The sequence below is a fragment of the Mustela lutreola genome, chromosome 8, assembly GCF_030435805.1.
Source record: "Mustela lutreola isolate mMusLut2 chromosome 8, mMusLut2.pri, whole genome shotgun sequence".
Taxonomy (NCBI): domain Eukaryota; kingdom Metazoa; phylum Chordata; class Mammalia; order Carnivora; family Mustelidae; genus Mustela; species Mustela lutreola.
The window spans coordinates 6245254-6386800 of NC_081297.1; the positions used below are offsets into that span (position 1 = coordinate 6245254).

The 141547-nt window shown below is 50.5% G+C and overlaps 1 protein-coding gene and 2 long non-coding RNA genes across 12 annotated transcripts in view; all 3 read left to right on the plus strand.

Moving 5' to 3' along the window:
* Positions 1-9169: 9169 nt before the first annotated feature.
* PFKFB3 (6-phosphofructo-2-kinase/fructose-2,6-biphosphatase 3) lies at positions 9170-82788 on the plus strand. 10 transcript variants are annotated; one of them, XM_059183752.1, is made up of 17 exons: positions 9170-9319; positions 64465-64590; positions 65491-65587; positions 65930-65996; positions 66224-66298; positions 66643-66699; positions 68795-68919; positions 69585-69792; positions 70078-70224; positions 70423-70527; positions 71802-71931; positions 72598-72660; positions 72793-72857; positions 74607-74780; positions 76167-76189; positions 78583-78635; positions 80078-82788. In XM_059183752.1, the coding sequence occupies exons 1-16, from the start codon at positions 9181-9183 to the stop codon at positions 78623-78625; spliced, it is 1644 nt and encodes a 547-aa protein (XP_059039735.1). In that variant the 5' UTR covers positions 9170-9180; the 3' UTR covers positions 78626-78635; positions 80078-82788. The 10 variants fall into 10 exon arrangements, with proteins under 10 accessions (XP_059039735.1, XP_059039738.1, XP_059039734.1 ...); XM_059183756.1 differs by lacking the exon at positions 9170-9319 and adding an exon at positions 57624-58077; XM_059183755.1 differs by lacking the exon at positions 78583-78635.
* A 3123-nt stretch (positions 82789-85911) lies between these two features.
* The window catches only part of LOC131838075 (uncharacterized), a 68702-nt gene continuing 13066 nt past the window's right edge, over positions 85912-141547 (plus strand). The window contains exons 1-3 of the long non-coding RNA XR_009356460.1: positions 85912-86150; positions 97201-97326; positions 97614-97713. This is a non-coding gene — a long non-coding RNA (uncharacterized LOC131838075). The remainder of the gene's footprint in view (positions 86151-97200; positions 97327-97613; positions 97714-141547) is intronic.
* Positions 108011-141547, plus strand: part of LOC131838077 (uncharacterized) — a 36029-nt gene continuing 2492 nt past the window's right edge. The window contains exon 1 of the long non-coding RNA XR_009356462.1: positions 108011-108351. This is a non-coding gene — a long non-coding RNA (uncharacterized LOC131838077). The remainder of the gene's footprint in view (positions 108352-141547) is intronic.

Consider the following 141547-nt stretch of genomic DNA (forward strand, 5'->3'; position numbering starts at 1 on the left):
TTAAACTGTCCTTCCGTCTGCACGGCGGCCGGGTGAGGCCCCGGACACAACCACAGATGCCCCCGGAACATGGCACCATCTAGAAATTCATTCCCGGGCTAATTCTTAAAGCCATCTTAGAGCAGCAAGGGCCTTGTAAGAGCTTAAAAGCTCTTCTCAGATCCCATCTAGTGTATGTGCTGCCCCAGTGAGCACTCACAGCCCTTCTAGAAACTCCCAGCAACAGATCCATGATTTAGCTTTCTTTTTAGTTTTTTTTTTTTTTTTTTTTGTAAAAGTAACCCATGATTCAGACGGTCTGGAATCCCCTAATTATGTTGTATATCTTTTGTTGTCCTAATTGGGGTCTTTGGTTGGGAAGTAACCGCAGTGCCTTGGGGCAGGCCCAGACTTGCTGAAAATGTTATAATTGCTTTTGTGTAGACCCCCTCTCTTTCAACTGTGGAGAAGTTTCTATTTAAGCGAAGGAATATGAAGCCAATTAAACTCATACTTTTGATATTGGGGTTAAGTTTAGATGACTGGTATCTATTTGGCATTTTAAGAACTTGGAATTTTTAGGGACTGTGGCAAATGTGACTATCCAGCGGACTGACTCTGTAATCCCGCTTTAATACAGATATATGACTGATTGGTGTGGACTTGTGATTTGACCTAACAGGTGTAGTGCAATTTTATGACGATTATAAGCACAGTGGGAACATCTGAAAGAACTTACAATTCACCACATTTAGTTGGTTGGTTGGGAGGGCCTGTGAGCAGACCCAAGTGTGCAGAAGTATAAAGTAGTTCATGAGTGCAGCTTTACCTCGACAAGGCAATTGTCTAAATAACCACGTTTCTACGTAGGGCCTGTTGTCAAGGTTCCCCTTAACAGTGACTGTTAAATTTTGCTGTATTTTACATGATAAGGTTATAAGTAGAATAATTTTAAGTTAAGCCTAAAAGCTTAAAGAAAACCCCAACTTTTAAATTTGGATAAAACGAGTGTTAAAAATAGAAATAACGGGCACCTGGGTGGCTCAGTGGGTTAAGCCGCTGCCTTCGGCTCAGGTCATGATCTCAGGGTCCTGGGATCGAGTCCCGCGTCGGGCTCTCTGCTCAGCAGGGAGCCTGTTTCCTCCTCTCTCTCTCTCTGCCTGCCTCTCTGCCTACTTGTGATCTCTCTCTGTCAAATAAAAAAAAAAAAAAAAAATAGAAATAACTCCATGCAGTCTTCCGTACAGATAAAAGCCAGCCTCATGTAGAGTAAATGTCTGTGCTCCTCCGATGTGAGAGAGCCTGTGCTCTCTTTTAAGCGGCCATTGGGTCCTTACATCCGGCCGACAACTAATGTTCTCTGCATCTTACAGATGGTGAAACAGAGGCCGAGGAAGGCAGAAATGGGCAGAAGGAGATCCCCCAGCCGCCCTCCAGCCTGGCTCGTCCACTGTTGCGTTCGCCTCTAACTTGTCCTTATCACAGGTTATGTGAAAGCCCACAGGGAAGACTTGCCCTTTTTCTCTGGAAGCGATTCTGTGACTCATTTAAATCACAGGGGTTCTTCATGTCCCCTCAGAAGGCAGCAGCGCATTCTGGAACCCTGATGGGGGTGGGAAGCCACCCCTTGGCCAGAGCAGTCAACCCTGATTTCTGGGAAAGAGGCAGCTAGGCTCCTTGGCCATAAATAGTTATTAAGACTAAGGCTGCTGAGGTCTAGTGGCCCTCGGTTCACAGCTAAGCTGGCCCTCTGGGGACAGTGACTTCCCGCCTGCGGGACAACGACCAGGGAGAAGCCAGCTCCCTGGGGCAAGGCTGGGGCGCAGCAGAACAGCCGCCTCGGTCAGGAGGGAGCGCAGGGAGGCCTCGGGTCTGTCCTTGTCTGGCCGGGCACCCAGGCCGGGCCAGCTCCTGAGCCGAGGCCGCCTTGGTGGGCCATGACACGGGGCGAACACACACCTCCACGGGAATCAGACGTTTGTTAGAGCGAGGAAAAAACAACAACGAAAAGCCTGCTCCTGTCCTGGCGTAAGATTGAGTGAACTTCCGAGAGCAGCCTGGTGACGTTCTGGAGTCATTTAGGCCTCTGAGGTTTTCAGTGGCTCCCTCCTCAATGCCACCCCAGCCCCGGGCTCAGCGGGCTTCAAGGGCCCGGGTTAAGCCCACCACCGAGTTTGGAGCCTCCCTTCCCTGACTCCTCTGCAGAAAGGGGTAGCTTGTCCCCAAGTGCCAGAGAGCTGGTCAGCCTCCAGGCACACATTCCCAGCGCCGCAGCTGCGATGCCCTGGGCCCTGCGGACCCGGCGCCACAAGGACAGATGAGCAATAAATCCAACGGTACATCCCTGCCACTGGGGACATCAGGGATTGAACAGAATCTGTGCCCTAGAGATGAGATCCTGATTTCTGAAACCAACTGGAAAGAAGATGATTAATTACCTTCTAGCGTAGTCAGGGCTGAACACAGGAATCGGTTTTAAACAGGAGGATTTGGGTGGAGGGTGGTGTGCCTTAAAGCATTTTTTAAAAACTTAAATTCAGTTAATTAACGTATGGTGCATTGGTTTCAGAGGTAGAAGCCGTGATTCATCAGTCTTCGATAGCACCCGGTGCTCGTTCTGTCCCGGGTTTCCTCCTCGCCCGTCGCCCAGTGACCCCATCCCCCGCCCACTCCCCTCCAGCAGCCCTCGGTTTGTTTCTTACAGTAGGTCTCTCTGACGGTTTGTCTCCCTCTCCGATTTCATCTTTTTTTTCCCTCCCTTCACCTATGATTCTGTTTTATTTCTTAAATTCTACATGTGAGTAAGATCGTATAAACTGACTTATTTTGCTCAGCATAACGCCCTTTAGCTCCATCCACGTCGCTGCAAATGGCAAGATTTCATTTTTTGGGTGGCTGCGTAACAGTCCGTTTTAACAGGAGGATTACTGGGGAAGGAGACTCTCTCTGAGCCAGGTCAGACTGATTTGGTGGGCACGGGAGACCCATGTCCTCAGGGCATTAGGCCAAGCCCCCCACCCCCCATAAACCTGTTGTCAGTTTGTACCCATTTATTCGGTTTAAAGATTTACTCTCTGTGGTGGGCAGGACCCCACACGGTTCCCCGGGATTCCTGGCCGGGCACACACAAAGCTTCCCGTTATTCAGTCTAACACTAATTCAGGTACTGCTGTGAAGAGAATTTGCAGATAAAATGAAGATCCCTGCTCAGCTGAGCTTAAGGGAGGGCGATGATCTGCACAGGCCTGAGCGCTTTAAGGCAGGGAGTTTCCCCCCAGGATCCCAGAAGAAGGGGTCAGAGGTCGAAGCGTGAGAAGCGATGGCCTATTTGGATGGCTGACTTGCAGAAGGGAGGAGACCACGTGGCAAGAAGGCAGGCGGCCCCTGGGAACCGAGAGGGGCCCCGGCTGACAGCCGGCAGGAGAAAAGGACTTTATTCTGCAGCCACGGGAGCTGAATTCTGCTCAAGGGAGTGAGCTTGGAAGCAGGGTTTTCCTCCAGCCTCCGGATGGGCGCTCCGCCTGTGACCATGATTCCAGCCTCGTGAGACCCTGAACGGAGACCCCAGTCTCGCTGCGAGACTTCCGACCTACAGACTCGAGCGTCAGTACGTGGTATTTTAAGTCACTGCATAGCCGAAATGCTGCTCCTCGTGCTGCTGGAAATTAGGCCGTTCCCATCTTTAATGGTAATTAGTAGCTGATTACACAGCCAAATCAGTTTGGGAGTTCTCTCATTTACTGAGTTCTGCAGCCTCTATAATTACTTTTTTAAGGTTTTTTTTTTTTTAACTTTTTATTTTGAATTTCAAAACAAAAATATTGCAAAGAGGACAAAGAATCTCCCCCCCCCCCCAATTCCCCAGATGTTACAGCAGCGGAGTACAGTCACCTGAATCCGGAGATTAATATTGGCACAATACTATTCCTGTGTCACCCTCTGTCCTGCTAACGTCCCCGTGGGGGCGGGCACCATCCAGGTCAGCTCTTCCATTTAGCCTTCACACGTCTTCAGCTGCCTTTCAGCAAGAACACTTCCTCAGTCTCCTTGTCTTCCACGATTTTGACATTGTTGAAGAACTATTTGCCAGTAATTTTTGTAATGTCCTATATCTTCAGTGTCTCATGTGTCCTCAAGGTCCAGTTCAGGTGATGCGTTTGGGGCAAGAGCACTACCCGTGTGATGTGTCCTCCCCAGTGCATTATATCCAGAGGCACCTGAGGCCGACTGGGTCTATCACCGGAGACCTCAATGTTGATGATGTGCTCCAGGTGGCTTCCAGATTCCTCTGCCGTAAAGTCACCATCTTCACTTGATCATCCGTGATTACCTTGTAGGAGATACTATGAGGCCGTGCATCTCCTGCCCCCCACTGCACTACTGCTCGCTACTTTCAGCGCCCGCTCCGGGTCCTGCTTCTCCCGGAGATGATGAGGTCTGTGTTCTTCGCCCAAGGGTGACTTTTCTCGCTCCATGATTCCTTCTACATCTAGGATTCTAATCATTTCCATAAATTTTAGAATTTGTGAGGAAGATCTTTCCCTCCTTCACTAGGTATTTAGTGAGTGTTTTCTTTATTTATGTCAGTATAGACTCACGGATTCTCACTTTATTCTACGGGGCACGATCCGTTTCCACCACAGTTTCTTTTCTTGCTCGGACTGGCTCGGACGCGCCCTTTCAGCTCCGCTTCTGTGGCTTTTGCACATGCCCTCGTCATCTGTGGGTACCTCAGTGAAATAATTCCTTGGTTTCTGGCACCAGGAGGTGTTCTGGGCTCATCTGGTACTTCGCTGTTACAGCCCTCCAAGGTCTCTTGGTTCTTTCAGTCGGAGACTGGTATTGAGACACCAACAGCTGCGAGTTAGATGTGTCGTATAACTGCTTGTAATGTTTATGGTTTTCCCAATACTGTGGGTCACTGATTCATTCATAATTACACAGTGAGACACGTGTGCACCTGCACATGTGCACGCACACACACTCACATGTTGGTAATGGGCAGGTGAGGAGCTCATCCCCAGGCAGCAGGATTTCCTTTGTCCCACGCGACCCCGTGGAAGCTCAGCGCCCATTCCTGGGCCGGCGCCCGGGCTCCACACTGCATCTCCCAGATGCTGCCCGTTGTTTCTCTCCTCTTCTGGGACCCTTCCCTCTCACTACCCCAGGGACCCTGCTTCCAGATCTACTACTACTACTACTAATAGCAGCAGCAGCAGCTACCTGTCATTGAGCACTTCTGCCCCACGCAAATGCAGTTTCACTGAACCCTGACAGCAGTCCGTGAAGATTGCATTATACCCATTTGACAGATAAGACAGTGAGGCACGAGAAGGCATGTCACAGAGCCTAGGAAGCCGGGCGAGGATTCTTAGCCCATCTCTTCTCCCCACCCCTGCTCTTTGTACGCACCCATCCTAGGGCTGGCTGGCTGTAGGTCATCTGTTGGCAGAACCCCAGGAGCAGGAAAGCTTAAGACAGCAGGAGCTTTAAACTTCGGGGAGCATACATGCCAAGGGGCATAGAGTAGGGGGCGGGGGATGCCCGGAGGTGGGGACAGCCCCCACTGGACTCCACATTGGGGAACCTGGTAGAGGGGCCAGGGCTCTCAAGTACTGTATGCGCCCTGGTGGTCCCTGTCCCCAGGCACGCCTCTTCCTTCCTCCTTCACATACTGCCCCACTGTTCCCTGGCCCCTCTTCCTATGGCCTGAATTCCTTCATTGCAGACAAAACCTCACATTCTATAACTAGAGAAGAAAGGCTTGAAAATGCAAATGCCTACCTAGGGAGGGCCGAGGGAGGGAGGGGTTTCCAGGCTAGAAAGTGTGAGATCTTTTCTTCTTGAGTGTTGTCACCCTCCCTTTGGAGAGGGCATGAAAGCCTTTGGTTTGGCCTAGGAACTGGGAAAGTCATCTGGGAGGAGGGCCCTTTGCTTCCTGCACTGAGACCACCAGAGGCTCTGGGCCTGGCCCTTCCTGCCTCAAGAGCCTGGGGTGGGGGCTGGCACCCAGCGGGTCATCGATGCCAGAGGAGGGGGTGGCTCGTGCCCCAGGTGAAGGGATCCCCAATTGTGATCCAGTGCTCGGGGGCCCTCACCCCACAGCCCAGTTCCGTGCCCCTCTCTGGGTCTCTTAGTGCAGGACGGCCCTGAGCGGACTGGGGACATCCTGATCAACCGAGAAGCTTGCTCCCGTGCACATTCTTGCACTGCGCTCTGGACTTAGTAAATCAGAAACTGCCCCGGCGGCCCAGCCCTTGTCACAGTCCCCGCCCTCCAGCCTGCTCTCCGGGCCCCCACGCTGGAGCGCGCCCTGGTCCTCAGGACCTCAGTGACCAGACGATGCTATTGAGGGCGACCGTCCTACAGGGACAGTAACTGGGGCCTTGGAGGAACGACAGCCCTCGCAGTTTCCCCTCGCGCTTCCAGCCACTAGGCGAGAGCCTCGGGCCACACTCTGCTGTGAGGAGAGCTCCACGGAAGAGCGGGGTTAAGTCAACAGTCATTAGACTGACACAGTCGGAAGTTCAAGTTCGGAGAGTAGTGACAGAATGATGGCACCCCATGGCTCGTACTGCCTCGTTGACAGCACCTGGAATATATTCCTCATTTTAAATCATTTCATCTCTTGCCTCCGTGTCCAACACCGAAGACCGCATCCCCCTACCCCAGCCCCTTTTCCCAGCCCATCCTGGGGCCTGGTTGCCATGAGCTCGTTCTTGAGCAAATCCGATTTTTCAGGCCGTTTGATTCTCTCTTGTGTGAACTTGCCGAGGCCGTTCCCTCCCTGGTGCCGAGGACAAGCAGAAACACCCTCCCAGTTGTGAAACGTCCACGGCAACCCGGCTGGCGCGCTCTGCTTGGGAGCCAAAGAGCAAGTGTCCCGGGATTACCCACAGCACCGGAGAGGGCCACTCTCCTGCGCGACAGAAGCAAGACAGCGGCGAGTCCCATGCCTTTGTTCGCCCACAGGGCGACACTCCAAGGGGAGAGATCAGGCTCCGTGGGCCCGAACCGCTTTTCCTCACAAGGCTGCTGATACCACCTGTGTGCGGTTCCCACACCAACAGGCCATTTCTCGGTCCTGCCATTCGGTTCAGTTCTGACGTGACTCCCTGGAGTCAGCAGACCCCACAGGGTGGGGAAGGGCTCGGTTCCACAAGACTTCAGATGCCAATGCCACGACTGCGTGCCCGGGTACCCACTCTTCTGTCCGACTTGACTATGAAGTCAGGGGTCCCCACAACTTTCCCTCCTTCGGGTCTGAGAATTTGCTAGAACGGCTCCCAGAGCTCAGAAAAGTGCCTTATTTGGTATTATCAGTTTATTATAAAGGATACAACTCATGGAACAGGAGAGACGCTGAGGACAAGGTCAGGAGGGCAGAGGTGTGTGGACCTCCCACGCCCCGAGCATGCCTCCCTCCCGGCACCTCCCCGTGCTCACCGACGCGGAAGCGCTCTGAACCCTGTCATTTCGGGGGCTTTATGAGTGTTCATTACGTTGGCATGACGGACCACTGGCGATCCGACTCCATTTCCAGCCCCTCTGCCCTCCTGGAGGTAGACCACCTGGAGGCGGTATCCAAAGTTCCAACCCTCCCGGCACGATGCAGTCTTTCTGGCCACCAGGCCTCACCCGAAGCTGCCTACATGCCCTGCCCCAGCAGTCCTTTCACGGACAAACACTCCCTCATTCCTGCGCAGATTCCAAGGGTCTTGGGAACCGCGTGCCAGGAACTGGGGACAAAGACCAAATGTACTTTTCTTACTGTATCACAGGCACGTGAGTCCACAGACAATGAAGGAAAGGTGCTGAGTACAAGGAAGAAAGGCCCACCCACCTCAAAGTGCGTGTCCTCTGGCTTCACTGAGACGAGAAGTCTTGCCCCCTGTATCTGGCCTGAGATAAAATCGGCTTTCCTTGCACGTGAGTCCAAGGAGTAAAGTGCAAGTTCACCGAGTGTTACAGTGGTGGCAGGGAAACGAGCAGAGGGAGTTGACAGTCTCTCAGTGCACTGAATCTGGCACCCCCCCCCCCCATCTCTCACTTCCTTTTCCTCTTGCACAGACTGACACCCACACCCATGAGGCCTGTGGCACAGGAGCTGAGGTCTGAGAGCTCCTGATCCCAGACTCCAGCCAACCCTGTGCAACAGTGTCTTTGCAGAAGGCTCCACCGGGGCTGTGTCCCAAGCCAACTGACAATACCTTGTCTGAACTAACAATTACTTCCCTCTCCCCAGACAGTGGCTTCCTCCGAATGGGGGCAGGAGTCTGGACTACTACCCATAAAAGAGAGCAGGCCTGGAAACTGATTCTAAGAAATGATTAAGTATAGACAACCCACTGGGTTTTCAGTTCACCTGGATGGATTTTTTTACTACCTAATGGGGAAATTGCTATTTGCACGAGCGTCTTAAGTATTAGATCAGGAGATTGTTCGTCACATCATTTCTTCAAATTGCAGTAGAAAATAGCACTTTCCACAGGCATTAACTCAGCCTGTGAGGTATCCGATCCCATCAAATAACGAAGTAGTTCCCAGGCGCTGGCCTCTACAGAGGCCGAATGAGTAGTGATGCGCGGAATGGCGGCCTTCCTCCATCGCTCTAGGCTACAGCTCCTCGAGTCCCATTATTTTTTTTTATTATTTTTGACATATTTAACCATCTACGTGTGAGGTGCGGCTCCAGGTTCCCGGGAAACAGCAGGGACCAAAGGAGAAAAGTAGAATGTTCGACAGAGGTGGTCATTGCTGGTTTGGTGGGGGTGTGTGGGTGGGGGGGGTGGTTAGTAATAAAGGCGGCAGGAGCCCAGGAGTGGGAAGGCTTGAGGGTTTCGAAGGAGGGTGGCCAGGGAGCCTCCCAGAGACGCACTGGTAGGGGGGACTCCCTGCGCCCTCGCTTCATTTCAGTTCCAGCCAGCGCAGCCCCTTGAGCCGTCCCCCTGCGCGCGACGGATGAGCGCGGGGCACAGTCCCCAGACCCTTCCTGGGAGGGCGTCCCCAACCGCCCGCGGGGGCCGACCGGCGGGCGCGACGCCGCCCCTGCTCCTGAGGGGCTGGTGGGCGGCCCCGGGCGCGCCGGGAGCGCAGGGGTTAAGCGGCTTCCGCCGGGCCCGCCCCGGAGCCTGCGCCGCCCGCCGCCCGCCGCGCCGCGGTTCCTCCCTCCGGCTGTGACGCGCCCCGCTTTGCCCAAATATGTCCCGTCCCCCCACCCCCCGCCCTCGCCCGGCCAGGGCGCCCCCGAGCCGCGGGGCTGCCACTCGGACGTCGCCCGGCCTCGGAGTCCCGGGCCGGCCCCACGGGGCGCCCCCCTCCGCGATGCCCTTCAGGAAAGGTAGGCGCCGTCCCCGCGAGCCCACCGGCCCGCGCGCCGCGGGGTCCCCCGCGCCCCCCGGGTCCGCCCTGCCCTCGGGCTCGCCGCGCCCGCCGCCCCTCCGCGCCGCCCCTGCCGCCGCCGCACGTGCCCGCGCCGGAGCCGGAGCGAGCGGCGCGACTTGGAAGCAGCCCCGGGGCGCGCGGCGTTCAAGTTCGCGGAGCGGCGGGAGCGGGTTCGCGCGCGGACCCGCGGCCTGGGGGCCCTCGGGGGCGGCCGCGTCGCCGCGTGGGGTCCGGGTCGCGCGCTCCGGCTGCAGGCTGAGTCTGGGGGAGGGTCGGCCGCGGGCGCGCGGGTGGGGAAGGCAGGTCTGTGTGCGAGTCCTGCCCGCGCCTTTCTCTGCCCTCCGACTGCTGGGCAGCAGCCCTCGGGCCGCCCCGGAGCCTGTTCTACCGGACAGGAGTAGGGACGCCGCACGGGGACCGGTGGGACAGGGCACAGAAGAGCAAACCGATGGGAGGCGGTGGGCCTGGCCACGGAAGGTGCCCTCCAGCCGGACCTTCCCTCCGGGGCCCCTGCATGGAGCGCCGCCCGCCCCCCGCCCACCTGCAGGCCTTTAGGCTCTTGCACTGGGACCGTCCCCTCTGCAGGGGGGCGTGGTGGGCGCACAGGGCCTGTTAGCAAGCCCCGGATGCTCCTATGCCCCCCCCCCCCGCCCCGAAAGGGGCCCCCGTTGTCTTTATTTGGCCTCATATTGCGGGCAGGTGATGGAGGCCCTGATGCTCCCAAGTCCGCGCAGGGCTCCGCTGGAAGGCTGGCCCGGGGGTGGAGAGGAAGACTCGGTTTTACTTGGCGCCGACTCCTTCCTGTTTTATGGGGGCCGGGAGAGGCTTGAGCTCCGTTGTCCCCCTGTCCCTCAGAACCCAAGGCTTCTGCACCCCCACCCGCGTCCCGTGGCCTGGCGAGAAGTGAGAGCAGGCCTCCCCTCCCGCCGCGGTGCCTGGGACTGAGCTGGGTGGGCCTCTCCTTGCCTCCATCCCTGTGCTCCTGCCCTCTCTTCCCTTCCCTCCCAACCCAGATTAGTAGGTTGATGCTGTGGTTGCCCGTGTAGCCCCGTTGGCCTTTGTCCTGTAAACAGAGGTTGCTAAGATGCCACTAGGAGCTCCTGGTTGGGAAGGGGGATGGTTGGCACTCCTTGTTCTTTGGGGATGGTGAGAGGTGAGGTGACTGCTTCTGAGAGCGGGGCCGGAGCGCTCCTTGGGGTCCTCGGGCAGCTGCTGACGTCCGGGGTTGATGTCCTCGGGGTCTCCCCAATTCCCCGTATAGCATGGTGCTCACACCTGACGGCATTTAGCGGCCGTGGGAACAGTCTCAGCTGTGCCAAGTTCACCCCTTCTTCGAACTTGCTTCCTTGCGGTCTCTGCTGGCAAAGTCCCAGGAGGCTTGTCCCAGCACTTGCTGGGGGGACAAGAGGAGCGGGCTTTTGCATCAAGGAGGGAAGAAATACCTGGGCTGCCGAATGACGTTTCATGCGTGGAGATTGCACTGGATGACGGCACTGATCCATCATACAGGACCAGACGTTCGCAAACTGCTAGATGTTAGGCTTTTTTCTTTTTTTAATCTGAAGAGAACATGGCCGGAGGAAAAACACCGTTCCTCCATTCTGTGGATGCCAATTCCTGAAGGTCCCAGGCTGTGAGAAACAGTCCTGGCTGGGTGTTCTGGAAGCTCCGGCGGTCAGCCAGGGCAGGGACCCTGGAGGGCTTGGAGTCCAAGGAGGGACTTGCACTTAACTGAGTTGTGCTCTCCTATCTCGAAGGAAGCACGGGTGGGAACTGTGGGGAGACAGGTCTGTGCTGTGCGGTGATAGGACGTCATCTGGAGCTGCTGGAGGGGGAAAGGCCTGCCTGCGAGGGGACCTCAGCGCTCTGTCCCTGAAACTGTCCAGGTGGGGGAGACTTGAGTGAGTGCAGATACTCTTTCATGTCTTTTTGGGCTTTCTATTCAAAGAAAGTAATTTAAAAAATAGGAAAAGACTTGCCTGCTCTCTGCCCCTCCCCGCCCCAAGACGAACAGAAGCTGGCCGGAGAAGGACTTCCTTCTAGCTAACCTCTAGAACGTTCCTGGACCGCTCACTCCCTTCCCATGACGTGTTTCTGTGCCCTGACAGGTAAGACCTTGGGATCAAGAGGTCAGAGGCCTGGTGAGAAGCACGGGGCATGCTTGCGTATGGGGGTGAGCTGAGAAAAATTGAAAGCATTATTACAGAGGTTTGGGTGGGGTCTAGAAAAGCCAAAGAAGAGAGTACAGGACCCTGGGCATCACCACCCCAGCCTGAAGGGCTGAGGAGCCTGTGGCCTAATCTGTGGCCTGATCGCAGATGACCTTCCCTTAAGGATTCCTCCAGAGAACAAACTGGGCTAGTCAGCCCCTCTGCCCCTCCCTTTCTCTGACCTCAGGGCATTGGCCCATGAATTTGCTTGCATTGTCCGCCCACTGGGATGCAGAACTGGGCAGACCCTCCTCTTGTGGAGGGTGGATACGGTGAGACAAACAGATAAGCAGCCCAGGGTCTTAGGTGTTGGTCCTGTGTCTTGAGTGTGTGAGGAATGCGCCTGGTATCTCCTGAGTGCGGAGAATGCAGAGTTCAGAGATTGCATGCCACGCCCGGTTCATTCATTCCTTCATCTGTTCTCTAGATTGAGTGCTTGTAGACACCAGGCACACGGGAGGTGCTGGTTGGGTAAGACCTGGCAGTTCCCTCCCTGTAGGGAGACCTCCACAGTCTGTCTCCCCAACTGTAGCTCTGTAGCTCTGTAGCTCTGTAGCACTCCACAGTGCTACAGTCAGGCAGGCAGAAAGCCCCGAGTGTCACTGGATGAACAGACGTGACTGAGACCGGGCAGCAGTGACCGTCCCCCTCCAGGCAGGTGGGGATGAAATGTGAGCACTTACTTCTCTTCTTGGACGGTTCCAGGGTGATGGTGGCCATGGTGGGGAACAGGGTTCAGTCCTCCGCCACGTGGCTTGGAGAAGTTGGCCTTGAGGTTGGTTTGAGTCAGAGGAGGAGATGTGCTACCATGAGAACGAGAGGCGGGTGGGCAGGAAAAGCTTAGGCCGTGTTCCCACAGGAAGACCACAGCTGGCCGGGGAAAGCCAGGCCGAGCTGTGCGGGAAGGCTCAGGGAGTTCTCCCTCGACACCCTTCTCCTGTGATTCGTGCGTGGCTCTGTTCGGAGGCTGGGGTCTTGATGAAATTCTCAAGGGCCCTTTCTGGTTGACAAGTCTGTAACACTGCCTTCAGAGAGTAGGGTACCAAGTATCCTAGCACCCCCCCCCCCCCCCCCGCCTTCAGAGGGGCCAGGGAAATAGTGGGTGGAGGTCCTGCCTGATGGTCAGAAGCCAAACTGACATTACCGAGCTCCCTCTATGCCCCGGGTGCTCCCCGTGTGTGCACCTACCTCCCAGCTGCCCTCTGATGCACGTGGCCTTGTGTCCACTGTACAGATGAGGACACGTGGGTCACAGGGGTTATGTGGCTTCTCTGGTTCCCTCCTCACGCTGTGTGGTGAACAGGGCTGGGAGGCAGCCCCTGCATTGTGCTTTCCAGCACGGCCCATGATGGGATCAGACAGGAGGGAATGTGGAGTCTGACCGCTGCCCGGCAGCCGATAAGTCCGCCATTAGGAACCAGCTACTCCTTTCACGTTGGCTGTGAGCAGAGAGACAGACGAAGGGGACTGACTCATCGGGATCCTTGAGAGATCAATGCAGGTGGGTCCTGCCCAGGAAAACCCCAGCCTTCTGCCTCTCCTCGGGTGGCCCCAGGACAGTGCTGTCACTCGTGCTGATCCCATAACCCCGGCTGGTGTCGCAGAGCTGAGGGGGCCAGCCAGGTGACAGGCCACAGCTGCTTGCTGAGCTGACAGGTGCCTGCTGGGTACTGAGTTTCAGGGATGATGAGGGAACAGAAGCAAAACCCCAGTACCACCATCACAAGGGATACAGTCCCTTCAGAACCTGCGACTCAACCACGGGCAGCAGGAAGGGAATCAATTGCATTTCTTATGATTTTGCTACCTGGGGTCAGCAATTTTGGACTGGAAGCCCTTGGATCTCTCCTTTTCTCTCGAGTTCCCCAGTGGCCGTGCAGAGAGCAGATCCTGAAAAGACCGTCTCTAGGAGGGGCTGGGCTGGTGCCGTCCTGGACGGCCTGGGCTCTCGCTCTGCATGCTGGGTGTCTGTGTCCCCGGGCTGGATCCTGGGTGCGTTCTCCTCCCCTGGGGCCCAGCGGCTTACTGGATAAGGTTAGGGCTCCCTGGGCATTTCGGGGCTCTGTTCCTGATGTGACTGCAGTGTGTCCCTGACCCTTCCCCAAGGAAGGGGACCCAGGGGTGATGTGTATGAAAACACCATGGCATTGGGGAGAAAACACTGGCCCGGGAACTCGGAGACCAGGTAGTGACAGGCCCACTGTGTCAGGTACTGGCTGGTTATCTCAAGCCGTTTGTGAGCATATGGGCTCAGTTTACCCATCAGGAAAAAGAAGGTGTGAACTAAGATTCCCTCCAAATCTGATTCAGTGCCCTCTAATCACTGGTCACACAGACACGGAGTGTCCCAAGCTTCTTGGCCAAGCTGGCTTCAGGGGACAGCAGGGATCCCCTTCGGGGGTCATGGGTACAGAAACTTCGTTTTCCTATGGAAAGAACCAGACCCCGTGGCTCTCACTCCTGGCCACACATTTGGATTAACCAGGGAGCTTTTTAAAAAGTCTGATGCACCAGAAATTCTGGTGTAATAGTTTGGGTTGATGCATGGACAGACATTTTCATGGAACAGTACCTATCCCAGAATAGATAGTACACTGTGATATTTTGTCATCTGTTCCATTTCATTAAAAAGGACTATGGTCTGCTTCCAGTAAATTGATTTCAAGGCCACTAGTGGGGAGTGACGCACTGCCTTAAAGGACCGTCCTCGCGTGATTGCTCTCGAGCGGAGGCTGGGAAATGGTAAGCCGCATTTCCCAGACTCCCTTGCAGCTAGGGCTCTGAGTGTGATTTGGGATCTTCGGTGAGATCCGAGTGGTCATGCTTCAAGGCTTCTGGTAGGTATGCCGTGGGGGCATCTGGCCTCTCCTGGGGGCTTTCTGAACCAGGAGGCCTTGGGAGGAAGCAGAGAGTCTGGATGAAGGGAAGGAGCCCCCACGCACAGTCAGCCATCTGCAAGGGCCACATTTCCCTGGGGACATTCACAAAATAACCATTTGGGGGAACACAAGGAAAGGGAGGGTTATAGACTCGGCAGCTGAGGATGCTTAGTAGAAAAGGCAGAAAACACAGCTGGATGCCAGCCAGCTGTCCCTGCCTGCTGGTGCCTCTCCTAGCCGGTGGTGGTACCTCAGTCACTTCCCTGTGCCCTTCAGTCATTCAGCAAACATCTGTTCAGCGCCTGGTGGGCCAGGTGTGGGTGAAGAGCCGAGGGTACAGCAGGGACCACTACGGGCAAAGCTGCCTGCCTCCGTGGGACTTACATTGTAACGGGAGAAACAGACAGTAAATAGAGAAGTGAGTAAATACAGAGTGTGCCTAATGGGCCTGAATGCCATGGAGAGAAGTGAAGCAGGAAAGAGGAGGAGAGAGATGGGGGCAAGCGGCTGTTAACTAGGATGGTCACTATGGGGGCACATTTGGGTAGAGGCCGAAGGGAGTGTGGAGTGGACTGTGGAATATGTTAGGAGAGTGTTCTAGCAGGGGGAAGTGTAGGTGCAAAGGTCCTGTGGCCACAGTGGGCTGAGTGTTGGAAGCCAGTGGAGCTGGAGCCAAGTGTGTGTAGGACACCATTCAGAAGGGTAGCAGGGCAGATCTTGTAAATCAGGGCTCCTCTAAGGCCTTGGCCTCCAACTTGGGATGGGACAGGAAGCCCTTGGAGCGTTTAAGCAGAGAGGTGGCATGAATTAATTTTATACTGTAAGCCAAATATGCAGCATGTGGCTGCCTTCCTGAGCCTGATGTGCAGGATGATGAGGGTGAATCAGGGAGGCCAGCTGGGGGTCTGTTGGGCGAGGTCAGGGTGGGGAGGAACAGGTGGTCGTAAGGGGAGGTGCAGGGAGGCACAGACCGCAGGGTTTGAGAGGGGTTGGGTGTAGGCGAAGAGAAAAAATGAGTCACGGAGGACTCCTGCGGCTGCTCTAGGTGACCCGGAGGGGTGCTGAGGATACCGGTTGGTATCCTAACGGTTATGTGGCCAACAGGGGTGGGGGCCGGTGGGGGTCCGTGGAGTGACCGTTGACTAACCTACAAGAGTAGCGGATCTCCCCAGGCAGCGGTTCACTTTGTATCCATGGTTCCAGAGGCTTGGGGACTCAGCAAGGAGCATTCTAGGAAGATCTACCGTGTCAGGGCCAACTGCCGGACAGATACTTTATTTAGGAACAAGCCGGCTTTCAGAATCAGGGCCGAGTATTCTTGCCACACATGAGGGATTCTTCCCATTTTGATGTGTTTTACCCAAGGACGCTGCGCACGGATATGGTCCAAGCCGGGAGAGAAGCAGGGGTGGGTTTTCATGTGGCCGGGCTTTCTGTGTCAGTGGTACCCAACTGCTGGTTCATTTCTGTCCCTTCCTTGGTTTCCTTAGCCTGTGAAGGGCTCATTGGAGGGCAGGGAAAACTCTACTCCAGAAAGGCTTCCTGAACAAACTCAGCCCAGCCCTCAGCGGCCCCCCTTAGTCTCTTGGCCTAGGGGACCGACTCAGCCTGGTTTGCCCCGGATTTCCCCTGTCTGGCTTGGAAAATAGCAAAAAGCGCTCCTCGCTCCCGGGGCGGTTGGTCACCCCACCTGCCCCCAGCCAACCCCCGGGGGCCCCAGGCTCCCAGCCTCATTCAGAGAGACTGGTTTTAAAACCTCATTAACGTTTTGAACAACAAAAGGAAAGAACCCAACAAATGTTGCGGTCTGGCAGCCCGGAGCCTGGGGGGATCCGGAGACTGGGGGGATCCGTCTCAAAGCAGTTCTGCCAACAGACCTGTAAGAGAATCAAACGGGAATTTTGTCATCAATTTGCCACCTCGTCCTCGTGGGAAAGGGTTCTGAGTCTGCGCTTGGGCCGGGTTCTGTGGGAAAAACCTACAAGCTGAATGTCATGCTTTTATAACAAAAAAGTGCGTCAGTTGGCGCCGACTTTACCATGAATCACGTTTGCGGACCGTGAATGGAGAACAGAAGCAGGGCTCGACCTCAGGCTGGAACCACGTTTTGTGCAAATCCCGAATGGAAGCGCACTTTTTATTTGAAGTCATTTGAATGAAGCACAAGGTCATGTTGTCACGGTTGTTTTATAGGCCATTTCTTAACCTTATCAAACCTTATCAAAAAAATTCATTTTGGAGTACCTACTGATAAGTCGTAAATGGCCTGTCAAAAAAATCATAATCCACGCGACAGAAGAACCAACTGTCCCGGGCGGCGAGATGGTCCTTTTTCCTCTGTGGCTGTGTTCCTTTTTCTGCCTTCTGTTAGAACTAAGGTTTTTAAAATTTTTTTTTTCATATTTTTTGAATTCAATTCAGTTAATTAGCATATGATGTATGATTGGTGTCAGAGGCAGAGGCGTGAGGCGTCAGTCTTCTAGAACACCCAGTGCCCATCCTCTCCCGTGCCCTCCTCGTGGTCCATCGCCCAGTGACCCCATCGGCCTCCCCTCTCCCTCCAGCAGCCCTCAGTTTGTTTCCCAAGATTTAGAGTCTCTTAGGGTTTGTCTCCCTCTCTGGTTTTGTCTTCTTTCATTTTTCCCTCCCTTCCCCTATGATCCTCTGTCTTTTTTCTTAAATATCAGGGAGATCATATGATACTTCTCTCTCTGATGACTTATTTCACTCAGCATAATACCCTCTAGAGAGTTCCATCCACGTCATTACCAATGGCAAGATTTCATTTTTTGATGGCTGCGTACTAGTCCATTGTGTGTATGTATATATATATATGTATATATATATATTATATCACATATTTTTTTAAAGATTTTATTCATTTATTTGACACAGAGAGAGAGAGATCACAAGTAGGCAGAGAGAGAGGGGGAAGCAGCCTCCCCTCCACCCCCTGAGCAGAGAGCCCGATGCGGGACTCGATCCCAGGACCCTGAGATCATGACCTGAGCAGAGGCTTAACCCACTGAGCCACCCAGGCGCCCCTGTCCCACATCTTCTTTATCTTTTCATCTGTTGATGGACATCTGGGTTCTTTCTTTTCTTTTTTTTTTTTTTTTAAATTTTATTTATTTATTTGACAGAGAGAAATCACAAGTAGTTGGAGAGGCAGGCAGAGAGAGAGAGAGGGAAGCAGGCTCCCTGCTGAGCAGAGAGCCCGATGTGGGACTCCATCCCAGGACCCCGAGATCATGACCTGAGCTGAAGGCAGCGGCTCGACCCACTGAGCCACCCAGGTGTCCCAGTCTGGGTTCTTTCTATTGTTTGGCTATTGTGGACATTGCTGCTGTGAACAGTCGGGTGCACATGCCCCTTTGGATCACTACATTTGTATCTTTAGTGTAAATACCCAGTAGTAGTAAGTTCCCAGCAATTACTGGGTCATACAGTAGCTCTATTTTCAACTTTCTGAGGAAGCTCCACACTGTTTTCCAGAGTGGCTGCACCAGCTTGCATTCCCACCAACAGTGTAGGAGGGTTCCCCTTTCTCTGCATCCTCCCCAGCACCTGTCCTTTCCTGACTGGTTAATTTTAGCCTTTCTGACTGTGGTGAGGTGGGATCTCACTGTGGTTTGATTTGTGTTTCCCTGATGCCGAGTGATGCTGAGCACTTTTTCACGTGTCTGTTGGTCATTGGGATGTCTTCTCTGGAGAAATGTCTGGTCATGTCTTTTGCCCATTTGTTAGGAAGAACCAAACGACTTTTAAAAATCAGGTGCTTGGGGCCAGCTGGGTGGCCCAGTGGGTTAAAGCCTCTGCCTTCGGCTCAGGTCATGATCTCAGGATCCTGGGATCGAGCCCCGCGTCGGGCTCTCTGCTCAGCAGGGAGCCTGTTTCTCTTCCTCTCTTTCTCTGCCTGCCTCTCTGCCTACTAGTGATCTCTGTCAAGAGATCAGAATGAAGTCTTAAAAAAAAAAAACAACCAGGTGCTGTGGAACATAAGGAGATAAAGACACTAAATCTCTTCAGGGCCAGAGACAGCACAGGTGGAGACCACAGCGGGAAACCCCGTTTCACCCTGACTTGGTTGGCAGAAGTGAAGAGGTCTGCCGGGGTAAGGTGTTGGAGAGAATGTGGGTCCGAAGCATTTCTGATACATGGTGGTGGGCGCGTCAGTTGTACACATGTCCAGGAAAGAATTTGGAATTTTCTTGTAAAGGTGGGGTTCACATCCCCTGTGACCAGGTATGTCCCTCCTGGGCATGTCAGGGAGAGGATCTCCTGCACAGGCCATGTTCCATCCGAGAGGAGCAGCGCTCAGCAACCCAGCGCACACGCAGGAGAGGAGAAGATGCCCTCTTTCTGCAGTCACGCAGTGCTGTGTCGGTCGCGCCACCGTCTGGATGAGCCCCCCATGGACAGACAGTGGTATTTGATGCTGTCACGACCGTTTAAAAAAATTGCAGAACATTAGATGCAGTAAAATACTTTCTAAATAAAGTTAAAATGCCTAAAACTGAACAATATGCTTTTAAGCAGTATGCACCTAACTAAACCAGTATTTCTTTTTTATTTCATTTTATTTATTTGACAGAGGGAGATTACAAGTAGGCAGAGAGAGAGAGAGGGAAGCAGGCTCCCCGCTGAGCAGAGAGCCCGATGCGGGACTCAACCCCAGGACCCCGAGACCACGACCCGAGCCGCAGGCAGCGGCTTAACCCACTGAGCCACCCAGGTGCCCCCAAAACCAGTATTTCTTTTCTAAAATCCAGGATAATGGTTACTTGTGTTTGGAGGGAGGCAGGAGCAGGGATTGGGGAACGTGTATCTCGATGGAAGGTAGAGTGAGAAGCTCGGACGTCAACTGGCTGATGGATTTCTGCTTGTCTGTTACATCCCTTCAACAAATGGTGCAGAAGAGGGTCACTTGGCGATCAATGATGCGTGTACGAGGTGGACGGGGTTATGATGGACCCTGGTCTCTGTGCTGGGGGCCCAGAGATTAAGAAAGAATGAAGAAGAATGGTTCCTCCCACTGGTTTAGGAGATCAGTGGTTCCCAAAGCTGTGTTTTTACGGTTCGTAACATAGTTGTAGGACAGCTCGAGTGCCCTCTGTGCATCCAGTAGTGGGCGCCTTCAGAGTGAAGTGGACACACGGTGAGCAGAGTATGGGAAACCGGCTTCGTAAAACTTAATATTGGAGTCTTCAATTTTAGTTGCGCATTTCTATTATTACCAGTGACATTTAAGTTTTCACAGAGAAATGAAATTATTTAGAGAGTCCATTTCAAGTAGTAGGTACTTTTAAATATTAGGTCCTTGGAGGTAGAGACCTAGATTGGATAGATAGATAGATAGAGACAGACAGACAGATGGACATTGACTGTAGAGGCTGGACTGGGACCTGGCTATTAGCGTGGCAGTTGGCCAAATGCATCTGGCGTCTGTGTTGTATTCAAATTCATTTCCTGCCTTTGATGGTTGTATTGTGGTTATGCGCGGAGGAAATCATCTTTGCTTTTAGGTGACACGCACTGAAGGATTAAGAAATGGGGCACATTTTATCTTCATGGTTCAGAAAAAAAACAAGAAGTGTGAATTTTAAAAATGTTAACTTATGTACTATCTTCTGTGTATAAAATATAGATTTAAAAAATGTACTAACATACAGAGAGAATGATAAAGCAGATGTGGAAAATGTTGGGGTGAATTGGGAAATCTGGGATACACGGGAAATGCCTCGTGCATGGGACTTTTTCTGTAAGGTTGAAATGTCAAAAGGAGAAGTTAAAACGGAATGAGAGATGCCTGGTCACCTCTCCAGCTTCATTGCCTACTCCCATTGGTTGCTTTCGCTTTTGCCTGGTTGCTTTTTTTTTTTTTTTTTAAAGATTTTATTTATTTGACAGAGAGATCACAAGCAGGCAGAGAGGCAGACAGAGAGAGAGTGAGAAGCAGGCTCCCCGCTGAGCAGAGAGCCCGATGCGGGGCTCGATCCCAGGACCCTGAGATCATGACCCGAGCCGAAGGCAGCGGCTTAACCCACTGAGCCACCCAGGCGCCCCTGCCTGGTTGCTTTTGCCCCATCCTTCCGTGCTTCAGGGTGCCAGGTCATGGCCTGGGGCCATGTTCACTCTGCCTGGAATATTCCTCCCTCAGAGCTTTTCGTGCAAAGCACTGGCTGATTCTCTCCTCCTCACTGAGCGCCCAGCTGAGAGCCCTCCCCCCACCCCATCCGTCTCTCCTCTCGGCTTTCCCTTCGCTTCTGAGGGTACAGACGAGGCACTTCGGCTCCTAGATGTCGACCCACGAGACACGAAAACACGTCCACACAAAAAGATACACGTGGATTTTTCAGAGCAGCGTGACTCAATACCCCCAAAGTAGACACAACCCCATGTCCATCCACTGATCGATAAATAAAATGTGGTATATCCATACAGTGAAATACCGTTCAGCAGTAAAAAGGAATCCTGTATCTACCAAGCAGATGAGTCTTGAAACACTTGCTCAGTGAAAAAGCTATTCACAGAAGATTGTGTGATTTCATTTATACTTAATGTCCAAAAAAAGCAAATCTGTAGAAATAGGAAAGTAAATTTGTGGTTGCCTACAGGTTGAGGAGGAGGGATGTGGAGGTGTGACAGCTAAAGGGTTTTTTTGGGGTAATGGCAAGGTTCTAAAATTGGGATGTTTACACGAGTCTGCGAGTATATAAAAAACATTGGATTGCGCAGTTTTAAATGGGTGATTTATAGCTCAATAAAGCTGTTCCAGAAAACAAACAAAAGGAATTCATCGTCCTCCACGGCAGCTCGTTTCTCAGCCTTCGAAAAGCAAGGCTTTTGTCCGCACATTCTGGAGAAGCAGAAAGATAGAGATTTTACAAACTTTTGTCACGGCGGACGGATGACAGGTGGAGGGGCTGAGGCTGGGACCTGCGTTCCAGGCTCCCTCGACTTCTGCCTCGTGCACCCATCCTTGACCTTCCTTCTTCTCCAACGTGAACAAATCGTGGCGAGCCAGTCTCCTTCCATAACCTGCCACATCTCCGCCATGCTCTGGGGGCAGTAAATTTTTTGTCCTTAGTAGATCACAGAGAGACCTATGTCACTCCTTCTCTTGTTTCTGGTTTACATTTTACATCTCTTTAAAGCTTAGGCACACCATATGTGTAGTAAGTGTACAAATTCCAGATGGTTTTATACGTATGTGTACATCCATGTAAGCCAGCATCTGACCAAGCTACAGAACATTTCCAGTACCCCCAGAAGGCTCCCTGGTGCCCTTGCTTCTCAGCAGAAACCACTAGACCGACTTCTCTCGTTAGGAGTAAGTTCTGCTCATTCTCGAAATCCACATACGTGGAATTGTACATTCATGTATCTCTTCAGTGTAGCTTCTTTCCCTCAACATCCCTTCTGGATTTTTTTCCACGTTGTTACATCTAGAAATGTAGTATTCTATGTTGATTAGTAGTATTCTATTGTGCAGTATTCTTTTGTACGAATAGTTGACATCTTATCCCTTTCATTGTTTTTCTTTAATTTTAAAATTTTTTATTTAAAATTTTTAAATCCACACTGGGATTAGTTATACTGCATTAACATACAGTGTGCTACTGTTTTCAGATGTACAATACGCGACTCAACACTTCGTAAATTACTCCGTGCTCATCATCCCCCTTCTATGGTTGGTGGACCTTTGGGTCGTTTCTGGTTTGGGTCGTGACGTTCAGAGCCACCACGAACACTCTGTGCGTACCTGACTTTTGGTCGGTACAAGCGTCTACTTTGGAATTGTTAGGTTGAAGCAGGGTGGTAGGGTTAGTTCTTTTTTTTTTTTTTTTTTTTAAAGATTTTATTTATTTATTTGACAGACAGAGATCACAAGTAGGCAGAGAGGCAGGCAGAGAGAGAGAGAGAGAGAAGCAGGCTTCCTGCAGAGCAGAGAGCCTGATGCGGGGCTCGATCCCAGGACCCTGAGATCATGACCCGAGCCGAAGACAGCAGCCCAAACCACTGAGCCACCCAGGCGCCCCGAGTTAGTTCTTAAATCAGCCTTCCTCTGGATGATTTCCCCCTCTGTAAACTAGGGACTGTATTATCTATGTGATCTAGAAGAAAGGTACTGTCTGACTCAGGAAAAGTCTACCCTCTCGAAATTTTTTCTGCTCACATCTTGCTGACCATGACTTCGCCCCTGAAAACACTGTCTCCCAATTCTTGACGTCAGCTGTCCTATTGCAGGGTTTTCCTTGCGCACCCCTCACCGTCCCGGCTGTGCTCTCCTCATCAGCTCCCTCCTTGGGTATGTTTGTGCCGTATCTTTAAGGCCCCACTCAAACCACAGTCTGCCTTGAAGTCTTCAAGCCGGAGGGACTCAGGGTTCTTGTGCTATAATTTGTGTTCATTCCATCTCCCCAACTTGACAGTAAATTCCCCGGGCCGTGTTCCTGCTGCCCAGCCTCGTGCCTGGGGCATGACTGAGAGAGAACTGTATGTTCAGCTGATTCATTTATGGGAACGTTAATGCTCCGTGCACATAAGAGTCCTCAAACAATACCATTCTCTGACTTGCGGTTGTTTAAATCTCTATTCTTGATCGAAATTTCAAAGTGCATTAGAATCTTACACTGTTTCCTTACAACGATCATATGAAAGATGTGGTTAGGGGAGCTTGACCTGCTGAGGAAAGAACAGGAGGCGTGGGGCGCCTGGGTGGCTCAGTTGGTGAAGCGTCTGCCTCCGGCTCAGGTCATGATCCCGGGGTCCTGGGATCGAGTCCCGCATCGGACTCCCTGTTCATTGCGGAGCCTGCTTCTCCCTGCTCTCCCTGCTTGCTCTCTCTCTCTCTCCTTCTATCAAATAAGTAAATTAAATTAAAAAAAAAAAAGGAATAGAAGGTGTGCAGCCTTCCTAGAGTGGTTCATGGGACATCTAGCCTTTAGGTTTCTAGGCGTAGTTCAACATATAAACTCATTCCCATGACTTACTTTGGGGTGTCTCATTTCATTTCACTCTCCCGAGCACGCTTGCTTCATCCTTCCCCTGCTCGCAAGTTACACACTTATTTTCCCAAGGGAGACCGCTTCCGGTTCCACGCTGCTTTCTCGGCCTTGCTCCGCTTGTGTCCTGCTTTACTCTGGTTGCGAACATCCTCCATCAGGATCCCCTTGGCTGGTCAGGTAGACATTAAAAAGGAAACGGAACCTCTGAGAGGCTGTGGCCCTGGACTAGGCAAGGCACCAAAGATCAGTGGTAGCGGGTCTCCCCTAGAAGGTGCGAGCACCACTGCCGATGTCTCTTGAATGAGTGGACAAGACAGGCTTTGCTGGCCTCTCGCAACAATGCTTAACCAACAGCCAGAAATGCATCGCAGCTGAACTGGCCAAAGGGAGGCCTCGATTTCGGGAGACTTCTTTGACCCACTGTGCTTCCTGATAACCAATGACCATGGTGTTCTTTGATTTGAAACAGAAGTTGCAGAATCTGCGCTCCTTCTCAAAGTCGGTCACTGACATGGCCCTGTTGCTGAACCACGTGATGGTCTCAGGCACTTGCTGTGTGTGTGTGTCTGTGTGTGTGTGTCTGTCTGTCTGTCTACACGGGCCTCTGAGAGAGGGAAGAGCTATCCTGCTCCAGAGACGTGCCTTGTAAGCAGATGGGAAATATTTCTCAACACTGAACATTGGCTACAACACCTGGGGTTTAGGGACTCACTCACCACAGACTTGTCCCTTTAATTTCGCATGTATTTTCTTTGTGTAGCTACACAAATATACCACTTGGGTTGCTTGACTTGTGTTTGCTTGGTGATGCAGAAATGCAGTCTTGGCCCACTGAGCACTGCTTGTGTGTTAGGAGACTAAATGTGTGTGAGCACAAGGAGGAGCGCTGGCCTGGGGAGGTTTTCAGTTCTGTCTCCTCCTACTTTAAAGAATGTCCAGCCTTCAGCAGCATTGCAGCAATGACCCCAGTGATCGACCTCGGGGACCTGGATTCACCGGCTGTTGTTGATCTGACCCTCTTAGCTCCTCCGTTGATTCTGTTGATGTCGCACCACCATCGGGGAATGAGCTGCAGACATCACGACATTTCGTCCCTCAGTGCTCCAGCATGTTCTTCCCGAGAACAAGAGCATTCTCTTAAATTATCACCATACAGTTACCATCCTAGCTGGAACCTTGCTGGGACATAGGACTGTTACCTAGTTGCCGGTCCGTATTTGAGTGGTCTCAGTAGTGTCTTTCATAGATTTTTTTTTTTCTTTTTGCATCTTGGATCCAATCAAAGGTCACACATTTATCCAGAAGTCTCTTTTTTATCTAGAAGAATTCTGCAGCCTTAGTTTGTGTTATTTTAATGATACTGACACTTGTGTGAAGACCCTGGCTACTTCTTTTGCAGGAAGCCCTCAATTTGGAATTGCCTGGTGGTTTCCTTCTCAGATTCAACATGTTTGGCAAGAAAACTGCATAGATGCTGTGTGTCCTTCTTACTAGCATTCTATCAACAGACCAGGCGTCGGCTCGTCCCTTTAACAGTGAAGTTGAATAACTTTGGCCATTTGTTTGGGCATCTCATAAAGATAGCTTTTCCCCTTTGCAATTACAGACGTACCTGTGAGGATCCTTTGGGACGGCTCACAAAGTGTGAATCTAGTACTCTGTTCCCACTCATCTTGAATCTCCTTTACTCCTGGCCTTATTATGAAAATAAAAATCCTCATGATTGATGTCTATTTTCCCACAAGTGATGACATTGAGTAGATCATATAAATTCAGTGCCAAGGAGAAGGCTAATGCCAGATTTCCCGAGGCTCTAAAAATAATCTGCACAGATCGGAGAACCTGAAGGAAACACAACTGGGAATATGTTATGTTTTTTTTTCCCCCATATTTCCCAGTCATTTCACAAGGAATGTATATTACTTTTAAAGTAACAAATAGGGATATTTTAAGGCAAAAGAAACCTACATAGGTTGGATGTCAACACCTTGGTCCTACATATTGTAGGGAAGAAAAACATACGTGTCTCTTTATCCTTTTACATTCTTGGCTGGGACGCTCCTGCCCCCATAAAAAATCAGGAAGGAAAAAGCCACTTTTTCGTTATGTCTGTGAGGTGCATACATTCACGTGTCCCACCAAGACACGAGACTCGATCTGCCAAACAGTTGGGCCTCAGGGGCCATTCTGAGCTAAGGAAAGGGACAAGGGTCCGGGGCCTCAAAGGCAAGAAAGAATATTCACAGGCGGGTCAGAAGGCGAAATATATGGTAAACAGTTTGCCCAGCCGCGCACGGAAGTGAGGTGATGTGTGGGCATCATTCTCTTCCTGGCAGAGACCCTCTGCGTGTAATGCCCCCTACCCGAGGGTATCTTCTACTTCGCAGAGCTCCTGCGTGTCTGCAGTGCCTCAGAAATAACCAGCGCAAAATAACCCTTATGCCAGAGAGGTGTATTTTGGGGTGGCATATTCTGGATCCCTTCCATATGTCTGCTAGGACCCAGGCATGTGGGGACAGAGCGCTAAGGACGATGGCAGGCGGAGGGCAGGGCTTCCTGGACGGTGCCCCGGTCCGCGCCAATGTTCCCGTCGGGGCGGTGCTGTGGGGCAGGAGCCGCCTCGCAGACCGGGGGCGCCGCAGAGCCGGCCGGGCCGCCGCGCCCTCGCTCCCGCTGCTGCGGGGCTGAGGTCAGCAGAGCCGGCGGGCGGGCGGGCGGGGAGACGGGTCAGCCCGGGACGCTGGGGGCGGGGCGGGGCCGGAGGGGCGGGGCGGGGCCGGAGGGGCGGGGCCGGCGGGCCGGATTGGCTGCAGGCGCGGCGCACGGGCCGGTCAGCGCGCGCCCCGCCCCGCCCCCCCGCCCCGCACGCCGCGTTCACGTGGCGCCGCCCCAGCCTGCCCGGCGCCGCCCCAGCCTGCCCCGCGCCGCCGGGTCCGGCACGTGGGCGCGGCGTGCACCCCGCGCAGCTGCGCGCCTGGTGGAGGCTCGGAGCATCTCCGCCCAGTGGCCTGTTTTCGTTTCCTCCGCGGGGTCCCCCCCATCAGGTCCGTGCGCCCGCGGAAGTAGGTCGGCAGGCGGCTCGCGGGGTCCGGGCGGGGCGGGGCGGTGGCTCGCGCGGCGCAGGGGGAAGGACACGCGGGGGAGCGTTAGGCGAAGCGGGCACGTTGCAGCAGAGCGTGCGCGGTCTTCCTCTGTGGGGAGTCAACAGCCCTAAGTGCCCGACGCCGCTGCGCCCTCGGCACCCTGGACGGGATGTGCCGTGTCGGACACATCAGTGAACAGCCGGCACGGGCGCCGTGGGCCACCGGGGTCCCCTGAAACTGCAGCCACCGTCTGAGGGCCAGTGGTCCCTGGTGTGGGGCCCAGACTCCTCGCCACGAGCCGAGAACACCCCCTCCCACCTCCACCCCCGCCCCGCGGCCTGGAATGAAGAATCCGGACGGGACCTGAGTTCCCCGGGAGGGCGTGGAGTTCACTTGCCCAGCTGGGGGGGGGGGGCAGCAGGCTCTGGGGGCAGCGCTCCGAGAACCGGGTGGCTCGCCCTGCGCCGAGAGGTCCCAGGACCTTGTGAGGCCTCGGCTAGTGTTGGCGAGACTCGTGTGGTCCTGTGTGGTCCCCTGCCGCAGTGCTGTCCTAGTAGGGGACAGAGCAGACCGTTCACGGGAGGGGAGTTGCAGGTCGGCTACAGAGAAGGGGCGGACATGATCTTGGAACCAGCTACAATTAGGAACCAGCTACAACTGGGCGTATACATTTATCAGTCAGAAAATGGGGCAGTTCAGATCGGAGTTTGATGTGCCAGACTCCACGGCCTTTCACGATGCGTTTGTTTTAATGGAACGGGTCACTTTGGGATTAGTGCCGAAGGGTTTCTTTGTGGATGGAACCCCTGACACTAGAGGTCATTGGGCCGTGTTTAGCCACATCACGGATTCTCCACCGGGATGAAGAGGGAGGTCATCCTGGGCCAGAGGACCATGCCAGCGCCACCTGAGAGGGAGGAGGCCACCTGTCTCTCCAGCAAGTCCAATTTTCCAGCAGGGCACGTCTGACCCATTGTGCCTACAAGCGCTCTCCACCTTGGTAGAGCAGTCATCTTGCCGTGCAGTGTAGCAAATGCGATCACAGTGTCCTGCTTCTTAGCCCACCCACTTTCCAAATGTGATGCTCCTTCCTCTTGTCCAGCCCTGTGCCTTGACCAGACTAAAAGGGGGACCAACGCAGTAAGGACTGAGGAGTGGAGGGGTGACTAACTCGGGCTCATGTCAGCCCTTGAGGCAGCACGGATCTGGTGTACAGAAAGGTCAGGAGGGAAGCACCTGGGCTGCTCTGACTCGCTCTGTGGCCTTCAGTGCCTGACATTGCAGACTCCAACCCCGGAGGGCAGATGCATGAGGGGGTAATCCTCTCTGAAGTTTTGGATTCGTATTATGAAGTAATAGCTTCACACTTTCTGAAAAGACAGGAGCTCTTTAGGAATCTGCTTTTGCCTCTACTACATGTATTAAATTGTCAAAAGCAAAACCCATAATAGCATCCCTGGGTGGAAGGGGAGAGTATGGAATTGGTATAAAGAGGCAATATCTGGTTTTTCTGGGCTCTCCAGCAGACCTGGTTGCAATTTCTAACCAAAATCCAGCCAGAAAACAAAACAAAACTGAGCCCTCTTCCCCTGGAGGCAGCATCCAGAGTTGGTCTCCTCTCTGGCCTGGATGTAATAATTTTCAGAGATCTAGATGCTGTCTCTGAAGGTCCACATACCTTCCTTTCAGTAAGTCTCGAGTGATTCCTTCTAAGCTTCCTGGGTCATACGTGTCTCCTCCAGGGTATCAAGGCCTTGGAGATCATCCAGGTAGCCAGTCCAGCCCAGCTAAGTAGTGCTTAGATCTCAGATTAAGAGCTAAGCAGTGCTGTAGAGAAGGTGAAATGTTCCTGTCTGTCTGCAAGACCTCTCCCACTTCCTCCTCCCTCAGATCCTTCATTACGGAGGACTCTTAAAGCCAAAGTAGCTCAGTTCCCATTTGAACTGATTTTAGAGATCTGGAACTCAAGGGCTGGTACCCTAACGGTAGGTTTTAAGGCATAAACAACTTAGGGAGAGGCTAGGAGCGAGAGTCCAGAAACATTGTTCTTTCCCTGGCCTTTCGGTGTCCCCACCCCATCATCCTCCTCCTAAAGGGCAGCTCGGGTGGGGAGTGTGCTGGAAGACTTGTCTTTCACCCCTGGTCACCCACCCTGGTCGTCTTTGTATTAACGGGTAAGGGGCAGAGATGGACCCCCCCCCCCCCCCCCCCAGGCTCTTGCTGCAGCTGGGAGTGAGGCGAGTGAGGCGAGAAGTTGCTCCTGGGCTCTGCTGTCATACTTCCTGGCCTTAGATGCCAGTTCTGCTGCGTAGAAGCTGTGTGATCTTAGAGAACTTCCTTCCCCTCTCTGTGCCTCCGTCTCCTCGCCTGTTGATGGCAGGGTGGTTGTGAGGATTGGGCCCCAAGCACTCCAAACGTGCCTGTCGCATGCTGGGTGCTCCTAGGTGGTGGCTTTCGTTCCTCACTTGAGCCCGGTCCCGCAATGACAGCGCTGCGGTTGCGCTCACCTCCACTTCCTTGTGAGCTTACGTGGGCTGCCAGACTCAAGGACGGGTAGTCAGCACAGCAGCTCCCCTGCCCCAAGTGCTAACCTGTCCTCCTGCCACGAGGTAGCTGGTTGGGCGGCTGGTGCACTGGGGAGGCAGAAACTTTCCCATTCTTTCTGGTTCTCTTAATTGTGGGATTTGTAATGGGGTCTCGTTGTGACACACAGAGCTGGATCTTCATTTTAGTGCAAGGAGGAATAAGGCAGCTCCAAAGTGGGCTGGAGCCACTGGAGTTGATAAGAAGGGTAGGAGACAGGAGGCCTGAGCAGGCACCCAGCAGACCCATCTTTCCCCAGGGGTTTTTGATGTTGATCTTGGGCCTTTGTTTCTGTTACTGAGGCTGCCTTGGGGGGTGAAATTGCCCTTGCAGACTGGTGCCTAAGGGAGATGCCTAAGGGACGAGGAGGAAGGGGATTGTTTGCTGTGGTCTAGACAAAGGCTCACAGGTATGCAGAGGCTTTAAAAATACTTGTGAAAAATTCTGTACCGTCCATGTTGTGTTGTGGGGTATTATCTCAGTGCGGAGCTCTCGCCCACAAAATTTGGCCACAAGGCTCAGAAGGATGAGGAAGAACTGGCCGCTGGCGGGTTCCCAGCTTCGTGTTTCCATAGTTATTTCATGGATGTGCATTTTCGCAAACTGGCCCCAGCTTCTTGGAGGGTCTGGGTCAAGATACTGAAAAGATGCAATACTGATTGGTGGTATGTGTTATTAGAAGGATGTCGTATTACTCCCTGAAAAGGCTTTCCCTGTTCCCTATTTCTACGAACCTTAAATTAGTAACATTCTGGGAATCTTTTTTTGCAATGACTTTCCTGGACTGCTGCTCTTGGTGGTTCAGAAGCCCTGGGGTTGGGGGAATGTGCCCTGAGGGCCCACCTCTGGATCTGTGGTTTTGGTTTCAAGCAGGAGAATCATGTTTACCAGTTACCAGAGCTCCCAAAATAGATGCTTATCCTAAGACAGGAGGTGGTGGCACCGGGAGAAGAAATTTGAAAACCTCTGTAGCTCTTGAGTTCACCGTATTTTGAGTGGCTTCTTGCTTTGTTTGGTGACCTAAAATTGAGAAGGAATACTAAGTCCTTTAAGGTAAAAAAAAAGAAATCCACCTGCCGGACTCCCTCCCATTCCCCTCCATCCCTTGTTTATGTTTTTTTTTTTAAAGGTTATTTATTTATTTATTTATTTGACAGAGAGAGAGATCACAAGTAGGCAAAGAGGCAGGCAGAGAGAGAGGAGGAAACAGGCTCCCCGCTGAGCAGAGAGTCCGATGCGGGGCTCGATCCCAGGACCCTGAGATCATGACCTGAGCCGAAGGCAGCGGCTTTAACCCACTGAGCCACCCAGGCGCCCATCTTGTTTATGTTTTCTTTCTCGGTCCTCCAAGGAATGAGAAGCAGAAGATACACGTTTAAATGGGCCTGGAAACACCCAGCCACAGAAATTCCTGGGGCTATTGATGATGGGAATGGAAAAATTAGGAGTAAAAGTGGGGCATGTGTGTGTGGGGGTACTGTGCAATAAGAACATTCTGGAAAGAGGAGATGACCAATACGTTTTCCATTAATCCAGGAGTTGGGACAGGTAGGGCATACCTCATGTCCTTCCTTGGCCCCCAAAAGATTACTTTGGGTGCAGGAAGAAAATATGACAACTTCCCTTCTTGTTGATTTAGTGCATCCTTTTTAATTTCTAATTTTTGCTTAAGTTTCATGATCAGAATGGTATGATAGCACAGGAGCCCATGTTTATAATGGACAACTTAAAGGAGGAAACTGTGTGGTCAAAGTCTGGATGCTGTTCCTCAGAGAAATGACCCAGCAGGGGAAGAGCAGTGCTTCTCTAACTTGAATGTGCCAGGCTCCTTGGCGGTGTTATTACAATGCACATTTGTAGTCAGTAGGTCTGGGCTGGAGCCCCAGGTTCTGCATTTGGAACTGACTCAGAAGGGGTGAGATGCTGTTTTTCTCTTCTTGCCGCAGCATTGCACCTGGTGTCTCAGACGTAGAGGGAAACCCAAAGCCGCGGTCGGGCAGGGACAGATGCTCTGGCGCTTTCTTTCCTGGCATGCTCAGCCCTTACTCTCGCCGCTGCGAGGACGTCCCGCGCCGACGCGTGGTGGACCAGCTCACCGGCATCTGTTCCCATACTGCATACATAGAAGTACGACATACTTCTAATAACACATCCTACCAATCAGTATTTCATCTTTTCAGTAGCTCTACCCAGACCCTCCAAGAAGCTGGGGACAGTTTGCATGTGTCGCTGTCACTTGCCTTGTGATGTTAATTTGCTCCTTGGTCCAGATGGTGTCCGTGGCCCACTTCTCAGAGAGGGAAGGTGCTGGGTGCAGCCGGGACAAGCCGGTGGCTGGGGAGTGTGGAGAAGGAGATGGGTGGACAGGTGCACTCGTGACAAGGTCCTTGTCACCTCCCGCTGTTCTGGACCTGGCAGACAGCTGTGCTTTCCTTAGTGTTCCTTGCTCTCCTCTGGGGTGTTGCTGACACAGGGACATCACGCCTCCTGCTTCTGATGTGAACGAACAGTTGCCAAATACATTTCCACCCTGTGGCTCTCAAGGGGCACTTCCATGAGGCCACTCTTCTCTTTCACCACCTTGCAGATAAGGAAACCGAGGCCCCAAATACTTAAATTGCATATCTAGGATCGCGGGTCTTGTTAGCCGTGTGGCAGGGCACGTTCCGCTGGCTGAGTGCTCAGTGTTCTTTCTGTTCGAGTCAAATAAACACTGCTGTCCTTGGAGGCCCTAAGAGTTCAGAGTTTTTGAGGCCTGAACTTCTCATTCATTCATTTTTCGAGCAATATGATGTGTCTGGTCCCATGTGTTCGGGATTCAGAGGTGAACAAAACAGCCCATGGCTTCAAGGAGGGAGACTGAGACACAAAGGTGCGTTCACCAGACTGCTGAGTGCCGTGGTGGGTGCAGGATCCCGTGGCCCATAGAGGGGGCGACAGAGAAGGTTACCTGACAGCAGTGTGTCCGAAGGGTGAATGATCCTAGCGAGATATGGAGGGGGAGGTTTCTACCAGCAGGGAGATCAGTATGGACATCAGGAAGCTTTCCCCAATTTGACCCAAATAGAAACGATAGTAATTAATACATTTGAAACTTAACAGATAGTCCTAATGACATGCCTGTTAATTGCTGTGTCTCTTTGCCAGATCAGCTGGTTTAATCATTATGAAATGTCCCTCTTGAACATTCTTGGTTTTGAAACTGACTTAGCTCTTGATCGAGCGACTCCCTTTTCCGTGGGTTAGTGTTTGCCTGGTGTATTTTACTTTGACATATCCATTTCTTACGTTTCAAGTGGATCTCTTAGAGTTGGGCTTGCTTTTTCTTTTTATCCACCATGACTGAGTCTTTTGATTAGTGTGTAGACCATTTATACTTACTGTAATTATCAACTGTCTTCAAGCACAAGAACCAGAAGCTCCCTGTCCCCCTTCCCCTCATGGGGGTCAAAGATGGGAGGCAGCAAGGGTGGTGCTTCCAGTCTGTTCTGAGTCGGAGTCTGGATTTGGGTTTGGCCTGCTTTCTCTAGAGAAGATTTCCTCAGGAGCGGGCCCCAGGATCAGTGGCCTTCTGGGTGTGGGCTCGTGGGGCTCAGGCGTGGAGTGCTGTCTTGACAAAGCGACGGCCAGTAGGTGTAGCCGGTGTAGAAACCACTCTCCCCACCCTCACACCCACATCCTGCCATGCAAAGCGTCCAGCTTTTCCCCTTGTCCCTTTCTGGCCTGAAAAAGCTCCCTGGCCTCACGAGGACACCTTATGATGCCAGACAGCTGACTGATTTGCACAAGGGGTTTACTTCCGCAGGGCACACTCAGTGTAAATCCTACGGCGCTCTGGGCTGCGGTGAAAAGAAAAATCCCTTCAAAAGCAGAATTTCTAACTCCTCATCTCAAGCTTACAGTGTAGGGGCCAGGGGTGATGTGACGCGTGCTGTCACAAAGGGGATTGGCTCGGGTGTGGGGAAGGATGTCCGCCTCCGTGTGTGAACCATCCAGACGGTGGGACATTCTCCCGGTAAATACCAGATACCCCGCTGGCGCATCATCCTGTCCCTGCCCAGTCATCTTGCAGCCCCAGCACTCATTTCTCAGGTCCCTAACCGGACCGGGTCAGTGGGGCTGGGTTCCTTCCTCGTTGGGAACAAGAGGCATGATTCCCAGTGCCTTAAATGGGACCTGAAGACCCAGGGACACCTGGCAGGGTAGCGGGTCACTTCTTCAGGTGTGGTTCTCCTGAGGCACAGATGGATTCTGCAGGGTCCCCCTGACGGACGCTGGGAAGCACTGGGGACTGGAGCACCTTACAGGTTTGCCCACGGCCTGCCGGCTTGATGGTGCAGAAGGCGCAGAGCTCGGCTTCAGCTGCGCGCTGGGCACATCCGCCTGTCGCTCCCTGGAGACAGGCCCCTGCTGACTCCTGTGCCTTCACCCCGAGTGAAGCCTCAGGGAGGCCCAGATCGTAATCCATGAGGCGTCACCCACGCCAGTCATTCAGGTCCTCCGCGTAGCCCCTCACACCCCACCTCTGCCTCCTACCCGGGGCGGCCTCTGCTCTCTGGCCCCTGACGCCGCAGCCCCCCGACCTGTCCACCCCAGAACTCAGTCACACCCCTTCCTCCACGAAGCCTTCCGCCTTGTCTTGCGGCAGGATGGGGCATCGCACCTGGCTCGCACCAGGCAGGCCCTCGCGCCCCTCATACCTGGAGCCCTGCCCCTGCTGGCCTCACCTGTGCCCCTGCCCGCGTTGGCCAGCAGCCCCCGGAGAGACGGGCTCCTCTGTCACCCTCCTGGACCGAGCGCCGGGCTCGGCATCCCCCGCCGGAGGGCGAGCGGGCCGAGGAGGCCGTCGGTGCTGGCGGCTTTCGTGGGTCCCGCCTGCGTCGATTCCCCACCCGTGTTCTCCGGGCTGGCGCTTTGCTCTGGGCCCGACGCGGCGACGGATCCCGCAGCTCCGAAGAGCTTCGCGTGCGCGTGGGGCGCGCGGCAGACGCCGGCTCCCCCGTGCGCGGGCAGGGATGCTGCGGGGGAGACGCAGGCGTCTGGACCCCGCCAGAGGGAGATGCGGAGAGTCCCGCGGGGGGACTCCGAGAGGAGGAGCAGGGGTTTTGGGGGAATGCCCCGGGGAGGCAGAAGTGTTGGGAGGACGGGCTGTTTGGGGGAAGCAGCAGGTCAGGTGACCCGAGTGCAGAGAGATGGCTGGAGAGCCCTCCGTGGAGAACCCAGGACGCAGCAGCTCGGGGGTTTGGGAGCGGTCCTAGAGGAAGTCGGGAGACAGCGATGTTTCTGAGCAGCAGAGGGACAACCGGAGCGCTGCCCTGGACGAGTGTGTTGGCGGGGGGCTCGCTGCCCTGGAGCGGGAGCGGCTGCGGGGAAGGAGGTGGGAATGGTGCCCCGTGGTCCGGATGGGGTTGTTGGGGCTTAGTGGGAGCGGAGACTGTAGCAGCGTGGGGTGGGGGTGCCGGTCAGCCATGTGAGCCGCACAGGGAAGGTAGGATTCGGAGACAAATTAGCAGTAGAAAGACGTGAACCAGCAAGTCGTTACTGGAGGGATGGGTGCTGATCAGGTGGGCCTCATTCTAAAGCTCGTACTTTGTCTGCAAGCCTTGGGGAGCCTCAGTTTCCTTGTGTGTCAAATAAGGGAATTAGAGCTCTGTGACTCACTCTGGTTTCATGCTAGACCTGGTCTCCAAGCACAGCCCTGCTGTGCTCCTCGTCTCGCTGACCCAGGTCTGTTTCCTCGAAGAACCTGAGACTTCCTGACCTCTTCCTGTCCGGCCGCATAACCTGCTTTTGCAGTCCAGTGTAGGGGCCCTACGGAGAGTCACAGTGCCCCCAGCACCGGTCTGGCCCTGGCCCGTGCCTTCGGGCCGTGTGTTCTGGAAGCGGGTTTCCACACCCCAGCCTGACCTCCTCCTGCTGCTGGCGGGCCTGCAGTCCCGGACTGGGGGTGCCGAGGAAGCCCAGGCCTCCGGCGCAGGCGTTAGGGGCAGTTTTGTCTCTGGAGCCAGGCTTGCTGACACCCGACTGCCGAGCAGGGGCTAAAACTGGGGCAGGCCTGGGGGGGCTGGAACGCATGGCCCCGTGGGCTGTGGGCAGCTGCTGAGGTGAGAGGAAAGGCGGGGGCTGAGTGAGTACTTGGCACTTGCTCGGGTGGCTAGCGGGCTCCCCGGCTGCACAGACTCGGCATCCCTCTTCAGCAGCCTTTGCCAGTGATGCCTAGACACGGGGTCCTCATGTGTGCTCATGGACCACTTCTGCTTCATTTCTTTTCGGTTGGGATGGGTTGGTCCCAGCAACTCTAACAAATACCAGATTTACCTCTCCTTTGGTTTCCACGCTCGAGGGAAAGAACTCTTTTTAGTAGGGAGAAGTATGAAGTTGCTATTCAGGTGGTGATACGTTACTGACAAATAGTGATGTTTCATCCCAGCCTTACTGTATGCACTTGCTGCGGGCAGTTTCAGAGACAGACTGCCAGGGGTAACTGTAAAAATCCCAGCGTAATGAGCACTCCCGACAGGGTGCCGGGGTGGTTCTAGGTGTTTGCATGCATTCGCTCACTCACACAGAAGGGAGAAGTCCTGTTGCCCTCATCGGATCTTAGAGCCAGTACGGTGGGGGCCTGGAGAGGACCGGAGGAGCCCGGAATGACAGACGGTCACCACTGCAGCCAGAACCTGACCCAGGGAGTCTGGCTTCATGGCCCTTAGTATGTCCCTGTGTGTATAGACCTACCAGAGTCACCGTAGAGAAAGGAAAAACACAAAGTAAGCAAACCAAAAATAGCTGAACACAGAAACACACATTTTATGGTTATTCATAAAAAAAGAACCCAAATGACCAATAAATAATGAAAAGCCACTCTATCTCCGGAATCAGCGAGGACGTGCAAATTGAAACTGCAGTGAGGTGCTACTGTCCACCTCTTTTCTACTCCTCCGGACCAGAGTAGAGTAAAGGGAACTCTCCTGTGGAGGGAAAAGCGGTGTAATCATTTTGGAAAACCACTTGGCAGTAGTCACGGAATAGAGGCACCGGCTATGACCCAGCAAGTCCACTGACTTGGCAGGTCCATTGGCGTAGACCCTTCAAAAATGCCTTTTTGTGCGCACTGAGACGTGTACGAGAATGTGCACAGCAGTGTCACCTGTGAGAGCCCTGATGGGGAACTGTTCGGTGTCCCGTCAGTGTGGATGAATGCATGTGGTGTATTTGTACGATGGAACATACAGGACCATGGTGTGAGGACCCTTAGCAGTAAGAGGAAACAGCTTGTGGGCAAAAGCTGAGTGAATAAAGCCAGACGCGATAGAGTGCATACTGCCTTATTCCGCTGATGCAGAGTCAAACCATACAGACTCATCAGTGTTGCTCTAAGTCAAGACACTGGTTACTGGGTGAGGTGGGGGAATGCACTGGCAAAGGGTTTGGGGGCTTCTGAGGCTTGAGCTGAGCACTGCTTACTCAAGTGTGTTTGCTTTGAGCATTCATGGAACTGTGCATGTTTATAGGTCTGTTACACTTCAGTAATATGTTTATTTAAAACATGACTTGGGTGACAAGAAGCCTGGGCCCTAGTCCTCGGGCCTCAAGCAAGTAACGCCTGTCTGGATCTGCTTTCTGCAAACTCGATGGCTTGGATCCGACTTTGGCTTGCAAATCGGTTGTAGCCCAGAACCATCTCTGCAAACAGAGCTTTGTGTGAAATCTAAGTATGAAGCAGCTCACGTGGGTTGGGATGAGACTGGGAATGACAGTTTCCAAGGAGCTGTGGTGTCCGTTTGGTTGGGGCTCCAGGAGGCAGGCAGGATCCCCCTGACTCCATGCTCCGGGGGGCTGCCAGGCTGCCTTTCCTGCACTGGAAGGCAACTCTGGGCTTCTAGCACTCAGCCTATGTGCACCTGCTTCAGCACTCCATTGTTCTGTGATGTCTTCCCATGGGACAGATTTCCTAGCTCTGCTGTAAACTCTAACAGAGTGGACTGACTCTTTGGTTTTCCTCCTAGTGGATAGAGAAATTCAGAAGCTACCTGATGACCGAAATGTAGCCATTCACATTTTAGTATGAATTCCTCTTATCAGATTCCCCCCCCCTACACATCACAGAGTTCAATAAAATGGAGTTAGTGGAAGTTTATGATGCAGGAATGGGGTGGGGATGGTGAGGGGGCGGTAGAATAAGATGAGACCAAGAGAGTAACATGGACAAGAGGAGGGGAGCGGGAAGGGAAAGGAGCTGCTGGGAAGGTGCAGCGCTCAAGTGGGGCAGCTTTGAATCCTAATGCCGCTTTCTGGGAGGAACAGGGCCTCCTTAAGTCACAGGCCCAGCCCCTTCCCCAGGATCTCCACAGGCCAGCGCTCTACACCCAGCTTGCTCTCAGGTGCAGCCAGACTGGCGGAGCAGCAAGCTCCCGTCTGGTGTGCTGGAAATGGCAGTGCCGTAGGTCCCCTGCCTGGCACCCCAGACCCCCTTGGCACCTCTGCTTGTCTTCTGCCACAACGGGCTGGGACTAGGGAGCTTTGGTTGTGGGCCAGTGGAGGAGGGAGGCGAGACCCCTTGTGCTCTCACTGCCTCAGGAGGACTGGGTCCAAATGCGGGTGAAGTTTGTCATCCCATCTGGGTCCGGGGCCAGGAGGGCAGAGGGCCCAGTCTGTGCCAGGCGACATACCGCATTTACCAATGCCCCAGGGGCCCTGCTTGCTTCGCAGCAGGGTCAGCCAGGGTGGCTGTCTGTCCCCATGCACCTATTCTATGAACCTCAGGCTTAGGAAGGGGCGGTGGCCGAGCCCTGCTGGGTTTCTAGCAGCAGAGGCCAGAGCGCGTACGTGCACCTGCACACGCGCATGCGCACGCTCCAAGCCGGGTCCTCCCGACCTGGTTCCTATGTGCCGCACCTGCCCTACTCCTCATCGGGGACTTCCAGCCTGGCTCCCTGTGTGCTGTGTGAAGCACTGGGTGCCGTAAGTGACCTTCCAGGGGACTTTTTTCTCCTATGATAGCGAGCAGGAAGTCATTTTCTCTGGAAACTACCTAGGACTTGAATATCCTAAGGGTTTATCCAGCTTCTTTGAGAAGGAGGCAGTTCTTCCTTCCCATAAGTAAAACAAACTAGAAAAGGGTTTTCAACGCTGCTGAATGGCTGGTCACAAGCCACAGAGGGAAAAAAAATTGCAGATGCAGCAGGAACACCAAATCCAGAGGGTTCACTTGTTCTACTGGATTTTTTTTCTTTGCTCAGGAATCTCTGCAAACACCTCCAGCCTCCGCTTTGATTTTGTTTGCTGATTGCTCCCCGTGCATCCTTCCCTTGCTTCCTCAACGAGGTATAAAATCTTAGCAGTCAGCTGCCGAATAGGGCTCCCTCTTCGTGCAGCGTCGGCCCGAGGCTCCGCGCATGCGCCCTCTGGCACTGTTGCTCGGTGCCACGAAGACCGGAGGCTTTACCCCGCAGCCGCCGGGCTCGGCTGAGTCGCTTTAGAGAAATGGCCCAGCCTGAACTGCACCCAGCAGTTCTGATCTGATTGGCCTAGCAGGGGCTTTACAGACTGCGTATTTTTTAGAGAGTTCTCCGGATGATTCCTACACATCACAGATGTTGCAAACCACGACCTATATTGTGGTTCAGACTCATTGATGTTGTGTGTTCGCCCTCTGCCCCCTCCATTATGCAGCATGTCAGGCGGGCATTTCCATTTATTGAAATCCAAGACAGAGAAGACCTGATTTAAATAGCCGGAGGCCACGTTCTGGCTCTACATGCAGACTGCAGTGGAAGAAATATTGAGGTGACCAGACTGGGCCCCAGAGGGCTTCCTGGTGAGTTGTGTCTCTTCTCCTGTCTGCCCACAAGGCCGCCCAGCTGCTTCTGTACATTCTCATTTGACCCCCTCATTGCTTTGAAAGGATCATTGCTTTGAGAGGAACAGCGGCTGGTTTATTGCATAATCCACTTAGAAGGCAGCCCAGGATGGGCTGTTTCTGCAGGGAGCTAAGCTCTTCCACTTTCCACAGATGCCGTCAGGTCCAGAGCCAACGAGTTCTGACCTTGGCTCCATTCCCCGGGGCGCACGCTGCGGGGAGCCTCTGGCCCCTCTTTACTGCATAATACATGTGTGATGCCTAATTTTGAACCACGAATAACTGATTATCATCTCCTGCTTGTGAGGCTTATCATTTTAGGCAGAGACATCCAAATTGTACAACGTCTTGGGGGTCCCAGAGGTCACGATGTGACGCAGGACTGAGCAGCTCAGTTTTCTGTTTCATCTGGAAAGGGCTGAGTGGACCCAAGTGTTCTCTAAGGAGGGCACGCAGCATCTCAGAGGCAACACGCAGGGATCTCTCAGTGATGGGACCTTGTGGAAGAAAGCTTGCAGTATTATATGTCAACCCATGTAACACTTAGAGCCGCGTCAAAATTACCTGTGGCTCGGCACAGCCTTGCTCTGTCCCTGGCAGACCCTGGCTGTCTCTGACTGACCCAGGAATTTCTCCTTTCCATGCCTTACCCTCAACTTCCAATGCGGGGCTCTTGAGTTCTCTTACACCACTGTCCTCTCACCAAAAAAGGGGGGATCCGAAGAAGAAACCCTCATTTATACTTGTTAACTGCTTCCGTGGTTAGTTGAGGGGATAAACTCTCGGGCAGCCCCCTCCTCTGGGATGACGTGGGGGCTCCCGGCGGCCCCTCCTGCCTGAGGTTTCCTTGCGGACCTTCCTCTTTTCTTGCTCCTTTCACCGGATGTGTATCTGCATTCCTAAAAAAAAGTTGCGTTTCTGGAGGCCAGTAGGGCCCAGATCTCATGTGGACTGGAATCTCTTATGTGACCTGGCTTAAGACTTTTACCTGCCTCAGCCTGCATTTCCTTATCTGAAAAATACCGACACTTACTTACCAGTGAGTTGTTGGGAAAATATTTGCAAAATTTGAGCACAGAGTCTGGCCAGCATCAGTGCTCAGGAGGTGGTAGCTGTTTTAATGATGATTGCTCTTAGGCTGTAAAGTACTTGCTATAATATTACCATATTAGAGTTATTATAAAATATATGGGAAGGCACATATGCAAAACAAGACTGAGAATTGCATCTAATTCAGCCACCTGGATGTAGCATTTCTGATGTGTAGAAACACCCAGTACATTTAAGAAAATTGACGTTCCACTAGCATTACTTTTATGTGTAATCATCATGTTTTGCGATTTGGAGTGCACCTTATATATGGTACATTAGAGTTTTCAAAGAATTCGGTCACGTTGACAATGCCGCCCTCTGTGTCCTGTACAATCCGTGTGTGCCAGCTTCTGTCTCCTTGCTTCTTACTCCCCGGTGAGGAGTTTCTGAAGATTCAGTTAGCGGTGTCGTTGGATAGGGTCCTCGTGCTTTCAACTTGACTTACGCACACCAAGGACACCCTTGTAGACAGGGCTGTGCCTCTCCATCTCCTGAGCTGTCTCATTTGGAGTGAGGGCGGTTTTCCGCGCACATCTTTGCCAGTCCAGCCTCATGCCTCTGCCTTCTTTGGGGGTGTCTTCCAACTCTTGGGGGGTGATCTGGGGCGTCACTGAGCCACTCCACGAAGGGAGAACCCTTTCAGAAGGCAGACTGTGATCCCTTCAGGAGAGACCAGTCCCTTGAAGCAGACGTAAACCGGGAGAGGCCATTCCCATGCCCACCTGTGGCTAGTGCCCAGCACCCACCTCGTGCGGGGCCTTGGTGGGGGCCTGACATGCTGTTCCTTCAGCTTCCTCCTTCTGTGCATGGCCTGGATGAAAGTTGGAAGTCAAGCCTTGTGAGAGGGGTGTATGCTCCACACCATTTAGCAATCATAGGATCTAACCGGAATGGGGGCATATTCTTTTCTGAACGCAAGTTTACTAAGGGTGGAGAGAACAGACCCTAAAAACTGTCCATTGACGGGGTGAGGAGGGCGTTGGAGGAAGACCAGGGCCTCCAAGGTGTCTCTTCTAATCTTGTTTGTCTCTATCTGCTGTGGCTGGACCAGTACTTTGTCTAAGTCCCAGCTGAGCGACTCTGAGGGGTTTAAACCTCACCTGTTCACGGTGCTGTGGTCTTGCTGACTCTCCTGCAAGAGCAGGAGCCTTGGCCAAATTTTCAGTGGTGGCGAAGTGGCCAAAAGCAAAAGTTTTGGGTGCTGTTTTTTGTGATATAGAATAGGGAAATGATTTTAAGTAGAACTCTTCTCAATTACATTGTTAACATTGTAATTATGAAGTTTGTATTAGTAAAATTTTGATAATATTCTCGACATATTAATTAGTTAAGAATGCTTTTGGCTAAAACTAACAGAAGACCTGACCAACAGTAGCCTAAAGCAGAGAGATGTCATTTATTGTATACCATAAAGCACTGGTCATAGTCTCTTAGACCATGCACAAAAGTAAACTCAAAATGGATGAAAGACCTAAATGTGAGACAGGAATCCATCAAAGTCCTAGAGGAGAACACAGGCAGCAACCTCTGTGACCTCGGCCACAGCAACTTCTTGCTAGACACGTCTCTTGAGGCAAGGGAAACAGGCAAAAATGAACTATTGGGACATTATCAAGAAAAAGTCTTCTGCGCAGCAGAGGAAGCAGTCGGCGAAACTAAATGGCAACCTGTGGAATGGGAGAAGATATTTGAAAATGTCTTATCAGTTAAAGGGCTAGTATCCAAAGTCTGTAAAGAACTTATCAAATTCAACACCCAAAACCCAAAAAATCCAGTCAAGAAATGAGCAGAGGACATGAACAGAGACTTCTCCAAAGAAGACCTACAAATGGCCAACAGACACATGAAAAAATGTTCAACGTCACTCGGCATCAGGGAGATTCAAATCAAAACCACAATGAGACACCACCTCACACCAGTCATAGTGGCCAAAATTAACAAGTCAGGAAACTACAGATGCTGGCGAGGATGCGGAGAAAGGGGAACCCTCCTACACTGTTGGTGAGAATGCAAGCTGGTGCAGCCGCTCTGGAAAACAGTGTGGAGATTCCTCAAAAAGTTAAAACTAGAGTTACCCTAGGGCCCAGTAATTGCACTACTGGGTATTTACCCAAAGGATACAAACATAGTGATTCAAAAGGGCACATGAACCCCAATATCTATAGCAGCAGTGTCCACAATAGCCAAACTGTGGAAAGAGCTGAGATGTCCATCGACAGATGAATAGATACAGATATGGTATATATTTACAATGGAATATATCACTCAGCCATCAAAAACCCGAAATCTTGCCATTTGCAGTGACATGGTTGGAACCAGTGGGTATTACACTAAATGAAGTAAGTCGGAGAAAGACAATTGTCATACGATTCCACTCGTGGAATTTAAGAAACAAAACAGGAACATAGGGGAAGGGAAGGAAAAATGAGAGGAAAACAGGGAGACAATAAGAGTCTCTCTCTTTTTTTTTTTTTTTTAAAGATTTTATCTATTTATTTGACAGATCACAGGCAGAGCAGCAGGCAGAGACAGAGGGGGAAGCAGGCTCCCCACCGAGCAGAGAGCCGGTCGTAGGGCTTGATCCCAGGACCCCGAGACCATGACCTGAGCCAAAAGGCAGAGGCTTAACCCCCTGAGCCACACAGGCTCCCCGATAAGAGATTCTTAATCCTAGCAAACAAACTGAGGGTTGCTGGGGGGGCGGTGGGGTCACCGGGGGACAGGCACGAAGGAGGACGCGGGACGCGACGAGCACGGGGTGTTCCGTGCAACTGACGAATCACTGAATTCTCCCTCTGAAACTCATCCTGCAGTATATATTAATTAAATTGAATTTATTTATTTATTTATTTATTTATTATTTTTTTTAAAGATTTTTTATTTTTATTTATTTGACAGAGAGAGATCACAAGTAGGCAGAGAGGCAGGCAGAGAGAGAGAGGAGGAAGCAGGCTCCCTGCTGAGCAGAGAGCCCAATGCGGGGCTCGATCCCAGGACCCCGAGATCATGACCTGAGCCGAAGGCAGTGGCTTAACCCACTGAGCCACCCAGGCGCCCTAATTAAATTGAATTTAAATAAAAAATTGAGAAATACATTTTGGTTCAATGCATTATCCAAATTAAAGAGAAAAAAAAGAAAGATTATACACTACTTCTGTCACCCACAAAGTAAATTCCAGGTGGATAAGCCTTTGGTGGGATCTGCTGTGTGTGGGGGCTACTTAAAAATAATGTTTTTGGTCTTGATTTAGCTCTGTTTTTAGAGCGCTTTCCACTGAGAGAAGGAAGTGTCAGGCGCACAGAGAAGGGCAGGCAAGGAAGCCCGTCGGATGTGGCAATCCCGGCGCTGCGGGCATCACACCATGCAAGCAGGCCTTGCGACACAGCGCCCGTTCCCCGCTTTCCCCACTTCAGGCTCCCCTCCGCGCCCCCGAGACGCACTTGGCCGACTCAGCAGAAGGCGGTCTGCTGGCCAGTGCCTGTTCGCCCCGGAGTCCGGGCGTGCGGACCTCCACTGTTGGGGCCTGGGCTCCTCCCCTCATTTTGTGCGTGTGCTGGGGGCATGTCATGGGGGTGCGGAGGACACCCGGGGATGGAGGCCAGATCCCAGGGCAGTCAGGCTCAGAGGAAGTGCTTTCAGCCGTGTCTGTCATCCCCCTGGGGGTGGGCCGGGGCAGTTCAAAACTTATCATCTTCCTGCATTTGTGGAGTAGTTCACAGTCTTCAGGAGAGCGTTTGCATCCCTATCTGATCCAGCCCTCCTAAGCACATTCCCTAGAGCAGTTACAGAGGCCATTTCCATTCCCTGATGGGAACCCCCCAGGGAATGGAAATGGGGGGCTCAACCACCCTTGATCTCACGGACCTATACTGAGCACCTCCCACGTGCCCAACACGGAGGCTCTGCTGTCCCCAGGATGAACAGCTGTCCCCATTTTGAACGGCTTAGAGTCTGGTAATTATTATCAAGTTTCTTTCTTTTTTTTTTTCTTTTAAAGATTTTATTTATTTATTTGTCAGAGAGAGAGAAAGAGCAAGCACGCGCACAAGCAGGCAGAGTGGCAGGCAGAGGCAGAGAGAGAAGCAGGCTCCCCGCTGAGCAAGGAGCCTGATGTGGGACTCGATCCTCAGACCCTGGGATCATGACCGGAGTCGAGGGCAGCGACTTAACCAACTGAGCCACTCAGGGGTACCTCTTACCAAGTTTCTATTTCTGCGTCGTCGAGAACAATTAGGATCCTTGGAGAGTGCAAGAGATCTGAGAGGCCATCTTGACAGCTCATTTGTGGTGTAGGGAACTGATCCAGAAGCCCTGTGGCCTGGTGTAGGGGGGTGGGCAGCGGGGTCCAAGCCCCTTGCTCCCAGCTGAGGCCCTTTTCTCCCCTTCCCCTACTCCCACTGGCTAAGCTTTGGAGACCAGACAGATCTGGTTCACAGTAGCTGAGAATCAAAGCCTAGATCATCCATAGGTTCCCGAGAATTGCTTTTTTGTCCTGGGCATTTTGAGGGCCTGGTTCATTTTGGTATTTGTCATACCTCTAATGGCATCACTCCATTAACTTCTCCCTGGAAGCGATGCTTTTAACATCACGAGACACATTCACGCTTTTAGTCGGCTTTGCCGTGTGTGCTGTGTGAAGACCCTATTTACACTGTTTTCAAGCCCGGGAGTGAGCTGCTTAGCCTGGAGATTGTATGTTTTTGTGGGAACATGACAGCTGTTCACAAATGTTGGAGGCCAAGCCTCTCTTGCTGCAGTGGGCACAGGCTTGTTGTGTCCCCAGCACGGAGTGAGAACCCGTCGGGGAGACTTCCAGGAAGAGGCATTTGGCTCGGTGTAAGGAAGTCTGGCCAGTAGCACTGTCTAAAAAGGGATCAAGCTGCCTGAAGCCACAAGTTTGAGCCGAGGCTTCCCAGGAGGGCTGTCAGAGAGGGGTTCCTAGATTTGGGGGGAAATCGCCTGAGGGACATGTGGGGTTTGGATGTAGCAAGGTGAGTTGGTTCGCCGCTGGGAAACCCGTCCCTGTTGCTGCTCGTCATGCAGAGGCTGTTCCAGCCGCAGAAGACACCCCGTGAGCTGTCACCCAGGTGACGGCCGGGGGAGCACTTTGGAGCCTGACCCTGCTTTGCTCTCCCTGCCTTAGCCATTCAGCCATGTCTAACCTGCAGGCCTGAAAAATATTATCTACCCGGGCAGCTAGAAACTGGGGCTGTCCTGTGAAGGAAGATGGGGTGCCTGACAGATAATTTTATGTCAGCCCGACTGTACCAAGGGATGCCCAGATCGCTGGTAAGACGTTTTTTCAGTGCGTGGCCGTGATGATGTTCCTGGAAGAGATGACATTTGATCTGAGGGGCGGCGTAAAGCAGACGACTCGCCCCACTGCACTAGGGGATCACCCTGTCCATTGAGGTCCTGAATGGAACAGGAAGGTGGAGGAGGGGTGAGTGTGCTCTGTCTGCTTGAGTGAAGACACCAACTCCTCCTGGCTTTGCACAGCGGTGTGCCTGGTTCTTAGGGTTTTGGACTCAGACTGAATTACACTGGCTTTCCTGGTGCTCCAACGTGCAGGTGACATGTCATGGGACTTCTCGGCCTCCAGAACCATGTGAGCCAATTACTAGAACATCTCTTCTCATGCATGCATAGTTTCAACTTTAAACATAAAAATAACCAGGGGCGCCAGGGTGGCTCTGTGGGTTAAGCAGCAGACTCTCGGTTTGGGCTTAGGTCATGATCTTAGGGTCGTGAGACTGAGCCCCGCAGTGGGCTCTGTGCTCAGGGTGGAGTCTGCTTGCGATTCTCCGTCTCCCTCTGCCTCTCCCCCGCGTATGTGTTTGCGCTCTCTCTCTTTCCTAAATAAATAAATCAAATCTTAAAAAAGAAAGCCAGTTCGTTTACCAGCACAGTGAGCTTATTTGGGAACAGCAGTTTGGGACATGCACACTGTGGTACATCACAGGCAAACCTGGAGAACTAGGCAAGGGAACATTCTTTCATGGAGCAGAGGGGGGAGTTGGAAGGGATGGTTTTGTCAAAAAAGCCAAATCCCGGGGTGGGGGGCGGGGAACGGGGAGTTTGAAGTAGAGCGGCTTCTCGTTGGCTGGGCTGTTGCCGGGCAGGGAGAGAAAGCTTCCTCAGTCCTCTGGGGATGGGAAAGGCCGCCTCTCCCTGCCCGGGAATGCGGAGGCAGCGGAGGCAGCGGAGTCCGCGGCCGGGCCGGAACGTGCTCACGAGCTCCCCCTTCCCGGCTTCCCGACTGCACTGAAAACGGTCCCTTCCTTCTCCCGCTCCATCACTCCCTCCTCTGTCTCTCTCTCTCTCTCTCTCCTTCCTTCAGGAGCCCGAACACAGGAACTAACGAAACCTCGCACGCATGTGATGGATCCCCCGGCATGGGAAGGAATGGACAAGGAGGGGGCGGCCGGGGAAACCGCCCATTTTCTGACATGGTGGTCCTCGGCCCACCACCGCTCACGCTCTCGCTGCCCTGGGCCTCTGGTGAGGAGCTCTGGGCCGACCATGGCTTCTCCAGCTCTCTCCGGCCTCTGGGGGTTGGTTGTCCTTCCCCTTCCTAGCAGCCTCTCCTTGGTCTAGTTAACTACCCTGGTAGGACTTTAACAGGCTTCATAGCTTCCTTTCTCGGGTAGCTTTCTGTCTCTCATCTACTGCCCTTTCCTCCCCCCTTTTTATTGAATTAAAGTCACATAATATAAAACCATTTAAAGTTGATCTTCATTTTATGTAAATGCAGTTCATTAACATATACTGTGTTACCAGTTTCACAGGCAGAGGTCAGTGACGCGTCAGTTGCACGCAGCACCCAGTGCCCACCCCACCCCCCAGTCACCCCAGCCCACACCCACCTCCCCTCCTGCAGCCCTCAGTTGGTTCCTAGGATTAAGAGTCTCGTAGGGTGTGTTTCCCTCTCTGATTTCACGCTATAAAGCCAACCATGTGAAAGTGCACAACCGGGTAGCATTTACACATCCACAGCGTTGAGCAACCCTCACCTCTGTCTGGCTTCAGAATGTTGTCATCACTCCAGAAGGAAGCCCCCTCCCCAAGAAGCCGGCAGTCCCCCTTCACCCCTTACCCCAGGCCTTGGCTGTCCCAAATCTGCCTTCTCTCTCTACGGATTTACCAATCCTAGAGATTTTATGCCAGCGGAATCCTATGATACATGATTTTTTGTGTCTGGTTCCTTTCCCTTAGCAGAATCGTACTCGTCGGCTCTTGCTGCCATAATAAACAATCATGGGGGCTTGAACAACAGAAGTTTATTTTCTCACGGTTCTGGAGGCTGGAAGTCCAAGATGAGGTTTGGTTTTTCCCGAGGCCTCTCTTTGGCCTGTAGGTGACTGGCCGTGTCCCCGTATGGTCTTTCCTCTGTGTGCACACGTGCCTGAGTCTCTTTGTATGTCCACACTTCCTCTTCTCGCAGAGAAATTCGTCAAGCTGGGTGGGGGTCCATCCTCACCCCTTTTACCTTAATGCTTCCTTTGAAGACAGCGTCTCCAAATACAGAGGCATTCTGAGGTGCTAGGGGTTAGAGTTCAACATAGGGGTTTTGGGAGGACACAGCGCTGGTCCGTCATGGGGGTGTCGGGATTCTTTCGTGTTTCAGCATGCTTTGGTACTTCTGCCTTTTCGTGGCTGAAGAGTGTTCCATTGTCTGGATGGACCAGGTTTTGTTTATCCATCCATCTCTTGGTGGACACTTGGGCTTTTGGCTATTGTGAATGCTGCTGCTATGCCCACTGTCTCTTTACCCAAAGAGGTCCCCGGCTTTGGGGGACGGATGGGAGAAGAGGTAATATTGTCCCAGACGCTGGTGGCAGGTGGCTGAGTGCACATTCAGTGTCCAGCCTTCCGTATCAGGGCAGTGCTGGTGCCACCGTCCCCCTGAAGCTGGCACACGGGTGTCTGGAGACAGGCTGTGTTGTTGTGATCTTGCTGTGGACAGTGGCCACCTGTCGGGCTGTTTACATCTTTCGCCAGCTTAATCACTGTCCAGCTGGTCACGCACCATCCTTGGCAGCTCTGATCCACGATGATAGATGACTGATATCTGAGTAATAGTTTTCTTCCTGATGGAGAAAGAGCCTGAACTGCCAAGAACAATAATGTCAGGGGTTGTCCAGCTTATCCTCCTCGAACAGACCTATGTTCAAGGTATCCAGCGATGCGCTCCGAAAATCTTCCACCTTCTGAAAGCCACATGGTCTTTTTCTTAGCAAGGCGAGTTTTCTCCTGTTTCCTCTTCACCTGTGATTGGGGAGAGAGTGTCGTGAGGGTCACAGAAGACCCTTACACAGGAGACATCTGGGGTTAGTAGTAGCCATGGTTTGTCTCTACCCAGAGATATTACCTCAGTTAATCTGGATCTTCACAGACTTCTGGATGTTTTCTTCAATCTCTCTTTGTTTTGTAACTGTTGGCTATAAAATGTTGTCATTGGGAAACTACTGTGGCAAAAACAGAGCCTCAAGCGTTCCTGGGCATATCTCCATGCTGACAATGAAGAGAAGCAAGATGGCGCCAGTAGAGAGAAACGTGGCTGGTCCCTCAGCCATGCCCTCCCGGTGGCTGGCTCTGTGTGGGTCTGGTCCTCAGATTTTTCTCTTTAGAACTGGATTTTAGGGGCGCCTGGGTGGCTCAGTGGGTTAAGCCTCTGCTTTCGGCTCAGGTCATGATCTCAGGGTCCTGGGATCGAGCCCCAGCCCCGCATCAGGCTCTGCTTAGCAGGGAGCCTGCTTCCCCCTCTCTCTCTCTGCCTGCCTCTCTGCCTATTTGTGATCTCTCTCTCTCTTTGTCAAATGAATAAAAACAACAAAAAATCTTTAAAAAAAGGATTAGACTTGGGTTTTAGCAGTGGATCCACAGATAGGTTTTGGGAGGCTGAGTTGCAAACCAAACTGGTAAGAGAATGCCGTGTCAATGAGGTTGCCCAACCTGATACATTTCCAGCTGTGGGTTGGAAAGGTGCTCACCCGGGAGTTCCTGTGGCAGAAGACAAAGGGTAATTCTGTGAGGGGAGGTAAGTGGTGGCTGTCTCTGTGAGAGAAGGTGAGTGGTGACTAGAAGGCTGCCGTGCATGGCGGCACAGAGACAGGAGAAAGACCTATGTTCTGCATTGGCTATTCTCGAAGAGCTAAGGCAGCCTGATACGTTGGTTTCTCAATGAATTGTCCATTAATTTATTCTCACTGCAGCTGACAACTTTTCTCGTGAGGTGAGGGCCCCTTCCTCCTTCATATAGCTCAGATACGGGTTCCAACATCCAGCTTTCTCTCTCCCACACTCTCCCTCTTGTTTTCAAGCCTTCGAGAGAAATTTTGCAGACTAAAGCTTTTCTGGTTCGCCCTCCTCTTTCAGTTTCACAAGGAAGGACATTATTTGGGGGAGGTGTGGAGGAGGAATCGAGAGCCAAGTTGTTGGAAACACATCTCCATGCAGGGGCCTGTTTCTTGAGCTGTCATTCACTCCCTCCTTCTTATAAATCCAAATCAGAGGTTCTGGACCTTGTGATTATTTCAGGGTCCCAAGATCATTGCCTGCATGCTCTAACCTGTTCTTAACACAGCAACCAGAGGCCAGTCTTTAAACAAGTTCTCCTTCGGTCAACCCTGAGAGCCTACCATGGGTGTGCCTCTGTTTCAGACACTCGGGATGGCTACACCAGCGAGCATGAAAGTGTTCATGATTATGGTCTCCCTGTCCTAACGGGTCATCCGTTGCATTGCTCAGTCTTCGCATTGCCCTCTGGGGGCTTCCCAGCTTTCTCAGAAGAGGAACCAGCCTTCTGGATGGATCTAGAAGGTGCTACTTGACGGGGTGCCTTCTGCCTCCCTGTGCCACCCACCCTGGCTGTATCCCCAGTCAGGATCCCCCTCTGGACCCTTTGTTCCTATTTCCCTCTTTGGATGGCTCTTACTCCAGATGTCTGGAAGGGAGCGTGAAGATGGCTAACACACGGAGTGTAGACGAACTTAACTTAATGTAAAAGCCGTTAACTAAAAATATATTCCTGGTGCTAGTTTCACCTGTTTGTTCTGACTACTAGAAAATCTCCAGCTAAGATCGTAGCTCCCACGGGATGGCACAGAGATGTCAGGCTGTTGACAACCTGGGCGAAGCAGCCATTCTGTAAAAATGTATTATTGACAGTAGAAACTTGAGATTTATCTAATGATTTGAGTGATGTTGGAGGTGTAGGAGTATTTCTTCTTTCCTTCTTTCCTTTTACTAATAAATTAGGACATGCTAAGACCTTTGGGAGGTACCCAAGAAGCCCAAGGCTTCCTTCACTTCTTTTTTCTTTTTTAATGTTGATGTAGTTTCCTTTCACAAAACCGTTCTTTCTTTTTAAAAATTTTAATTAAATTAACCTATATTATTAGTTTCAGAGGTAGAGTTTAGTGACTCATCGGTGCCCATTCCATCACGGGCCCTCAGTGTCCATCACCCAGTGACCCCATCCCACCTAACTTCTAGGAACCTTATTTATTTCCTAGAGTTAAGAGTCTCTTATGGTTTATCTCCCTCTCTGTTTTCCTCTCATTTTATTTTTCCCTGCCTTCCCCTATGAACCTCTGTTTTGTTTATTAAATTCCATGAATGAGTGAAATCATATGCTAAATGTCTTCCCCTGACTGATTTATTTCACCTAACATAACACCCTCTGGTTCTCTCCAAGTCATTACAAATAGCAAGATTTCTTTTTTGTTGTTGTTGTTGATGTCTGACTAATATTCGGTTGTATATATTTACCATATCTTTATCCATCATTTGTCGATGGACATGTGGGCTCTTCCCATATTTCAGCTCTTGTGGACGTGGTGTCTATAAACATTGGGGAACACTGGGGTATTTGCTCTCCTGTGGTAGTGACCACAAGCCTTTCTTACATGTAAAGTGGAGGCTGTCCAGGTGTGCCCGCTGGAACAAAAAGATGCGTGAATCTCTGCCGTGCTGGCTTTGTTTTCATATGTCAAGTGGCACCTTCCACTGTAGGGTCTTATGAAAGTTTTTAGGTCTGAATCCCCACAGTAGTTTCTGAAGATGATTCTTCCATATCACAGCCAAATGTTAAGTGATTTTGGGACTGTTGTCAAAACCACTTGGATTCAAGATTTTGTCGTTGGCATTGTTATTGGGAAGGAAATTGCACATCCCACTTGGAAGGTTTCAATCCCTTTGAAACGGGAGAGGCTTGAAAGACTACGGGGCTTGTTGAAGATCTTTTTTTTTTTTTTTTTTAATCCTTGGCTCATTAGCTATGTGATTACAGGCAAGGAATTGAATATTTCTGAGCCTCAGTTTGGTTAACTATAAGGAACAGAGGGAGGAGTGAGTGAGTGTGTGTGTGTGTGTGTGTGTGTGCGCGTGCGTGTGTGCGTGTGGGTGCACGCGTGCAGGGGGGACACTATGACATTCCAGAGCGACTTGGTAATTCTGGCAAGGACCAGATCTTACTTGCCCTTATCCTCGCTGGTGCATGGCTCTGGGTGATGACTTGTTGAATGTACGAAGAAATGAGAGACGCTGACTTTGTTTCGTGTGTCCTCTCAGAGTTGGAGAAAAACTAAAGAACTATGAGATGAACATGAAATTGCCTGACCTGCCCCCATTATGTGCGGACCTTTCCTCCCGTCCCCAAGGGACCTCCCCACAGCCTGCATTTACCTACCACCTCTCTCTTTGTTCCCTTCTTATTCTCAGGCATGGACATTGACCCCACCGTTCTTAAGTTATGAACTCTTGGCGCGGGAGCTTTTTCTTTGTAATACTCAGCGTCAGGCTGGGCACCCAGTACGGTGATGACTGACCGCTGTGTGCCCACTCACTTCTCTCCCGCGGTGGGACCCAGGGTCATGGAGATGCCGGCGCAGTTTGCTCCCTGCAGCAGCTGACACGCAGTCACTGCTGTGAGTATCTAATAAACGCCAGACCCCGGAGGATGGGCAGTGGGCTTCTCCTTGTGCTCCTTTCCCCTCAGGGAAAGACAGGATCAGCAAGGACCTTTGGAGCCCTCAACTGAACTCTGCGTGACGGTCTTTCTCTTACTTTAGGCATGCACAACGGCGACAAGCTACAAACCCACTGATCATTCGCCCAAAGATCTATGCAAAGCCCAGAAGGAGAATCATTTCCCCCGATATTAAAACACAATTTGAGCTTGATTCCCATTTTCTGCAGGTACAGGATTCATGCAGCATCCGTGTGTGTGTGTCATTTGCAAGAAGCAAAGATGGTAGGAACATGTGCAAATCTCCACAGAGTTCCTGATGCCTCTCGGCCAGTTCCCTTCTCCCTCAGTGCCTCCCCCACATCGACACAATCTGTGTCTTCTTTGTTGTTGTTTTTTGCAGAATTTGAGGAAACTGAACTCTCACTGATTTTAAATATTTTGTTTTCTTAACACTTTTTATGTTGAAATACAAGAAGTTGTAACATAGTTCACAGCGTCCTGTGAACCTTTCACCCAGCTTCCTCTACTGATGAAATTTTACGGGACTATCAGATATCGAAACCAGGAAATTAACATGGGTTTGATCCCATGAACTAGACTGTAGGATATCTGGTTTTTAGAAAGCACAAATATTTTGAAGCCACAAAATAACACTTTTAAAACACAAATAATTTATGTCGTGATATTGGATGAGAAGGTGGACGAGGAATTTAAGATACTCTGAGAGCAGCAGCTGGGCTCGAGACTGGATAAGAAACACCAATGGGTAGTTTTAAGAGCCTGGTCTCCAGCTCAGGGGCATGCCCTAAGGAAAGGAAAGGTCTGGAGAAAGGAAAGTGGAGAAACATAGCCTGGGCGGAGGGAGATAGAAACCTGCTGTAGGGTTCAGTGGGACTTGGGGTGCCCACTTTGCATCTGTTCACATGGAGCCCGGCTGTGGCCACGGAGGAATGTTGTCCCAGCCCCATCACGAGACATGTAAGCCCCCTTGTTTGGAGACAAGTGTATGGCACTGGCAGGAACATAGCCATTTAAAAAAAAAAATATTTATTTATTTGAGAGAGAGAGAGAGCGTGAGAGAGAGGATGAGCATGAGAAGGGGGAGGGTCAGAGGGAAAAGCAGGCTCCCTGCCGAGCAGGGAGCCCGATGTGATGTGGGACTCCATCCCGGGACTCCAGGATCATGACCTGAGCCGAAGGCAGTCGCTTAACCTACTGAGCCACCCAGGTGTCCCGAAACATAGCAATTTTTAAAATAGACTCTATTTTTTGGAGCAGTTTTAGGTTCGCAGCAAAGTTGAGAGGAACGTGTAGCGCTGTCGTATGTCCCTGTCCCCACACGTGTGCAGCCGCCCACATTGTCCACACCACTCACCAGCGTGGAGCATTCTGACTAAGGATGACGTGCGCAGATGTGTCACCATCTCCTGAAGTCCCCAGTTTACCTCGGGGCTCACTCCTGGCGTTAGGCATTCTAGGGGTTTGGATAAATGACGCGTATCCAGCGTTACGGTAGCCCCCAGAGTGGTTTCACAGCCCTGCACAACCGTGTTTCTCCTCTTAACCGTTTCTTCCCCCGACCCTTGGAGACCACTGATCATTTTACTCTCTCCATAGCTGTGCCTGGTCCGGGATGTCACAGATTTGGAATCGTAAGTGGGGAGCCTTTTCGGATTAGCTTCTTTCACTCCATAACACACACACACAGGTCTCCATGTCTTTTCATGGCTTGACGGCTCATTTCTTTGTAGTGCTGAATGATAATCCCATGGTCTGGATGGACCCCTGTTTATTCAGCCATTCACCTCCCAGAGCACATCTTGGCTGCTTCCACTTTTTGGTGATTATGAACGGAGCTGCCCTAAACCTCCCTGTGCAGGTTTTGAGTTGTTTTTTCAACCCACCGAGGTGGCATCGTGTGGACATCTGTGTCCGTGTTCCCATTCATGTACGACTGACAAACATTAAAAAAAAAAATCACCCTGTCTCTTGTTTTTGGATGGATGGTGAGGTAAGGGTTTATTTCAGTCTTTTGTTTGGTGTCTCACTTCACTCTCTCAGACATGGGATTGTTAAAGGAGCAAGTGACGACACCTCGTGTCTAATTAACAACTTCTGATGGCTCCCAGCCTGTCGCAGCTTGTGCTCGCATTCTCTCGCAGGGGAGCAGGTCGGTATGGCCTGGTTTGCAGTCTGGCTCGCTGGCCTAAGATCTTGGAAGTGGGGTTTGCCTTTTGCTGTTGTGTAGCCCCACTGGGGAGCAGGGGTGAAGGTTAGATGACGTTGGCCAGCAGTCATTTCCACCATCATTTTCTGAGTCTCCGCCGCGCTAGAGAATTCTCTGTAGGCACCTGCACCAGACATTATTGCGCAAGAAGGTCTTTGTTCTTTTCCGTCCAATGGCTCAGCTGTTCTGGGTGACAAGGTCTGCAGCACAGAACGGTCTTCCCTTCACCAGACTCCACTCAGCACCCTGGGCTGAAACTGCGCCCATCACGAGTCCCCCCGGGGAACTGTCAGAGGTCTGTGTCGGGTCTGGGAACAGAGTTAATAACAGCAGTCTTGCCCTTTGACCTAGTTCTTTAACCTCTCTCATCTCTAAACTTCCCCTTCCTCAATGAGCACAAAGGGCTGACTCACTGGAAGGTTCCACATAGCCCTACTTGTGCCCCGACTGTGGAATCTCCCCCAGTACTTGGAGCTGTCCTGTGAAATATTGTTGTATTACAGAAAATTGTACGTCCTCTGCAGCCTTTTCTGAAGGACTGCATGTTTAATCACCAGGTGGGTGCCGGGGAGATGGTGGAGGATGGAGCCATTAGCAGAGCTGGGGAAGGAGTTAGGAGGATGTCCAAATGCGTAAACTCTGAACTAGTACATTCCTGGAGGTCGGTTGCAGTGGGTTGTTTATAAACAGTTTTGCAACGAGGCAGTTTTATCCTCACAGGGACACTATCCTAATGTACTTGAGGGCTGCAAATGCCACACCCATTCTAGCTGTCCCCTTGCTTTATTTTCAAGAGTGAAGTCCTCCTTGAACGCCACCTTGTCTCACATTGTCTGCACTTAGACATCAGAATCTGGGGGCGGGGGGCAGTAAGTGAACTTCTGTTCGCCTGTTCCATTATCAAGTGCAGGTGGTGAGGAGGAAGAATTTTGTTTTTGCTCTGCAGCCATGGACACACGAGTGCAAGGCACTGTTGACACACAGGCAGGGCCAGAGAGGGGTCCGGTGGCATGTGCCAGTGCTTACCCAGGAACTTCCACTGCCTGGTGCCCTCAGAACTGGACCCTGCCAGACACATTATCTGGGTCAGGACATTAAAGGCGTGCCTCTGCTAGCAAGGACCCCACTCTCCCTGGGCTGACCCCACAGCTGTTCGCAAGCGTGGAGCTTGGAAGAGTGCCACCTCGTCCCCATGCCCTGCCTGTGTGTGCAAAACATCCGATGGGGTAGTAGCAGGCACACCGATTCTTCCGGAGGGAGACGAGTGTGCAAGCATGGAGGGGTGCGGCTGCAGGGGGCTTCCTCCTAAACCCCGGGAACCCCAGCCAGCAACTTTCCCCAGGGCTCCGGTGCTGGCTTGCTGCTGTTTTTCTCTTTGGAGCAGCCCACTCTTGTTTCCGGAGCGGAGTGGGCCTCTCCCTGGGGCGTTATAGGGTGTCATCTCTGGCATTTGCTCCCGCTGCAGAAAAACAAGTCCAGTGCAGTGCACTCGGGTTTCTGAACAGCTGCCCGAGCGCCGAAACCAGACAGTCAGCAAAGCTGTCAGGGAGAGCGGGACTCTGGGGAGGGCCCTCGCGGGGGGTGGGAGGGGTGCGTGCCCCAGCGCGGCGGGGCGCGGGGGGTTCGGGGTGGGGTCGGGGGTACCCACGCTGCGGGCTTCCTTGGGGCGCTCGTGGCCCCTGGGCCGGCTGGGGGTGCGGAGAGGGGGTGGGGAAGGCCCTGGCTGGGCGGGGGTGCCCCGAGTGGGGGTCCGGGACACCCGCCGGGTCGGCGACGCTAGGCACTCCCGGCCCCTGGGCGGGCTGGGGTGCGGGGAAGGGAGGGAGGACCCGGGAGGGAGGCCCAGGAGGGGCGGGGCGGGAGCAGCTGCGCCGGCCGCCAGGGAGCGGGCGCGGCCGGCGGAGCCATGCGGGACGTGAGAGACGTGTGGCAGGCTCTGCTCTGCGCAGACTGTTCTGCGGCGTGTGGGTTTCAGCGAGCGCCGCCTTCTTCCTTCCAATCACAGCGCAGTCTCAGGGGGAGGTATGCACCTCTGCAAGGCAGGGCCCCGCTTCTATGCTGATGCGCGGCGTGCAGCAGCCACACGCATGGAAGACCACCGTGCCGGCGGCAGTCCCCGCTAAAAGCCCCCCGGATCCTCACAGAGTGGGCACTTGCCTGACCACGCGACTGTCCCGTGTCCCTAGCTGATGCAGGACCCCGAGGACCGTGGAGGAAGGAAACACATACACCCCCCACCTCCCAAAATGTCGAGGAAGAGATGTGAGCTGTGCTGGATAAATGTCATGAATTTTAGGGGTCTGCCCAATGAAGGTGCCACCTCCCAGTAGTCTTCCCAAGGCTTACAGTCAGGTAATGAATTGCAGGTCAGAAGAGGCTCTAGTTTTCCCTACTCTTCTGCTCAGAGGGATTAAGGTATATTGAAAATATTGTAAATGGTGATCACAAAGACCAAGACGACTCGGTCCATTAAAGTCCGGTCTCCGGGGCTTTCCTGTCCCCTTCTGGTGCCCAGCTCCTTGGGTCTCTCAGCATCGAGGTGGGGGCGGGGGAGGCAGGGAGACGACCAGGTTCTAGGTCTCAGGGCTGGGTATTGGGGGAGCAGTGTTCCAAACAACTCAAGGTTTCCAAGGGACTTAGGAAAGTGGGTGCGGCGAGGAAGAAGGACCAGGGAAGCCCCCTCCCGGCGGGTGGCAGGAGTCGTGGTGGGTGAGACTCAGGTATTATCAGGGAGCAGCTTCGGCAAGGGATGACCCAGAGACCTATGTCACACAGGCGCTCTTGTCATCCCCGTTCTGGCTTCCTCTCTAAGGTAGCAGAGACCCCCCACTCCCGAATCCCCCAAACTCTGTCCAACCTGTAGCTCTAAGCCCGGGTCTTCAACTTGACGGTGCCTAACGCAGATCGCGTGTTAAGAATGTGGAGTTTTTTTTGGGGGGGGGTCTCACTCCCAGAGAGGCCGAGTCAGCAGGATGCATTTTAACCAGCATCCAAGGTGATTTGGCTGCGGGGGTCCACGCACCACACTGGACGGCTCCGCTTCTTGTTTCCCAGCGCCGCTGAGGTCATTATTCTGGGAAGCTGGGCCAGTCATCTTCAGGGGAGGGAGGACGAAGCTCAGCGAGTGGGACTTTTCAGCCAGAGCTGAGTTGAGGGTGTCCTCACCGGGATGGCAGCAGCAGGGCGCGCTGCTGCGGCTGAGCTGCAGGGGGCGGCAGCAGGCCGGCTCCGGCCCACCCCCCACGTGGAAGAGGGCTGGATCCCGAAGAATGCGTCCCCGCCCCGAGGCTGACGTGCGCGCAGCTGCCGGTCGCGACTCTTAAAAGCCCGGGCGCGGCGCGCGGCAGCCTAGCAGAGCTGGAGAGGCGGCGAGCCGGAGGGGAGGGCCTCGCTCGAGCCGGCACCCGGGGACCGCGGCTGTCACGGCGCTCCGAGCATCCCGGTGGCTTCCCGAGTAGACGCGCCCGGCCGTGCGGCAGCTGCGGGCACAGCCCTCACCCCCTGCCCTGTCGCCGCGCCCGTGGAGCCCCACGCCCCGGGCGGGCGTTCGTGATTTAGCACAAAGCACGTTTCCAAAAAGCGCACGGGAGAGCTTCCGCGCCGCGCTCCCGCGCACGCACCCCCCCTTCCCCTTTGTTTCGGGGGTCGACAGGCTGCTCTCCTCCCCAAGTCTGAACTGTTCGCGGGGGGCGGAGGGCCGCCGAGTCTAGGCTGTGAAGATGCCCTTGGAGCTGACTCAGAGCCGAGTGCAGAAGATCTGGATCCCCGTCGACCACCGCCCCTCGCTGCCCAGATGTGAGTGCAGATTCGCGCGGGGGGCCGGGCTGCAGGGGAGCGGCGCGCCGCGTGGAGAGCCCGGCCATTGTGTGGCGGGCGCTGGCGGGGCGCTGTAGTACCGACTGCGCTCCTCCGGCGCGCTCGTGCCGGGCCGGGCGCCGCCCTCCTCGGCTGTCCCCGCCGGCCGGGGCCGGGCGCTTCCCGCTCCTCCCCGCGGGGCGGGGACGGCGCGGGCTGGGGCGCGGGCGCTGCGCCTCCCCCGGCTGGCGTCGGGGGCGCTGTGGCCGGGCCCGCCGCTCAGCGGTGCACCGCTCGGCCTGCGCCGGGAGCGCGGGGGCCCTCGGAAACTCCGAGCGCGCCCCGGCCTCAGCTCCGGAGCGCGGGGGGCGGGCGCACAGAACCAGGCGGGGAGCCTTTGCTGCGGGGACGCTTGGCCAGGGACGCCCCCACCCCCACCCCGGGCGGTCCCCCAGCCCGGCCGACTGCTGCCGCGGGGGTCTTTCCCCCCACCCTTTCCCTGCCTTCGCTACCTCCGCTGCACTCCGCCTTCCTCCCTCCCTCCTCGACACCTCTCTCCCGCTTTCCATCGGTCTGTCCCTTCTCTGTATTTCCATCTCCTGTTTCTCTCTTCTGCGTATCTTTATTCCCCACTTCTCTTTCTATTTCTGTCTGCTCCCGCTCTGTCTCCTCGCTTTCTCCTTTTTCTTCAGTGTATTTTCTTTCTCTTTTTCCTCGGTCCCTCTCCCGGCTTCCCCGTCCAGTTCCTGCTGGGGGTGGGGGGGGGCGAGAAGAGGGCTGCTGGGAACCGAGCCTGTGCTCCTGGGTTTGGGAGGATCCCTGGATCAGAGACCGCACATTCGGCAGCATTTTGCACGTGCGCGAGCGCACATGCACACAGGCACACAATCCACCGTGCTGTGCTTGGAATTTGCTGGCGGTTCCCCCTCCTGCCCTGTCATTGTGGCGCATGCTTTGGAAAGGTTTACCTTTTACCGTGGGCTCTGTCCCTAAGCTGCGGAGAGAGGCACCTATTAGAAGGGCGGTCCCAGGGATTCCAAGGCAACACCTGCTGTGGAGGGTGCATAGGGTCAGTCCGGTGCTGGGTGTTCTGCTTCAGACAGGGTCAGGTTTCCTGAAAGGGAAACATGGGATCCTGTGGGCAGATCCTCAGAGTGCTTCTAGGCAGTGACGGCTCCTGAGTGCCAGCCGCCTGCTGGCCTCTACTGCTGCCACGTTGCCCAGGGGATGGTCACTGAGACCATGGTGAAATCTTGCCACCTCAGGTTTTGCCCAGGTCTGAATCACCAACACCCCCTCCCGCCCCAGACAGGAGGCGGGGAGAGCTGGCTCTGGGGTGCTTCTAGGTCATCCTGGTGATGGGGACCTGGCATGGTGCTCCCGACACTGGGGGCTGCTTCTCCACCAGCTTATCCCCTCTGCTGGACCTGGGCCACAGAAGCCTTAAGAACTGGTTTCTTTGTGAGGTAGCCAAGGGCGGGGGCTTCGCAGGTCTGTTTCTGGCACCCAGCCCTTTCAGATAAACTCTCAACTAGCTTTCTATGCTGGGGCTGACCACAGGATTCCCCAATCGATAGTGGGGAATACGGCGCCCTAAATAGGGAGGGAGAGGTGACCATGGCGAGACGCAGAAAAAACCCCACCCTTTTGGACGTTTGAATAAAACCAGTATTTCTGGAGCCCTTTGTAAACTGCAATTGGCCAGACAAATACAGGTGGGTTCTCTATGTACACACGTGTTTGTAGGTAAGTGTGTACATATGTGAACACATTCAGTCGTTCCCCGAGGTTTGGGGGGGGTGTGAAGTTCCGAGATTGGCTAGGGTTCTCTCAGTTGTGAGAATCGGGGAGACAAGTGTGCAACTATGCTTGCTTCCTCCGGAGTCCAGAGAAACATCCATTAGATGCTACCAGTCTGCACGTCTCACACGCAGATGAGAGATTTGCCTAAAATCCCTGTGAGAACCATTAGAGCCTGGTTTGTGCCTGGGGTGGGGAGAGGGGTGTGGGGGCTAAAGCTCGTGGATTAAGTCTCTTGTCCCCGCCCCCTCCTGGAATCCCTGTGTGTGGTTCTGGGGTGTAGTCTCAGACACAGTCTTCCTTATAAAATCTCTGAAGCCTGGGTATTTATTATATGACCTTATTTCATATCGTATCATCGGGGTGTCTTTCTGGGTCGATAAAAATCACATTTGTCTCTCAGCAGAATGGGGAAAAGGGGGTATTTGCTTTCAGAGCATCTTTCCTGCTTCCCTTCGCTCCCCCATCACCTTCCTCCCCTTCTGTAATGGTATTTGAAAACTTGGGTGGGTTTTCTTCTAAACCTGTTAACCGTCTTTCTAAGGGGTGTCCTCCTTGAGGGTCGGTGGCAAACTCCTCAGTAGAAAGATGGCATGGTGAACATTACTGTTCGTGTACAGAGAACAGACAACAGAAAGAAAGTTCCAGATGGGCTCGTTTGACGATGTTTCTGTGTCTAAAGCACGTCCGTTGGGTGTCTCGTTGCTGCACCCGTGTGGTGATAAGTCCTTCTGACCGAGCCTGCAGTTTCCTTCCATTGCAAGCCGTGCCAGGACTTACTGACCAGGAAGCACCTGACCAGGAAGTAAGCGACAGGCGGGCAAGGGCGAGCAGTGCGTTTAGGACCTTGTAGTTCACCTTGTCCTACTCCCAAGAACCTTTATGAGGCATCCCTCCATTTCATGGGCAAGGAGACTAAGACACGGAGAGCCCTAGGAGCTTGGCCAAGGTCCGAGGCAGGGCTGGGGCCCTGCCTCGAACACTGTTCATTTGACTCCGTGCTCTGTTCTCTCAGCCACTCTACAGCTTGCCTCCCAAGGTTGTCCTATGATTCACTAAAATGCCCAGTGCCGCCCCATTCCTGGCAGAGGCTGTGTCAGATTAGGAGGGCCGTTCGGTGGCCGAGGCTTAGTTAGGCGCGAGTTACAGCGTGCATGCAAAGTAATGGATGCTTTGGTATCCAGCAGTGGGACAGAAGAGCTTTCTGGGCCTGCCTTCTCTTACCCCAGGGCCAAGCGCATGAAACCCTCCCAGCGAGCCCTTCTCAGGTGGCGGGCTCACAGCAGGTGTTCGCGAACAGTGTTCGCTTTGCTCCTGCAAACCTTCCTGTAGACACAGGGTCGGGGGGGACTCCCAGCGGGACCGCCTGGAAATAGACCCCGGCCGCACCCACAGCTTGCCCGCCGTCTGAAACACCCCTTCCATTCGTTTTCCTGGAGCTTTGCACCGAAGCCCGATGACCTGCTTGCAGAAAAGAGCACCAGTGACTCGGCATCTCTGGTGGTTGGCATTTTGGTGGGGTGCCTTTGGGTGGAAGGAGGTAGGGGAGCAACAGCCAAGTGTCTTCCACCGGTTTCTTTTCTGAGTGTGGGCTGTGGGTGTCGGTGTGGTGGGTGAGGACAGCTGTTGAGTGCCTGCTGGTGTCCGTGCGTTACACGCTCTCCGAGAGGTGAGTCACTTAATCTGGGGAGCAGGGCCAGAACCCGAGCCCTCGGATGCAGCCTCGGTGCAGGGTCAGGGGGTTTCTCCTGGCCCATCTAGCTGACCATTTTTAGGACTGACCCCGCAGGTCACCTCATAGGCTGGTGCTCACTCACTGCCCCCGGCAGCTGGCCCCCGGGTTGTCATTTGCTTTGCTGTATCTACTGGCTAGTGTGCGTTACGGGCCGGGACAGCGGTGTGACTGGCCGTGGACAGTCAGCCCTCAGGGCAGGTGCTCCTCAGGGACGCAGACTCTGGCTGCCCAGTCCAGACTCATCCCCTGGCCACGTCCAGCCCCAGCGCCAGTGCTCCTCTCTCTAAAATGACTCTGCATCTATGTGCTCGTACTCTGTCTCTTCCCCACCCCGGACCAGGTGCTCGTCCACACAGGGACTGTGGCCACATAATGCTTGGCGCTCGCGGGGCACCCGGCATGTGTGTCCGTTGGGTGAATGAGTGAATGCAGTGACAGGAGTAGAGCATGAGCTCCCGGAACTTGGGGGCTTTCTGCGAGCTCTTGCTCACGTGTCAGCCTTAACCCTGGATGAGGCTTTTAGGCCAGGCTCCATCCCCCTCCCCCCATAAACCACAGTCAGGGGGTTTACAGTCTGTGAACCCAGCCGTCTTTTACCCTTTAACGCAGTGAACATATGTGTATCCCCTTAAACATGCTTATGTGGACATCCGAATACATCGGAGTATAAAAACGCTGGGGGGGCGTGGTCGCAAAGAAGTTACAGTGTTACACATGTGCATAAGATGAAATGAAACACATAGGAACTTTTGGGAAAACTCCGTGTTAATGCTGTTGGGGGAGAGGAGGAGAGAGCAGAGCGTCAGGGAGTGTGGTAGGAGAGGTAGAGGGAGGCATTCTCCTTCCGTGGGTTAATAAAGGTCTGCAGGGAAGAAGAAACCGAGGGCCTGGGGGGAACTGAGGCAGGGGCAGGCGACGATAGCATGAAGGCATTTAAGATCACCTGTGGGATTAAAAAAAGAGCAGGGAGGGAAGAGAGTAAGACTCACAGGTTTAGTCGAAAGGTTTCCTTGCTCTGAGACCCTGGAGTGCCAGGAGGGAGGCATGGCTACGGCCCATCTCGCAGTTTTGCTGAATCTTGTACGAGAAGCCAAAGGAATAGGGGGGATGGCTTCTGCTTTGCCGAGTAAAAGAGAGATGACTTACTTGCGTTTGAGATTTAACTTGAATCCTTGGCTTAAGATCTTTACTCTGCCATGTCCGTATGGCTTTTTTCCTCCTAAAGGATGGACTGCCAGGGATTTGTGCCTCTGACGACTTGATAGTAGAACTAATCCCCTATTTGATAAATCAGTCCGCCTCTGTCTCCACTTACTTGGCATGAGTCCATCTCGAGTATGAGTATCCTGTGCACGTGCACAGCTGGGGGTGGCGAGAGGGAGGGAGGGGGAGAGTGTGCGTCCGCTGGTCCCCGCCTGTCCCGATACTCTTGGGAGCAGTGGCATGGTGGAGACATCGGATACGAGAGAGGAGAGCCGGGGTGGGCTTGGGTGAAGGATTAGTAGATCGAATGTTGTTTTCGGGCCTAAGGGAGCCGACTTTTCTCGTGAGTCACCTGCAGCTGTCACAGCGCAAACAGCAGGGTCTGTCTTGTGTCCCTCCTGGTTTTCGGGAAGGCCATCACCTTTCTCTTCTTGCTCCTTGGACTCCAGAAAGCCCACGGGCGCTCCCTTGCTCCATTTGTGTGCTCATCCTGGCCTGTTGTCTGCAGCCCCTGGGAGCTGGGGAATCCCAGTCAAGGGTGTTTGTGGCTCCGGAACGTCTCCTGGCTTCTGATGGCCTTTCTTCCTCGTCACTCTGCATGGAGAAGGTCGCCGATGGTCTACCCCATGAAAGCAGTAGCCCCCTCCGTGCTTTCTTTCCTTCCTCCTTGCCCACAGCCCACGGGTCCAGGGAGCAGCTCCTAGAAGGACATGGTGGCTGTTGGCACTTGTGATCTCAGCTTGGTCATAGGCTGAGCATGGGACCGTGCTGGGGCGTCCAGATTGAGGGTGTGTGTGCCCTCCTTCAAGCCTGTGACTGTTGGTGGCCTGGTGGCTCTCCTTCCTTCGCCATCTGGCACTTGCCTGCTTAGAAAGAGACAAGGCCCCTGTCTCAACCTGACTTCTGCCTAGATTTATGGTTTCGTCTCAGGAGCTTTGCCTGCATCCATGTGGCCATGTCCGGGAAGCAATGGCACGTAGCTGACCGGGAGAGCTAGCCTGACTGTGGCAGCCAGCAAGCCCGGGCAGGGTTGCTGGGCTGGGTGGGGGTGCGCAGGTGGCCGGTCTCCTGCTCCCAGCAGGTGTGGCCGCTGGCACTCTGTCATCAGGATACTGGAGTCCCCTTAGAGTCTCAAGGGAAGACACCCCCCAAGGAAATACTACCCCTTAAATGTCCAGAACAGGGTTCTTTGGGTTCCTTTCTTAAAACCCAGGGGAAACCTCTCTCCCTGGTGTTTTATCTCGTATTGAAACACCTCTGCTACTGTTAACCTCACCCTCATTGGTGTTGGTGGGGGGGGGGGGTTCCTTCCTTATGTTCCCCCACAAAGTGCTTTCTGCTGTGGGGTTCATAACGGGGTTCCTGGCTGGGTTTAGGGCCCTCAGGGATCGGGCTGGTATCTGGGGTTGGGACAGCCCTTGCCACCCATGACCTGAAAGCAAGATGGAGACATGTAACTGGGTGGGTGTGGGGGGTCCTGTGGTCAACAGGGGACGGTCTCAGCCCCGCTAGACTGTCAGACACCCAGGGCTTTGAGGCGGGAATGAAATCACAGTTTCTGCAGAATTTGCCAGTTCGCTGTGGGGCGCGGGATTCTGTTCACCTGCGTGCACTGCTCCGCAGCTCACCCCCTTCTGTGCTCCCCACAGCCTGTGGGCCGAAGCTGACCAACTCCCCCACCGTGATCGTCATGGTGGGCCTCCCAGCCCGCGGGAAGACCTACATCTCCAAGAAGCTGACTCGCTACCTCAACTGGATCGGCGTGCCCACGAAAGGTGAGGCCACGGGCCCGGGCCGTGGTCACGTTGATTTCTGCCGTCTTGCTCACCGACCCCTGACACCGGGAAAAAGTGGCTACTGGGACCTTGCAGGGCCACTGTGGGGCTGTCCCCAGTGGTTGTGAGAGTCCCTTTCTGGCTGTGTCACTCGCCACGCTGTATCCGTTCCCTGACTTTGTGTTGGGATGTTCCTCCCCGATGCTCTCTCGTACCCCCCTGCCCTGCCAGTTGCCCAGCTCGGCTCTCCCCTCCTTCGGGAAGCCTTCTCTGGCCACAGAGTCTGTGGGGATCCGTGCCTCTCAAGTTCCAATAGCACTTCGTTGTGACAGTCTTCCGTGACTGTCGTGGCCTCTATGCCTTGTGCTCTAGGCTGTTGGTTACCTTTTTTTGACTGGTCTTTCCAACAACACGGCAAGGGTCATGGGGTTGGCCGAACTCATTCTGGCATCTGCTATCCCCCACAGTGCCCAGTGCCATGTGTCCTCAGTGAGTGCCCGCCGGTGCTCTGTGCTTCTGCCGGGCATGGGTGCTGGGTTAGCAGGAGAATCGCCGACCTGGACCCTGCAGGCAGCGTGAGACCCCATGCTCTGCTGGGGACCGGGCGCAGAAATCCTTGCCCTGTCGCCCCTTTGCACGGTCTCGTGAAGCTGGACCGCCCCAGGGCGGTGGGAGACCAGCTCTGGGAAGGCGGGCCACCCTGAGCAGCCCTGGGTCTGGGGAGGCTGGGCTGCCTTCCCGACTCTCGGCCCTGCCAGTCGGGGTCTGCTGTCCGGTGTCCCTGTCCTAGTGCCGTCGTGCTCAGGTTGGCGTTGGTGTGTCGGCGTGGTTGCCCCGATTGTGTGTGTGGCTCCCTCATCCCTGGGGCTCAGCGGAGGGTCCTTGTGTCTGCCTCTGCAGTGTTCAACGTTGGCGAGTACCGCCGGGAGGCCGTGAAGCAGTACAGCTCCTACAGCTTCTTCCGTCCTGACAACGAGGAAGCCATGAAAGTGCGCAAGTAAGGCCTGGTGGCCGCGGGGGCCGGGACATGGGTCTGCGCTGCTCCCCGAGGGCAGGCTCAGCAAGAAAGAAGGGACGCAGGTGGGGGAGGAGGGATGGGCCTCGGCCTCTGTGGGCCTCCGGCTTGCTCTGCTCCCGGGGGTCCGGTTCAGCGGGCGGCGGACAGAGATCAGCGGCCGTGTGGCCCTGAGAGCGGGGCTGTGGGGCCGTGGCTGGCAGCTCAGTGACAGAGTGGCTGGTCGCTCTGTTCCTTACGATGATGGGGGGCCGCTTGGGCCTCCCCCGTGGGCCGGGCTGGTCTGAGGCAGGTGCTCTCTCTCTCTCTCTCTCTGTGCTGCAGGCAGTGCGCGCTCGCTGCCTTGAGGGACGTCAAAAGTTACCTGACCAAGGAGGGGGGCCAGATTGCGGTGAGTCCGGGGAATTGCCAGCTCGGTCTCTTGCGCCGTAGCCGGATGGTGCCCTGGAGGGAGGGAGGTGTAGACACAGGCCAGAGCAGTGCCCAGAGCCACTGCAGGGACCCCTCCAGCAGGGACAGGGGCCCTCAGCATGAGAGTTTGGGAAGCGGGTGGCTGGAGTGGCACAGGGACCCAGGAAGGTAGTGAACTGGGTGCAGACTCTTGTTTCTCCCCATCAGGTTTTCGATGCCACCAATACTACCAGAGAGAGGAGACACATGATCCTTCATTTTGCCAAAGAAAATGATTTCAAGGTGAGCCAGACTCCTTGCCTTGCTCCGGAGTACGTAGGAGCAGGGAGAGCACGCGCCTCGGGGACGGGCTGATTCCTGTGTCCGGGGCCCCTGGTTCTTTACTCCCACTGCCCTTGCCCTGCTGCCTGCAGGTTGGCTCTCACTGGGGGGCTCTGAGGGGTTCCTCTGGGAAGCGGGGAGCGTGACGGACTCGGGGTTGAGCAAGTGGTTCCTTTTATGTGTCTGGGTGTTGATAAGTGGGGTCCTTCCTCCTTGGATGTGAGGACATCCGAGTGACACCAAGGTCCGCCCTTCGTGTTAATCACATTTGTTGTTTCCTAACTTCTCGCTTTGCTTCTTTCCAGGTGTTTTTCATCGAGTCTGTGTGCGACGACCCTATGGTTGTAGCCTCCAACATCATGGTAAGAGCGTGTAGGACCCCCGTCTAGGGCAGCAGAGAGAGGAAAGTGGGGACCAGGGTCCAGAGCAATAACCAGATGCTGAGAATGGAGGGCTCTCGCAGCTCGTTGGTGTTGTGTGAGAGGTGGGGTCCAGGGAGGCAGGAAGTGGTATTTAACTTAGAAGCGTGTTCTCTCATCTGGATTGGCTTTATCTGGGCTTCCTGCAGACCGTTGCCAGAAAGCAGTCTTTGTGGGACGTAAGAGATGAAGCAGGGGACTGAGCACAGTTTCTGTGAGTGGCAGTAGCTTGGCAGCCTGGCGGGGGAGGGGGGGACAGGGCTGCTTAGGACAAAGGGCAGCTTACCCCTCCAGATGGGGAAGGAGGCAGTGGGCTGGAGTCTTTAGCTGTTACGGTCCTTAGTAAGAATGACCAAGTAAAACTCCATAGGACGCGGCCCCCTTCAAAGGCAGAGCCACCAGCTGTGGGAAGAATGGAGGCAGTAAAAGTCTTCCCGCTTCTGTATCTGTGACATTCCCTTCTCTCCCGGTGCCGAGGGGGAGGTTTGCCCAGATCAGCTGAGGGTAATTGGCAGCTTAATTTGATCAATTCTTAAATTCTGCCGCTTGAGAGCAATACATCCTAAATGGAAACAGTTACCACAAGGACTTTACCACAGGTCACCTTCCCAAGGAGACAGTTTTCTCTCCAGCTTAAATACAGGAGAATCTGGCGTGTTTCTAATGCTTGTGCAAGGGATGCTCTGGTTGGCTGTACGCAGAGTGGCTGGAGAGTCACTGGCTTCTGGCACCGGAACTCTTCTCCAAGGCGGTGAGAATACTTACGAGTGTTTCTAGGAAATGAGTTTATGTTTCAGAAAGGGCTCTTCAGACTGTGGACAGTCTGTCGGGATTAGTTCAGCGTGTCCAAAGGAGGAGGTGCAAAATTATGGGGACGTAGTACAGAAGTTGCTGTGATCTGAACAAAGGGTTTTGCTGTGTTTCTTGGGTTTGGTTCTGCTATTCCGCTTGGTAGCGAGGCCTCGGGCAGGTACATAACTAAATTTTCTGCAGCGAGTGTCCCCACGTGCTCCACGATGAGCTCGCTGCTTACCTTGTGCTCCACTGAGACACCTGTCATTTGCCGCATTTCAGAAACCCAGGGCTCTGCTTCAGCCCTGGAGCAGGGCTTAGGCCCTTCCATGGCACTCTCTGCGGTGGCCGTGCTAGGGGGAAAGGGATTTGGGAACTTAGATCGTTTTTCACTGTGGTAAAATATCCAGAAGACCAAACTGGCCGTCTGACCCGTGCAAGTGTGCCAGCGTGTGGGCATTCGGCATGCTCACATCTCCGTTGCCACGGTCACCCTGCCTCCCCTCCCCACCAGCTCCTGATGGGCAGAATGTTTCATCTTCTCAGACCGAGACTCTGCACCGTGAAGCACTAGTCCCCCACTGAACTTGGGTTTTTGAAGAGTGCCAGCCTCTCTTGTGGCAGTGCTAGACGTTGTAGGGGAAAAGAACACCTGCGTTAACAAATTCTGAGTTTCCCTCCAATCTGTCCCGTTGCTCAGACCTGTCACTTATCGGAGATGGTGTGTCTGAGGGTCATTTTTGCTTCACTTCCTTCCCAGGAGAGCAAGCCTTTGAAAGGACGGGGTGTGTGGTCCAATTGGAGAAGCCTAACTGGGGACCAGTTACAAGCCTGTGGTGCCCCACATGGGTGGTTGCTCACCAGCAATCTGCTTTTGGTGTGGGGAACGCCTCCGGTGCTTATCCGGAACTCGAATTGAGGGTCGGCAGTCTGGTGGGCACCTGGCTACTGGGTCGATCCCGAAGCGTGCCCCATTCAGATGTGTTCCTTAGAATCCTTGTGGATTTCCTGTCTCCATCCTTCTGGGGAGCAATCCTCTGTCTCCCGTGGGTGCTTCCCAGTGTAATCATTGGGCTCTGACTCAACCCCTGGTGTTATTTCTTTTTTTCCTCTTAAATGCCGGGTACGGTCATCATTATTCTGAGCTGCTCTGTACTTTCCCGGTTTGCAAGCCTCAAATCCTGCTTCGTCTAAGCAGAAAGCCTTCACAGCATGATTCATCAGCTGCCTCTTTGTGGTGTTACAGGAGGTTAAAATCTCCAGCCCGGATTACAAAGATTGCAACTCAGCGGAAGCTATGGACGACTTCATGAAGCGAATCAGTTGCTATGAAGCCAGCTATCAGCCCCTCGACCCGGACAAATATGATCGGTAATTCCTAAGACGTGACCGTTTCTGAGTCCCCGGCTTGAGTGATTTCTTGCCGTCCCCACAAAGTGCTTGCTCCTGGATACTTTCATCAGCTCTTTTAAAACCTCTTTAAAAAAAAAAATCCTTGGGTGCCTGGGTGGCTCAGTCGGTTAAGCATTTGCTTAACTCAGTTCAGGTCATGACCCCGCGGTCATAGGATCCAGTCCCGCAGCGGGTTTCCCGCTCAGGAGGGAGTCTGCTTCCCCCTCTCTCTCTGCCCCCTGCCCCCTGCTCATTCTCTCTCTCTCTCTAATAAATAAATGAAATTTTTTTTAAAATAATATAGAAATTCTCGATTGCGTGTCCGGAGTCAGTGTTTCAGAAGCTCACTGTGTCCAGGTGTGGAAGGTGTATGTCGAGCCCAGTCCTGCTCCTGTGCCTTTGCTGTGTCCTTTCTGTTCTGTTCTGTCGCTTGGCTGGCCCCCTCTTCTGGGAGGCAGGGGCCCCGTGACCGCGCGTGCGGGCCGGTTCTGTGTCCGAGACAGCAGACGCCACGTGGGCCCTCACCGAGCTCACAGCCGGGCATGGGGGTTCTCCGGGGCTGAGTCTCGGCGACGGCCGGGGTCGGCAGGGGCGGGGCTGCGCCGTCCGGGGACCGCGGGTCAGCGCCGTGCCTTCCCCTGCAGGGACCTGTCCCTGATCAAGGTGATCGACGTGGGCCGGCGGTTCCTGGTGAACAGGGTCCAGGACCACATCCAGAGCCGCATCGTGTACTACCTGATGAACATCCACGTGCAGCCCCGCGCCATCTACCTGTGTCGGCACGGCGAGAGCGAGCACAACCTCCAGGGGAAGATCGGAGGGGACTCGGGCCTGTCCAGCCGGGGCAGGAAGGTAGGGCAGCGGGGGCAGGGCGCGCTGCGGAGGGACCGGTGGGAGTCGCATGCGCATGCGCGCCTCTGGGGGGGCCGGGGCGGGGATCCCGGGTCCTCGGGGAGGGCGAGCCTGCAGGGTGGGCGGGGGGCTGCTCGGCGGGGGCTGCTCGTCGGTGGCTCCCGGGCTTGTCCCCGCTGTTCTGATGGCAGCAGAGCCATGTCCCTGTTGTGGAGTGGGACTTGTCGGGGGGGCGGGGCAGGAGCTTGAGTCCAGCCCGGGTCCCCCTGTCCCGCGCCCTCTCAGTTCGCGAACGCCCTCAGCAAGTTCGTGGAGGAGCAGAACCTGAAGGACCTCAGGGTGTGGACCAGCCAGCTGAAGAGCACCATCCAGACGGCCGAGGCGCTGCGCCTGCCCTACGAGCAGTGGAAGGCGCTCAATGAGATCGACGCTGTGAGCACCGGGACCCCTCGGCCGTGGGGTGGGGGAGGTGGGGCACAGGTGCTCGGGGCACGGGCGGCGGGGGGGGGGGGGGCAGGGCGGTCTCCTCCCGCCGGGCGCCCGCAGTCAGAGCCCTGGCAGACGCGCCCGTGCTGCTGTGCGGAGGAGGGGAGAGGGGTGCCTTGCCGTGACCTCTGCGTGTCCCCCCAGGGCGTCTGTGAGGAGATGACGTACGAGGAGATCAAGGACACCTACCCCGAGGAGTACGCGCTGCGGGAACAGGACAAGTACTACTACCGCTACCCCACGGGGGAGGTACGTGCACCTGCTCCCCACTGGCCCAGGGCGGGTGCGGGGGCCCGGGCGGCCGCCCCCCAGGTGACCGGGCGCAGCGGCCGCGAGCTCTGCGAGGTGGGGCGGAGGGGCTCCTGCATCCGGCCCCCGCTGTGCCCCCTCGGTGCGTGTTCCTGGCGCTGTCCCCGACTATTGTCATGCTCTGGTGAACCTTGCACACAGCTCCGGGAGCAGCGCACTCGTGTTCTCCTGGGAGCAAGGGCCAGAGGTGTTTCTCTGATGAGACCCTCATGGGGCAGGAGAGGACAACAGTTGGGCGATCATTCTCCACACAAGGGATCCCCCCCTTGGGTACAGAGGAGAAAGCAGATGTGTCATCTCAGGTCACATGCACTCATTGAATTGATGCCACGTGTGGCCCTGTCTGGCCGTCGGAGCACTGGACAGAGCCTCTGGAATGTGGGGTGCCCTCAGGCTCTGCTTCAGGCCGCTGGGTGACACCTAGTGGGTCCTTGCTGTCTGCAGGCAGTCTCAGTCTTTGTTAGGTCTCTGTTCCCGCATGGTCAGGGTGCTGACCTCCTCTGTGGCCCTGGCCCCGTTCCTGGAACCTGATTAGTAAGAGAAAGAGAGTGGGCCACGGAGGGAGTGGCGTGAGTGAGAGCCTTGGTGGTCTTTTTTAAAAGCCACAGGCCAACCGTTTGTTTTTTAATTTCTTTTTATTAAGAAGAAGTTCCCATAACGTAAATTTTGCCATTTTAAAGTAGATGATTCAGTGGTTTTTAGTATATTCCCAGTACTGTGGAACCATTATCATTAGTTCTAGAACATTCTATCATTTCAAAAGAACCTGCAGCCTGTGACTCCTTGCCCCCAGGGCCTGGCAACCATGGATCTACTCTGGGTCTCCGGGGAGATGTCTGTTCTGCGCAGTTCATAGAAATGGGGTCGTACAACACGTGGTCTTTGGCGTCCCCACACGTTGTAAGCACGTGTCCCCCTGTGGAGGATCGGGAAGCAGCCAGGAGAGAGGATGGTTTACATTCCTCTCAGAGGACTGCTTCTCTACATCCACACCAACAGGGGGAACGATCCCCTTTCCTGAGAAGCCAGCGGGTCCCCCGGTGTCCAGAAGGGAGGCACCATGGAAGCCCCACTGGCTGGTGACCGGTGCTCAGTTGATTCCGTGTCCTCTGGTTTCCGACCACAGGAGAGAGGTGACTGAACTGGCCGAGCTCCTACCCTTCCTGCCATGTGCCTTTGCTCTAATTCAACGTCCTTGTCCCTCTGTCTTGCAGTCCTACCAGGACCTGGTCCAGCGCCTGGAGCCGGTGATCATGGAGCTGGAACGCCAGGAGAATGTGCTGGTCATCTGCCATCAGGCCGTCCTGCGTTGCCTCTTGGCCTACTTCCTGGACAAGAGTGCAGGTGCCACCATCTTTCCGGGCTTTCTCTGGGTGGGGGCTGGGATTAGGAGCCTGTCGGGCTCCCCAGAAGGGAAGAGGGAAACTGGCCTTGGAGTGTGGGGTGCTGCAGACCCAGACCTTCCCCACCCAGACCACACGGTCATCTGCTGTGCTGCTGAGTGTGAGGGGAGACGTCACGGCGCAGGGCTTCTTGGCCAGCCCTCGGGAGAGCCTTCAGAGCCCGGTTCGATGCACAGTCTGACGGGCCCAAGGGCTTTGTGAAACAGCGTCCCAGGACAGCTGCTCACATCCTGGGGGCTTTGGGCCGGGGGTTGGGTCCACTTCTAAAGAACAAAGTGCCCAGAAAACTCATGAGACTTAAAATTGAAGCCTGTGTCTACCCAAGCTTCACCTGAATCCCCATGCACTTAAACTGGGGAATGACTTTTTTTTTTTTAATCTCTAATGCATTGTGTGAGGGTGGGCTTGGGGTTGGTTTTGATCACGTTCTTTGGGCTAGGTGCCTGCCTGGAGCAGGAGGGGGCCTCGTGTGGGGTGGAGACGCTTGTGCTTGGCTGGGACCCCAAGGGTGCTGATGCCGTCTGTGGCAGACGCTGTCCCTGGGGACTGGCGAGTATCTGTCCTCAAGGCTCATCTCTCATCGTGGGGCCCTTTCTCTTTTTTTCAGAAGAGATGCCTTATCTGAAGTGCCCCCTTCACACCGTTCTCAAGCTGACGCCTGTCGCTTACGGTGAGTATAGTGACTAGTGACGTGGCCCGTGCCGCATCCTGCTCCCCTGGGATGGTGGCTCTTGGTGGCTCCAGGGCTGGAAGTGGCTTGGCCTCTTGCCCTGGAAGCCAACCCCTGTGCCCACCCCCGCAGGCTGCCGTGTGGAGTCCATCTACCTGAACGTGGAGTCGGTGAGCACACACCGGGAGAGGTCAGAGGTGAGTGCACCCGCCATCCTGCGGTCATCTTCCGTCCTGGGGGTGTCTCTGTGGTGTGACAGGTCTAGCGGCTGCGGGCCCTGGGGGGGGGCCCCCACGTGGTGTGGCCTGTAACCACACACCTGTGTCCCCTTCAGCCCTGGGTTCTCGCTGGAGTGGTTTGTTGGGGATCGGCCGGTCTTGGTGATGTCCTCCCCTGCCTTTCCTTTCCGGCCGTGTGTGTCTTTCTACGTGGCTTCTGGGTTTCTTTTCCTTACTTTTCACGCTTTCCACCCCCACTATCGACGTGACCCAGGAAGTGGGTATTAAGGCGGAAGACACGGTCCGCTCTTGTGAGCGTAACTGTAGCCCAGCCAGCGTCTTTTCCTTGGGGTGGCTGAGGCGCCGCGTCCTAGAGTGACTGGTGCAAACGGGATTAGCACATCGCTCAGTCATCTGTGTACCTATGTACTTAGCTGCAGAGTGAGCAAGAAGACGGAAGTCGTGGCAAGGGTGGGGTTGGACAGGCGCTGTGGCTTGGGAAATAGGGACTCGAGGGACAGTGGGTAGAAGGTTTCATCAGGAGATCCTAGGCCTGGTGGCATCTGATTTCTCAGGGAGGCAGCCAGGTTGGGGTCCCCCACGGGCAGAACAGACGGCCGCCCGGGCGTGGTTGGGAAGGAACATTGGATTTGCTTTCCACTGACTGTCAAACCACGACACTTCGCTGGGTGACCCTTTCTCTTCCACGGAGTGTGATGTTCCTGTCCGTGCAGGACGCCCACCTCCCTGTTCCCAAGGAGCTCGGCCAGAAGATTTTGGCATGAAAATCCCACCTTCCAGCAGCCATTGCCTGGCTGGTGGCCTGAAGGGGAAGGAAGATGGGTGGCCAGCCACGGCCCTGTGATGGCCCCCACTTCTGAACCCGGGCGGTGGGGTGAGAAGCGGCCTGACTCAGCCGGCGGCGCTGGGCCGCAGCTGGGCTCTGGTGCTTCCTGAGCCCCTCATTGTGCGGAACGGGGCTGTGTCGTGAGGGAGACAGGCCTCCGCTCAGGCCTCTCTGCAGGCTGCAGAGTCTTGGGGCCTTGGGACAAAAGTCCTCATTCCCGTTGCATTGTCACTTGATCTGAAGGCTGGCGTCTGGCTCTGGCTCTGCCGTTTCTGCCCACCTCTGATTTTCTGCCTCTTTGGTCTCCTGGTGGGGGTTGAAGCTTGCATTTCTTGTCCTCAGCCAGGGTGTAGTAATGAGCAGGAGACCACCCCGTCTGCCATGTGCACCTTGGCTCGCGGTCAGCGGGGGGGAGTCCGGCTCCGACCGTCCCCCCACATCCCCCTTTTTGTCCCCTCCATGGGGACCCGAGCCTCCCACTCAGGCTTCCGCTTCCCTTTCTCGGCTCTCTTGAAGGCTGGCAGCAAGGTTCTTTGCTCAGGTCTCATTATCTGCCTGAATGACCGCGCAGAGCTGTCCGGCCCACGCCTGCCTTGTGAATGTCGCATGGTCCGAGGGGGCATCTCGGAATGTTTTGGCCGAAAGGGGCTCAGCACACCCTCCCTCGTTCTCGCCATCTGGGAGTCACAGGACCAGATCGCGACCCTGTGGTCCCAGAGCTAGGGACCGTGGTCAGTTTCGAATCCGTAAAATCCAGAAGCAGAGAAACGTGTTTTGTTCGGTTTGAGGGGTTGGTTTTTTTGGTTTTCTGGTTTTTGGCTCCTTTACCTCCCCACCCCTTGTAACTGTCGCCTTCTCTCTTTTGTCTTTGTCTCGCTTAGGACGCAAAGAAGGGACCTAACCCGCTCATGAGACGCAATAGTGTCACCCCACTAGCCAGCCCTGAGCCCACCAAAAAGCCTCGCATCAACAGCTTTGAGGAGCATGTGGCTTCTACCTCCGCTGCCCTGCCCAACTGCCTGCCCCCGGAGGTGCCCTCCCAGCTGCCCGGACAAGTGCGTTGACCCCTTTCCTTTCTCACAGCCCGGGTGGGGCTGGGGGAGAGCCCCCGTGGGCCGTGGCGGCCTCAGACCAGGCCTGCGGGTGCGGGTGGGGGAGGGGGCAACACGCGGACACCCGCCGCCCACAAGGTTTGTGGCACCCTGGGGTCCTTCCTCGCCGACCACGGCTGCGCACGCGTGCCTCCTTTCTGAGGAGCCGTTCTTCACGGGGCAGAGCTGGGCAGAGTAGAAGTGGCCAAGTGTCTGTGTCCCGCACACATTTCTGAATACTTTTTTCCTCGAACAAAATGGAAGACGAAGGCCTCGTTCAGGAGTGTCCCTTCAGCTCTGGGTCACGGGCCACATGTGGCCCGAGGACGCCTTTTCAGTCCTAGGCCGATAGTCGAGGAGCTTCCTGACATGCCCCCTCTCGGGCCCCGTTGTAGAGAAGCACGTTCTTCTCCAGAGCCGGGGTAGAGCCCGGACGGCCACACGCGCAGGGTGGCCCGGGGAGGGCCACCTTCTCACACAACACGGGTGTCACGGAGTACCAGGTCATAAAGACACCAGAAAGCAAAAACCCAGCCAGCTTTCACTTGTTGGGTTTGCTGGGAAGAGGAAAAGCTGACAGATGTTGGCTCTTGGGCATTAAGATTTATTTTCAGAAGAGCAGTCTTTCTCCGTGGCAGCCAGGACTCTGCCAAGACGTGAGACCTAGCAGTCCCCGGTGTGGATTTGAGGGCCACCTCGAGATCGCCGCCCTCCTCCCACCGTGTCTGGGCTCTTCACAAAGAAGTCGCAGGCTGAGGCTCCTTGAAATCTCCTGGTGTCTGCCCTTGGTGTTGTGCGGTGGGGTGGGGAGTGCTGGGCCACCTCAGGCAGGCCACCGAACCTCTTCAGGCCTCAGTTTTCCCATCTGTGGAATGGGGAAAGAGCACGTACTGCAGAAGGCGGTTCAGACGAGGTCCTCCGTGCTGATCTTCTCGCACGCTGGTGTCTGTCTCTGCCCCCGCCTGTAAGATGTTACCTGGTCTTTTTATGAAAACTGAGAACCGAAGTGGTTTCTGGGTGACGTTCGGTTTTGGTGTGAATTGTGGGGTCACGGTTGGAAGTCAGGAGGCCGCTGCCACACGTACTTGGGGAGACTGGCCCAGGCCGGCGTTGGGTGGCACCTGGGGCTGTGCTGCAGGGTCACAGAGGACTCCCCTGACTTGGACGGGACCGCCCTTCGAGATTCAAAATCCTCGGAGTCTGGCAGCCGTCGCGTGGGGCCCGGCGGGAGGGTCTGCACGGCTTCATCCCAGCAGAGAACGTGCTGGTTTCAGATGACTTGGGGCCTCTATGCTGTCCCTCTACTGACTTCTCTCTCTCTCTCTCTCTCTCCACTTTTTCTCTCTGCAGCCTTTGCTAGGGAAGGCCTGTTTGTAAGTATTTTTCTCTGGATAATTTTGCTACTCGCATCTCTCTGTCCTTGCTTGCCAGTTTGGCCTCCTGCCTGATAAAGTGTGCAGGACCGTGACAGTGTTTGTCCTCTGTGACAGAGAAAGATGGCCTTGGGGGAGGCGGAGGGGGATTCATGAATTTTTAGAAAAAGAGGCAAGAAGCCGCCCGGCCCAGCTCTCTCCAGGGCGTCCTGCTGCCGCCATCGGCCACAGCCGGCTTCCTGTGTGTCCCTCAGGCTCCTGGTTACTGTTGGTGCTTGCAGGGGTCCCGGCTTGACAGAAATCTGCTTTTTTCTGATTTGGGCACCAGGCTAGGTCTTATGCCTGATGCGTCGTTTTTTAAGTCTTGTACCTGCCCTAGGAGAGGCCTTTCATGTTGAAAAGTAACCCAGAGCCTCGTCTGCAGAACAGAGGACAGACTCTGGTGGGGGGGGACTGTGGTGCGCCTGCAGCCCTGTAGGCTCTCCCTTCTGTCCGAGCAGAGACCCGCTCCCCTGGGCGCCCCAGGACCCTGTACTCTGGAGGTCGGTTTGGGAACCATTGCTGTGGATCTGGTTGTCCTGTACCAGCATCTGCTTAGCCTGAAGGGTCATGGCTGGAAGTGGGTACACCACTCGACTCAGACCCATTGGTTTCCCCTGTCCTTCGCTGGAGTTATCCCAGAACCGGCTAGGTGTCCACAGGACCAAGCAGCTGCTAGAGAATTCAGAGTCTCCACTGCTGCAGTGGTCCCCACCACAGAAGGAGCCGAGGCCTTCTGTCTTGGAGTTCCATTAACAGGCGCCATGATCTGTCCCCTTCCCCAGCCCCGCAGGTCCCACTCCTGCCCATCCTTCCTTTTGCTGGTTGGGTCACCTGAGTCATGGGTGCAGGAATGGAACTGGCTGAGGAGCTTGGCCTGCAAGCTTGGAAGTGTGGCTCGTGCTTGGACAATAGGTGTTTAACATCGTGCTTAGATTAGGTCGCCCCAACGGCGGTGAAATCTGTTTTGCGATCCTTTATGGCTCATGGAAAGCGGGCTTGCTTGCCTGTGTTCCATGTCTTTGGGCCTTAAAATAACTCCAGGAGGTCCATAGGGTAGTTTTATCCCTTTTTACCAGATGAACGAGGCCGTCCAGCTGGTCGGTAGCAGAGCCGGGACATGAATGGGTCGTCTCCCTCTCCTGAAGGCTGACTGCCTTCTCCCTGCTGGCTTTTGGGGACACTCAGGTCCTGTTCACCTACCCCTGGCCCGGGCACCTGACGTTTGAGGCCCCTGGGGCACTGCTCAGAGCTGCTTGGATGTCTTCAGTTTAGAAGGCTCTCCCCTGCAGCTGCCCTCTGCAGCTAGGGTGTTTCCTTACTGGGGGGAGTTCTTTCTTAAAGACGATCTGTCCCTTGTGTGGTACCTCCTGGCAGCCAGGCACTGTAACCGAGGGCTTCTAGAGCAGGCGTTCTGGTGAAACTGGCCTTCGGATCTGGAGCCTTCTACTTCTGCATCCCGTGCAGGTCTTGCTCCTTTTGAGCCGTGGCCTGGGGTGACCAGGGAAGAAACCTTCCTGCTGCAGGGTGCCCCTCGGACACATCCCCCCACCTCCTAAGGTGAAACTTGACCGTCTCTGTGGCTCATAGTGCCTTCGGCTGGAATCCCTCCAGTTCAGCAAAAGCATGTCCTCTGCACCCATCCACTTGCATTCCACTCTGGGGTCCCAGTGTCCGGCCCTGCCTGGGAGCGTGAGCCCACGTCCGAGGTGGCAGGTACCCACTTCTCAGTGCTCAAGTCCAGCCGAGCCTGGTTTGGGTCTTGGTTTAACACCCTCCATCTTTGGAATTCTGGGCAGTTCTAGCACTTCTGCTTCCTCATCTGTAACGTGGATGCAGGAACAGTACGTGGTGTTTTGGACATGAGAATATAGACGTAGCGCTTAGCAGAGTGGCCGGCGGTGCACTGTCCGTGCCCGGCCGGACACTAGCCGTTACCACGGCAGAGACGGTGCCCTGGGCTCCTCTGGGATGCCCGAGGCACTGCGTTTGTGCTCCTTCTGCATTTGGACGCCCCCCTCCCCCACCCCCGCTCCTTCTGCACAGGCCAGGGGGTTTCTTACAAGCAGCAGGAGCAGCGAGAGACGGAGTGGGGACAGCCCATGGGAGCTCCCGGGTGCTGGCCTGAGGACACCGGCCGCCGTAGTTCCCTGGTGGAACAGGCCCGCCAGCCTGGTCAGAAGCCGCACCTGCCGTCCTCCCCCTCGGGCGGCGCGAGTGCTCCGGAGGCAGGACCTCACGCATCCTTGATTTTTAAATTGCAAGTGCACACGCGACAAAGGAGTTGCTACTAAAGATGTTTTGTTCTGTTCTTTCCCGACATGTTCTTCCCTTCCCCTCACTATGCTTGAAAGACGAACTGTTTGTCACATTTTCTCAAAGTTTTCTCCTTACTAACCTTGGCAAGGTAAATGGCTCGGTGCATGTCCCTCTCTGTCCCCTCCACCGCTCCCTGGGTCATGGCATCTCAGCCTGTCGGGGCATCGGTCTGTGTGAGGACTGGCCATTGTCAAGTCTGTGACTCATGCACCCCATGCCGGAGAACTCGTGTTGTTTCAAAGCAGCACCATTGTCTCAAGGTCCTCTCTCTCTCTCTCTCTCTCCCCCTCATTTCCCTCCATATGGCCTGAGCCAGGGCACCATGCGTGCGTGATGTGACGTGCCCCGTGCCTGCACGCCCCAGTGTCCTTGTTGCATCTGTCCTCATTCGCGGGCGCGCGGAGCCGTGGGCGTGAGAGGTCCGAGGACCGGGGGGAGCCAGCTGCCGCGGGGGCCTGGGCAGCTCCTGGAGCTCCTGGAGCAGGCTGCAAGGCTTAGAGGTCCTCCCAGGGAGACCCGCACCCAGCAGGCACCACCTCGTGAACCCGTGACAGGAGGTGGAGGAGGAGGCCTGGGCTGAGCCCTGGCTCTTCTCCAGGTGTCCCCACCGCGGGCCCTTGGTTCTGCACGGGAGCCTGGGGCGGGGGTGCTGCCAGGGTCCCTGCACCCCGTGTGCCCGGGTTCCGCTCCCCCCTTCAGTCCACCGCACCTCCCCCCCCCGCAGACGGTCTCAGCGGAGACAGGATGCGAGAGAACACTTTGAAAAACCCGTGTTCCCTTTCTTGGCGGGGTGGGTGAAGGTTGGGCGAAGAGCCCGCGGCCATGCAGTGGTGGCCGCCATCTGTCCCCAGCTGCCTGAAAACTCTGCTTAAGGGGATTTGATCCTGGTCAGCTTTGTAGGGGTGGGACTTCCAGCAAGGATTGCTTTTGTTAGAACAGGAAGAGAGCTCGGTGGCACTGCCTGGCTTGGTAGGGTGGGTCCTCCCCGGGCCCTCCCGGCGGCCAGCGGCACCCATGTTCTGGCTGCCGAGCCCATGCTCCTAGATAGAATCTGGCATCCAAGGGCCGGGGTGCACGATCTCCTTGGGGGAAGAGCCTCCTGCCTCTCTGGAGGGCTCCCGGCGCATCTCCTGCCTGGCTGCAGAGCGGCTGGAGTTCCGTGGGGACAGGCGGTTTCATGGCTCTCAGTGCGCTGGAGGGCTCCTGGCGCTGGCGGAGGCTGTTGCCCGGAGCTCCTACCCACGAGGGCTGCCTGTTCTTCCCCGCCTCCTAGAGGCAGATGTCAGGCCTCTGTCCCGGGGGCCCTCGCCTGGGCCCTTCTCCGGGTGATGCTGGGCATGACTTCCACTGTGGTCCTGGAGCCCACCTGGGCTGTCTTCCACCTGTCTGGCGACAATGCTCTTCCGGGTTGTGCTCTTTGTGTGACGGAGGGGGTCATCTCAGCTGCATGGCTTTAGTCGTTGGCTCTCGAAGCCTCGTGGACAAGAAGTAACGATCCCTCTTCCTCGCCCTCTCTTCTCCTGGAAACAGAACATGAAAGGCGCCCAGAGCGGCATCGACGCGAGGACACACTGAGGCCGACCCGGCGGCTCCATCCCAGTTCCAATCCTGCAGCTTACGTAGTGCTTTTGCCGTCTGCCCGCGGCCGGGATCCCAAGGACTTCTGGAGTGGGGTGGGTGGTATGGAAGAGGGGCCTGGTCGGAGAGAACTGTGCCCCCGACCCTGGCGGGGCAGCCGAGACCCCACGAGGCCTCTCCCGCGTGCGTGCGTGGGCTCTACGCCGCGGCTGCCCACATCCCACGCCATCCCCGGTCCCGCGGACCCTCCACGTGGCCGGGAGAGGACGATGAGCCACGGAGGAGGGACTGGGAGAAGACCCCAAGGAGGGGGCGTCGGCCTTCATGCTGTTTTGTTTTGTTTCGTTTCTGTGATCCTGACCTGGTATGTTCCCAGCGTGGGGAGAAGACGCTTGGCTCCAGAGTCCTAAAATTAAAAGGGGGGCCTAGATCCCAGTTGCTGAAGAGGAAAGGGACGGTGAGAACGTTCTCAAGGCTCTTCTGTGCATCGTGGCCCGGACGCTCGCTGCCTCGTGAAGGGAGGATTCAGGCCTGCGCCCGGGCTGGGCCGGAGGCCGAGAGAGAAGGCTCTGAGCCAGACCCGTGTGTCCGATGGGCGGTCACCCTGCTGCGGGCCACACCTTCCCTCCTGGGTCCGCATTCTGCTTCTGGAGACGCTCAAGGACAGTCTGGCTGCATCAGCAACAGGAGCTATGGCGCCGGAAGAGCCTCAGGGCCTCGCCTGCCCAGGCCGCGCTGCGGTCTCTGCTCTCCTGCCTGGACCCGAGGCACGGGCGAGACGGCTCTCCGGGACCTGCTTGCTTTGGCACTTTTTTAGCTGGCAGGAGGCGGACAGGAAAGTTCCACCTTTTCTTCCGGAACTTCCATGTTTGGGGTTCGTGCCCTTGGGTGCCGGAGCTCGGAAAGCACGTGGGGAACGGCGTGTGCATGAGATGGGGAGCTCAGAGGGACCCCAGTCAACCAGCCGGGCAGCAGGTTGTTCGGATCCGTGCCCGACTGACCCGGAGGCAGAGCAGAGATGAACAGAGCTCTGGCCTCCTCCCATCAGGATGTTCACTGTCGCCCTGCGCTTCCCGGGTGGGTCTGGTGGCCCAGCCGGGTCACCCCCCCCCAACACCTGCAGCTGCTTCCTCCAAGAGACTCTCTGGGCTCCTGGCAGGCCTGAGCTCCATCCTGCCTGTCTTCGTGGAGCGTCTGTTTTACACCCGGCCCGGGGCTGGTTTGCTTGGGTTTCCGAAGAAGGGTATGTCCTCGCTTGCCTTCGTGGCTCCTGTGGCCTTTTGGGGGGTGGTTCAGAGCAGGCTGTGGGACCTGTGGTTTTGAATACCTGTAGCTTCTGTCTCCTGGTTTCTCCTTGCTGTCTCCGTGGACTGGGGATGACAAGGCGTCCAGAGGCCCCAGAAGAAACGATTTGGAGACTCTGTGGTAGAATTTGTCCAAATGACCCTTTGAAGAATCTCCAAAAGCTGGTGCCAAAGGTCACTTCCCTGGCCCACCCTCTGCTTTCAAGCTTGACAGTCTCTCCCCTTTGAGCTGACGAGAGAGGTACTGGGGGTCGGGTCGGGTGGGGGTGGGGGGGCTCCCACATCCAGAGCGGGGGTCAGACAACGCATGTTTCTCTGCTTGGGGTTCAGTGGGGCACTGGGACGTGCTGCTGATACCGTACAACCAAGTTCACAGATTTCACACCGAAACATTCAGATCTTCCCCATTCTTCCCCAGTCGGGCACTTTGCCCGAGATGATGTCTGACATCTGTGTTCGTGTGTGACCGAAGATGGGTTATTGTCCCTTTCTTGCCACCTTGAGTCTCAGTAGATGGCGAGTGTGTGCGCACAAGCGTGTGCTGGTAGGTGGGTCGTTTTTTTAGACAGAAGGGCCTGCGGCGCACAGCTTTCTAGAGTCCCTCTTTCTGGCCACCCTGTCACACTGGCCACCAGAGCCGACTCTGAGTTTTGACCCTTCCCACCGATCCCCTGGGGCTGTGTGCGGGTGCCCTCCCCAGCCTCCACTGCTGAGGTCCGTACCTACGGAAGCGAGCATCGTTTGTGCAGGCCCGATGGGGCCAGAGGATGTCAGCACAGACGAGGAGCGAGACCCCAGAGAGAGCGCAGTGCTTCCCGACGGAAAGCCGCTCTCTGACTCGAGGCGCCGGACGGAGGGCATGTTTGAGCTGTGGTCATGGGGGGGGCTCCGGCTGCTCTGACTATCGTCTCTCACCCCCTACCCTCCGAAAAATATCTGGGACCAATTTTGTTAACTCGGCATCGTTGTTTTGGGGTGGGCTCACCCCCGTCCTTATTCTGTCCTGAGACCACGGGCGAAGCTCGTCCTCCATGGGGAGAAGAGAAACAACCGCACCAATGATGTTTTCGTTTGTAATACTTGAAATTTATTTTTTTATTATTTTGATAGCAGATGTGCTATTTATTTATTTAATATGTATAAGGGAGCCTGAACAGAGAAAGCTGTATAGATCGGGTTTCGTTGTGCATGGGTTGGTTTGGGGGCCTTTTACGTGTGACTCATGACTCCTCTGTGTTCTGTCCACTGTCGGAATTAATGACCTGGGGTGAGGCTGTGCCAGCTTTCAAACGGGGGACGCTTTTCAGAAATTTGTATATTTTGCAGTTGCCAGAACAATAAAATACCTGGTTGAAATTCGCTGATGAGGTGCCTCTGATCCTTTTCTTGGGGGGAGGCGGCGGGGGAGGGCAGAGAAAAGTCTTCAGTCAACCCTGTGGTCCGTACACCGAGTGGCCTCCACCGGGCTCTTGTCATCATCCTTTATTTTTTTATTTATTTTTAAAATTTATTTATTTTTTAATTTATTTACTTGAGAGAGCGAGCGAGCGAGAGAGCACGAGAGGGGAGAGGGTCAGAGGGAGAAGCAGCCTCCCCGCTGAGCAGGGAGCCCGAGGTGGGACTCGATCCCTGGACTCCAGGATCACGACCTGAGCCGAAGGCGGTCACTTGACCAACGGAGCCCCCAGGCGCCCAACGTCCCCGTCCTTTAGAGTGGACGTGTGGGCACCCGCTGCCGACGCTGGTCCACGGCGATAGGGATGTGCCTCCAGCGCACACGACGGCCCGCGATCGTACCCCCGGCCCCACAGCCCCTTCCGCAGACGCGCGCTCACCCACTCAGGCCTGGCCGCTCCGGACGGTCCCGGGCAGAATTCCAGGAAGCCAGTGGGTGTTCGCGTCTGGGCTCCTTTCATGTCCCTGATCCCCCCACCAACTCTCTTGTTGCCCCTTTCCAGTTTCTATGGGGGGGAAGCGCTCTCGAGCTGCTCGGGCCACTGGGGCGTGCCTGAGGCCGGCTGTTGGACGTCCGCGCCGCCCTCTCCACGGACGAGGACCCTCCTCTTCGGGCAGGGCTGGGGGCCGCGTGCGGCCGAAGGCAGCCCCGAGCGTGTCCTTCGGGCAGCGTCTGGGTGACCCACGGTGCCTTCACTGGGTGAGATGTGCCTTCTGTGGCCCCCACGGGTGCGCTCCAGAAGTAGGCCTGGCTCCCACTTTCCTGGCCCTGGTGTGAGGAGACGAGGAGTCAGCAGCCCGGCACCTCCGTGTTGAAGTGACGTCCGAGGTGATCTGTCCCCGGCACAGTGGGGCAGAGCGTCGGGGTAACGGGCCTCGCCTGGCGCCCGGAGCGCCAACGCCCACCGTGGCCGGGCCTGACCCACACGTGATACTCACAAAAGGTCAGTGTCATGACCTTTGGGCACGTCCGTGGTATGTCTGTGTGCGACCTTGGGCCAGGGCTATAATGACTGAATACATATGGATGAAGTGGTGAACGGGTGGGTGGGGGCGGGGTGCGGAGAAAGAGGCGGAAAGCTGCAGGAGGGTGAACGCCAGAGGAGCGGATCCATTCCCGAGGTCCGAAATACGAGCCAGACACGCTGTGGCTCTTTGTACCGGGAAGACCACACTAGGAATTCCCCGGTAGCAGATGAAGCCATTAGGCCAAGTACTCACCGCCACAGTGGTAAAGATTTAGTTGACCGTCTTTGGGGTCCTCCTCGGGGTGCCCTACGGGGTGAGCTTGTTGCCCGTTTTACGGATGCAGAATTTTAGACTCCATGACGGTAACTTTGTCTTTGCCTTGACAAGCAGATTTTGGTGATTCAAATCCAGGTAGCTGGGACTCTAAAGTGTGTGGCTTTAACTGTGAGTGAATGTGGTCTCCCCACAGTAATGTGAGTTAGGGGAGCAGATGAGGGGTCCGCTCAGCGTTACGCCCGTGGGGCTGGGAAGCGTGGGCTGTCCCTTCCGTCACGCTCCCTGTGGTGCTCAGCTGGTGGTCAGGTGGTCTGGGTCTTTAGAGAGGTCGGCAGCAGCCCAGCCGGAGTACATAGGAGTCCTGGCCCGGGTTTCGGAAATCCCCAGGTAATATCCAAAACCTATCTGGGCAGGAGTTCCAAGAATTTTACCAGCACTTCCAAGAAGCAGCAGGTGGCACTGTGCCGTCGACGGTGGGAGGCCAGGGGGGGTGGGGAGCAGGCAAGTGGGACCTTAGGAGGGGTTTAGATCTGAGTAAACAGAGCTGTGGGACTCTCTCTTGCTGGGGCTGAGTGGTCCAGACCTGCTACCGGGAGCCACCAGCCGGTCCGACACTCCAGTCACACTTTGCTAATGACTCATTGAACGTTTTTCTCACCAGCATTGTTGGGAATATTTTAATTTGGGATTATTTACTAAGCAGAACTGGGAAACATAGCCCACTGTTTGAAAAGAGGCAGTTAATTAGACTGTAGCATTGCACCCTCCAAACACCAAAGTGTTAACAAATATCAGACTGTTGAAAAGGAGAAGAAAATATTGGGTGGACGAAAATCAAACTTAAAAGCAGTAGAAGAAACCACAAAGGAAGTAATGAGTTTCCACAACATAAATACTTTACCTTCAAAGTCCTTAACAACCATTGTGAGTAAAACGAAAGCAACAGGCTGAGAAACTTTGCCACCAATCTGACCCCCACCCCTGCAGTTACCCTAGCAGACGGATTGGAAACACATCCAGAGCGATAAGAAAAACACAGACTCTTCCAGATTCCCGGAGGCTTTTACTTCTGCACCACAAACCACTGCTGTCTTTTTTATTTTTCTTAAAGATTTTATTTATTTATTTGACAGACAGAGAGAAATCACAAGTAGGCAGACAGGCAGGCAGAGAGAGAGGGAGAGGGAAGCAGGCTCCCTGCTGAGCAGAGAGCCCGACGCGGGACTCGATCCCAGGACCCTGAGATCATGACCCGAGCCGAAGGCAGTGGTTTAACCCACGGAGCCACCCAGGCGCCCCTTGCTGCCCTCTTTTAAGCTAAAGCTGGAGCAACTGAAGACTGGCGGGGGTGGGTTGTGAAGCTTGTCTTACTGACTTCCTCTCGAGCTCTCCTTTTCCCACACAGCGTGAGTGGGTTTAGATCAAGATTTTCTTGGCAGGTGAGCAGGTCTTCACAAGGCACCGATGGTTCAGGTAATCTTTATAAAGGCACTGGTTTCAACCTGTAGGTTCTGACGTACTCCTAAGACCATATACTAAAAGAGAACCCCCGTCAAGACCACAGAAGGACACCAAAGTGTAGGACTTCTGCTACTTAGGACTAAAGAGGGTTGCTTGCACACTCCCGGAGAGAAGTCTTTGGCGATATTCAATGGCTCGCATGCCGATCGCGGGAGCCTCATGTCTGTCGTGTGCAGGGATCATTAGCCCCATAAGATTCAGCGCACAGGGGGATGTGCAGATTGGGGTGGGCTGGGTGGGGGGGACTGTAAGAAAGAAACTAATGGTGGTGGGGGGGGTGGGCTCAGTGGAGAGGCGTCCCCATATACAACATGCTTCATGACGTTGCATTACCAGTGGCTCCTTGATGCTGTGGGGGGGTGGGGGGTACGGGTAAGCTGTCCCTTTTCAGTTCTTTGAGGCCTTAACTAAGCTGCAGGCATCGGAGCGACTCTACCTCCCGCCCGTTGGATAAACTGAACCAAGGATACCTCACCTGGATAATCTGGTGACTACCTTTGGTGAGTAACGAGGCAGAGGGGACACTTAGAGCCTGGGTGCAACTCAGTTCATTTCCAGGTCCTGGCTGCGTGGGGCGAGGGGAGGCAGGTCCGCCGGTGGGATGAACTGACCAGGCAACCCCAGGCTTTGGAGACAGATGGTCTTGTGTCCGGCTCTGTCCCACGGCGGTCCAGATGTGTGGCCTTGGACAGGTGATTTAACTTGTTTCCCATTCATAAAGTGGAGAAGTTCATGCCGCGTTTTTTATTATAAGATTCACCGTAGATTTTTTAAACTTTAAATGCGAAGTAGAACAAACCATATGCGCACCCAGCACAAGACAAAATTCAATTTTTGGATGTGTTAAGTGTAGACAAAATTTCTCCTTAGAAGTGAAGAAATACCATAATTAATTCTCAGGCTTTTTGTGAGGATCGAATCGTATAAATGAAGAGGGACCTTGACAGGTCCCAGCACAGAGTAAACTCTAGAGTGGTAGCTTTCAATCCTATACTTCCGATGCAAAGTAGTTATTGTTATTCCCATTTTATGGATGTGGAACTGAGGCCAGGAGAACTCTATGGTCCCGCTTGGTTTTGCCCAGGCACAACCCGGGGTAGGCCTGGGTCCATCAGAATGCCAGATCACGCAGCCTAAGAACCACACAGCTGACCAGGCCCTGCCAGATGAATCACCAACCACAGGTCTGGGACTGAGTCTCATGTTAATCAGCAAGCAGGCTTTTGTGTCCTGGGGCTGTGGAAAGGTCTGTCTGCATCCAAATGAAGGGCCGATTTTCTTCAAAGGGCTGTGATTCAGGGATGCTTGCAGAGCCTTGAAAACGGGAGGTTCGGGAGGTTCGGGGTCCCAGGTTCTGCCTTTTCCCGATCTACCTCTTCCAAACAAGGCTTAGAGACGAGCATCTTTGGGGATACCCAGTTCCTGGGTGTCCATGAGGACTTTCCCAGGGGTACACCTGCCGAGATAGTTTTAGGGGAAGAGAGTTCCAGATCCTCAACTTCTATCCTCGGTCTTTGGAAAACAGCCTGAAAAGTTTGCTGACCTTCGCAATTTGCAGCGCGTTTCTCTGCTTTGAGAACAGAAGGCAAAGGCTTTATCCATCCCCAAAGCAATTCCTACAGTGCATTGTCCCAGGGTAGAAACACCTCCAGGGCACCCAACAGAGGGAAGCCTCCTTTAATGATTAACCCCTGGCACTGTGAACCCCCAGGGATTTCTTTTCTGTCCTGGCTCTCTATTGAAGGTGGAGCTCAGCTACAACTGGAATGTTCTGAATTGAGAACAAGCGAAGTACTATAAGTTAGAGCGGCCAATCCCCAAATTTCTGATCTCAGACTCCTTCACGCTCTTAAACAGAGCCCTTGTTTATATGGGTCACTTCTCCCCATATATAATATATTTGAAAGGAAAACCATGAAATTTTTAAAAAGTACATGTATTTAATAATTTATTTTAAAATAAACTCATTACAGGTGATAAATAACGTATTATGCAAAACAGCTGATTTTCAAAATAGAAAATATGTGGTGAGAAAAATGGCATTTATAGTTTTCGTAAATCTCCTTGACGGCAAATCCTCGTGTCTGGTTTGGTGCTGCATCTGTTGAGACCTTTATTGCTTGTGTTGAAGGATATAACAACGCTCTAGCCTCATACAGATATATAGATAGGAATGGCAGAGTATATCAATACCCTTTTCAGAAAAGCATGAGTATTCTTCTTTGATCCTATACCCAAAGTGGACACATGGTAGTTTTTTAAAGTTTTCTTGGGGCATTAGATCGGATATGGACCAGTGGAACTTTTCATACCTTGTACCTTGCTCTTTGAATTGATTTTTCATCCACTCACGATTATGTAACATTCAATATAGGTCATTTGGGAAATATTGGTTCACTGAGTTATGGAGATCTAAATGTTGACACGTTTCAAAATGTATTATTAAAAAATCACATTGATTAATAGCCCTCTGATCCTGTCAGAAAATCCGTAAAGCATTGAAAAACCATCAGTCTTGAAATGATAGATGTGTTTTCTACAGTTCTAATTTTTATTTGAAAACTTGAAATTTCTAACAAATACTGTCCGTCATTTTCCATAGTGAGAGCTCACTGCATTTTCAGAGATTCTCAGTATGGTTTTTATAATTTAAAGTACTTTTTAATTTCTTAAGGAATCTCCACACTGTTTTCCAGAGTGGCTGCACCAACTTGCATTCCCACCAACAGTGGAAGAGGGTTCCCCTTTCTCCACATCCTCTCCAACACATGTTGTTTCCTGTCTTGCTAGTTTTGGCCATTCTAACTGGTGTAAGGTGGTATCTCACTGTGGTTTTGATTTGAATCTCCCTGACGGCTAGTGGTGATGAACATTTTTCATGTGCCTGTTAGCCGTTTACATGTCTTCATTGGAGAAGTGTCTGTTCATGTCTCCTGCCTTATTCTCTCTTTCTAATTCACTTTGCATCTCTTCACGCGGAGTGGGGGAGAAGCTGTGACATACATTGTTATTCGTCATTTTATAACTTCAGGGCTTGGGAGTTAAAGTGCTGGCTCTTTCTCTCTCTGCTCATCAGGGGACAGTGTGACCTCAGCTCAGCTGTTTGGGCCTCTCTGGGCCTCAGAGACCACACACACAGTGTGACATGACACCAGATCCCTTACTGGGACTAACAAAGCACCAGACACAGGAAGACGAAGCACATTTAATGACCACCAAACTCTGTTCTCCAAGGTATCAGGCCCACTAGAGGCCCCCGGAGGACGGGTTTGGTCAAAGGGGAAGGGAATTTCTAGAGACACTATGGTCTCCTTGGAGCAACCTGCTTGCTACTCAGTTTCAGAAAGATATACCTCCCAGGAAAAGCTGCCCTCAACGGGCAGTCTGGGTCACTTGGACCCAAAATACACCCTAGCCCCAGTCAAGAATCTGGGCTTTCTTACACCAGGACGACAAACAGATTATAGGTGGACAAGTAATTCTTAGTCTTTTAAATCCACAGCTCACAAGGGATTAGGAATGAGAAGCTGCAAAGGGCATTTAAGGACAAAGGCAGGCTACACTGCTGTCTGGGGCCCCGGCTCCCCAGGGTGGCACTAATCGGAAGCGCCAGGAGCAGGGTTAAATCGGGTTCATTCGTCTGTTCATTCATTCATTCATTCATTAACTCTGTCAGAATTCATGGAGTTCCTGTTACGGTCCAACACTGTGCTACGTGCTAGGAGGAACTTTTATAGGAGATGCAGGAGAAAAAATTAGTTCTTATCAGAGAGGAGGGTAAACACGTTGTAATATGAGCTTTTCTCATCTTAGAAGCTTAGATTCGCTGAGGGCTCTCGGGGCTCTCGGTCAACTCCATCACTTAACAGATGTAGAAACGGAGGTCCACAGGGCGGTAGTCGTCTCCGGCATAGTAGCAGCTGGGACCAAACCAGCTTCCTGCCCCCCCAATCTAGCTCTTTTTTTCAGTGAGAGTCACCTCCCCAGAAAGAGAGAGAAAACAGTGCCACGCGAGGGGGCAGAGCTCCATGGGGCTTTCAGGGAAGAGCTCTCAGCTGCCGCTGCTGAGAAGACAGTTTCATTCCCCTCCTGAAGGCTGACTCCTCTGGTTCTTCTCGAAGATTCTCCTCGAGATCCCGCAGCCTCCTGCTTTCCGCCGTCAACCCTGCCATTCTCCTTGGGTGCTTCGTGGGGCTGGCTGTCCACCCTGCCAGACCCAAGCTCCCGAGTCTCCAGCTGAAAGGGTGGATTTGCCACAGGACTTGCACCACGGAACTTGGCCAGTATTTCCCAAAGAAAGGACTGAAGGGGTTTACGCTCGGATTAAAACCACAGAACAAAACCCTTTAATCTTGGAGCAGACAATCACTTAAAAGAACAGCAATGAGCCTTTCTCAGGGGCTCTAGAAGGCTGAAGAAAAATACGTCTGCTCTGCAAAGCTTGGTGTCAAAAAGACCTCGTGAGATGGCAGCCCAGTGGCTGGTGAGGTTACCTTGCTATGAATCTGAAATTCGAGAAGTCCCAAACAAGGTAAAGAGAGAGGTCTGAGGCTGTTATATGGATAAACCGGAGGCAACCTGCTTGTGTTCATTCGCTGGAAGTTGAAACAAGAAGTCTGAATAGCCATCGTCATGCCCTGCTGGGCTGGCAGTGGGTCTCACTCCCCATATAAGGTCATGGAGGGACCAGTGTTTCTGAGGGGCAGAAACATCCAATTCGGTCTCAGAGGGAGAAACCATGATCCGCTCCATAAAAAAGAGGCAACGTTTCTTTGACTTTGGGGGCCAAACCTTGCTCTAAAATGGAAGGCTTTCCATCTCAGACAGCCTGATTTAATTGCTGAACAAAGCTCTCTTCTTTGTGGGGAAGAAGGAATAGGACTCCAACAATTAGCTCTCTCAAAATGTAGGTCTATAAAAACAACGGGGAGGAAATAGGCAATGACATCCATCCGCCCACTGCTCTGGGCTAGTCCAGGCGAAGGCAGAACAAAGGGAAACACATTGAGTTGGTTCAAGAGTTCAGCACTCCATCCGGAGAAAAAGCCATCTCTCTTCCTGGCCAGTCCAGTGCTCTGTCCCCATTATGCTGCTGTGATGTTTTCTCTTCGAAATCTTTCCTAATTGAACCTTTCTAGGGGTATCTCATATCTCATATCTTCTATCTCTTCCATGGTCGATCTGGGTGCCCAGATAAGTTCTGGGAATCACTAGAAGCCAGAGCTTGATTTTCTTACCAGAAAATATAGGGAAAAAATGGTCCCAAAGAACAAACAGAAGTCCTCTTTGAATGTCTGCTATGAGCTAGTTGTATAATCTTAGAACATTGCCCTCAATCTTCTCCACAGCTCTATGAACTAGTTCTATGTTCTTTTCTCCATTTTATATTGTTAAAAACAAGACAGAAGACTCCAAATGGAGTCACTTGTGCTAAGCCCATGTCACCAAACCAAGACTTAACTTAGTAACAGTTGGGGCTCTCCCAGAAATGGGTTCTTAACTTAGTCAGTCATCTGCCTGATGGACCCCTGCCGTCTTCTGAGGACAGTGACCTAGCAGTAAACAGCATGCTTTTTTGCCTAGTTTAACCTTCTTGTTCCCACTCCCTTCTGCTTGTAAAAGTCATTTTTCACAGCAACTTGGAGTTCCCGTCTGTCTTCTAGATCAGACGCTGTTCTATTTGAGTGGAGTTTTGTTTAAACTCTCCCCCAAATTATAGTAGACCTTAGCTTATCTTTTAAAAACCTACGTGAAGAAGGTTTGGCTCAAAGGTTGAATCATTTGAGAGGTTGAATAATTTGCCCTAGATGGTGCAGACTGTCATAGGTAAAGGAGGAATCAAACCAGGTAACCACGGTTACCAGGTGGCCATAAAGCTAATGTCCTTGTTGTTTTGCTGGCTCCGACTTGGTTAGAGAAATGTCAGGGAGTTTGCAGAAAGAGGAGAAGGCCTGTGGGAACAATCTTGTGAGATGAGAGAATGGACCTTTTCTTTCATTTCTGTTCATGTGATTTCCCTGGAAATGTAGCCACTTCCATTTTCCTGGGCCAGGGGTGTAAGGTATGATTTTTTTTTGGCTTGGAAATGCCATTTTCTTTCTTTTATTTGAGGTGTTATATTTGTAATTTTTTTTTTTTTTTAAATGGATTTCTGTTCCTGGTGTCGAATTCCGAGAGCGTGACTCCTGGGAGTGTGTTTAATTAGTCTCCTCAAGAACATTTATTGAATCCCTACTACATGTAAAGCTCTATATTTATTTATTTATTTACCACTTTAACCGTTTTTTAAAATTTGAGTATCATTCACCCATTGTTATATTAGTTTCAGGTGTACAGTATAAAGATTCGACAATTCTGCACGTTCCTCGGTGCTCCTCAAGTGCTCGCCCTTAATCCCCTTCATGTGTTTGACCCATCCCCCCACCCACCTCCCTTCTGGCAGCCACCAGTTTGTCCTCTGTATTTAAGAGTCTTTTTCGTTTGTCTCTTCATCTTTCTTTATGCGTTTTTTTGCTTTTTTTTTTTTGCGAAGGAAATCATACGGTGTTTGTCTTTCTCTGAGTGACTTACTTCACGTAGCAGTATATACTCTCTAGCTCCATCCATGTTGTTGCAAAGGCAAGAGTTCATTCTTTTTTATGGCGGAGTCATGTTCTGTTGGGCCTATATACCGTGTGTTTTTCATCCCTTCAGCTGGACACTTGGGCTGTTTCCACATCTTGGCTGTTGTAAAAAACGCTGCCATAAACACAGAAGTGCGTATCTTTTTGATCTAGTGTTTTCATTTTCCTTGGGTAAATAGCCAGTAGCAGAATTACAGGATCATAGGATAATTCTATTTTTAATTTTTTGAGGAACCACAGTGGCTGCACCAATGTGCCTTCCCACCAACAGTGCATGAAGGTTTCTTTTCTTCCACATCCTTGCCAACACTTCTTACTTCAGATTTTTAAATTTCATTCTGATTCGGTTTTGGAAGGTTATATGTTTGTAGGAATTTATCTATTTCTTCTAGGTTGTCTAATTCATTGGCATGTGATTTAATCTATATGTATACTAATTTTTATATAATATAGAATTATAATCCTTTGTATTGCTGTGGTGTTGGTAGTAATTTCTCCTTCGTTTCTGATTTTATTTATTTGAGTCCTCTTTTTTTAATGAGTCTGGCTGACAGAATTCTATTGCTTTTTTCAAAGAATGAGTGCCTGGTTTCATTGATCTCTTCTATTGTTTGTTTGTTTTAAATCTCTATTTCATTTATCTCTGCTCTAATTTTTATTATTGCCTTTTTCTGCTAGCTTTAGGTAAGGCACTATGTTGAATGGGAGAGATACAAAGATGATCTGTACATCACCTGAGCCCTCAGTAGTGTGAAGGAGATAAAATAGTCTAACACATTAAAGTCTGACCTAAACCACAGGGGATCATATGAGCATGTTGACTAAGCCTGTGCTGCTTAATTTTGGCAGTACACCAGCATCACCATGTGAACTTTACCAAGGGCTGAGGTCTGGGCCTTACCTGCAGAGGTTTGGTTGTAATTAGTCTGGATGCCCCCTTTCCCCTGCCTCCCCATGGTGGTTCTTTCAAGTTTCCTAGGTGATTCTAACACGCAGCCAAGGTTGAGAACCATTGAGCTAAACCAAACTATCTTTTCCAACTCTCAGATTGCACACATCTAAACTGATGTGAAGAAACCTTGGATGAAACCACCAAATTAAGTATCTGATCTCAGTGACTCTTCACAGGGATTTTTCATCGCTTTCCATCAGTCCACGGCCGACCCATCCAACCACCCACCCGTCCCCATCTCCTCCCTCTGCGTTCACAGGGAGGAGACATTTGCCCCCTCTACAGACTAGTTGGTAGACTACTTTGAATCCCAAGCTCCCAACAGCTTTTTCACAAATATGTGTTTGTGAGTTTATCCAGTTTTCTTTTCCTTTTTCCTCTCTTCCAGGTGCTGGGGCGAGTGATCTTGATGGTGCATTGCCCTAGGTAGTGGAGTTCTCTTAGGTACTGGGAGGCCCTGTAAAGGGAGGCATGCAAATTGCCGTATGGGAAGGTTCATCTGGGGGCAAAGGCAGGATGAGTTAAATTTAGGAGAGCCGGGATATGGGCAGGACGGAGGATGTTGTAAGAATGGGACGGAAGTTGATGAATGAGAGAGGTATCATGAGAGAAGAAGCTTCCAGTTGTAGGGGTAGATTCAAATCCATATGTAACTCCAATGCCTGAACTCTAGTCTCTATCCTTTGCGTAATTGGCCACAGGAAGCTGCTGTCCCCGCTGAGTGGCTAATATAGAAATAATGCTGTTTGGCCTCAGCTCTTATTCTGGGGTATTTGTGAACATACTTTTGGCTCTTGGGAGTCCTACATTGGACTTTGTTTTATCTGAGAAAGAATGAGTATGAAAGAATGAAAGTATTTATCTGAGAAAGAATGAGATAGTTCAGAAAACTTATGTCAAATGCATGGTATAATTGGTAACAGATACCCAGGATATGCTCTATAAAAGTCTCCTTGGTGACTTTTTTGGTGTTGTTTGTGATTAACAGTAGTGTCTGCTTTCTGATTGGTAATTGGATAAGTAAGCATGTAAAACTTTGATTTTAAAAAGTTTGTCCTTCCAATTCAGTGATTCAGTTCCTAGGAATCTGTCTAGATTTATGTCTAGACATAAATGCAGTCAAAGATTTATTTATAAGTTATTTGTAATATGGAAAATTTAGAAATGATTGAAATGCCTTACATTAAGAAATGATATAGACTATACATATACGTAAAATCATGTGCATATGACGATAACAATACCTGAAGCAACTAAGTGGCCATCAGTACGGAGTTGATTGCAGGACTATGATATGGTCACAAAATGGAAAGCAGCAACAATTAAAAATAATGAGATATACATGTTCAGATTCGAAAAGATCTCTAATACATATTATTGTATTGTATGGTGTCATTTATGTCCTATGTATGCTATTAATATATATTATAATTCTAATACTTAGAAAAAACCTTATACATCTAGAAGGATATGCATCAAACTGTTAATTCAGGTAAGTTAGTTTTGGAGATAAAGTGGGTGGAGATGATAAAGCAGGACCTTTGTGTTTTACTCTAGAAACTTCTATATTGGGATCTCTTACTATCTTTTCCAACTCTCATCACATATACAATTAAAAATAGTAAAGTCTTGGGGTGCCTAGGTGGCTCAGTCTGCTTTCAGCTCAACTGATGATCTTGGAGTCCTGGGACTGAGTCCCGAATCGGGCTCCCTGCTCAGTGGGGCGTCTGCTTCTCTCTCTGCCCCTCCCCCTGCTCGTGCTCTCTCTGTTGCCTGCTCTCTCAAATAAATAAAACAAATTCTTAAAAATCTTAAATTTTCTGCCTATGTATCTCCTCTTAGAGCTTGGCTGCTTATTGCAAGATAAAAAACAAGTTACCTTCTAGAAATCTAAAGTGTTTTCATAAAATTAAACGAATTGGGTAATTGGCTTGAGGTGAGGGGGCTCCCTGGTGAGGTTGCACACAGGTGTGTTGGCGTGCGTATCCCTGGGGGGCAGGATGTGGTCCCCTGATGCAGACAGATTTGCTCCAGGTGAGGGAGACAGGATGTCGTCACCAAATAGCCAGCGGTGGGGTGTGTTTGGTGACGTGAGTTGTTAGCTCAGAAAGGGCACTCCCGGGCTTCATTCCTGCCTTCTTCTACCTGGGTCGCTGGTGTAGAGAAGAGAAAGCAAAGCTGGGGCTGGAGCCTGGTGGTGGGGGTATGGAAGGGCAGGGAGAGCCGCTGGTGCTCCACCAAGACCAGGGACGGAGCAAAATCTCAGGGCAGATTTTCGTGAAAAGTAGCAAGTCTCACTTGGGACCAAAAATAGTTGGTCTCGTAAGGCGTGTACTTTCCTCTTTACCCGCTTCTGATGATAAACTTGAGTTGATCATCCACAGTGTGCTCCCTCCCATTCAGGAGTAGCAGAATGGAATTCCTGCGGGGACCCTGGCTCATGGCCCCAGCCCCTGGCTGGTGGGCCGTGCGTAGACAGCGGGAGAGGGCGCACTCGCGCCAGCAGCCTGGGGACCACACTGGTCTTACGCGGTGTCTGCCCCTCTCTGGTTCTCTGATGACACCTGGCTGAGAGAACCCACGTTCACCTGGGACAGAGATCAGCCTCAGAGACAGGGTTTCCTGGTTCTGTGGCCAGTTGGCACTTTCTCAGATCAGAAGTAGTTGTGTAAAAAGCAAGTGTGTTTTTTGTGCAGACCAGTCGGAAATGGTTGTTTTCTCTTAACCTGGCATTTTTGCCATTAGTTTTCTTGAGTCCCATTAACAGCGTCATGGGGAAGGATTTCCATCTATTTGCATTTCTGACCCCCATTAAATGAAATAAAATTTAATCAACCTCTTTAAAAAAAAATCAATGAATTTCAATGCAAAAATGCAGGATCTATGTTTTTCTGGGTGAGATTCTTTCAACAGGTGTCTCTCCTTACGACGGTGCAAACTTGAGAGAAATAAAGACTAATATTTTGGAGTTGCTTTGGTTAGTGTGCAGAGCTCTGCCAGGTCGGGCAAACAGTGGGAAGGCTTTGCTGGAGGCCAGAGCTAGCTGGATGTGTGGATTTCATGGGCGTGAAGACCCCTGTTTTGAACGACATCTCTCTGGCTAGCAGTGCCCGAGGTTCTTGTCCAGAAGGACAGCTTGGGCCGGCGTGATGCTGAAGCCGTGGAAAAGGACGTACTGGTGCTTCCCCTTCAGGACTTTCAGCTTAGCTAAGTGTGAAAAAAAGTGACACCAGCATTTAATAATAATAATGATGATGATGATGATGATAATACAAGTAATAGTAATCATAATAAAAAGAAAGTGTTGGCAGGTGGTCAGAGGGGCCTTGCCAGTCAGCTACATTCTTGCTTGTGTTCCTGGTGTTTCTAATAACATTAACAATGTACTGTAGTCAACAGAGCCACAGACCAGGAGCTAGGAGAGAAAGTAGGCAGCAACCTCCGACTTGCCGCTTAATGGTCTGCTTTGGGTAAACCACTCAAACTCTGAAAACTTGTATTCCCCACCCCATGCCTGCACAGTCCAATGGCGGGGGTTCCCTTCCACCACTGAGAGTTTAGGGTCTGTGCTCTCCACACTTACTTTGCCTTTTGCTCTGAGCATCGGGCCCGAGAGGATTTTCTGAAGATTTCATTCTCCCCTTCTTGGATGGTTTGGCCCAGCATCCTGCCAACCAGAGGAAGGAATTGCCTGGGACTAATTGACGATATATTTTCCCCCCCAGGACAGGAAGAGGTGGGTCAGTAGGAGACTGTTTTAAGTTGGTCATCCCTGATGGAAAAAAAAAAATAAGATCATGTCTTTGCTAGGATGTGAGTGCTAACACTCAGGGGAGATGGCTGTGTTCTGTACCCAGCTGGTGCCAGGTTTGGGTGTTGGGAGTACGTGGGTAGTGTTCTCTCCTTTTCCACGAGGAGGCTAAGCTGGGAGGCCGCTGGGAGGTGCGATCCGCACACCTCTTCTTTCGCTCGCAGGCTGTGTTGGAAGCGGACTGACTTCCTTAGTCCGTCTGGAGGCCGCCCCAGGGAGCCGCGCCCACGCTCAGGCCCATTTAAGGTGATGGAGACTTGGCATCCTGAAACTTCGTCTGCAGCTGTTCGGTGAGTGGAAACCCCTAGGCAGAGATGAAGGGACTTTCAGACACTGTCAGATCCAATTCACCCACGAGGAGAGAAAAGGGAAGAGATGATCTCACCGATGCCTTGGGTTCTGGGCCAAGAGAGAAAGACGTGGAGGAAGTCCCTGCTCTGGGGATTCCCTGGAGAGTAAGATAGTTTAGCTCATTTTTAAAGGTTTCCTCAACAAGAGTTCCAAACAGATTTCCATACGTCCTAGCCGTTTGGTTCAAAAAGGAATATTCAACCCACTTGGAGTGCTTTCCTTTCAGGAAGTCCCACAAGATCTCCCCGTCGCATCAATCAAGGAAGCCTCTCCACACTCCGGACCGCGTCGTTTGTATCTGGGACCGTCCAAGGAGCTGGAAAAAGGTTAGACACTGAGACGCGAGACCCCGTACTTTCTCAGACAAAGGACTCTTTCTGAGTCATTGATCTGAAAATACATCTACACCGGCCTGCAGCGAGGGTGTGCGATAATAACCATTGATTACTTAGGAATCTGAGAGTAGGGCGTTTCGGGAAGCAGCGTGGGCTGAGCTCTTTGATCCTAACTTAACTCCAGGAAAAATAAACACGCGCGCTGAGTCATGCATCTTTGGGGTTGCTAATAAAGGTAGTGGGTTGCTTGCAGGGGTGTTTACCTTCTTATTTTTAAACGATGACGGTAGGAGGCGGGACAGCTGACTTGTCCACCAAAGCAACCGGTCCGAGTAGGCAGGTGGGCGGCCGCGGAAGATGCCATCGGAGGAGCTGTGCGCCGATGCGGGTGGGTGCAGCGTGGTCTGGGGTAGGGAAATTCAGAAATAACATGAAAGTCCGTCAACAGGAGATTAATTTGGTAGATGATGGCTTGTTGTGTGCGTGCATTATTGTGTGTCATGAGTCCTCTTCCCGGAATATACCCTGCATTGGGTTGGTTCAGATTTATTACGGAACGTAGGATAAGGGAGGCGGGAGCAGGAAAGGGAAAGAAATCAAATCAGGCTAATTCCAGCACTGATCCCTGTGGGGGAGCTCCAGAGTATCGGTTGTAGGACTGGAGGGAAGGATCTGGGCTTTCAGAATCTTACAGCCCCTCCTAGTTCTGGGCGTTAATGGCTCCAGAAGGTCAAGGGCAGGTCCCAGAAAGGAGCTGGGGATGCTTTATAGTTAAAGAGAAGCGCACACAAGCCAGGGGCCGGACACACACTGAAACGGTGACGGGTTTGGAGGGTCTCGTTAGTGTCTGCTTTCCTCTTAAACGATCGAAGGGAATGAAGTGTGGAGTCCCTCCTTTGGAAGTTATTTAGAGTAAACACTGTGAAAAAGTGAGAAGTAATGTATCGTAGGCACCAACCAGGTGCGTATCCAGTGATTCAGTTCACTTCTGGAGGGAGTGTCCAGTTACGAAAGGGAAAGGGCTCAGTCCCACAGGATTCCCCCCCGCAGTCCCAGGATGTCAGCTGTCCATCTGGCTGACTGGCTGCATCCTGCGGCTCCCAGGACCCCTTCCTCAAGTTCAAGAATTTGCTAGAATGGCTCACAGAGCTCAGGAAGACCCTTTCACCAATATTTACCAGTTTATTATAAAGGGTACAGCTCAGGAGCAGGAGAATGGAGGAAATGTGTAGGACAAGGGACGGATGAAGGGACACAGAGTCCCCAGTTCCCTCTCTGGGGGCATCACCCTCCCAGCACCTCCACGGGCTCACGGACCCGGAAGCTCATCTGATCTCACGCGAGAGTTTTTAACAGAGCTCCATCTCCTCTCCCCTTCCCCAAGGTTGGTGGGTGGAGCTGAAAGTTCTAGTCCTCTAATCACTGGGGACCAGCCCCATCCCGAAGCTATCCAGGGGCGCTACCTGTGTCACCTCATTTGCATAAACTCAAGTGTGATCAAAATGGGCACCTTATGCAAAATGAGGCACTCCAATTGCTCAGGAAATTCTACAGGTTTAAAGTTCTGTTCTAGGAACTGGGGACAAAGACCAACTAGATTGTTTATTATACTATACATGTATATTTTGACATCATTTTTTTAAAATAAAAAAACATGCGTCTGTGTACATGTAAAGAAAAAAGTCTGGAAGGAAATAGATCCAACATGAGGGACTGGGAAGGGCGGGTAGAGAGGTAGGAAGAGATGTTCAGATTTATGCACAAAAATGTTATGCTTTATAATAGGAAAAAAATGAAGCAATGTACAAGACCTTGTGACAATAGCATGTGCCTCTGAAGCCCGTGGGCGTCTGCAGTTCTGAGAACCAGACAGTCTTAGTGAAAGGCACATAGTGATTGCTTGGTGCATGTCGTGATGTTTCCCTGCAATAAACAAAACTTTGAAGTCTGCAATTACATATGATACTGGACTGGAAATTGTGGCTTTGGTGGTCTCCATTCCGGATGCCTGCTTGTCATTTGAGGCTGTCTTAGCAAAACATGTTTTTAGCCTGGTGCCTCCTCTTCATGCTTGCGTCCCTGTCCATTGGATGTGCATTAGTTTAGCCTTTCCTCCCCATGGGGGGTCTGTCTGGGTGGAAAAACCACTCTAATACTCTGCCTTCAGCCTGAATTGGTAGCCCTGCCAGACACTTAATTTGTAGGTAAAATCAGCTCTCTTCCCCCTAATGGTAGGTATTAGAGATCCAGGTTGATATAACCCCTTCCTCTGGCCAGTAAACAACCAAGAAGAACCATGAGAAGGTCTGCGAAAGTGGTCACCCGCATCCCTGTAATCACAAAGCCCGAAATAAAAGCTTGCGTATGGTCTTGTGCTAAGCTCTGGGCAAAGAGGACTGCGTGGAGAAAGTCTCTTCACTCTGGAGCAGCAAGGTTTGCATCAGACTAACTCTCAGCTCCTTTCCTCACCATCGTCCAGTCCCTCCATGCATCCACCCCCCACCCCCACTGATCGCCTCACTGATGCACTCATCCGCACACCCACGACTTTCCCACACACCTGTGCGTCCACTCAGCCTCCTGCTCATCTGCCCATCTACCCTTCCTTCCATCCATCAACCCGTCCATCCGTCCATCCATCATTCCATCTGCCTGTCCGTATTTCTAATAATCATTGGGAGACTCTCGTGAGCCAGGCAACATGGTAGGAATGATTTCCTAGTCTTTGGCATTTATCCGTTGCAAACATACTTAAAACTCACCTCCCCCTTTTACCCACAGCCTTTATCATCTATTGGAAACCGTTTCTGGTCCTCTGACAGCTTCTCATGAGGGTTTGTTTTCTCCTAGCTCTGGGTTCGAGTTACTTCTGTGTCTCAGTCGTACTGCGCTGGGTCACAAGCATGTCCTGAATGCTCATCACCTGTCAGATACTTTGCAAAGCTCTCTGTACGCCCACCTAATCTCATGTAATCCTTAAGTGATCTCAGAAGCGTGGGCCACAACATTTCTATCCTCTTTATTGTGAAATACAACACATACACAACGGTGCCCTCCCAAATACAGTAGGACTCTATGGTTTATTGAAAAGCAAAGTTGTATATACACCGAGGTGAAAAAGAGAACATTGCCAGCACCTGTGTGCCCCTCCTTCCGTGCCACCCACTCCGTATCTTCTAGAAGTCACCATCCTGATAACGACCTCTACTTAAAAAAAAAAAAAAAAAAAGTAGTTTTACCATGTAAGCATGTGTCCCTAAACACTATGGTTTGGTCCTGCTGGTTTTGTTAAACATAAATCATATTGTATGTTTTCTTTAGTGATTTTGTTTTTCCCCCTTCACATTAAATTGTTAGGATTCATACAGATGTTGCATACAACATTAAATTTTTAAGATTCATACATACCTTCATTCATACATCTTTGTACATTTGGTTGCATACATAGAATATATTATTTTTTTTGTTTTCTATATAATTTGAGAGTAGGTTGCATACATATATGAGTTCTCTTTCTCGTGTGTATTTTATTATATGAATATAGCATCATTTATTTTTCCATCTACTGTTTTGGGACATGTGTGGTTTTCCGGTTTTTGGCAATTACTAAAAATACTTCTGTGAATGTTCTCGCACATGACTTCCAGTAAAAAGAGCCTGCATTTCAGTTTGATTTGCAAATAGGAGTGAAATTGCTTGGCGATGGGCATGCGTTGAATTTTGGTAGGTGATGCTCTCAGCTTTCCTAACTGTTGTACTAACTGATCGTTGCACCCACGGTGTGCTGGTATGTTTGTGACGCTGTGGCCTTTCTTTCTAATTCCAGTTTTTCTGATTGTTGGTGGTGATAGCTCCTCTTGATTTTAATTTGCATTCCTTTTGTGACAAATTAGGTTGAATGCCTTTTTACGCATTTTTTGGACATTGGTCTCTCTCCTTTTGTGAAGTACATTTTGCAGTCTTGGCCCTTTTTATCAGCTTTATTGAGGTCCAATCAATCGCCTTTTAATCCTTTCAGTGCTGTCTTTTGATATTTTCAAAGTGATTTAACTCCCCTAGCTTTTCCTTTAAGGTTAGCGCTCTTTGTGTCCTGCGCAGGACATCTCTCCTTACCCCGAGGTCATGAGAATCTTCTTCCTGTTATTGAATCCGTCGTGGCAGAGTTAAGGAACAGAAAAGACACCGTGTACAACAGAGATAATTTGATAAGGAGAAATGGCTCCACGGATCTCACAGCCTGAAGACAAAAAGGGAAGCTTATAGCAACATGGAGATAACCGCTTCCAAAAACAGGTCATGCCTCTAGGACCGGGGAGCAAAGAGAAGAGTGGGTGTTAGTGGAACCTCGAAGTCAGATGGCTCAGGTGCCGTCCAGCTGCTTCTCCGAGCTCCTGCGCGGGAGCAGTGGATGGGCTGAGCTGGAGGCTGGAGCCAGCCGCGGTGGCGGCGATGGCTGCAGCTGGAGGGAGCCGTGCGGAACAGCACGCGGAGCTGGAAGGAGGCGGCCTCTGCTCGGTATCTCCCGTCTCCCCGGCTTCCTCATGCAGCTCCTAATGCAGAATCTAGCAGGAAGCCAGCCGGCAAAGGAGAGATGTAGAGTCCCAGCCCCTGAGTCACCAAGCACAGGAGAGGGGGTCTGGAGCTGAGAGCCCAGAGCTTGGTAGCTGGGACAGTAATCTTCTAGAAGTTTTATCATTTGCCTTTCACACTGACCTTCAGTCCTCCTGGAATTGATTTTCGTGACCCGTAGGAGTCTTGCCTCATGACCTCCACTTCTAATTGACTTAGCATCACTTAATTAGAAGATTGTCTTTTCCAAATTGCTCTCCAGGGCCATGTTCTTATAAATCCAGAGGGTCCATTTCTAGATTCTCTATTATATTCCATTGATTTATTTATCTAAATGTGCACAATATCACTTTAATCAATGTGGCTTTAAAATAAGGTTTGTTTTTGGATAGAGTAAATCATCTCACTTGGTTCTTATTTAAGATTGTCTTCGCTAGTCTTGGCCCATCAGATTTCCATCTGATTCTAGAATAAGCTTTTCAGTTGTCATAAATATGTTGCTGGGGTGTTTATTTAGACTGCATTGACTCTATAGAGAACTTGGGGAAAGTTGACGTCTTTACAGTACTGGGTTTTTTTCAATCCATGAATATGGTTTATTCTTTCTCTTATTTCGGTTTTTAATGTTTTCTTTTTTTTTTTTTTTAAGATTTTATTTATTTATTTGACAGAAATCACAAGCAGGCAGAGAGGCAGGCAGAGGGAGAGAGAGCAGGAAGCAGGCTCTCCGCTGAGCATTGAGCCCGATGCGGGGCTTGATCCCAGAACTCTGGGATCATGACCTGAGCTGAAGGCAGAGGCTTCAACCCGCTGAGCCACCCAGGCGCCCCGGTTTTTAATGTTTTCTTATAACGATACTGGTGCTTTTCTGGTGCGTGTCTCTCTCAGGATACTCCATCTGAGGGCACATGATACCTGCGTCTCATTCTTAATGGTTTTGGTCCCCCGCCCAAAGTAGCGTTCGGTTTTTCCACTGCACACGTATTTTCTTTCCCCTTGAAGTTAGCAGGCAGTCTAGGGGGGAAACACTAAAACCGTGAAAATATCCTGCTCCTTGTTAAACCGTCTCTCTTAATTTTAGCATCTGCTGATGATTCTTACCCAAACCAATCTTTGCTGTAATGATTGCAAAAAGGTGATTTTCCAGTTCTACCACTTCTACATTTATCATTCAGCATTGGACTGTCAGGAAGAGCCCTGCTTTCCCCCTCATGTATTTCTTCATTTACTTCTCTGCTTTTTATTTTATGGACTCCCAGATTCCTGTTCTAGTCACTGAATCACAGTCCATCACTGTCTCCCTTCCGTCCTCCGCTCTGGTCCCCGCCCGCCCTGTCTTTCCTTCCTTCCCTTCTCTCTCTCTCTCTCTCTCTTTCTCTCTTTCTTTCCTGATGCTCAGATTGTCCCAAAATTGGGGTAGTTGAGCTGGTTCCTCTGTCTTTGACATGTTTCCCTCTCTTTTTTTGAGTAATTTCCTACTTTCTGACCCAAGAGTCCATGCTCCTCTGTGCCTTAGCCGTCTCCGCGATGGAACAAGCCATGTTTCCAATAAACCCTTGTTCCTGGATCTGGATGGAGGATGATTCCTTGCTTTTTCAATAGCTGGGCCTATGATAAATGTGTGGGCATGTGTGTAAATAAAACCATACGCTGATTATAACATATCCGCATGTGTAGAATCGTAAGAAACAAAAGTTTACATTGATGTCTCCAATTCCAACTGGACCCATGGGTCACCTTGCCATCATGCAGGACTGTCTACATAATTCGGGGAGCCCAGTGCAAGATGAAATGAGGGGTCCTTTGTTCAAAACTCCTCCAGAATTTCAGCACCAAAGAGCCCTGAACTGAGCAAGGGGCTCTTTTTGCAAGGTCGGTGTGAGTGCGTGTGTCTCACACATGCGAAGTAGGCTCTGTCTTCCTCATTCCATGTTTGTGTTTCCCTTTTTCCAGAGTGAGAATGCCCGCGGGCAATAGCAACACACTTTCTCCATCATTTGGAAACCACATGCAAAATGAAGATGCCCAACGCTTTGGTCAAAAGGGCAAAAAAGTCACGAAGGACACGGCGTATAAAGCACGCTCCCTTCTTTTGCCATCTCCTGATCTGCGATGGTGTTTTTTATCTGCTATTTAATCTCGTTTAAGTAAAGAAAAAATTAAATTTGAACGGTAGCATGAATTCTACTCTTCCTCTTTATATCACCATGGCAATTTTAAGTGCAAATATAAGAGCCTTGGACTTCGGAGTGGAACCCCCCAAAATCACACGGTGAATATTTCCTGGTTCGGATGTGCATATGTACTTCTTCGTAGGAAGAAGTTGGGATGGTCGTACAAAGCTAACCCCAGTGTTTCTGTTTCACTTCTAGATATGCTCACCTTCTAACAACACTTGCTACCTTTGGGTTACTGATGCATGACGAAGGGCTGAGAAGAAAAGGCACTCTGGGGTGTCTATCGCAACCCCCCCCTTCGTGGCATAATTTTCAGCGTATGTGGTCAGTGAATGGAGAGAAGGAAGATGATGCTTGGTCCTTAGCCTTTCCTAGGACAGACACACTGCCTTCTGTATGCGGTCAAAACAAGTTCAGGGTCAAACTCAGTGGTCTTCTGGGGCTCTCTTCTCACCTACCCGGTTGCGGGCGTTACACACTTTCTTTGCACTCGCTTTGAGCCTCCCTGAATTCCCATGCATGATGGCACTGGTTCAAAGACGATATTGTGAAGAATTTCAAGGGGGTGACAATAGAGCTTTAAACCAAGTGCAACGTCCTTCTGAGCACAGAGCTCAGCGTGACGGCACCGCGTACAGGATTCTTCTTTTTCAAGAATTTCCCTAAGACTCCTCTCCCCACTCTTGACTCCCAAGGTCTTGAACCCCCGCAGAGCTCCCAAGACAGCTTTGTTGTGCTTAAGTGCACATTTCTCTGCATAACTTGAAGTTCTTCCTGATTCTGGTAATGCCAAAGGCGTGTGTGGTTTATTTTCACTCCTTGGTGATCTTGGGCCGTCTGGGGGAGGTGGTGTGGAGAGTTTTAAACTCAAGTGGCTGCTGTTATCCTACAGATTAGGGTGTGTGTGTGTGTGTGTGTGTGTGTGTGTGTGTATGTGTGTGTTTGATGCTATTGTTAGAAATTATCTTTTCTTTTTCCACAACTGAAGACTGTTTAATCAAAAACATTTTTTTTTTTTGGACTGGATAACACATTCACAAAGATCAAACAGAAAGGGATTAAAGGTATATTAAAGATTTCATTTTCTAATTATGTATGATTCTAATTATGTATGTAATGTAGAAATAATTGCTTTTTCAGAAATTATCCTTGTTAAATTCACATACTACCTTTTTTTTTTTAATTTTTTTTAATTTTTTTTTTATTTTTTATTTTTTATAAACATATATTTTTTATATACATATATTTTTATCCCCAGGTCTGTGAATCACCGGGTTTACACACTTCACAGCACTCACCAAATCACATACCCTCCCCAATGTCCATAATCCCACCCCCTTCTCCCCAACCCCCTCCCCCCGGCAACCCTCAGTTTGTTTTGTGAGATTAAGAGTCACTTATGGTTTGTCTCACATACTACCTCTTAATAATTCATCTGTAATTTTTTTTGACTTTTTACATAAACCAATTATGTAGTTAGAGAATGATGACAGTTTTATTTCTTTCTTTCCAATTCTATTCTTTCCCCATGTATCATGATTTACTGCCGTTCAGCCCTCTGGTACAGCATTGAATACAGGTGGCAATAGGGGCATTCTCGGCTCATTCTTGATCTCAGAAGGAAAGTGTGTAATTTTTCTACCCATAATTTTTTTGTAGATGCCTTTTATTTTTATTTTTTATTTTATTTTTTAAGATTTTATTTATTTGACAGAGAGAGAGATCACAAGTAGGCAGAGAGGCAGGCAGAGAGAAGTGGGGAAGCAGGCTCCCCGCTGAGCAGAAAGCCGATGGGGGATCAAGGCTGGGACCCTGAGATCATGACCCCAGCCGAGGGCAGAGGCTTTAACCCCCTGAGCCATCAAGGCACCCCCTCCCCCATTGGCTCTTTTTAAAAGAAATAATTTCCTTTTCTCTGCTGAAATTTTTAGTCTTGTATTTTAACTCCTTGAGTGTATGAAACATTTCACAATTCCTGCTTGTTCTTTGGAGCCCTGAGTTCTTTCCCTCCGTTTACATTTCAATGGTCTAGGCCGATTTTGACTTGCCTTAGAGAGTAACACAGCAGTTAAGAAGTTGGGGTGACTGAGAGCCGAGAAAGGGAGGAGAAATAGGCCAGCGTGCCGAGGGAACAGGGAGCAGGGCTTCACGGTTCGGTTCGTAGCAGTAGACATCAGGCGGCTTGCATTTCTGACCCCCGGCTGAGTTCTTTATACCCGCGCACGCACTTCAGAAGTCCATGAGCGTATCAAGTGCCTAAGCTGAGAGGGTCACCCAGTGTGAAAATGGGCAAATTTTCAATCTACTCTTTAAAAACTGATGTCCAGAGACTTGGGAACAGGGGACAAGAGTCCCATGTTTTAGCTCCCAGTGTGTTGTGACCCTCCAAGTTGCAGCGTGTCATTACTGTCATCTCTAGAGGAGATGATAATCCGTATCGTTTTTCTATTTCGGATGACAGGTACAACAGGAATGATTTTACTCATTATGCTACTGTGAAAGTAATGTTTTCGGGTAATGCTTTGATTGTGTCAGCCCCGTGATCAGAGCCCTTCAGGGAGTCCAGTTGTTCTTTGGGCTTTGGGACAAATGTGCTTAGCACAGCTCGCCACCTGCCTGGTGGCCCGGCCCTTGTCCACTCCCCTGGCCTCATGTTAGACCATTTACTCCTGCAGTCATACAGACTTTCTGAAGTTCCCTTGACCTGGCCGTGCGCCCTTCCCTTGGAAGGACCTTGCACTTGCTGGGGGGCATCTGCCTAGTAAGTGTCCCCCATCCCTCCTGCCCAGTTAGCTTCTGACACACCTAGTGTCAAGTCCGGAGGGCAGTCTTCCCAGTTTGGAACTCGCTCAACTCGAATCCCTGTGAAATGCACTCCTTAGGCCGCAGGCCTAGCCTCTCTGCCCTTGAGTCCCCAGAGTCACTGACTTACACTCATTGGTCTGATTCTTTCCTTCCTGCCTGCTCTCTTACACGAGACTCTGGCACCTGGGGGTAGGCCCCGAGCCAGTGTTCATTCATCGCTCCCTCCCCCCAGCGTTCAGTCCTCTGCCTGGGGATAGGAAACACCCGATAAATGTTTGTCGAATCAATGAAGGAAGGAAAGCCCGCGTGCTAATTTCATTGATCTCATCTCAAGTATGGATTTTGCTGGTTTACGAACTTCTTTTCTGAAAAGCGGGTTGGGCAAGAAGCATGAGGAACAGATGATTCAAGTTGTAAAAAAAAAAGTAAAAGATGGGTCTTTAAATGTCCTCGGCTACAAGTGATTAGTATTCAACCACTTCCGCTGTCTGGAACCTGGTTTCAAGTGCCAAGAGAAAATGTGTCTAGAATTTAAACAGATTCTCCTGGAAACACCCGTGTAATGCAATTTGCTAAAATCTATCCAAGGAGGCTGTGCAGACAAAAAATCTGTTCTTTATACATTCACTTTTTTTTTTTTTTTTAACTGCAGGTATCGTAATGAGGACCTCCCAGGGTCAGGGGAGGGACCTTGGTATTTTCAGGAGGTGGGGAGATGTTTGGTCATCATCAGAGGGAACAGAGGAACTGGTGATTGCTGTGTGTCTGGTACGGGGGGTTCTGGGTGTCAGCGCTGTGTGCCACACTCAGATAAGACAGGGCTGAGAACTGAAAAAAAGTGTCCTCTTTAGTTTACTTCCTGGTGCCTGCGGGACAGTCCGGGAAGTCCCCTCGTCACTGACGGGCTCTCAAGGGAGCCTGCTGGGAGCCTGGGAGCCGAGTGGCAGCGAGTCAAAGTGTAGACATGGCTTGGGGTGGCGGGGTGAACCTCGTGGTCCCAGTGCTCAGAGGTGGGCTGGGAAGCCAAAAAGACTTTGAAAGCAGCAGAGCCACATCCGGCAGCGGACACAACCCTCTGGTAAACAGCGTGTGTGAATCCGCCGGGTCTGCGCGCCAGTCCCTGCTCAGCACTGATTAAACAGAACACTTGCGAGCCGAGACGTGGGCTTTCCCCAATAACAACCTGTTCTCTCTCACCCCCTGGGTGTCTCCTGATTCAGTGAAATGCTGGCACTGTCTGCTGGGGTTAGCGCAGACCTCGCAGGTGACAGGCTCAGTCCCACAGGGCTGTCCCCCCACTCCTGAGACCCATCGCAAGTGTTAGGTTGTTTCTGTGAACGCCGGGAAAGTCGGCCCCTTGACTGAGGATTTGCTCAAACGGCTCCAGAGCTCCGGGGACAGTTTACTTGTCCTTACCGGTTGGTTATAAAGGAGGAGACTCAGGAACACGCACCCAGATGGGAGTGGAGCTCCCGTGATCTCTCTGCTGGGCCCCCCTCCCAGCACCTCTCCACACTCCCCAGCCAGGAAGCTCATCTCCTTGTTCTAGAATGTTCAGAGAGCCCAGCTGCAGGCCCCACTGCACTCCTGAGGGGTCCAGGGTCCTGAAAGCCCCACCCGGGTCACCTCGTGAGCAAAAATTTGGCTGTGCTCAGAAGGAATGCCTTATGAATAACAAACAACACTCCCGTTACTCGGAAAATCCCTAGGGTTTTCGGAACTCTGCCCCAGAAGTAGGGGACAAATACCAAATATATTTCCTATCATGCCCTGATTACGCTCTCACTGTTTGACCTTGTGTGAGATGGTCAGCCCTTAGCCATGAGTCTCTAACAGGAAGTCACAGTGTGCCTGCTTGGTAGAAAGCATTAAAGGGGTTTGGGGACCTGAGAGCCACAGCGCCGTGTCCGAGAGGTGGGTCTGTAAAGCAGGTTGTGGTGGGCTTTTTGGCTCCTGTACTCTGGGCATATTTTTAAAGCTAAATTTAAATGAACTTGGGTAAACTTGAAAGGGAGAAAGTGCTCCAAAAGGGCACAGGCTTTCAGAGAGGTGGGTGTGGAGTCGGGGAGCCATTCATGTATTTGCTGAGCAAATATGGATCGGGGTTGGCCCTGTGTGGGAATCTGTGCTTAGCACTGAGGTGCGCTGCCGGGAAAGGCACGCAGTGGCCCCTGTCCTCCTAGTGCTGCTGCTTCTTCTTCTTCTTCTTCTTTTTTTTTTTTAAAGAGCACAAGTAGGCAGAGAGGCAGGTAGAGAGAGAGGGGGAAGCAGGCTCCCTGCTGAGCAGAAAGCCCGATGTGGGGCTTGATCCCAGGACCCTGAGATCATGACCTGAGCTGAAGCCAGAGGCTTTAACCCACTGAGCCACCCAGGTGTCCCCCCTCCTAGTGCTTCTGATCGAGCAGGGAAGACACGGATGCCGCAGTCCCAGGCTTCACAACCGTTGTGAATGCGTTGAGTACATGGTGAAGTGCAGACTGCCCCAAGTTCACGCCATGCAGGGGCTGTCCCCAGGCTGGTACACTCTGATAAAGGGCTGATGGGGGCACTGCTCCAGAGCTGACAAGTGTCCCAGACGTCACTTTAGGACTCGTAGGCAAGTGTCTCCCCAGTTCCCTGCCGTGACTTCAGGCTGCCTAAAGGTGATCCTTCTGGTTGCCCCAGTAAGACACGGGGGTGCTGGTTTCTTAATTAGACCCTGAGTTGACACTCAGGTGTATGGATTCTGGCCCATGCACTGAACTAGGTCTCCCTGGATCCCAGAAGCTCTCTGCTTTGCCTGGTTTCCATCGGACTCGTTCCTCATCCTGGGTTTGTGCAAGCCCTCGGCTATGTGGAAAGAGTCCATTTCAGCTCTCTCTCTTCTTTAAAGATCTTATTTATTCATTTGACAGAGGGAGAGACACAGTGAGAGAGGGAACACAAGCGGGGAGAGTGGGCGAGAGAGAAGCAGGCTTCCTGCTGAGCAGGGAGCCTGATGTGGGACTCGATCCCAGGACCCCGGGATCATGACCTAGGCCGAAGGCAGACGCTAACAACTGTGCCACCCAGGCACCCCATTTCAGCTCTCTTGAGAACAGGACCAGACACGGGAGGCAGGATTTCAGGTCGCGTCAGTAGGCCCGAGGTGGAGATTGATGAGAGAGGGTCCCCGACAAAACATAAAGAGCGAGAAAACATTCTCAATTTCCTATAAAGTTCAAACATCGTCTGCATGGTAAGGGCAGTCAGAGTCGCAGGCATTTTCTTGGGGACCATAAGGCGACTCCCTGCGTCCCGTTGCTCGCCACCCTGTATGCTGTGCTGCAGGTGGTCCGAACCACTGCTACAATCACAGATGAGGCAGAAAGTAAAGAAACCGTATCACACGTGGTGCCCGCCCCTTGTCTGGGGTCGGAGTACTGGCTCTCTGGTAGGGGAAAGGTTTTGCATTCTGATCGGGCGTCTCAGGCTTCTGAGAGGGTCGCAGGAGGGAGGCTCCCGTTGGCCCACAGCCGAGCAGGGCTTTGCAGTTTCCGGAGCTCTCAGTCCTGAGCGAGGCGTTTGGCAGCCTTGCTCCGCCAGCGATTTTCTCGGTGGCTCCACTCCCGGGGCCAGAGACCCCCCATGAAGAAAGCAGGGAGATTGAACGAAAGGATGTGTCTGTTGTGGGTTGAATTATGTCCCCCCCAAAACCATATGTTAGAGTCCTAACCCCCAGTACCCTCAAATGTGGCCTTACTCGGAGACAGGGTCTCTGCAGAGGTAATGAGATTAAAATGCGGTTGGTAGGGAGCGCTCTCATTCAACGTGACTGGTGGCCGGAGAGACAGAAGATTTGGACACAGGGACCCACTGAGAAGGAGGACGATGTGAACTGACAAAAGGAAAACCCGTTGTCCACAAGCCAAGGAGAGAGGCCTCAGAGGGAACCCATTCTGCCGACCCCTTGATCTGGGCTTGCAACCTTTGGAAGCACGAGACCAATTTCTGTTGCAATCGCCAGCCTGTTCTGCTTTGCTCCGGCAACCCTAGCTGACTAATACGACATCTTTATACTTTTTCCTGCCACAAACCCTTTTGGTGATGGAAGGTTGACTCCGGACCCTTTCTCAGAATAATGCCTCCATGTAAAAAATACTACAAATGACTAAGCATGTTTATTGAAAGCAGTTTCAAAATACCAGACATTTGTGAAGAGTAACACAGGTGCTGCTTGACTAGCAGATTAAAAGGCAAGATATCGTGCAAGTCTAACACAGCCGTGATCTCTAAGGAGAGGGAAAGGGCCGAGGATATTTGAAGATATTGGCAACAACCAGAAAGTGACGTGAACATATGGTTTTTATTGGTCGCAGGCACAGACACCGCTGATGGGTCTGATGCCTTCCTTCATGGTTAAAATGCTAAATATCCATGGTTGGTTAGTGGAGCAAGGATTTTTTAAATTTTTTTCAACCAGGTGTACGTGTTCCTGGACTGGATGATGACGGAGGTCTCGAGATCTCTCTTGTGATTAGGGGACTCTGGTTTGATTTCTCTTGGAGGCTAACATCGGTGGCTTCTTACCTGGTCCCACGAACCCTCCAGCTGGGCCGTGGGGACTTGGTTCCAGCAGCTGGTGGTCACGTCACACCCTCCCTCTTTCTGTTGTCTTGGTGGCAGGGCCCGTTTGGTTCCTGGACGTGGCCCCCCCATCTCCGGTGCAAACACCAGAGTGCTTACTGGGGAAGACTTCTCTGCATAGCTGACTTGTGACTCAGCCCAGTCACCCTAGTCATCGCTGTGTGACTCAGCTGAGCCTTGCTGGGGTCCCCCACAGGCAGGAAGTAGCTGATTATCTATCCCAGGGAATGCATCCTTGCCTTGTGATGGAGCCAGTGATCGATGAGTCACGGGCCTCCCGTCAGCTGGTCTCCGCTCGCACACGGCGGACCCCAGGCCCTGGTCTCTCTGGGAAGTTTCACATGAGCTCATCTCATTAATGCAAATAACCACACACTCGGGCCTTGCCCGTACAGGTTCTTATCACACGAAAAGGAAACCTCTGTTTGGACCTTGTCCTTTAAGTGGAGGGATTACATCACCACAAATAGAAACATTTTCTTTATGGTGTCAGGAAGGATCCTGGTCTTCAAATAAACATAGAGGTCACCTCTGGAGGTATCTGGGCAGAATTTTGGAGGTGTTTGGATGGAATATTACAGCGGTCCACTGATTCTTGTATTTATTTATTTTGTTTATGAACGAATGTGTAAGCATGAAGGGGGTAGTGGGAGAGAGAATCTTTTTTTTTTTTTTTTTAAAGATTTTATTTATTTATTTGACAGACCAGGGGAGGAAGAGGGAGAGGGAGAAGTAGGCTCCTCACTGAGTAGAGAGCTCCAGGGTTCTATCCCAGGATCCTGGGATCTTGACCCGTCGACGGCAAATGCTTAACCAGCTGAGCGATCCACGTGCCCCAAGAGCGAGAAAGAGTCTTAGGCAGACTTCATACCCAACGTGGAACCTGATGAGGGGGTTCAGTCTCATGACCCTGAGATCATGACTTGAGCCAAAATCAAGGGTTGAATACTTAGCCGACTGAACAACCCAGGTGCCTCGGTGTTCCACTGATGTTAAGATGCACCTCTTTCATGCTTGGATATCTCTGAAATCAGGGTGTTTCTTACAATTCCTGGCATTTTGTATTTGACAAAATTGGGTGCATAAACAGTCTGTTAGGGAAGTAGAAGATTTTGGTGAAAAGGACCGATGCTTCTGTTCACCCAAAAGAAGACTTTGGTCGCTTAGAGTAGTTAGCCAAATGCTACCTTAATTTGGGGGGATTTTTGGCCTCTGAATCAGGTTCATGGGTAGCATATTTTATATATAGATAGCAAACAGGATAATTCTTCAAAAAGAAGCTTGACGTGGGAGTGGAAGGAGTTGCTATTTATTTGTGTGGATGAGTTATAATATGTTTTAGGCCATCCTTTAAAAAAATGTATAAAAGTACCAAATGCGTGTTTGCGGATCCATTTAACAAAAAGATGATGCTTCAGCAAAAACCAAACATCTCTATATATGGAGTTGTCATTTAACTCCTGGTAGGTTAGTTGCATGTTAACAGCTGACTTTACTTAACTATTGGCTCCAATAACACGAATTTGAGTTCTGCCAAGGACCAACAAAATTTTTGGCTTCTCAGGGCAATGGCCTGGAGGCAACGACAGAGGTGTCGCAGCCCCCGGTAGAGTTCAGTAGTCTCCAAAAAAGGAGAATTATTTGCATAGCAGTTAAATTTCTTTTAAAAACTATGAAATCCTTGTAGGTTCAAGGGAGTTGCAAGACAAAAGGCACAGGGAGGTCCTTGTGCTCTTCACCCAGCTTCCCCCGATGGCAACGTCCTCCATGACTGCGATACGATGTCATCACCAGGGTATCGACATCCGTCCCCACAGCTTATCCAGATTGCCCGTGTTTTATGTGCATTCGTGAGTGAGTGTGTGTGTGTAAATAGTTCTATGCAATATTATCACATGTGTAGATTCCTGTAACTCACCAGAGTCCATCAGTTCCATCAACATAAATCTTCCTTGAGCTACACCCACCTCCCATCCCTAACCCCAGGCAACTACTAACCTGTTCTCCATCTCTGTAATTGTGTCATTTCAAGAACGTTGCATCAATGGAATCCTACAGTGTTTAACCTTTTGGCTGACTTTTTTCACTTGGCACAGTTCCTTTGAGATCCTCCAAAATGTTGCATGTATGACTAATTCATTCCTTTTTATTGCCGAGTAATATTTCACGATGTGGGTGTACCAGGGTTTATTTAACCATTTATCCACTGAAGGAAATTTATTTCTTATTTTTTTTCCTCTTGTGAATAAAGCTGCTTTCTGCCTAGTGATTTGAAAGGTAAAATTGATACTGCCTACTAAACTTAACGGTTTTGCTGAGGACAGATTGCGTCGTATATACATTTTTTATGTGCTTGGTGTAGTGTTCTCTACGCATGCTCATTAAATGCTTAGTGACAGGATAGAAACGAAGCGGCCATTTCAAGGAGACCGTAGAGGGGTGCTTCAAATCAAAGTTTAGATCCAGACTAGAATTGGGGGCCTGTCATTTCCTGGCTGATTTAGTGCAGACCTCTGTTCCTCATCTGCAAAATGGGAGAATGCCAGGACTGCTGTTGTAAGGGTGTTGTAAAGATGCACATGAACCTCTGAGCAGTCTGTTAATCTGTAAGTGCTTGATCATTTTCAGCTATTGTTACTAACTATCCCTAAGCAGATCATGGATCTAAGTAAGATCATAATAATGCATTAGCCATAACTTCTAATTACTTTTATTCTGAAATATTTTAACGTTTGAATGAAGATGCACCATCATATATGTGATATTTAGGTAAATTTAAATTATGTTTATGTAGGGGGACCTGGGTGGCTCAGTTCATTGAGCATCTGCCTTCAGCTCAGGTCATGATCCAGGGGTGCTGGGATCAAGCCCCATATCAGGCTCCCTGCTCAGTGAGGAGCCTGCTTCTCCTTCTCCCTCTGCCCCTTGCCTCTGCTTGTTGTGCTCTCTCTCAATAAAATCTAAAAAAAAAAATTATGTATACATGAACATTTACAATATCTTGTGTCTTTGAAGTGACAGCTCTTAACATTGTAATGTATAGTGTTACAAACATTAATAGATACCTAACATGCATAGTTATGAATGTTTTCATTCATAGTCAGTTATCTAACATGCATATGCATATTTTAGACATTTGGAAGGATGGGAATATTCTTTTCTGTGGAGCTAGCTGTTCAGGGTTCCTATCAACCTTGGGAAATAGCATCTGGTCTTATAAAAGTGGGCTGAACAGATTTTATTTCTCCCTTTCCATCGTACTATAAGTGGCAAGTGTCTTAGTTCCTTTTTTTTTCTTTTCTTTTTCATAAATTTCATGGCTGTCTGAACACTTAGAGAGGAGAGGCTATCTCCTGTTGTCTGCTTGGGGTCACAGCCTGTGTGCCTGGGGTCACGTTCAGGGGGAGTGTTTCTCCAGTGACCTCCTGGAATGTCATAGTCAGTAAAGCGGTGAGTCATACAGAATCTCCCGCCAGACAACATGAGGCGGCAATTAGAAACTAACCATTAACTAGCTCCAGGGGCAGGAGGAGGTGAGGAAAATTTCCAGCTATTTGACAAATAAAGACCAGCGATATTTACCATTGCATAAATGGAGCTAGAGTCAATTAGCTTTGACATGTCAAGGTCCTCGTGTGAGAGGCAGTGTTGGGTTTATAAAGATTACTTTCTTATCGTGCTTGACCCCGGCAGGATGCAGTGTGTGTAAGAAGGGGTGTTAAGATGTACCTCTTGGAGGAATCTGGGATTTGCAGGCGGGTGGAGTAGCCAGATATGAGAGGCAGGGGACCCCGGAGCTTTTGTGCCCTGTGCACACCACACACCAGCCACATCTGACGAGTCACCTTCCTGCCCAGGTGCCTCTCCCTCAACCACCCTTCCCTGGAGAGATTCTACTCATCTCTCAAGACCTCCTACCAGTGTCACTTCCTTTATGATGCCTTCCTTACCTCTACCAGACAGAATCAGTTGTTTTTTTTTTTTTTCCTCTGTAGTGAGTATCCCTTATTATATCTATATAATTAATCATAAAAGCTATAATATATATCACAAAACTATATCCTTAGCCTAGGGATGAGACGGGATATATTAATTGATTTTTGAATGTTGAACCACAGCTTTGCCTCTGTGGCACCAATTCTGTTGGCGGTGATGTATAGTTCTTTGTTCATACATTGTTGGAGTCACATTTGCTAATTTTCTGTTGAGCAGTGTTGCATCTGTGTTCATGAGAGAACCGTCTGTCGTTTCCTTGTGGTGTCTTTGGTTTTGGTGTGCGGGGAATGTTCATAGAATCGTTAGGAAGTGTTCCCTCTCCTGCTTTCTGGAACAGATGGTAGAAAATGAATATGATTGGCTCCTTTAAAGTTTAGTAAAATTCACCAGTGGAACTATCCAGGCCTGGTGCTTTCCGTCTGGGAAGATTATTAATTATGGAGTCAGTCTCCTTAATAAATAGAAGCCTACTCCGATTGCTTCTTCTTGTGGGAGTTGTGGTAGACTGTGTCTTTGAAGGAATGAGTCCATGTCATCAAAATTATCACATTTGTGGGTATAGAGTAATTTACAATATTCCTTTATTATCTTTTTAATGTCCGTGGTACCTTTGGTGATGATGTCTGTACTTTCATTTCTTATATTAGTGATTCGTGTCTTATCTCTTTTATTCTTGGTTAGCATGCCTAGGGGTTTCCCAGGTTTTAAAATTTTATTATTATTATTTTAATTTAAAGATGTTTTAAAATTTATTTGACACAGAGAGAGATCACAAGTAAGCAGAGCAGCAGGCAGAGAGAGAGAGGGAAGCCGGCTCCCTGCTGAGCAGAGAGCTCAAGGCGGGGCTTGATCCCAGGACCCTGAGATCATGACCCAAATCAAAGGCAGAGGCTTAACCCACTGAACCACCCAGGCACCCCAGGTTTCCCAGTTTTATTGATGTTTCAAAGAACTACCTTGTGGTTCGATTTTATCTATTGTTTTCCTGTTTCCAATTTCATTGATTTCTGCTCTAATTTTTCTTATTTATTTTTTTCTGCTTATTTTGGATTTAATTTGCTCTGCCTTTTTAGTTGCCTAAGGTAGAAGCTTAGATCACTGATTTCATATATATTTTTAGATATTATTTAAATTCAACTAGCCAACTTACTGACATCATTAGTTTCAGATGTAGTCTTCACTAATTCATGTGTGTGTGTGTGTGTGTGTGTGTATTTAATGTATGCATTCCATGCTAAACATTTCCCTCTAAGCACTGCTCCCACTCCTCCTTCAGATTTTGGTGGGTTGTATTTTCATTTTCTTCAAAACATTTAAAAATGTTTCCTTAGTCGTCGTCTTTGATTCATGCGTTATTTAACAGTGCGTTGTTTAATCCCCGATTATTTTGTGGTTTTTTTTTTTTTCCATCTGTCTTTCTGCTGTGGATCTTTAGTTTGATTCCACTGTGATCTGAGAGCACTTTTTTAAAGATACATTTTCTTGACCCAGAATGTGGTCTCCTGGTGTAGGTTCCATGTGAGCTTGAGAAGGATGTGTACCTGCTGCTGTTGGGTGAAGCAGACCACAGATGTTAGTTACGTCCAGTTGACTGACGGCGCTGTTCCATTCACCCTGTCTTTACTGACTTTCTGCCTGTGGACTGACTGTTTCGGATGGAGGGGTGTTGCACCCCTCTTGAAATGATGGGTGTTTCTGTTTCACTTTGTGTTTCCATCAGATTTTATGTATTTTGATGCTTCATATTAGGCATATACATATTAAGACCAGTTATATCTCCTTGACCCTTTTATCATTACATAATGCTCCTCTTTATCTCTGATAATTTTTCTTGCTCTCGAGTCTGAAATTAATATAGCTACTCCAGTGTTCTTTTGATAAGTGATAGCATGAAATGTGTTTCTCTCTTTTCTTAATTTTTTTCCTGTGGTGAAAAAAATCTATATAACACAAATTTTACCATTTTAACCATTTCTATGCAATTCAATGGCATTAAGTACTTTCACAATATTGTGTAACTATCATGGATATTCATTTTCAGAACTTGGAAACAAAAGCTTTAACCATTTAACAATATATCTCCCCCAGCAGCTGGTGGCCTCTCTTCTACTTTCTGTCTATATGAATTTTCCTATTCTGAGTACCTCATATAAGTGGAATTGTTCAATGTTTCTTCTTTTGTCTCTGACTGTTTAAAATTTATAACATTTTCAAATTTTGTCCATGTTGTAACATATCAAAATTCCATTCCATTTTAAGGCTGAAATATATTTCATTGTATGCATATACCACATTCTGTTTATCCATTTATCCATTAGTAAACCTCTGGGTTGTTTCTATATTTTGGCTCTTGTGAATAATGCTTCTATGAACATGGGTATGCGAGTATCTGTTTGGGTCTCTGCTTTCAATTCTTTTGGGTCTAAACCTTGAAGTGGACTTGCTGGGTCATACAGTAATTTTATACCTAAGTTTTTAGGAACTGCCTACAGCAGCTGGATTCATTTGCTTTTCTTTTTCTTTTAATATTTATTTATTTGAGAGAGAGAGAGCAGGTGGGGCGGAGCAGGGGTAGAAGGCAAAGGGACAGGGCAGGAGAGTGGGAGAGAGAGAATTTCTAGCAGACTCTCCACTGACACAGAGCCCAACATGGGGCTCGATCCCACGACCCTGAGATCGTGACCTGAGCTGACATCAAGAGTCCGACATGTGACTGAGCACCCAGGCACCCCTAGTTTGCATTTCTACCAGAAGTACATAAGGTTTCCACTTTCTTCTCTGTTTACTTTTAATCTGTCTGTGTTGCTATATTTCAAGTCGGTTTCTTATAATTGGGTGGGTTTTGGTTCTTTTATTCACTCTGATAGTCTCTGTCTTTTAATTGAAACATTTAGACCATTCACATTTAAAGTGATTGTTGTGATTATTATGACAGTTGGTTTAGTCTTTACCATGTTTGTAACTGTTTTCTACTCATTGCTTCTTTGCCCTTGGTTCTTTGTTTCCTTTTCCCCATGCCTGCCCTTCTTCTGCCATCTCTGTTTTATTTTTTTGAATTGAAGTATAATTGAGATGCAATATTATGTTAGTTCAGGTATACAAAATAGTGATTCAACATTTATATATATTATGAAAAGACCACACGTCTAGTTACCATCTATCACCATACAATGTTGCTACAATATTATTGACTGTATTCCCTATATTGTACTTTATGTTCCCCAGTTACATCTTTTATAACTGGAAGTTTGTACTTCTTAATCCCTTTCACCTGTTTCACCCATGTTCTGCTTCTCTCCTTTGCCAGTTGCCAATTTGTTCTCTGTAGTAATAGTCTGTTTCTGTTTTGTTTTGTTTGTTTTTTAGATTGTACTTATGATTGAAATCAAATGGTATTTCTCTTTCTCTGTCTGACTTTCTTCGCTTAGCATAATACCCTTTAGGTCCATCTATGTTGTCACAAATAGCAAGATCTCACTCTTTTTTATGGCTGAGTAATATTCCATCATAAGCACCACATTTTATTTATACATGAATCTGTTGATGGATACTTAGGTTGCTTTTACATCTTGGCTACTGTAAATAGCAGTGCAATGAACACAAGGATGCACTTATCTTTTTGAATGCTGTCTCTGGTTTTAATGGAATACTTTGTATGATTTTATTTTTTCTCCTCTCTTAGTATGTCAGTTATACTTTTTTAAAACTTCTTTTAGTGGTTGTCCTAGAGTATGCAATCTACATTTACAACTAATTCAAGTCCAATTTCAAACAACAGTGCTGCTTCACTGTTGTGCAAATAAGCTTATAACAGGATACTCCCAATTCTTCCCGCCTGTCCTTTATAATGTTGTTGTCATTCATTTCACTTATCTGTAAGCTTAATCACCAAATTCATTGTTGCTATCATTATTTTGAACAAACTATTATCTATTAGATCAGTTAAGAAGATTTAATTTTAACTTCACTTATTACTTCTCTAGTGATCTTCCTTTCTTTTGCACATTTTAGGTTTTATTTATTTTTAACCTATATCATTTTTCTTCTCTGAAGATTTTTAAAAATTATTTCTTACAAGACAGTTCTACTAGTAACAAATTTCCTCATTATTTGTTTTTCTGTAAACATCTTTATTCTTTCCTTACTTTTGAATGATAATTTTATTAGATACAGAATTCTAGGTTGATTGCTTTTCTTCCAACACTTTAAATATTTCATTCCACTTTCATCTTGCTGGCATGGTTTTTGAAGAGAAGTCTGATGTAATTCTTATTCTAATTTGTCTATAGGTAAAGTGTTCCCCCTCCCCCAGCTTCTTTCAAGATTTCTTCTTTTTCTTTGATTTTCTTCAGTTTGAACATGATATACCTAGATATAGGTTTTTTTATAAATATTCTGGTTGGTGTTCTCTGAGTTTCTCTGAGCATATGTGGTTTGAGATATGTCATTTTAAGGAAATTCTCACCTATTATTACCTCAAATATTGTTCTGTTCCCTTACTCTCTTTCTTTTCTTTCTGATATTCTCACTATGTGTATGTTACACAGTTTATAATTTTCCACAGTACTTAGATATTATGCTCTGCCTTTTAAATTATGTTTTCCTTTGCCTTTCCATTTTGAAAGTTACTATTGACACTCTTCAAGCTTACTGGTTCTTTCTTTGGCCATGTCCAGTCTACTGATGAATGCATCAAAGGCATTCTTCATTTCTCTTACAGTGGTTTCAATTTCAAGCATTTTCTTTTGATTCTTTTTTAGATGTTTCCATCTCTCTGCTTACATTACTCATGGGTTCTTGCATATTATCTACATTTTCCATTAGGGCACTTAACGTATGAATCATAGTTCTTTTAAAATCTCAGTCTCATAATCCCAAGATTTCTGACATATCTGAGTCTGGTTATGATTCTTGCTTTGTCTCTTCAGATTGTGCTTTTTGCCTTTTAGCTTCCTTGTAATTTTTTGTTGGAAGTCAGATATGATGCATCAGGTGAAAGAAACTGAGGTGGGTAGGCCTTTGATGTGAGTTTTAGGTCTAGTTGCCTAGAAGTTAGGCTGTGTTTACTCTTTAGCTGTGGTGTCAGAGGCTAAAATTTCCTCTAATGTTCCTATTTTTGTGTCCCCTGCTGTCTTGGATTTTCCTAAAGACTTCTTAAAGGTTTGCTTTAAGAAGTTTGCTTTTTCTTTTCCTTCTTCTCCTTTTTCCTTTTCTCTCCCTTTCTCTCATTCTTTCTTTTTTCTTTCCTTCAATCTCTTCCGTAATCAGCTGTTATTACACAGGAGCTTTACTGATGTGGTGGCAATATGTGAGGGATAATAAACATTGTGTAGTCCTTGGATGAGGTCTCATTCTTTCCTTGAGTCTGAGCTGGAATTTTCTTTCCCTCCTTGGCTTTAGTAAAGTCCCAGTTGGTGAGACTCTGGTAAATAATTCTCCTTGAGGGCAGGTCTTGTTAATGAGAATAGAATGTTTTCCCTTCCTCCTGTTAGAAGTAATAGGGGATTTTTTTTTTTCCTCAAATCTTCACAGTGGGAATTTGGCAGGATTCTTGGAGGTAAAACTCATAAAAGCATGAGGAAACCCCTAAGACTGGGTCGCATTAGAGTTTCTGATTCTTAAGCTCATCTACCCTGAACCTCTAGCAATAGTCAATTATAGCTTAATGTGTTCCTGCAAATATTGGCTCCAGCTCTAGACTTCTGCTTTTGGGCTTCTGCTCTGGGTGATTTTTTTTTTTCTATTTGTCTCTCTGTCTCTCAAGTTTTGGGGACAGCTGTTGGTCTTATAACCTCAATTTTCTGACTCTAACAAGACTTGTTGATCGTTAGTTTGCTCAGCCTTTTTGGATGGTAGTGATGACTTCTAACCTCTTTACATGTTGGACTGGAAATTAGCCTTTTTCAGTACAGCTTAGTTTGGGGACTGAGATTACTTGCTATAGACTGATGCCTGCAAGTATTGTCAGAAACTCCCTGGCAGCCGTTCACATCATGAAAGGGACTCCCATACCCGGTTCATAGGGACCTAAGGCAGAGGGATGATTGGACTGGACCTCACCCGTACATGATAAAGGTGTAAGGAAGATAACAACACAATCTCGAGATGAAATTTGGGTCTCCTATCACCGACCAGGCTTCCTTGGGCAAATTGGGAATTTTTTGAAGGGGCATGTCTGAGGACATCTTTTTGTGTTCCACTAGAGCATAATCTGAGAGTGAAAGTTAGGCTGAGTGCTAGAATGATGGCCCAGTGTCCCCCTGCCTGCTATGCATTTGCCACTGCAAATGATATGCATGGAGGAAGAATACAGGAGAAATTATTTGTGCAGATTTCTGGGAGAAAATGGAATATACCACTTGTTCCCAAGGTAGGACACAGTGATGATGTCTGACCTCCAAGGAGACAGTACGTAAAGGGTAAAAAGACTGCATGTGTGTGCATCAAGAACTGGAACAGGGCACCTGTAGGGCCTAGATGACAAAATGAAGTTCAGAATCAGGACTAGAGTTGTCAGTGAGGTGTCCTTCCTATTCTTTGCAGACATTTTATGGATGCAACACAGTTGGGTGTGGTGTGGTGATACTGTTGGGAGGAAGAAAAATATTTTCTGCTGTAGGAGCTCTGGCAAGATGCCACCGTGAGGGGTGCATGAAGGACAAAATACAAGCAGAGCAGTTTCCGAGCATGGGGACTTGTCTCAGGTCATTTGCGTTGAGCAGGAGGCTTGTTATGTGGGTGTTGCTCCCTTGATGATGGGGTATTGGAGGCCGAGTGAAGTGGAGAATACTTTTGAGTTGGCAAAGCTTTCCTTCTCACTCTATCACAGGTGGGGCTCTTTCATGTCTGTAGGTATTCTGGTTCTAATAACTATACCTTCATTTTTGTTTAACAGGTGAGTCAGAGGTGTCCCCAAAGACCAGGCTTTCCTCCCTCTGCTGACAACTTCCTAAGGGCATCAGTTTGTTCATCTGTCAAGAATGCAGATGAAAAAATACAAATTGCATTTTTAAACTAAAGTGGCTCTTAATAATTGGGCTGGTACTGTAAGTCACTATGTTCCATTTAGTGAAGGAACTTGTCCCTACAAAAAGAAGAGGAAAAGAAAGAGACTTCTTGGCTGGCAGTCTGCTTGTCTTGCAAATCAATCTGAGTAAAAGCCAAAAGAAAAGATGAGGCCCACGCTGTGACCCAGCCTGGGGACATGTAGGTGTAAGTCGAGCCAAACCCAGAGCCACATTTCAGCTCCATGAGATCTGCGCTTCCCAGGGTAACCATTACAGAATGTCCTTGGGTGATGCCCATGGAAGCTGGACCGAGAGAGGAGGCAGGAGAACAGAGGAACCACGTCCATTTATTTGTTGCTCGGGTCGCCCTTCATCCTCAGAGGCATTCTCAGGCCCAGGAAGCTGCTCGGCCGCCGGCTAGCTGTGAATGGTCCTGAAAGATTTAGGGTCTTCCAGATGGATCTCTGTAGTGCACCTCCAAATGGATACACCCTAAAGGCTTCCAAAATCTGCTGGTGTCTAAAAGAACCTGGCACTCTGTGGCTGTGAATGATGCTGGTCATTTCAAGAACTTATTATGGGGTACCAACCACGGTTCGGATGTGTGAAAGGTCTTATCTTCTCTGCCGGACTCTGAGCTCCTTGAGGATGTGTGTCTTCCATGTCTGTCTTTACTGTATTGCCCCAAACCCATGCTGACACATGCTCATTTCATTTCCTTCCCTGATAAAGCAAAGGAACCCAAATTATAGCTGTTGACTCCTTGCTTGATACATGACTTTTAAATTCTATTTTCCCCAGTGCTTTCTTTGAAGGCCTTGCTCCCACACTAGGGGAGACAGATCAGCTCACCCACCAGGGAAACACCTCAGCCGATAACCCATAGGAATGCCTTCTGCCTATATTTTTCAGGAATGGTATGTGCTTTCAGCGATGACTGTGTTGTGCTATAATGAACCCACTCTTGCTTTCGTCTTTCTTCAGAGACAGATAGGATTTATACTTGTGTGTCTACGTTCTACCCCTTTCTCCCTGACTAGGATGTATGGTCAGGTATGAGTCAGCTGACCACAGAGGGTGGTGTTTCCATGGTTGGGACAGAGAGAGATTCCCTGGAATGCGTGGGGGTCATGTCAGGCGGCTAATGTGCATTTGTGGAGATGGTGTGGCTGAATCACGTGCAGTGGGTCAAGGGCTGTTGGACATGGACTTGAGTCCCTTCCTGGCACTGATCATTCACAGGCAATTATTTCCTCTGTTAGGGCAGATAAAGAATAGTACTTTACCTCTCTTCTCTGATATCACTCCTTGTGCTCCTCAAACAGGAATCACCCAATCTTGTCTTCCCAAGAAATTCCCGTCTTATGGGCTCCTTGGCTTAGAACTCTTTCTCCCCAACCTTGTTTCCCTTACCAACCTTTACAGAGGCTTTGCAGAGACAGCACCTTTTTCCCTAAAATCTTTGATTCCTGAGCAAGGCTAAAGCCTGAAAATATGTTTTAAAATGAATGGTGGTAAAAAATGTACAACACAATTTACCCCCCTAACAATTTAAGTGTACAGTAATACTAACTATATGCACGTTGTAGTAAAACATATCTCTAGGACTTTTTTATCTTCTGACATTGAAATATTATCTCCACTGAATAGCAACAACTCACCTGCTCCCTCTCCACAGCCCCTGAGACCACCATCCTCCCTTCTGTCTCTGTGAATCTGACTACTCTACCTACCTCAATAACTAGGACCATGCAGTATGTGTCTTCTTGTGACTGGCTGATTTCACTCAGCATAACATCTTCAAGGATTTTCCACATTCTTGCGTGTGACAGGCTTTCCTTTTTTTTTTTTTTTTTTAAAGATTTTATTTATGTATTTGACAGAGAGAGATGACAAGCAGGCAGAGAGGCAGGCAGAGAGAGAGGAGGAAGCAGGCTCCCTGCCGAGCAGAGAGCCCGATGCGGGGCTCGATCCCAGGACCCTGGGATCATGACCTGAGCCGAAGGCAGCGGCTTAACCCACTGAGCCACCCAGGCGCCCCAGGCTTTCCTTTTTTAAGGCTGAATAATATTCCGTCGTGTGGCTAGATCTCATGCCGCATTTCCTTTATTTGTTCATTCTTCGATAGACACTTAGGCTGCTTTTTTATCTTGGCTATTATAACTAGGACTGTAATGAACCTGGGTGTGCAAATCTCTCTCTGAGATCCTGCTTTCCGTTCTTTGGGATACGTATCCAGAAGTGGGATTCCTGGATCCAAAGGTAGTTCCATTTCAATTATTTGATGGACCTCCACACACTCTTCCACAGTGGCTGTACCATTTTGCATTCCCATCCTGAAAATGTTTTGATTGTGGCACTTTTAAAAACTGGATCTGGATCTGGATCTGCCTGTTGGTGGGTATCATAAAGGGGCTTACACAAAGTGGGGGCAAAGCATGGAGCTGGGGCAAGTCATCTTAAGGTGACTGAGTCCCGCTCAAAGTCGGCATCCTCAGTTCTCTGGCTCCATTTGGTCCAGTATCTGAATGTTCAAAGGGGTTTAGATCCGGTGAAGATAACTCAAGAGTGTGAGTCACGCCAGTCTTCCCTTCTGAGAAGGTCAGGTTATCTCCTGACCTGACAGAGAATCTCTTGCTCCTTTTTTTGTTTTCACTGTTTAGCCATTTTATTTATTTTTTAAAAAAGATTTTGACAGAGCACAAGCTGACAGAGAATCTTTTTCTTAAATTTATTTTTTATTATTTTTTAAATTTTTTAAATTTATTTTCAGCGTAACAGTATTCATTATTTTTTCACCACACCCAGTGCTCCATGCAATCTGTGCCCTCTATAATACTCACCACCTGGTACCCCAACCTCCCACCCCCACCTCTTCAAAACCCTCAGATTGTTTTTTAGATTCCTTAGTCTTTCATGGTTCACCTCCCCTTCCAATTTCCCCCAACTCCCTTCTCCTCTCCATCTCCCCATGTCCTCCATGCTATTCGTTATGCTCCACAAATAAGTGAAACCATGTGATAACTGACTCTCTCTGCTTGACTTATTTCACTCAGCATAATCTCCTCCAGTCCCGTCCATGTTGCTACAAAAGTTGGGGATTCATCCTTTCTGATGGAGGCATAATACTCCATAGTGTATATGGACCACATCTTCCTTATCCATTTCGGCTGATAGAGAATCTTAAGCAGACTCCCCACTCACTGCGGAGCCCATCACAGGCTTGATCCAGCAACCCTGAGATCATGACTTGAGCCAAAATCAAAAGTTGGATGCTTAACCGACTGAGCCACCCAGGTGCCCCAGGCTGTTTTCTTATTAACTGCCACCCAGAAGCCCATGTCTCAGCAGTGCCAGTCTTGTGATGCAGAATGGAAGTCAGGAGTTGTATACAGTGGGATTTGATTTCTTCCTGGATTTGAGTTCTGGAAGCCTGGGCTTCTTGAGGGCATTAAGCCGTAGGTAGTAAAGAGAAGCTATTGACTTTGAGAGAAGGGTAATTCCGAGATTTGGAAGTGAACAGGAATCTGTGGGTCCCACGAATAGGGGGCTTCTGCTCTTCTCTGTCTGGCAACATCTGGAAAGGTGGGAAGACCACTGAAGGGAATGGTCATGTGGTCCCCCAGGCTGAACCCTAGCAACTGAAGTTACCATTTTGATGCAGATTCCTCTGCCCAAGATTGGCATGAATACCACAGGCTACCCAACTCCGGTGGGCCATGTGAGTACGAACAGGAGATGAGCGTTTTGCTGTGTGTGTGTCTTTCTAACCTCGGAGAAGGTGTTGAATGGAAAGAAGCCTCCACAGTTGGACTTTGTACTCTCTCAGTGACTTGGAATTGACTTTGATTTAAGGAAAGAAAGTCATGTGATAAGTCATGCATATCTTGATCGCAGGACTAAGACTTATTCCAAGCACATATGTAAGACATCTAACAGTTCCTGGGTGTTTAAGGGAGTTGATAAAGATTATTTTCCTTTGTTCTGACTGTAGGTGATTGTCACGCATAGCCTCTGATTGTTTGAGATACACCTTTAAAAAATAGTGAGTGTTGATCCAGAGTGTTCTTTGGAAATGAACTTGTTCTAATTACACTAGGGAAGCACATCATTTCTTAAAGTGAAGAGTCCTTGTTTAAACAGAATTGCACTAATCTGGATTTTCAGATTGTTAACATGATAAATAGAGTGAAGAAAGCTCTCCCCCACACCCCTTTTTTGAAAGGCACTTGTTGGTGTAACTCAGTGACAGCTTGGCTTAGTTGGGCAACAAGTCTGCCTTAAATAGCAGCCCCACTCCAAGGTCTTGTGTGGGAATTGTCCTAATGGGGGCAAGCCACAGCGGAAATGGGGTTCTAGCTAATCATCAACTCTCCATTCTGATAAGGGAAGCCACACTGCCAATCATTCCTGTTATGATTAAATTCCGGGAAATGAGAGCTCACACTATCTCTACACCGAAAGCTGGGAGGAGGGCCACCCGCTGCGTTAGCTGCTCCGGTAAATGATTAATGACTGATCAACCTGACAGGTGCCTCCTGAGACCTGTTCAGTGATGGGAGTGTCACTTTGCTGTCTCCACTCCCTCCTGGAGTGACAGGGACAGAGAAGTGTGCTGATTTTATTAATTATACAAAGTGAACATATTTGTGATTTTTCCACACCCGCTTTCCTTTTGGGTAGGAAACCAAAGCAAAGAAAGAAAAAATGATCTTAGTTTTAAAGTGATCTTTCTGAACTTCTGAACTGAAGAAGTTATCTGTGGGATTCAGAAAAAATGCTGAGCTATTGGAAGAAGTTTTGGATATCGCATCTACCCAGTACCCTTTATATGGATAAAAATGAAGCTGCCGGCAATGTGGCATTGTGACGTGCCCCAGCAAGAGTGGGACGGGGCAGAGACTCGAATTGTTCCTCTAACGGCTGCTCTGGCACATGCTGAAAAAATCAAGCATCTAGAGGCCTTGTAAAGCACACAACTATTTACTCATTAACTCTTAAAAAAATCCAGCTTAATGTCTTGAAGGATTTTATGGAGCACTATAATCTTACAAAGGTAACAAATACGTCATATATTGTGTAGGCAACACATTGATTAGTTCATAGAAGCTAGAAGAAATTTAATACAAAGAACTAGAAGGAGGAGGAGAAGGGAAGTAAGAAGAGACTGGTTTCCTTTGTAGAGAAGTGGAAATTCTAACAATAAGAGCAAATGGTACAAGATATCAATATGCCACCATACAATGATGGTTTGCTGTTGAAGAAAGCACTTATGATTGATTGATTGATAGATATTTAATTTTTAATTTAAATTCAGTTAGCCAACACACAGCACATCATTAATTTCTGATGTGCTGTCCAATAATTCGTCAGTTGCATATCACACCCCGTGCTCCTTGTATCAAATGCCCTCCATAATGCCCATCACCCAGTTTTAATATAACAAGTTTTATAAGGGTAAATATCACATACATGGGTCTAACACAAAAGCTCATGACTTCAATAAAGGCTAAAAGAGCATTTATTTATTCTCGATTAAAAGACAGAAATCTAGCACATGAGCAATAAGTGATCGTAGTGAGTTGTAGCCCCTGGATGGCTACAGAAGTGAAGTTTTCCTTCCTTCATTTTATTTCATTTACTTCCTTCCTTCCTTCCCTAGATTATTTGATCTGTTATTACAAAAAGGCCATTTACTGGGTGGCTTATAAATAACAGAAATTTATTTCTCACATTTCTGGAAATCAGGAAGTCCAAAATCAAGGTGCCAGCAGTTTTGATGTCTGGTGAGACCTGCTTTCTGGTTCATAGGCCACCATCTTCCTGCTTTCTTCTTCACATGGGGAAAGGGAACTCTCTGAAGACTCTTTTTAAGAACACTCATCCATGAAAGCTCTGCTTCATGATGCCATCGAGCCAAAGGTCCACCTTCTAACATCATCACCTTGGAGTGTCAGGGTTCAGTGGATGAATTTTGGGGAGATCTTAACATTCAGGCTGGTCCCTCCTCCCTTCCTCTTTCCCTGACTTCTTTTTTCCCTTCCTTCCTTCTGCCATTACATCTTGCACCTCCTTGGTCATGGCAGAAATAGGATGATCCAGATTGGGAGTCTGAGACCCCACCGTCTGGTGCGAAGGCCCAACAGGTGATGTAAATTTTACTATAGCTTTTCAGTGGAAAACTACTGAGGAAACAACGTGTGTTAGAGAGGATGTGGAGAAAGGGGAACCCTCTTCCACTGTTGGTGGGAATACAAGTTGGTGCAGCCTCTTTGGAGAACAGTGTGGAGATTCCTCAAGAAATTAAAAATAGAGCTTCCCGGGACGCCTGGGTGGCTCAGTTGGTTAAGCAGCTGCCTTCGGCTCAGGTCATGATCCCAGCGTCCTGGGATCGAGTCCCACATCGGGCTCCTTGCTCAGCAGGGAGCCTGCTTCTCCCTCTGCCTCTGCTTGCCATTCTGTCTGCCTGTGCTCTCTCCCCCCCCCCCCCCACCGATAAATAAATAAAATCTTAAAAAAAAAAAAAATAGAGCTTCCCTATGACCCTGCCATTGCACTACTGGGTATTTATCCCAAAGACACAGATGTAGTGAAAAGAAGGGCCATCTGTACCCCAATGTTTATAGCAGCAATGGCCACGGTCGCCAAACTGTGGAAAGAACCAAGATGCCCTTCAACGGACGAATGGATAAGGAAGATGTGATCCACATACACTATGGAGTATGATGCCTCCATCAGAAAGGACGAATACCCAACTTTTGTAGCAACATGGACGGGACTGGAAGAGATTCTGCTGAGTGAAATAAGTCAAGCAGAGAGAGTCAGTTATCACATGGTTTCACTTATTTGTGGAGCATAACAAATAGCATGGAGGACATGGGGAGATGGAGAGGAGAAGGGAGTTGGGGGAAATTGGAAGGGGAGGTGAATCATGAGAGACTATGGACTCTGAAAAACAATCTGAGGGTTTTGAAAGGGCAGGGGTGGGAGGTTGGGGTACCAGGTGGTGGGTATTAGAGAGGGCACGGATTGCATGGAGCACTGGGTGTGGTGCAAAAACAATGAATACTGTTATGCCGAAAAGAAATAAAAAAGAAAAAAGAAATACATGCCACTAAAAAAAGAGAGAAAGAAAGAAAACTACTGAGGAGATAGCATCACTATTTGTTTTGGATGTTACCAGCTTCACATACAGCCTTCTCAACATTCTTGACACACATCTCCCTAAAACTCTTTAAAAATGTCAGGGATAGACTATACCTCCCAGAAAAAAAAAAAAAAGTCTTTTGTTGATATAAGTTCTAAATGGTTGCCATGGTTATGCTGGGTTTTAATCATGTAAATTTCAAGTTAGCAGATTTTTATTACTTCTTTGTTCATAAATATTGTTTTCCACGTGACTATTAATGCAGAGAACTCCCAGTTTTACAGTCAGCCTCCAACATACATGGACATGGCTACCCACCTTTGTTTCAGGAAGAAGTTTGGAAGAGTCCAGCACCATTTTGGCACATTTTGGACACAGTTGCAGTCTCTGGCAACTGTCTCACTACAGTCTTATATTTAAATAGGTTCAAATAAACAAGGGCAGCCAGTGATTGGAAAGGTAGAGAAACAGAACTCACATTATTTCACTGTTGTCTGTAACCACCTGGAATTATTCATTAGTGTTTAAAACTGAAATCAGTAAAACTGTGTGAGCTGGTAGATATATTATTTTTGCTTTGCGAGAGCTAATTTTAGCTTGGGTGTAAAATCTTTTCCTGAACTTGGTAATATCCTTAACACAAAACCTTCATTTTAATTGTTCATTATTTCTTTTAGAACTAAATAATGAATCAAGAGGTTAAGTGTTAGTGATATAACCTACTAGTTGCCCACATCATATCTTTTTAAAAAAAATTATTTATTTTCAGCATAACAGTATTCATTGTTTTTGCACCACACCCAGTGCTCCATGCAATCCGTGCCCTCTCTAATACCCACTACCTGGTACCCCAACCTCCCACCCCCCGCCCCTTCAAACCCCTCAGATTGTTTTTCAGAGTCCATAATCTCTCATGGTTCACCTCCCCTTCCAATTTCCTCCAACTCCCTTCTCCTCTCTAACTCCCCTTGTCCACATCATATCTTTTGCAATATTTTGATTTTATTAGAATTTACCAATTGTGCGGCATCTGGGTGGCTCAGTGGATTGTGCCTCTGCCTTTGACTCAGGTCGTGATGCCAGGGTCCTGGGATCGAGCACCACATCGGGCTCTCTGCTCAGCGGGGAGCCTGCTTCCTCCTCTCTCTCTGCCTGCCTCTGCCTATTTGTGATCTCTCTCTGTCAAATAAATAAATAAAATCTTTAAAAAGAATTTACCAATTGTTTTTACAACTGGATAATTATAGACAGAAATTTCTCTATAAGAAAAATGTCATCCTCTGTATTTCTACCCTGGCCTTTATTATTATTCATTTAATTTCACGATTATCCCTAAGAATCAGTTTATAGAGTAGGGGTGGGGTGTTTTAAATGTCCTGCTCCAGGTAGCAAATATGCCAGACTCACCACGATTTGTGATTCCCCAGTGCCACGGGCCCTCTCACGTCTCTGCTACTCCTTGCATGGAAAGTTCTTCCTGTCTTGCAACTCCAGACCCAGTTCACACATTACCTTTCTATGAAACTTTTCTGATTCGGTCACCCCAAATGATCAATCACTCCCTCTTTTTTTTTTTTTTTTTGCCTTTACTATTCTTTGTACACTAGTTTCTTCCTGCATTGAAAATCCTGAATTTTAAAGATTTATTTGTAAATTTCTCTGCTACTAGATGGCGAATTAATTAGGAGCAGGAATTGTTCATTCATCTTAATATTCTCAGTTCTGAGCCGAATCCTGGCATACAGTAGGTGCCAAATGATGACTCTTGGAGTGAAGGATAGAAGGAAGGGGAAGGAGAATGATGTGGTTCTTGGTAGCTGTTAAGCTAGGCTTGCCTTGGAGACTGTATCATCAACATCCTTCCGTGGTATTACATACTCTTTACAGTATTTTATTTAATGGCTGACTAGTATTTCTCTGTACAATTATGTCATAATTTATTTAACCCACATTCCGTTAATGGATATTTGAGTTTGTTTTAAACTTATCTTTACTGCTTGAGAGCAACACCTATGCCGTTTATAATTATAGATGAATCCTGAAGGAAATTCTTCATCAGACCCTCAGGTAAATTCCTGGAAGCAGAGCTGCTTGATCAAAGGTTACGAGTTGATCAACTCCAGGTAACAGATGCAGAGGGTTCACATGGGTTTGCTACTGTCCTATAAAAAGAAGCCTAGGTTGGAGGTAGGGGGTTCCAAGGTCAGTTCCTGCCCCAACGAAGCCATCAAGGACCAGGCTCTCCCTTCTTTCGATGCTGTCATTCTTTGTGTGTTGGTAATGTCTCCTGTCACGGGTAATGACAGATGCCACAGCTCAAAGCATTGTGTACTCACACGGAAGAACCCAAGCAGGAAGGGCAGGGACCTTTCCCTTCCATTGTCCCTCTGACGTGAAGGAGGAAAAGCTGACCTAGAAGCTCCCAAGAGACTTTCTCTTGCATCACAGTAGCTGGACCTGGCTCACCTGCCTGTCTCTAGGCCAGTCGGTGGTAAAGGGGGGTGAAATCACCCTGACTGATTGACGTCAAGCACGACAAGTATCCGGGGCTTGGCACAGGCTACCAGAACCATACCTGGTTCCCCGACGGAGGAGGCAAGTATCTGGGGGACGAGAGGGAGTTTTGAATATGGGCTGCATCTTCCAAGATACTGAAGTTGTTTTGTTTTGTTTTTATGAGAGACAGAGAGTGTGAGCAGGAGTAGGGGCAGAGAGAGAGAAGGAGAATCTTAAGCAGCTTCCACGCTCTGTGGGGAGCCAGGCCTGGGCCTCAATCTCATGACCCTGAGATCAGGACCTGAGCCGGTATCAAGAGTCGGACATTCCCCTCCCTGAGCCACCCAGGTGCCCCAAGATACTGAAGAATTCTTAATTGTTTGGATGACATGATGGTTTTGTAATTATGTAAGACAGTGTCAATAGGAGACATATGTAAAGTTCTTAGGAAGGAAGAGTCGCGGACGTGACTATCCTACGCATTTGGAGACAAGGCACGTATGAAGTTTGGAAAAATTTCATGGTAAGTAGCTGAGGACAGAATAGAAGCAGGAATGGCCCCACTTATCATTAGTCCCAGTGACCCACTAAGAAACTTTGTGTTTTCTGTCCCCACGACTCTGAGCTCTGCAAAAGGAGTGTTCTCTCAGCAGCAAATAAGTAAGGGTCCCACTAAATTAGAGTCCACGGATGCTGACCAGGCCCTGTGGGCTCCCGGTGTCCAGAGACCTGCAGGCAAGGAGAGGGGTCACCATCTTGGCAGGGGGGGGTTGACCCTAATCAGCAGGAGGAGGGAGGGTTGTTGTCATACTGTGTGGGAAGGGAGGAGCTGTGTGCACCTTAGGTCACCTACTTGGGTACCCCTAGTGGCTGAATGGACAGGGCAGCAACACTGCCAGGGAAAGGTGTGGCGACCAGGGGCTTAAATCCTTGGGAATAAAGATTCGTGTCATATCACCAGGAAAGTTCCCAAGGCTTTCAGAGGTAGTAGCTGAGAGCGGGTGCAAGAAGAATTGAGAGTAGGTGGTGGAGGCCGAGGCAATGAGTAACGGGCCGTCGTGCGAAGGTTAGCAGCAGTGATGAGAACTTGATTTCTTCCCACTTAACCTCCCTCTTTGGAGGTAAATTTGCCCCTAGGAAGAGCAGCCCACCGAAACCTTGGGGGCTGATCCTGAAATGAGTATGAAGGAGTGGACGTGTGAGGAGCAAGAGGGAGACTGTGGTAGATCTGCCTTTCAGTCCCCCTTTAGGAAAGGATTCACCGCAACTGTGAGGACTGTGGTTGACCAGCAGTCTCTGTTAGCTCCTTCAGGATGCACCTCAGTGGTTCCCCAGCCACACTCCTCCTGGTGAATCCTCAGTCAATGACTGAGCAAGGTGGTGCTCACCCAGGGCATGTTTTCCTCAGGGTGGACGTGTTGACCAATGACTTAGAAAGGCAGTGTCTCTTGCCCATCACGAGACATAATGGGTTCAGGGATTGTTAGGATTTTAAAATTCATTCAAGCTTTGTCTTATTCTAGGGTCGTAGCAACATATCTCCCTGCCTTTTACTTCCTACGTGTAGGCAGCCTCTGCTCTGGAGCTCCCATTTGGTGGGGAGACACTTTATCGGGTCTACATTAGAGCATGACAACTCTCCTAGTCTAGTTTTCTTTCAAAGGTATTACTCCCCAGTCAGCTTTTGGTACTCTGAACTCTTACCTCAGCATCTGCTTCCTGGAGGACTCAACTTTCACACAGACGTTTCTGGAAATTGAATTAAAATGATGGCCCATTTGCCCAGAAAAATTCCAACTAGCCTACAAGCCCCCAAATCTGAATTCAGGTTATTCGTGGATTCCTCAGGCTCATAGACCCCACCTTAAAAAACCTTGGGATTTGACTCCCCACCTACCGTTGGTACCCTATCAGGGATGTGCTTAGGGTACTTTCAAGAGCACAAAATCTAATGGGGGAAGAATGGCTGCAGTATGGGCGGGAAAGCCTTGAGAGGCTGTTGAGTGATGGAAGTCACTCATGGGTGGCAGGCGTCCTCTCCCTTCCCCCTCTCTTTGAGTTTTGGTAGGGAGCCTTTGTGATGAGGAGGGTAACAGATTGTTTCAAGACCTTTTGGTATCCAGTGGGATTTCTGTATTTGGCTCCAGAGAAGTAGGGTGGGAGATACCGGAATCTGGGAAAGCTGGTATCTTAAGCTTAAGGTTGAGGAAAAAGTCCATTTCCAGGTCCTTCCTAGATCCTTCCTAGATTGTCCAACCTGGCCAGGACAAGGGAGATGGTAGGGGGTCTGGAAAGTCATCATGCTTATTAATCGAGTATGCATGTATGGAGCGTTGGTGCTGTGTTCTCAGGACTGTGGAGTAAAAGAGAGCTGGATGGTGACATTGTAGCAGGAAAATGAAGTACTTCAAAACCCTGAGGTCTAGGATTCAGCAAATTAGATACCTCATTTACACTGCTTTCTATCTTACCTTCTTCCATAAAGAGTGATGATAGCAGATACAAGATGAAATGCATTTTTTAAAAGATTTTATTTATTTGACAGAAAGAGAGAGACAGCGAGAGAGAGAGAACACAAGCAGGGGGAGTGGGAGAGGGAGAAGCAGGCTTCCCGCTGAGCAGGGAGCCCGATGCGGGACTCAGTCCCAGGACCCTGGGATCATGACCTGAGCCGAAGGCAGACACTTAAAGTCTGAGCCACCCCGGCACCCCAAGACGAAATGCATTTCTGAGTGCTTAGTAAAATGTGTCTAATTTGGAGGATGGAGGCTGAAGACAGGAATGGCTGAAAAACCGTGAAGAAGTTTGGGGGTGGGCTGTGCAGGAGGGGGCAGGTCAGGGAAGGGGTGCTTCAGAGAGGGGAAACGGAGCAGACTGCTTGTTCTCAGGAGCCAGTGGCTTTCGTTTGTGTGATAGGTATAGAATCTTTGGAAGCATCTCAGTTATTCCCAGTGTGACCAAGGATGTTTTTAAAATTAATTATGATAGAAGCCATGTGTACTCATGGTAACAATTCAAATAATAGACATTTATAAAATAAAGGCATGAAAGTCCCTTTTCACTGCACTGGGTTCCTCTATCCTAAATGCACTTCCCAGGAGAGAGTTACTGTTGGCAGGAACATGTTCTTCTGGAACTTCTGTGTGTTCCTCATTCTGCGGGAAGGGATGGGTGCAGGTCTCCTGCAATGGGAAAGACTCAGAGGGTGACTGGAGAACCCCACCCAGGGTTCTCAGTGGGCCACCTGCCCCTTCCGGAGACTGGCCCTGGGGGGCGGGTGTGTCTTGCAGCGCCCTGAATGACTCCTCTTCGATGGAGATCCTACCGGCAGAGTGGGGAGTTTTGAGGCACGGCACCTGCTTTCTTTTTTGGGTAATGGTACAATAGTGGCCTTGAGGCTTGAGGACAACCCAAGTGGCTGACAGCTTTATCTCTTGGAAGCTCAGACGTGGGTGGAAAGTCTGGAGGATGTGAGGCCTCCTGCCCATCTCCAGAGCTGTGCTGCTGTTTCTGCCAGCAGACTGCGGCTGGCCGCATTCCTGCAACAGTCACTGCGATGTTTTGACTTGAAACAGATGCTCATTCCATGTTTACACCCGACCACTGTGATTTGTCTGCTGTGGCTTTGTAGTGATTGATGTCACTTATTTCACTGTGGAAAAATCCCAGGAGCCTCACAGATCAAGGGCCTGAAGGGAAGCGTGTGGGAGGCCACTGACAATTTGTGTAAAAGGGGAAAATATTATTCCCAGCCGGCAATCCGTCCATGGGGCTGTGGACTCAGGCCACTGCACAGAGCTCCAGCTTTGCGGCGAAATGGGAATGTGTCGTGCACCAGCATCAGGAGGCTTGGCAAAGGTTTGGAGGCCAAGAGAGATTTTCCAAGGCTGCCTTTATCCATGGGCTTGATCCTCATGCTTCTACGGTCCTGCTCCATAGCGTGGCCTTTTGCTGTTGGAGACCTGCATGTTCCCACATCCTAGCATGGTGCCTGGCACAGAGCCCGAGAGGAGAGCCGAGAGGAAACCTTTCAACAAGTATTTATTGAGTCCCTTATATGTTCTAGATGCTGGGGATTCAGTAGTCAACAAATTTGGCAAGAATTACTCATTCTTATGATCCCTGATAAGCGACACATTTTCTTCCTCTTGGGTGTATTCTATAATCTTTGTGGATTTACATCAATGTATTTGGCTTTCTTTTCCCTGAAAGAAAAAAATCATCCTGTAGAGGGACCACTCTCATGCAGGTCAATAAGCATATATTAAGAATCCATCTTCTCTCCTTTGCACTCACCTGGCAAAATTCCAACCCCGGTTGAACCTAATGATCTACTTCTTTTGTACATGAACTGAATTACTGAATATTGTTGGAGAATCTCATACCCTGCCCTTAAGTGAAGCTCAAATCCGCACAGAAATTCAATTTTGCTTTCTCTATCAGGTTTTGCACTGTCTGACGTGTCTACACCTTTCTCCTTCCCATTTTGTTCCTGAATTCCCCCCACCCCCAGATAATTATATTATGGTTTTTAAGCACATGTGAGCAATTCTAATAAGGCATCCAGAAGAGTCTTGGAGACACTAACATTTAATCCTGTTCAAGTCTATTTCCTTCTAGTCTGTCTTTTGCTTAAGGCTATAAAAACATGCTGTCTTCTCAATTTATCTTGTGTTTTTCCAGTTTTTTCTTCCTTAACATTAGCTTTAAAATTAACTTTTTTTTAAAAAAAGATTTTATTTATTTGTCAGAGCAGGGTGAGCAGCAGGCAGAGGGAGAAGCAGGCTCCCCACTGAGCAGGGAGCCCAATGCAGGACTCGATCTCAGGACTCTGGGATCATGACCTGAGCTGAAGGCAGACGCTTAACTGACTGAGCCACCCAAGCATCCCTAAAATTAACTTTTAATAACCCCCAAAAGAATTTACTGTTTTTTTTTTAACAATGACTTTTAAAAAACTTTGTTATTGGAGTACAGTTGAGATGCAATGTTACATTAGTCTCAGGTGTTTGACACAATGATTTGACAATTGCCTACGTCATGCACTGCTTATCACCTAAGGATAGTTTCCATCTGTCACCATGCAATGTTGTTACAATGTTACTGACATATTCCCTATGCGGTACTTCTAATCTTTGTGACTTAATTATTTTGTAACTGGAAGTGAGTACCTGTTAATCCCCTTCACTTATCTTGCCCAGCCCCCAATCCCTCTCCTCTCTGGCAACATCCAGTTTATTCTCTGTATCTATGAATCTGTTTTTGTTTGTTTTAGTTTTTTAGATTCCACGTATAAGCGAAATCATGTTTGTCTTTCCTGTCTGACCTATTTCACTTAGCATAATACCCTCAAGGAGAATCCATGTCATTGAAAATGACCAGAGCTCATTCTTTACTGTGGCTGAGTAAGACTCACCGCGTACAGGAAGCCACATGATGAATGGGTAAGCACACTGAGGTGCGCTCACATCTTGGCGACTGTGAATAATACTGGAGTGAACGTAGGGGTGCACGTACTTTTTCAGATTAGAGTTTCTGTATTCTTTTTTTTTTTTTTTTAAAGATTTATTTATTTATTTATTTGACAGAGAGAAATCACAAGTAGGCAGAGAGGCAGGCAGAGAGAGAAAGGGGGAAGCAGGCTTCCTGCTGAGCAGAGAGCCCGATGCGGGGCTCGATCCCAGGACCCTGAGATCATGACCTGAGCCGAAGGCAGCGGCTTAACCCACTGAACCACCCAGGTGCCCTAGAGTTTCTGTATTCTTGGAGTAGATACCTCGTAGTGGAATTATTGGATCAGTCTTTTCCGTTTTTAACTTCTCAAAAACCTTCTGTACTGTTTTCCCACAGGGGCTGCACCATTTTGCATTCCCACCAACAGTGCAAGAGGGTTCCCTTTCTCAACATCCTCGCCAGCCCTGTTGTTTCTTGTGTTTTTGACTTAAGTCATTCTGACAGATGTGAGGTAGTAGCTCACTGTGGTTTTGATTTGTATTTCCTCGTGATCAGTGATGTTGAGCTTCTTTTTATGTGTCTGTTGGGCATTCGTATGTTTTCTTCAGAAAAATGTCTATTCAGGTCTTCTGCCCATTTTTAATTGGATTCTTTTTATTTTGGGTGTTGAGTTATATGAATTCTCTACACAGTTTGGATACTAACCCCTTTTAAGATACACTATTTGCAAATATCTTTCAAAGAAATAAAAACTTAAAAAATTAATCATATAAGCATGGGTTTATTTCTGGACTATCTATACCATTCCATTGATCTATGTGTCTGTTTTTGTGCCAGTACCATTTTGTTTTGATTAATTTAGCTTTGTAGTGAATCTTGATATCTGGAGTTGTGATACTTCTGGCTTTGTTCCTCTTTCTTAAAATTGCTTTGGCTATTTGAGGTCTTTTGCAGTTCCATGCAAATTTTAGGATTACTCAACAATGAATTTCTTTTTTTAAAAAAACCAGAAACAAACTGATAAAATGGACTGATCATGGATCTTGGAGTCTTTCGGTCCTGGGTTTTAATTTTGGCTCTGCAGTGTGACTCTGGGCAAGTTATTTAATGTTTCTGAGACTCAGTTTCCCAAGCTGTAAAAAAATAATTACAATATTACTTATATTTTATTGCTGTGAGGACTATACAAGGTTATGTTTCTGAATACATCTCAGCTCGGTCATTAATGAGAAGAAAGGAAAAAAAGGAAAGGAGGGAAGGAAGGGGAATTAAATCCACGAGTGACGGAAGTCAGGCGGCTCCGTGACTGAAATGATCTGTTCCGGAATCGGTCAGAGTTTTCTCAGAGCGACGTCTTCTGAAATAATAGAGAAAGGTAAATTTACAAAATCACTTGGTATTATGACTTCTTCACATCTACTCTCTTACACCTAATGGTCAGGCACTATCAACCTCTCCATCTCTACTCCTCTGAAGGGTTAAAAGAACTTCCTTAACGCTTCCGTTGAGAGTGACCGGTGCAGTCAAGTCATCTTTTGGGAGCCATCTGAAGCTCTTCTGATGCCTTGTTGGGACACCAGCAGTCCAGTTCCTTTATATTCTCTTCTAGAACGGAAATCCAACTGTGATATGTTCATAGCTCATGAGGCCAAAGGAAGGGATTGTGCAGGGTTCTGAGTGGGAGAGGGGAAGTCAGGCCGGTGTAGAGGTCTTTCCGCCCTGATGGGCAGGGCGTTTGTTCTCTGGCCTGGTCTGGACAAAGCTTCCTGACATCCACCGCGCTGGTGTTCGGAGTGCCACCGCGACGCCAGTGCTCCAGTTTGGAATTTGGATGTCAAGGCCTTGCTTCCTCCTTCCGTCACGCCCTCCTCATGTCACTCGACCTCAGGCTGGTGTCCTCAGCCGACGCAAACTCGTTGAAAGCAGGGGACTTCCTTACCCCCAGCTTCACCCCGCAAGACCCAGCCCGAAGTTTTGCACACTATATGTGTTTGCAATACAAATAATCGAGTCTTCTTATTTTAGAAATGAGGAAACAACTTTAACTAGAGAGAAAGAAACTGCCTTCAAGTTGCGCCTTAGGACAGGTGAGGGTCCGAGGCCAGGATTGCTAACTCCATGACTTGGCAAGGCAATTAAAAGGGCACTGGTGCCACTTCACACACATTTGGATGGCTATTATATATACCCGTGTGTATATGTGTGTACATGCATGTGTATGTATGTGTATATGTGTGTACATGCACACAGACACACATAGACATACATATGTGAAACACATACATACATATACACATAAATACACATATACACATGTATATACACATATACATATACACACGTACAATACATAGATGTTCCTACATCTAACAACAAGTGGGTGGGGGAGGAAGATGTGGACAAGTTGGAAGCCTCGTGCATTTGCTGGTGAGAAAGTAAAACGGTGAAGGTGCTGTGGAAAAGAGTATGGTGTTTCCTCAAAAAAATTAAACATAAAATTGCCCCCAAATCTCACTTTTGGGTGTGTACCCTAAAAAAAGCTGAGATTCAAATGGATTGTTTGCACACCCAAGTTCATAGCAGCATTGTTCACAATAGCTAAAAGGCCAAAAGAATTGAAGTGTCCGTCCACAGAAGAATGGATAAACACAATGTGGTCCACTCGTACAATGGGCTGTTGTTCAGCGCGAAGCTCCGACAGCCGGTCCAGCATGGCTGAGCCTAGAGCACACCCTACTGAGGCCAGCAAGCCCACAAATGGACAAATGCGGGATTCTACTTCCATTAGACACCAGTCACATTGTGGGGACAGGAAGTAGCGTAGGGGCTGGGGTGAGGGGGGCACGGGAGCGTTAGGGTTGAATGGGCAGAGTTTCGTGAAGGAGAATGAAAAAGTTCTAGAGATGGGTGGTGGGGATGGCCGCCCCACAGAGTGTACTTAGTGCCTCTCAATTATGCACTTCAAAATGGTCAACATGGCGAATTTTATGTTATACGTATTTTGCCACAAAAAAGAAAGGGGGGGGGGACATTGAGAAGGCACAGTTGGCCTTAATTTTGGGAGTTTACAGCTTCTTGGAGTCTATCAAAACAAATCCTCTTTCTACAAATATGCACACGTACATATCCATACAAGCTTCAGCATCTAATTTTAAAAATAGAACTTATTGTTTTAAAACATTTAAAAGTGTATAATGTGGGCATTATTGAAAATGTGAAACACAAAGAGCAAAGAAAACAGAAATCATCCATAATCACAAGAACACAGAAATCATCCGTGTTCAATCACTTTACATTTGACCTTGACCTTCTTCGTTGCCCGCCCTATTGTTCTGGGGTTAAGGTCACATAGTATGTATCATGCTTTTTCATACATCATGACTATTTACCAGAGAGCCAAAGTCATGGAAGTGTGTGGGTGTGTGTGTGTGAGAGAGAGAGACTGAGACCGAAAGTGTCACTTTAGGGAGTGACACCAGCGACCTCGGTCACTGGAAGGTCACTTCTCTTGGATCTGTTAAATAAGTTTTCCAGTTACCCTGTGACCTGCAGGATCATAAATCCTTCCG

Excerpts from the sequence above, each read along its gene's own strand:
- PFKFB3 (XM_059183751.1), top strand. The coding sequence starts at position 9,181 with ATGTCCCGTCCCCCCACCCCCCGCCCTCGCCCGGCCAGGGCGCCCCCG. Across the intron at positions 9,320-64,464 it reads CGCGATGCCCTTCAGGAAAG|CCTGTGGGCCGAAGCTGACC; the intron begins GTAGGCGCCGTC and ends TGCTCCCCACAG. Across the intron at positions 72,661-72,792 it reads GCTGACGCCTGTCGCTTACG|GCTGCCGTGTGGAGTCCATC; the intron begins GTGAGTATAGTG and ends CCACCCCCGCAG.